The sequence below is a fragment of the Xenia sp. Carnegie-2017 genome, unplaced genomic scaffold (genome assembly GCF_021976095.1).
Source record: "Xenia sp. Carnegie-2017 unplaced genomic scaffold, XeniaSp_v1 HiC_scaffold_24, whole genome shotgun sequence".
Classification (NCBI taxonomy): domain Eukaryota; kingdom Metazoa; phylum Cnidaria; class Anthozoa; order Malacalcyonacea; family Xeniidae; genus Xenia; species Xenia sp. Carnegie-2017.
Window position 1 is genome coordinate 1,261,516 of NW_025813487.1, and position 121,896 is coordinate 1,383,411.

A 121,896-nucleotide genomic window follows, 5' to 3' on the forward strand; every position below is an offset into this window, starting at 1 on the left:
CCGTCTTCTTCATCGGGCGAAGTTTCCATTTGAGCTTCTTCCCATCTTACATCGTTCCGAACCAAATCACGAGGAATGTTTATTTTGATAAAACGCGAAAGAATTCTCTAGAACCTGTAGGATTGAAATTCTTTCTCCCTCTTACGGCGTCGCTAATGAGGTCTGATATATTTGATTGAGGGATAATAACACCGTCAAGTTTGACTTGTCCTGAATCATCCCAAGTTATTATATCTGGTTTTGTTTTGAGACGCTGCAGTATTGCTGTTGCGCGTTCACGCATCGTCTTCGGCACACTTTGTACAATGACGGAGTCAGCTAATGTACGCACTTCGTTGTTTATTACCGAGTTTCTTTCTTCCCGTCGGTTGTATCCATCACGCGTACTGTGGGTATCTGAATATCTTTTTGTTTCTTCAAATTAAGGAATTGCTCAAAGTTTGTGTTGAAAAGTTTTTGCCTTTGATCGTCACTTAAACCGTCTTGGTGAAGGATGTGCGAGAGTTGAGTATCTTTTTGCATCATGTTCATCGTAATTGGCGAAACTTCAAATTTTTGCTTTTGTTCATATTTATTATAAACGTCTTCAGGTACTAAAATCATTCGCTTGGCATGCTTCATTATTTCAGCAAACTCCCTAGAACGTTCAAAACCGGTGGTAGGAAGGCGCTCAGTAGATTTCCTCCTTTTTGATTTAAAAGTTTTTCTTTTAGCTCTTGAAATTCTCTTGTTCGCTAAGGCTCTGAGATGTTTCTTATACCTCAACAAGCGTCGTTTTTACTCGCAGATATCGGTACAGTTCCTTTTAACACATTAACTGCGCATTCACAAATACACAACATGACATCAGATGGTCCATGTTCGATGATAACCTTTCGAATTTTCGGCTTAGATTTTGCAAGTACTTGTAGGTATGGAAGATTGCTCCTAATTCGTTTAGACATGGTGCTTAAATGACTGTTGATGTCGATGCTTATCACTTATGTACATAGACAATCTGCTTTTCACCGGGCAAGATATTTGTTCTGACACGCATATTGTCAGATGTGAGTTGATGCAAATCGAGCAAAAGATAACCGTAAGGGCGGCATGTGGCGTCTTGAAATGACTCCAAAAGGTAATTCGTTTTCTTTGGGTACATTTGGCGTGCCAATGTTGCGATACCTAGCGAATCTCTGGGGTTTTTAAAAATGATCATGTAGTGGGAATTTAAGCTGATTGTTCGGGATTGTTTACCAGGCGGAAATAAATTTTGTGTTAGATACATGACAGAGACGCCACGGTGATGTGACCCGCGGGTAAATAAATCGGACATTCGTTGATCGCTAGAACATTCTGACATCAAATCGTCAACTACCACTAAAGAGTTTTGACAACCTTCCAGAATATCAAATAAGTTGTCAGGGAATCCTTCGACGAAGCAAATGTTTGGAATTTTTGATTCCATTTCACCAAATTCACTTTGCCGTTCACCGTAACAGTAAATAATTTTATTTGGAACAGGATAAAAAGGTTCATTTAAATTATAAAGCATCGACCTAACCAAATAGCTTTTGCCCGACTGACTTTGACCACACACATAAAAGTTGGCAGGTGTTCTAAAACGTACGTCCATTGCCTCGCAAATAAAAGCAAACATGCTCTGCTTTCACTTTTATAACCACTCGCGCTAGTAAGCATTTTGACATATTCAAAGAAAGACGGTATGATTCGACTAGCTTGAATGGGAGGTATTTGTAAAATAGTGAACAAAGTGCACACAATAAGAATACATTGGACAATGAACAATTTTATTAAATATTTTTCTAATTATCTACATCAATCAAACAACAAAAATCTCTTTTGATTACATATGAACACATCATACTTTAGCAGATATTTATGACAGAAAATTTTAAAAGCACTTGAGGGTTTACTTTAAAATCCTCACAAGCATAGGCATGTCTTTTAATCGTTCATTCATTTTGTAACTACATTCATAGTTCGCAACATTCATAGTTCACAAGAGTTGTTTGTAACTTTTCTAATTTTCCAAAATGAATTCCTTGCTGTCTGTATGTTTTTTCCTTATGGCTGCGTGTGCAAACCACGGTGAAAAATGTGTTATGTGAAGCGATATCATATGTTACATTGTTCTAACATGGATCTGAAGCATGTTCCTGTCGGAAAGGTAAAAGATGCACGAATACGGATTTTGTCGTTGAAACGAAACAACTTTAAAGCAGTGAATGAACTGGATGTTATTCGTGCGTACCCAAGACTTATGTACATTGATTTACGTGAAAACCCTCTGTCCTGTCCTGTCAATTTCTCATTGTTAAATGTGCTGTTTGATCCATGTCCAGCCCGAAAGAAAGATTTATATTTTATGTCGGTGAACTCATTTTCGTCTGTGACACAACTTTTTCCGTATACGTCAACCACAAGCAATCGTTTACCTCAGTCATCAGTCAGTTTTTCTCTTCTACCATCGTCGTTGATTATGTCCACCCCATGTAAATCATCTCACGTTCCGTCGTCCCGCCAAAAGTTTTATGTTCGCCCCTCACGGATTTTTTTTTTTAACATGTCAACCTCCATTTCAACCTCATCACCGTCGCTGTTATTATTGTCTACATCTTTGCTGTTGTCGCCGTCCACGCCGTCAATACCTCCGCATTCAACGATATCATTCTCAACTTCAAAGTCATCACCTCTGCTGTCGTTATTACCACTGTTACCCTCACTATCACCATCAGCATCATCACCATTTCATTCGCAGCTGTCGTCTTCGTCTTTATCGTTATCACCGTCACTGTCAGAATCAATGGTTTCGTCTTCATCGTTCATGTGTTTAGTTCCACCAGCGAAAGAAAAACTGTCAACTTTATGTGTTGGTTCCTTCTACGATAGTTTCCATATTTGTCTGTATAATGTTGATGTATTGCATGGTTCGCAATTGTCGTCGCTGTTTCCCGTCTGTACATACCGATCACATAGAAATGACTGCGTATCGTGTTCAACCATCGTTAGCCTTGTCCAGTGTAGAAATGTGTCAAACAACCTCAGTCTAAAAATATGTATATTTGTTTGTTAGTTAACATGTCATTGATTCGAAACTGTTTAACTATTCAACGCTGTTTGATTATATGCATGTCACTTTATTAATTTACCTGTCTCGACTCTATACTTGATTATCAATCTGTCTGTAAAACGAAAGTTCATTGTCGGAGTGATCAATGTCGTCAAGAAACTCCACATCGGATTGTCTTTCGGAAAAGCTTTCTTCGTCTTCAGAGTCGGTTTCCATTAAATCAATCGACTCGCTACATTCACCTTGACCTGTCATACATTATTTGTAATTTTCTAGTGCGGTTGGATGCACGGATGTGAATAAAATATCATTAGCCTTGGCTTCGCGTGCGATCTGAGGTAAACTGTTGGAAATTTCCGCTGACGGAAACCAATTATAGCCATAGGGAATGGTATCGGCCCCTCCGTCTATTATTATACGTTTGTCAAAGACAACTTGATATTTCTTACTTTGATTTTTATTTACAAGTTTATGCGACCATTTCTCCCTGACTATTTTACTTTCTTCTATTTGTACAGTTGACGGTTTTTCAACATAATTATAAATCATATCTTTTAACGTGTCGAAGTTTAAAAGCAAGCTATTTTTAAAATTCAATGTAAAGCCTCTTATTTTACAGTGTTGCTCGCCATTACTAACTGTAAAAGCATAATTCTTAGGACCCCCACAGACAAATTCAGTAATGTGCTCGCCTTCACCAATTTCATCGGTCAAATCTCCTAAATAGTCTCCTAAAGGAGGCTTTGGAGAATCAGGCTTTGCAACATACACACAGCTGTCTGTGTCTGCATAGAGCAAATTTTGTCCTAGTAAATCTAACAAACTGTAGAGCTCCAAACGCGCCCATGCAGTTGTAAAAATACCTATAAAAATATTTGTTGTTTTACTTTCTTTTTGAAACTCCCAATCACGCTTATATACAACTTCGACTAAATCGTCATTCAGTAATTGCATGTCGTGAATTTCAGTGTCTGCACTATTTAGTCGTTTGTAAAATACAAGCGGATCGTGAATAAACTCCGTAATTAACATATCATTACGTTGTGCAAATTTACCCCAAAGCGAGTTTAAACAAAGTTTTGCTAGCGCTCTTAACCCTGGATTTTTCACAATTTTTTCCTTACGCAATAGAATTCCCTCGTGCTTTAGATAGTCATCGATATATTTTGCCTGGTCTGCGTCTGAGTTTACCCAATCCGGAAAGCCTGAAGCTTCTTGTTTCAACCGCAAAAAGAAATTTACATATTCGCTAAATAAACTGTCCGATGTTTCTTCAAAATGCCAAATTTCATGCACCTCCAAAATTTTGTAGCCTTTTTCGATTGCCTTGTTCATTTCAATGGTCGTAAACGTCCCGCAAAATGAACGCTGGTTTTCGGAATGATGACATTCTGCCGAGGCAGTTACAGCACATCACTTACACAATGGAAACATTAATTTACCATTAACTTTCATCGGGAGCACGGGATGATACAAGCCTGCCGGTGCCAAAACGCGGCACTTAATCAAACCAAAGTAATTTGAAAGATCTTCAAAATTTTTGCGAATAATTGTAGGGTGACCTATAGGATAACGGCGATTTTTCATAACGAATGGATAAAGACTTGTAAAATCGTTATAAAAGATTTTCTCATTTTCTCTGGCCTTACGAAACAGTTTAAAGCCCTCAACTCTTCCACAAAAAAAAGCTATCGGCAGGGTAAAGGTCTGTTATAAATTCATGTGTGTTTAAAAAATGCTGCATTTGAGGAGTTTGTCTGAGTTGCTTGAAATCATGCTCCCATATGGTTTTTACTTTATATCCTAACTCCGTTAATCTTTTTTCACGCTCAATGGTTCGGTTATATGCTTCTCTTAGCGTTGTACCTGTACGGTAAGGATTTTCACTCTTCAAATCCAGGCATAAAGGGCAGCCGTGATAAACTTTTCCGTAGAACTCATACACGGTATTTGTGTCTTCACAAAATCCATCGACATAATAATGTTTGTTTAACAACGGGTCATAAATAACTTTCTCCCCCCCATTATGAAGAGCGTGTTTGATATTGCTTTTTGTTTGAAAGGAAACAAACTCCAGCCACTCAATGGCACTGTTTGAATACGGTTTATTGCTATCACGGTAAAAATTCTTAGGTACAATGCCAATGGTTTTTTCTTTTAAATAGTTTGAACGAAACACTGCCATGACCGAAGACGCAATTGTACAATAACAAAATGGGTCTACATGTGTTTCGGCCAAAAACAACTTTCTGAATTCCATGCAACACAAACGCAAAATAGTTACATCCTGAGAACAGTATTTGTACATTTCTTTTTGAAAGTCGAAAACGTATCCCTCATCAATTAAATTCTGATGCCATGCAATTAGCTTATCTCTTTTACATTTTGACTTTGTGTTGGGGCTATAATATTCAAGAGCCGGAATAGGTCCAACGTATTTCTGATTTTCTCGTGTGTTAAATTTAAAAGGGAAATCGCCTTTCGAATACATCGACAGATCTAATCCAAACGTTTCAGGCAAATCGGAAAGAGGCATACTTAGGAAGTTTAACGAGTCGATTAGCGTCATCTGGTAATCTTTTAAAAATAGTTGCATTACTTTCTGACCTGAATGAATTACATGCATATCCGATGTCGGTCGATATTGTATGAGCCATTTTTGAATGATAACAGCGTCAAATCCTTTGGCATTATGGGCAATTGCTATATAGCCTATATGCTCTCTTGAAAACAGAAACTCACAAAAATCATTTAATGCATTGTATCCTTTGAAAACACGTTCGTCACCTGAAGCATACTGTAAAACTGCAAAATTCACAACGTGCTCACCGCTTGTAAAATCCGTTTCAAAATCGTAGAAAATGAGTTTAACATTTGGCTTTTTTGCTGGTTCGGGTTGAATAAAACATAAATGCCCACTAACAACCAGCTGTTTGCAGATATGGCACTTAAATTCTCCGCACTTGTGTTCGTCTTGTCTATTTCTGTTGACAATGACATTGCATGTACGGCATTTATACGTGCTGTCACATTTTGAGGGAAGATCAAGTCCTTTTAATCTACGTTGTTTTTTATGTAGGTTGTAACATGCATTTGACCGGCATGACTTATAACAGTCCGAGCATTCCCGCTGCTCCGTCGGAATTAATGCACATCCTTTGCGTAAACATGTGCTGCAGACATCAAAACAAGCGTGATGAATATAGTTGTCTACAAAACTTGAACAATGTTCACAGTAAAATCTTTTACCGAAAAAAGCTGGGAGCTTTGCCGGATTGATAACATTGAAATGATCTCCGTGTTTGTATAGCAATAACTTCTTTACTCTTTTAGGCCCTTCATAAATTGAAGTGTTTCGTGCATCAAAGTCTATTACAATAATTTGATAGTCTGAAAGAACACCTTGAAACTTTGAAATTTCCCTCAATCCATATTTACCAGGCAAAATATTGGCACGTTTATGCAACTTTAAGGCTAATTTTTTTTGTATAGGTCTACCCATCTTCATTTGTTTTAATTTTGGATGGTGGTCAGCCATCCCTATGGCTACAACTAAAGCCCGAGCACAACATAGGTTATCATTATTCTTGATAGTTACAATCGATTTTTTTAAAGTACTGTATTTAGAGTAATCTAAGACTTTGAAGGCCTTACCACTCCCAACCGGCGCTTTTACACCAATAAGGTCGATGATAAACGAGTTGTCCAAAGGAATCTTCTCATTACTCTGCAAAGTTTTGTAATTTCACCCAAAATTCTGTTAGAGTTAATTTCAGCGGCAGGAAGAAGCTTAGTGCTGATTGGTGTTTTCAAAGCATCCGATCTAATCATTACACGAAGCCGATCTTCCAATGGTGTTCTAAAATCACACTGTTCTTTTACCTAGGAACATTAACATAAAATTAAAAGATGCTTTGTGTCACACAGCGCTTTTTCACCCTCACCTGACGAATGGCGTCGTCAAACAAGCCATCGAGCTCAGTCATTATGTCTTTGACTTTTATTTGCTTATCGCGAACGGATAGATCGTCTAACTTAGCACGGAATATACACGGCTTGGCACCAAATTTACGAACATATCGTTCCGAAACTTTTTCAAGCACAAAGTTAACAGATTTTCATCATTTTAGTTTGATTTTTTATGTTGTTTCTTTGTCCCACAAGTTCAACACTTTGCTGCAACAAATTCGTTGATTTTTTTACCCATTTTAACACTTTTGAAATATCCGTTTTATCTTTAGAGATTTCTTTCTGAACTTTTTTCAGCAAACGTTTTGTCTTTACATTTTTTCTGATGGCTCGAACACGTAAACGCTCTAGATACTCTTTTTCTCCCATGATCATCTGGCGATGATTTTCATGCAGTAATGGCAATTTGTGAAATCATGCTTTATTTTATAGTATATGTTCATTGAACTCCTACAGAGTAATTGAATACTTACAAACAGACAGCATATGTTTGTAAGTATTCAATCACACGCTTCGCCCCAATGGAAGAAGCTACATTTTTCCCCGTCGACGATAGATTGACAACGAAAATAGGGTCTTTCAGGATTATTGCTCGATTGGGAGACCATGAGACTACCTGGATAACCGCATTTGCACAGGGGGAACTTGTTTGGTTTGAATTCTTTTGCGACTTTCGTTTCGTAGGCATCCATTATATTAGGGTACCTTTCTTCGTGGCAGAACAATGTGCATCCTTCACCTCTACATTTAACATACGCTCGTTCGTTCTTCTTAGACACGATTCTCTCGAGGCCTGCACCACAGAAACATGGATATTTCTCAATGGAAACCATGATGTTCAAATTATTTGCTCTCCTAACACTGATTTAACACGTTTATGAAGCACTGTTCAAGTTGTGTGTGCAACAAGAACATTTTCCACCTTTTAAAGTGTTGGCCTTCACATGAATAATCATTTACCAACGCATGATTTTCTTTAAAGAAGAATAGGTCTCATTCATACTGGGAGTAAAGAATTGAATAGAATCACATTCAAGTGTAAGACTCACGCTTGTTCAAATCAGTAACCCCTGTTTGGTACATTGTTTGATATCTTTCCTGAGGGTCTCATCATTAATTAACTGCATCACTTTCCTCTGTATGATACCCTCCCACACCGCAGGATCTTATCTTCACAACATGATTTTTCTTTTTAATTTCCCTTCAATATTGACTCATGTTCAAACCGATACTTTATTCACATTGTCAGGCATCTTTCCTAGGGTCATTTACTGTATCATGTCGGTATGTTAAAGGCTCTTTTCATTTCCTTTAATATTGACTTTTGTTCATGCCGCTCCTTTATTCACATTGTCAGGCATCTTTCGTTGGTCCTTATCATTTACTGCATCATTCCCCTCAGCAGGATTCTGCACCGATCTTACCCACGCCTCATTATTCAAGGTCATACTATTCAATGGTAATTTTTAATTTACACGCGCGAGATGGCAGCGAAGGTCACATCTCAAACGCATGCGCTGTGTACTTCAACCACTTGAAATTTACACGTGCGAGATGGCAGCGAAGGTCACATCTCAAGCGCATGCGCTGTGTACTTCAACCACTTGAAATACTAAAAGTGTTTTGTATGTGTTAAGACGATAAAACTCTGCAAAAATCAAGACACGCAAATCAGAAAATTTTGCAGAATGGCATCGATGCAGCAGACAGAATACCCTGAAATTAGTAAGTGCGAGCTCTTTCTGTTTATTTCAAATTAGAGAATGTTTTTATCTTCAACAGAATCTATCTCCTCATTTTCAGAAAAATGTAATCACTGTCGTGATTTTTCATCACGGCAAAATGTGGACATACTGTCCATTTGTCCCCGTTAGTGGAGTCACGGGAAAATTCAAGTGTAGAATTTGCGGGTTTGTATGCCTTTAAAGATATTTTAATCTCAGGTTGCGTTTCATGTCATTGATTTTTAGTCTTCATTCATGTAGTGTATCGGACGCAAGTGTTGATGCCGCTGTCCGTCAATTTGTGATGTAAGTTTGTAATTCATGGGTGCATTTATATATATAAACTGTCATACGGAAGCAGCAATTTTATATAGTGGTTCTTATTTCATTCATTCAGAAAACTGTGTACAGAGGGCATCATGATTGACGTTCAGATTTAATGCAACAAAGATTTAATGTAACAACATGAATAAAGATTTACAAATGTTGAATGACTCGTTTTTTAAGTTTGTTCATTTTATCTGAAAGAAATATTTTAAGCCAGTCGTTACACGTATATTTTAGTATCTCAAGTCCGTTAACGGGTGGGTCGACATCTTCAATGCTTTTCATAAAATCTTTGATCACAATCTCATCGGACACATTTTTCGAGGCATCATCAAAATGCAACAACATACGCTCGTCATGCTCCATCATGAGACAGCCATGCTCACGCTGAGAGAGGTGGTCAATCATGCATCCATTGCAGTTCTTATTTACTTCAGCGTTTATCATTGCAGCAATTTCTCCTGCATAGCAGTCTAAAAGTTTATTTTCTAACAAACTTTGACGTACAGTTATTTCATTGTTTTCGGACTCCAAAAGCAATTTGTTCATTCTTAATGCCAGATCAATGTCTACATTCAATTCCATTTGTTTCAAGAGATAAAATGTAAACCTTTCGATAAAGTATAAGCTATAAAATGCAATTACCTCGTTTTCTACCGTTTTTACCTTCGATTGAGAAAAGGAAACGGATCTAATGTTACTTTGTCAATAGCATGCAACTTCCAGCTTTGTCGTATTTCCGATTTTCACGCCATCCAATGCCATGCCATGTTTATTAAATCCTATTTCCGGTTGACATGCGCGCGCACCGATCAACTTCAGGGGACTGGAAACTAACTGGCACGGGTAAGAGCTCTGTGACAAAAGTGTGACAAAGCTGCACCTTATCTACTCGCAACAGTAAAAAAACTCCATCATAAAGAATCAGTTTACCTCGATGATATATTTATTTCTCTTTTTTGGACAAAAAATAATAACCCTTTCATGTAAAATATTTCATGCAATTTTTGGATGTTGTTATCAGAATGTAAATTTTTTTACTCAATGTATTTTATATTTAGATCACTTTTTTGACTGCTTCTAGATGTCAGCTATTTTTAAATAAAAACAATATAGCAACTGTGAAGCATGCTCTCTTTTTTTGAGAAAAACTGACTCATTTGAAATGCAAAGTTTGAAGTTTCCTTCTTAGCTCGTCAATATCATCCGCATGCGGAAACTTAAATAAACTCTTAATAAAAATGACATGCAATTATTTGACACGCTTAAGTCAAAGAAATTTTCAGTATGTGTTAATTCATTCCATTATTTAGCATTCACTGGCATCATTGCCTACGCTGCTAATTTAAACTGAACTAACGGAAATTATGAATTATGTTTTGAATAGTTAGACGCAGTTGCTTTTAACATCTGCTATAAATGAATCCTCTTATCGTGTGGCATAAAAAGAGCGCAGATGGCAAGAATCCGCTATGCTATGGCGCCGATGAATAATAAAAACAATATGATTTCATAAAGACTCTTCCATTACAAACTATTGCTTTGCTTACGTTTAACAAGTTATAATGATGACGCGCTGGTTGTTATTCATTTGTCATAAACAATGTATTTGTTACCGCTTTTGCTGAACAAATATCTATAGTTTAAATGTTTTGGTTCCTTAGTAGATAATTTTATTATTTATTGTAAAACATTATTTTTGACCAGGAATTTCCCTGCGTTATGCTCTCAAAATGAATAACAAGCTAGACCCTGTAAGGGTCTCGAAAGAATAACAGCTTTCTGTATTGCCACAACTTCTGAACCCTAAGTGAACACACACCAGCAGCTAAGAGTGTCTAAGAGTGAATACTTAACTGAACATGTTTTTTACTTAGAATAGTCTGAATAAACTCACATTTTCATTGAATAATCTATTTTATATCAAACTGTATGCCTGTTTTTCTCATGAACTCATACGTATGTATTTATTTATTGTTTATTAACTAATGAGTATAATATTTTATTAACTAATTTTATTAATAAAATTAATAACTAATTTATTAATTAATTTATTATAATTATTAATTTATTTATTTTATTAATAAATTATTTATTAATAATAATTTATTTTATTAATTGTTTATTAACTAATGAATATAATGAAGTCTGATAGAACTGGGTCTCCGGCAAAGACCCGCTACCCGAGCAGGACACAGCGGAGAAAGGTGACCAAAGGTGACCAACTAATGAATATCTGTATCACTATTATAAGTTTTCCTCATATTTCGTGAAAAAAAAGCACAGAAGCTTTTCTTGCTACACAAATACAAGACTCAAAATAACCTCCAAAAGCGTTGATATAACACCAGAAACAGTAATCGCCAAACACCGGCCAATACTGTTAATGTAGTACTTGTATAAAAGTGTTAAATATAGCACCTAAAAAAGATGCGATTTTTGCCATTTCTATTTAACATCTTTTTTGTTGTTGATTTGGCGCTTGAACTTAATGGTGTATAAATAAATTTTTGTACAATTGCAGTCGTTTCATGGGGCTTATAGAACTCGTAAAAACAGTGACGACCTTCTATGAAAAGGACTGCTTGCATCGTCTGGTGATGCATCTAAAGCAAGTTTAACTATCTAATCATGATTTTAATGCAAGCAATTTTACTTTGCATTTGCGACATAAAATGCAATATAATTTGTTAAACTACATGACAATATCTCCCCCTTTTAAAAACGCTACTTAGTTTGCTACTACTTTAACATCTGTTTAATCTTTGAATAACCTGCATTTGTCACATAGAATACAACTTTTTGTGTTTACTGTCGTCAGTGAACACAAAGTAGAGTGTAAGAATTCAAGACGGAATTTTATCTTATATTGATAAAAGGAAACATTTTGAGATGGTAAGAAAAAAAAGCATTTCACATCCTTCATAGCTATTAATAGTGATAACTTTAATTGTACAAAATAACAGGCATTTGCCTGAATTTTGTACAATTATCACACTAACTTAGAAAAAGTTAGATATTTGAAAAAATTAAAGTTTAAAACGGGCGAATACGATTTGATATAAAGCTTGACAATATTATTTACGTTGTCAGGTTCGATATTGACGGATGTGTTGGGCTCATATGATGCCTACGTACACACAGTTTTTATATTACTTCTTTAAACAAAAACTTGGTTTTTTGGAGCGTTTCTTTTGTAATTTTATTTGAAATACAAGTACATTGGTTAAAAATGTATTAGTGATTTTAAAGGATTAGAATACACCAAAATGGAATTATTTGACAAGATATTTAATATTTTCCATGTATTCCTTTAGCAACTATCAACATTTTACTTTGTGCGCAAAGGAGAGGGCTGTTTTTTTTCCAATTCTCCCCATCCCCAGACACACTCAAATTTCACGATGTCAGCCGCACGACTTGTTTGACATACTCTACATCATTTACAAATGCTGAACTCAAACAAATTGGGTTGGAACGTTCCTTGTAACAAAAAGACATTTTCAACTGCTTGTTTATCACGGGAGATTGATTTATTAGTATACGTAATTAAACGCAAGATCTTGAAGAACATAGCGGTTCAAGGTATTTTTGTACAGACAAAGGCTAAAAGATACATACTGAGTTTTAAGCCAATTAAAGCATGTTTTAGAAATCAAAATAATTTCAAGAACTATAGGGTATACTATGCGCTACATTTCATGATTTGAACAAACATTGACTTGTGTAGTTATCTGTAGTTTGTCCTTGGTGGTGTTGTTAGTTCTACAAAGTGTTCAAAATAGTTTCAATAATGTCATGTTTATCGTGATAAAAATAATCTTTTGAATAAGCGCAGTGAACTGTACACGAAGTGTATCCATTCGCGCAACTTCCACGGGGGACGTTTTAAATTACCGCGTGCGTTAGCAATCAAATAGCAAAGCAAGAAACAACCGTTTTTGTATCATTTGTTGCCTGAAGATTGCTTCGGCATGAAACCCCGACTAACAACATTTTAAGAACTGTAATTTCATTTATTATAAATATATGGTCTACTCGTTAAATTTATCTATCGTTAAATGCTCTTACATCTGCACCTATATTTTGTTCAAGAAACATAATAAAGCCTTTCCTGTAAAATATAGAATAGGATTTTTTTGATTTTTGTTGTCATCATATAATATAATTTACAGAATTGCACTGTATATTTAAAATGCCTTTTGGACTGGGTTTATAAGTCCGTTGTTTTTTAAATAAACCCAACATAGCATATGCTGAGCAGGCTTTCTTTTTCGAAAAAAAATGACACATTTAAAATGCAAATTTGGGCGTATGCACATTTAGTAAGCAAGAAATGAAGAGGACGAATCTTGTGAGGCTCGTGCAAAACGTTTATGCGCTTAAAGGACAATTACTTCATACATCGTCTTGTGATGTATCTGTTCACGAGTAAAGCAATTTCACTGCTTAGATATATTTTGATGCAAGCCTCTTGAGTTGGCATTTGCGTCACTAACTTGATATAACTTGTTGAAATACAGTACAATATCCCCTCCTACTTAGATTTTACAAACAACAGACATTTGCTGCTTTAAATACAATTTTCACAGTTGTCGCTGTCAGTAAACGCAAATAAGTGGTTTTTAGAGGTCATGACAGAATCTATGAAGCAATAAGGAAGACAAAGTTTAGTATGGCAATGAAAAAGAACATTTCACATCGAATTATATTTGTCAGATATCAATATTGAAATAATAGCTTAGGGCTTTCTTGTTTGCAAATTTTGATTAAAATTTCGTAATTTGTTCACAATGCGTCGTGTCATTTTCAAATAAATTCTAATTCGATTGGTTTAATGATTTATTATGTTCATTATGTTCAAAATGCATACTGTTATTGGTGTTAGGTATATATTAAAATAATACTGGTATCTACTAAATCTAAACGTTTTTGGAAATGGCAGTATTTTTGCACGAATATTCTAAAAAAAATAAATTTGATAAAATCTTATCTCTTAGGAAAAAAATATGATGTCAACACTAGCAAACTTGCTTCTCAGATTTATCATTATCTCTATGCCTGTGCTAATCGTTCTTGGCAATAACGATATTCCTTGCTGTAAGGAAAAATTGGAGACGCTAAAGTATGGCATTCAAAAATGGAAGGATATTTGCGTTGATGAAAATGGCAATGACCTTAAAACAGCTGCATGCAAGGAATTAAAACTGTACAACAAAGAAATGATGAAATTACTAACACAAATGTGTTTTTACAAGGGTAAGAATATCCACCTTTGTAAATTATGACAACTTTACAAAAATACTACAAACATCTCACCCATATATTACATAATTCCACAATAATTAATCGTATACTTCTCAAGTTTACCCTTAGGCAGTATTCTGTGGCACAAAAGGCGCTTAGAAAACGATTTTCGTTCCTCCACAATTAGGCACTACATTTTAACACGATAGATAAGTAGGATATATCATAGAAGGTGTAAATTCACTTGTTTACACTTTCAAAAACCCCCAGTTTTTGAGTATGTCACCATTGATAATTCAATAATTTGATGTCTTTCGTAATCGATCGACGCCATTTTTTATGTGTAATAGGTGTCCACTTGATATAGGATACGACATAAAGTGCAGATCTAGCAGTTTTACACTCGTTTCTAAATGAAGTTTCCTCAAAATCCGCCCTTTAGCCAAGCTTCAACCAGGAAGCTTTGGATGGCGTTTTACAGTGTTTTGAGCAAAAATTTAACAGTTTTCTAACTGAACTAAATAGAAAACATACATTTAAACTGGTTTGAGATACTGTAGACTATTTCTGTTTTAGGAAGAAAATTTTTTTGGGAAAATCTTGGAAAAATTTAAGAAGCACTAAAATGTAATTTCGTTGACTTTGGCAGTTGAAATTATCTGCGTCGTTTCGAATAGCTTTTATTAGCCCATTATCAAAGTTTGACGCCCCATTCCCTCTTTTAATTTCTCTTTATTTTACTACCTATGGAAGTCCTGAGAAGGACTGTTTTGTTGTTGTTGACTGACGTTTGGACTGACGTTTCGACATAGTCATCTTCAGAGTTAAATGAGGAGTAAACGTCAGGATAGTCGTATTTGTTATCTGGTTCTTACGTCATTGTATTGTGTGTACAGGAAATGTGTATTGTCATTGTGAATTAGTGTAAAGTGAAATATGTTTATTTTTAGTTGTGATGTGTGTTTAGGTGTGATGTTTTTAGTTGTAATGTGTGGGTGTCAATTGTGTATTGTCATTGTGAATTAGTGTGAAGTGTAATGTTTTTAGTTGATCGTTTGTTTGTATTGTGAATAAGTCGTTTGTAAGATGCCGGTAATTGCTGTGATCTGGCGGTCGAGTCTGTCCTAGCGTACCAAAGAGACTTGTCAAGACAACCAAAGACGAGATCAGAAGCAGGATAGCCTCCACTTTACAATCGTCCTCTATACGTGACAACAACTTGACAAAGGACGAACAGCAAGCACTCAAACGACTAAAACACGACAACAACATCGTCATTTTACCAGCAGACAAAGGACGCGTGACTGTGGTCATGGACAGGAATGATTACTTCAACAAAATGGACACCCTTGAACAACGTATGAACAACTCAAACGAGACCCAACACCATTACTAGTACGCAAACTTAACAGCAAGATCTTCTCTATGAGAAAATCTAACATTATATCTGAACGTATTTACTATCAACTCAAATGTTCAGTACCACGACCACCCAGACTATACGCACTACCAAAACTTCACAAACCACAAATACCCATGCGACCAACTGTATCATTCTGTGGTTCGCCTACTTACGAACTCTCAAAGTACTTGACTGAAATACTGCAACCACTTACAAACAAATCAAAACACAAGCTACAATCCACTGAAACTACCATTAAAAAACTGAGCACTATACAAATACCGGACAACTATATACTAGTGTCTTTTGATGTGAAATCACTGTTCACCAGTATTCCATTTAACCTGGCACTTACTTGTACAAAAATTGTAATGCAATCTATAGAGGAACGGGCGCTCACGACTTACAAACATGCACTACCATTTTCGTTTCGCTACGTAGATGACACAATCACAGCACTACATGCAGACGAAATTGATGACTTTCACACTCACATCAACAAACAGAACAGCCACGTACAATTTACCAAATATGTCGAAGAAAACGGAACTCTTCCTTTTCTCGACTGTTTGGTAAAACATGACAATCCAAAACTACCAACAACAGTTTATCGCAACGCAACACATACTGACCGACTACTAGACCAATCATCTTACAACCCTACATCACACAAAGCCACCACAATCAGAACATTAACAAGATGTGCACAAATCATATGTGATTCACCGGACGCTCTACACAACGAAAACAATTATCTCAAACGTGTTTTTGACAAAAACAACAATAACTCTGACTTTATCAAACGCAACACTTACAAAACCAACGAACCCAACGAAACGAGCAAATCAGTGCCAACAGCAACGATACCTTACATCAAAGGTACGTCTGAGACTATCTCGCGTATCTTACGACCATACAACATACGTGTCTCATATAAACCAATCACATTGTTACGACAAGTACTAACGAACATAAAGGACAAACAACAACCCAACGAACGACAAGGTGCAGTTTACAAAATAAATTGCTCCGACTGCCACGCCTCCTATATCGGGGAAACTGGCAGGAACTTAATTATAAGACTCACTGAACACAAACGAGCTACTAAGAATCAAGACAAAACTAGTCATATTGCCGAACATCACCGAATAACAAAGCACAACATTGACTGAGACTCGGCAAAATGCATTACTTACGGTACTGACTATAGACAAAGGCTTACATTAGAAAGTTGGTATACCAAATTGGAACAAACCCCCCTGAACCGACCACAGCAATTACCGGCACCTTACAAACGACTTATTCACAATACAAACAAACGATCAACCAAAAACATTACACTTCACACTAATTCACAATGACAATACACAATTGACACCCACACGTTACAACTAAAAACATCACACCTAAATCACACATCACATTTAAAAATAGAAATATTTCACTTTACACTAATTTACAATGACAATACACATTTCCTGTACACACAATACAATGTCGTAAGAACCATATAACAAATACGGCTAACCTGACGTTTACTCCTCATTTGACTCTGAAGATGACTACCGCTAAGGTTGTCGAAACGTCAGTCAACAACAACAAAAACAGTCCTTCTCAGGACTTCCATAGGTATCATTGTGCAATACTTTGTCTTCTGTAATTGTGTAATGTATGTCAAGAGCAAGATATAATTTTTCAAAATGCTAACCCCTCAAGCGCTGCTACTCTTCTGTTTTGCTTGAACAACTTACAGCTACCAATACTAATTATTTATATGTACAAACTAACAATTGGGAATTAAATGATAAACAACTTTATAAGTCTTTGTATTATACATCAAGCCTTTGAATTTGTTCTTTTATGTCTTGGTAAAAAATATTAATAAAGGACTTACAAATCAATTTTCTCAAAATAGTATTTGGTGCAAAGAAACTAAACATAATTGGAAAGGTCACATGTTGAAGACAGACAGAATTTTATCGGGTGGCTTGAGTTTTAGATGTATTACTGTTGTCTTGTTATAATTTTGATTTTACTTGTTTAGGTGTTTATCCTGAGCCATACCTAATCATTTTAAAATTTAATAAAATGTACGCAGTTGATATTCTTACCGAAGATTTTCATGTTGATATTATTCATGGATTCAGAGATAGTTTTTATCATATATGTTGCAACCATTATGACATGGAGATCGATGTATCTGAGGACATGATTTACTATATTGAACTTGGAGATATCAAAAGATCAAACCTGGATATGACTGATGTTGAAATTTTTGAAGAAAATGCTTGCGCTCATGATATGACAGTTGACTGGATCGGACGTCGTATATTCTACGTCAAGTCGAATAACATCATCCAGCAAATTTCTTTAAACAGCAAAAATTCAAGCGTTATGAGATTTACACCGGGCTTAAAATTTAATATGATCACATTTGATCCAATCAAGGGGTATGTACATATTGAAAATTTTTCCATCAAATTTCTAAAAGTAAACTTCAGAATCTATTTTGATGTAAAAAATAGAATTTATTTTGAACGACTTGTCATATTTTTTGACAATGTTACTGTGTTTATTTTCCTTTATGCTGTTTAAGATGATGCAAATTGTAAATTGTTAGAGTTCTTCTATACAGCTTTTTGTATGTTAGATGTTCGAAGAGTTCACGTATATATAAAATGTGCATGAATGACTAGCTAAAGTCAACTGCACTGAACATATATTTAGTCATTTTCTTAAGACAGACCAATAACAAGCATACCAAGTGTTTGTTCTAAAAGCAAAATGAGCAATAATAAATCAAAAATCCTCCCTTTGGAAAAATATCCTTAAAAGGTTCGTAGTTTATGAAGTATGTAGAAATATGTTATCTTTAGTCAAAATTACTATAAATTTGATGAAGAAATCAAAAGAAAAATAAATTTCAGCTTATTTCAAGCATAAAGATGTTTTTATACATCTAGAAAACATGCCCAAAAATAGATGGGCTTTTCAGTTTTGAGTTAGCTTCGTTGATTTTTAATCAATCTCCAAGCATTTCAATGAGCTGACATCTATTGCTGGTTGTCAATTTTTTTTCCAATACAATTTGTTCTTCCTATGAGCTTTTCATGATATGTCAAATTGGAAGTAGGAAGTACTAGCGAATATGAAATATGTCATTGTATACGATGTGCGACACTGAAATGAGTGTAGCAATAAGCTTGTGGCTTTGAGCGCTGTTTTGGTACCTCTATCAAAGTTAAATTAACATTTATAAGTCTCCCCTTCGGGCCCTTCCACGTCCCAAAAACAGATGTCGGAAGCAAGAGAACACTCCTTTAGGTTAACAAGCGTCTTATTTTTAATATATTCAATCTATTGCTTGTCTCACAATCGTCCGAGTGCTCGAAACTTACATAAATTACAAATAATTTCTGCTTGGTTTCACAAAACATTAAATTAACAATGAACATATACATGTATACAATGAAATCCAAAATATTTGCAATGCTCCATTTCAATTTGTGAAGCCCTTGCGCGTCTCAAAATTATTTATATCTGGTACAGAACTTTTTGAATATGCTATCTGAAAAATAGCAACAAAATGTCGCTCCAATATTCTCAATACATATACATGTGGTGTATACAAAGTATTTATATAATGTGCCCTCCCGCCTATCACCATATTTAAGGTGACTCCTGCGCTTGGGACACAGAACGTACGGTTGCACATTGTATGGATTGTATTGTAGAGTTCCCACAGTGCTCAAACCTATAAACGTGAGCTTTGCATAGCTCATGGATCATTCAATGTACTCCGGTTTACTTAGAAAGAAAACGTACGTTTGAGACACACTGCATAGCAAGTATTTGAGAATTGGAAAACAACTGATTGCACCTTTTAAACAATCTATAGAAATAATTATATATAGTACCAAACTTACACCATACTTTCTTATTAATGTTACTATTTCAGCGAGAACTTTTTTTGTTTAAGGTATCTTTTCTCAGCAGAAGAAAAATATCATAAAATTTGGATATGGAGTAGGATTTCAAATAATGATCACGTTTCATCAGTTTCTCTTGAGTCAAACGCATATGATCTTACTCTTGACATGGGTGAAGAGAAGTTATATTGGCGAGCTTCCGATGACACTGTGTATTCATGTGATTACCTCGCCAAAAATGTGGATGTTTTTTGCAATATCAGGAGCACGAATAAAAGTATTTGGAAATTTTGTATATGTCATAAATAGTGCAAAGAAAGGCATAGTAACGGCCTATAACACAACAGATAACTTGACTTATAACTTTTCCATCCCTGTGGCTGTGAGTGATGGTCATCATGGTATGGCTGTAGTACAAAGCACTAGTGTAGTGTCAAATGGTAAGTGGAATATCAAATCATTAAAAATGTGATTCATCAAAACACAAAATGACAAATACCGCTCATAACTCAAACAAATTAATACATGCAGTTACGTAAAGTTTAGGCTAGGTAATGATTTATATGAAAAGTCACATTAAAAGTCATTGAAAAAGCTAAATTTTTATGATTCACATCCATACCATTATGGTCATATATATTTGAAAAAGCAATTAAAAATCGTTTCGAAGAAACAAGTTTGTAATTCCTGCATTTATCTTTTACATATGTACTTTAATTCTTGTAAACATTTACTGCCATTAGTTAAACTCTACCTATTAAATACCAATATTTAGTGACAAAACCCTTCAATTTTCCCATATGTGGATCCAACACATACTACAACAAAGTTGATGAAACATTAGAATGCAAATGTATGGAAGGATATGAAGGAGAATGTAATTCATGTACAGGTAGATATATGGATTTTTTATCACAGTACTAAAAGCAGAGCATCTAGCTTGTTCTGTACAATCCAAATTATTTTGCATATGTTTTCATTGTTAAATGGACACATATTTTGCATATGGTTTCTGTAAACCAATACCAACAACTAGTAAGAAGCAGCTTTGAGCTTACTGTGTTTTACATTATTTCTAAATTTATCCACTCGAATTAAACAAACTACAAATCAGTGATAACTTTGGAAAACCGTATCTTTGTTCATTCAGTAACTGCTTTATGAATCTGTTATTGTTATTTAAATGACAAATTTGAAATTACATTACTCGCACGTTTTTATGTTTAATTTTCTACCTTTAATTTAGAGATATGTAAGACAGACATGGTTCTTCTCCTTGATACATCATACTCTATTGGCAAACACAACTTTGATAGGAAAATAAAACCGTTTCTAAAAAAGTTGGTTTTCAGTCCTAACCTCAAAGTCGGCCCTAACGGAACCCAAATTGCTATCGTTACATTCAGCGATAAACGTCATACGAGGATTCTTCTACATTTCTCTGCTAAGACAAAAACAGAGTACATAACATTTATAAAACATGTTTTAGTATGGGAGGCTGTTTCTGGTGATAGAACGATGACTGGAACTGGTGCAGGCATTGTGGACAAACAGGTGAATTTCTCCTTTAAGATAGGAAAGCTGTAAAATAACACATCTCTTTGACTGATTACATTGCAAAATACATTTTATTTTACGAACAAGATATTCAAGGAGAGCAGTCCACACAACAACCGACCAAACATCTCTGACGTTGTTTTATTGATAACAGATGGTGAACCAAATGGAAGGAAAAAAGGCGTTGAATTAAAGGACGCTTACAAATATTCAAGGTGATAAATGATGTGTTAAAGTTACTCTTTGATTTTTCTTTAAGTTTTCCATGATAACATTCTCTCGTTACAAATTTATCAACAACCTTTATTTTCATCACAAAAAGATTTATAGCTCTCTACCGTCATCTACCATTCACTAGATTTAATGTATTATATTTTAATCAATTCAATAATATCAGATCAATGAAAGACAAAGGCATTCTTATTGTTGGTGTTGCTGTTGGCTGGCCATCTATAGTGAAAAAGTTTAAGCCAGTCATTAAAAAAATATCAACTTCAGAAAAGACAACTTTTGACACAGAATTTGATTCTCTGAACGAAATACTGAACAAAATTGTTGATCCCTTCTGTACTACTTTTATACCAGGTTTGTATCAATTTACAGTTTTGTTGTTGTTGAAGTCTTATCGTCATTAAATGAAGTCATCAAATGACCTGTCGTGTTTTATAAAGCAAAAACGGAAGTTATATTATTTATAGCTGTTTTATGATGTCTTGTGGCTAGCAAAAAATTATTTTATATGCAAGTTTACTATTTAGCATTGTCATATAAGTAAATATTCCCTTACGTGATGTTGATTTTAGTACTTTCCTATAAAATGGTCACTGTAGCTGTTTTATGATGTCTTGTGGCTAGCAAAAAATTATTTTATATGCAAGTTTACTATTTAGCATTGTCATATAAGTAAATATTCCCTTACGTGATGTTGATTTTAATACTTTCCTATAAAATGGTCACTGTAGCTGTTTTATGATGTCTTGTGGCTAGCAAAAAATTATTTTATATGCAAGTTTACTATTTAGCATTGTCATATAAGTAAATATTCCCTTACGTGATGTTGATTTTAGTACTTTCCTATAAAAAGGTCATTGTAGCTGTTTTATGATGTCTTGTGGCTAGCAAAAAATTATTTTATATGCAAGTCTACTATTTAGCATTGTCATATAAGTAAATATTCCTTACGTGATGTTGATTTTAGTACTTTCCTATAAAAAGGTCATTGTAGCTGTTTTATGATGTCTTGTGGCTAGCAAAAAATTATTTTATATGCAAGTCTACTATTTAGCATTGTCATATAAGTAAATATTCCCTTACGTGATGTTGATTTTAGTACTTTCCTATAAAAAGGTCACTGCAGGTGTTTTATGATGTCTTGTGGCTAGCAAAAAATTATTTTATATGCAAGTTTACTATTTAGCATTGTCATATAAGTAAATATTCCCTTACGTGATGTTGATTTTAGTACTTTCCTATAAAAAAAAGGTCACTGTAGCTGTTCGTCTTTTCAATCTTCAACTGTTTACATCAATTCATCAAAAAAAGCGGTGACTGTAAGTTGGCCAATACCAGTTCGATGTAGAACGAACAGAGTTCCTCAATATACGATGACGATTAAACCAAATATCACATCCCCACACGATTTTACTGTTGGGAATCATCGTATTGAATATACTTTCACATTCAGAGAAGGATTTTATCTTAAATGTTACATAGATATTAAAGTTGAAAGTAAGTATTGACGAAAAATATTTGTAAGCTTTGAATATCCCAATGGAAACTATATCATTTCTCTGTAAAGTATTTCATCACCACAAAAACGGACATATATGTCGTCTTAGTTTGTTTTTTAAAGACCGCTCTTTTCTCTGTTGTTCATTCATCAATACCTTCACTGACACACTTTACCTTACTTAGTTTATATTTTAGGAATTATAAATACTGTTCTCTTTTTCTCTTATTCATTTATCTTTACTGACAATTGCACAAGTTATCTTAGTTTTGTTTTAGATTGTGTAAAAATAGTTTTTGTTCTCTTTTCTTCGTTTATCACCATCTATACTCACAAACATCATTTAATGAATATTTTAGTGTGTGTAAAGGCTGTTCTCGTTTTCTATAATCCATTCATCACTACTTGCACTAACATATGTTTTATTAGTTATATTTTGGGTAAGATAAAAACATTTCTTGTTCTTTCTCACAGCATGTGAATGCCAAAGTGCAGCACCAATAACAAAGAAAATTAGGAAGAAAAACAGTTGTATATGTTAAACAGAACGAGCCAAAACCAAAGTGTCCACATACATTGATTAGTCTGTCACCATCTGGAGCAATTTTAGGCGAAAGAAATTTTGGAATTGGGAAATATGACATTAGTTATGATTTCGCCATTAGAGGTAACGGGAAAAGCTTTGTTTTTAGCTGTCGATTAACGATCAAGGTCCGCGGATAAATTGAACAATATTTTTCTTTCTTTTTTTTTTCATTTGAATTACATGTATCCATGAATCACATTAAGGAGATTTATTGATTTATTTCTAAGTATGAATATGTATTATGTAGTGTATAAATATATGTTGTAGTATGTGTATGTACTTTGTAGAATATTTTAAAGTTATTGCACTACCATGCTATGTTGTCATCGTTTCAAATACACACGTTCTTAAAGAAACAAAACAAAATAGGTTGTAAGAAAACTGATAAAATATTCAACTTTTGCTGTGTATAAGATCGTCTAAAGCGCGCGATACTTCTCAAATTGAGAACATCGCATGAATGTGATGTAGGAAATCTTTTAAGCGTTCTCGTTGACGCCATATCTGATTTATATGTATATATGTCATTAAGCTCTATAATAACTGCAGCGGCTTGGTGGACTGGGTCAATAATGCTAAAACATGGATGACAATTAATCTTTTTCCACTGAAATGATCGCTTTTCAGTAAAAATAACATTCTCGACCTCCCCTTTGTATCTATAGTCAATTATATAGAATTTTTTAAAAAGGAGCGCGATATCTTTTTACGTATTTTTTTCATAATGCCAAACTTTCAATAGCTCAGTTTTTAGGTATCGTAATGTCCACAAAAAGGAGCATGTCGCTTTCACTGGTGAGATATTTGCTTGTAGAAATATTCTTACTACCTCACATGCAAAATATATATAAGAGCTAAATTATAATCACAGTCACGGTCACCAAATTCTGAAGCCTTGCATCTTTGTATCTTCTGTCGACATATAAATTGCTTGTAAATGATGCTAATATGTTCACAGGCATGTTTTCATCGTTAAAATCTTGGTGTTGGGTAGTATTAATTCGCATCTCAACAACTTTGAGGTATTAAAATGGAACAAGCGGGAACATGGAAACATATGGCACACGAGAAAGCATCACCTTACCCTCATTTGGTTGGACCAAGATTTTGTGGCCAACCATAATGTAAATTGTTTTGGAGACAAAAGGCATGATGGGAAGATTTGCATTTTGACTTTCGGATTTTCATAGTTTTCAAGTGTTCTTAAATATGGGCTTAAGAATATCTTTATATTTTTTCCTTTTTTGGGGGAGGGGGAGGGGGAGGAGCTCTTCATCTATTCATCAAAAAGCATGTTAAGTTCTTTTGAAATCCAGCTTTTTCTAAGGCTTATAACATAAATACATGAATTTGACCCCTCCCTCCCGCAATTATCAGTTTTCCTACCCCAGCATGCTCTCATATTCTGCAAAGTAATCTTGGCTTGTTATGGCAAGTTTACTATCGAGTGAGTTTTACAACACTGATGTATCTTTTTAGTCGCACTCAGGATCTTTTTCAAAACAGTTTTCTGAGAATTTCTATTTTACGCGTCACTAGTTTTATCAAAATGTCCAAAGCACTATGGGCAAAGTGAGCACAAAATTATGTTTTTAAAAACCAGTTATACGTATATGTTTTTGTATTTCCTGTAGTTTTTCTCTTTTTCATTATAAGTATAGCTATTCGTGGCTTTTGTCAATATTGTGTAATTTCTAGAATTTATTGAGAAAGTTGGGAGCCAAAACCAGCAAATAAGCTATAAAGTATATTTAGTCGTTAAATCATCACTGGAATATTTGCTATGATATTCACTAGCATTCCCCATCTAAATCACTGTATCCTACCAATTTTAAAGGGTTCTCGCTCTTTCTAAACGTTAGATTTAATTGTGGTGTCCCCTTAAGGTATCTTAGGACATGCATTGCTGCATTTAATGATGCAACAGTCGGTTTGGACATGTATTGAGACAGTTTAGTAACTACATAGCATAAGTCCGGCCTAGTGCCTGTCATAATGTAAATTAGTGGGTGCGAACGTCTCATGATAGTCAATTCCTGAGACTTGAGAATAACCCTTAGCTACATACCTAGCCTTAAACGTCTCCTCATTGTTCATGCCTGTTTTGATTGTGTACACCCATTTTCCACCCACTATTTCACGATTTGGGGGTAACTCAGTAGGTGTGAAAGTGTTATTATCCACTAATGAGGTAAAATCATCGTCCATGGCGTTTTTCCACTGGACTGACTCTTTAGAACTTACAGCTTCTGAATAAGAAGTGGATAAATCATTCAACCTGTAACAATAATCGACTGCAAGCTTAGTTGTGATATCGGTTATGTTTTCAACTACATAGTCATCTAGATATGCTGGCCTATTCCGGGTTCGGGTTGGATACCTTACAGTGTCATTCCCTTCTAAATTATCAGGTTTCCCCCCTATTTCTGCAGTAGGCTGTTCTGACGTAGGTGTTGCGTAAGAAGGTTGGTAAATTTCATCGTCCGTTGGAGTCTTCTCAATCTCATCATGGATACTATCAAAAAACTTTACGCATCTTACTCTCTCTACTTTCATGTTTTCCGGGTAATATACCAGGTATGCAGTGCAACATTTATCATACCCAATGAAAATCCCCTTCTTGCTTCTGGGTTCAAGCTTTTTTGGGTTTTGCACATAGGCATAGCACTTCCCATAGCTCATACTTATTTTCATCTCCATTGAACATTATTGCTCTCCTGGGCCCATAACCTGTTGGGTTTGATGCCGTGGCCATGATAAATAATCACACTGATGTCTGGAGGTTTTATTACATTTATTCCCACATATAGAAGAAAAACTAGCACACGACAACTAACTGATACACATAATGATACAGCTATTTACATACGTGACGCTAAACTATGATTGGTCATTTTCTTTCCTCTGCTCTTGTTACAAATAATATCGATTACGTTTACAATCATTTCTACACTTAAATATGTAGGAAGTTAACACACACTTTACAAGATACACATATACACATCACATGAGAGCATAACCTAACAGTTATTATTGAAGAACCTAGTGGAGCAGTATTTTATAGACACGTATGGGACGTCTATGGATCGTGAAAAAGTCAATGCTAAGTTAGAGAACGGATTTGATTTACAAGAACACAGTCATTATAGGAGAAATTACTGCTTAGTCCCCAAATTTCTCGACATTTATATATAAAAACTCTCTTATAACTTTTGGTTTCATTCATTCAACACCACAACCAATCCCCTCTCTAAACGTTGCCACGTTGCCACGTTCATGTCATTGCTAGAGAAAACCTAAAAACAGCAAAAGCATCTCAAGAGAGTGTGCTGCAAGTCTGCAGTTGTAAGTCTGCAGTTGTAAGTCTGCAGTTGTAAGTCTGCAGTTGTAAGTCTGCAGTTGTAAGTCTACAGTTGTAAGTCTACAGTTGTAAGTCTGCAGTTGTAAGTCTATATTAATAGAAATTATAAGAAGACTTTTTTGAGCGTTAATTGCTTGCGCTTCAACGGTGTCTACAATTAAATGCGAACTGAAGTTCAGCCTAATATATGAGCTCATTCTTAGCCTAGAAGTGGGAACATTTAACTAATATATATATAAATATAACTAATTATTGACTCATGAGAGCTGACATTTACAGACCTTTTTCATTCTCGTATACAATAAGGCTCTAGCAACAATGTTTGTTGCATTGAACCCTTAATCGACCACATCTTTTTTTTAATCACAACTCATTTGGTTTAGTGATTGTTGCAGATATGCTAAACGGGAGTTAGGGGACCATACAGGGTTATTAAAGAGCTGTTTCTCAGCCATAGAATGCTGTGCTGAAGTATGAAAAAGTCACGTGACGTTGAACCGCTTAAAAAATGGCGGTAGATAAAGAGGTATCAAGAAGTATGAAGAAGCAAGAAGCAATCAGCAAAGCTCCCCCCCATTTTTTTTGTGAGCAGAAATTTAATCGTCCGTTCAGGTAAAAATTTGTCAATTATTTTTAACTCTTCAACGATAAGTAATGTCAAATTTTCATTTTTATGTGTAGGTTATAATATTGTTTGGCTGTGTAGTTCAGATTAGATTCTAGTGGCTACTTTGAAAATGTTAGGTACCTTGCCTTGTATCAGAGTTTTTTGTGGTTTAATTATTCTTTGCCAATGGGTAGTATTGCTAAATGTAATGGTCCTAATTATCATTTACGCAATATGATGATAACATATTCCAGAAGAATGCATTCATTTTTCCATATGATATATGTATGATAATATAATAAAAACTTTATTGTTTTTTGTAAAATGTATTATAGGATGATACACAAGTCACTCCATACTTACTCCAACTTGTGTTTCACCCTATACTATATTTCATACTTTATTGGCACTCCTTCAGCATCAACCAGTTTATCTATATGATGTTGTTTGCACTAGCTACAACTCTCATTACAAAAAACTTCTTTCAATATTATCATTTAGTATACATATGTACATTTTGAATTATTATGATTGGTAATAACAGCTTGTGGATGATTTTCTTTGGCAACCCCTGATTAGTGATAAGCCGAAAGAAAATAAATTTAATAGCTTCTCATATTTACTACTGTATTTTATACTATGTATATGAAGTTTTATATCAGAGTTTCCATGACCGAATTCTTTGTGTTAAGTTTCACACTGCTTCTGCAGAATCATATATTTTTCTTGTTACATATTTCTTGAATACCTCTTTTAGGAGTTTTCTACTTTTTCATTTCTAATCTTTTATTGTGATAATGTTTATGTTAGAACCATGCTTTAAATTGTCTATCTTTCTTCTTATTTAGAAACTTGATTTCATTGTTTAGACAGTCACTAAATACAAAATATTTGCATAGTACATGTTAAAATCAGGCATTCATTGGGAAACATAGTAAACATTTTTATTGATAATCTATTAGCCACCCTTTCTCTAGATTGACTATTATGTTTTTTAAATTCTGTTATACTTATACTATTATTATGAGATATTTTTGTCAATGAGCACCATTTAAATCAGTTTACCATTGCTTTTACTTTATGGCTTACTACATTAATCTTTGTAGGCAAATTTGCTATTCTTATAGGCATTGTTAGGATGGCTATGTGGCCACTACCCCATGAGAATCAGTCCCTGCTAATTATTGAATTTGCTAAACTATTAACTATTATCTGTGTTCTTGCTGATTCATCATCTGTTGACAATGTAAATGTTTTATTAGTTTAGGATTTATATTCACCAATACATGTCATCGGCACTAGGATATTACTGTGTTTTTAGTCCAGTGATGGATTGAGGTGATGTTTGAAGGGGGGAGTGCACCTTCAAGCCTAGGCAAGAAGGAGTGTAAGATTAGTGCAAATTTCCAAAGAATTATTAAATGCAACAAGCAGTTCATCTAAAGCAATTGTCATTGAAGTTCAAAGTAGCATTTGGGACCTGGAAAAGTTTTCCCCGTAAGTTTTGCTTTTTATCGTTAACATTTCTATGCTGTCTTAGACATTTCTATGCTATCTAGAAATAAAAAACATTTTCTGTGTTTCTATGGAGTTATAGAAACACGCGGAAAAGTTTTCCCCGTAAGTTTTGCTTTTTATCGTTAACATTTCTATGCTGCCTTAGACATTTCTATGCTATCTAGAAATAAAAAAACATTTTCTGTGTTTCTATGGAGTTATAGAAACACGCGGAAAAGTTTGGGAGAAATGAGAAATTACGTTTCAAGAACGCGTGCACGAAGTGCGATCGCTTCCAAGCAATTTAAAATTTTATGTATTTTCAAAAATTCAAATTTTTTAAGTTTACTATTTTCTAAAGGGAAGTAGCATAGCTATTACAACGGAAAATATACTCCAAAAAACATCCCTTTGAAAACTCAAGATTCGTGTTATATTGACAAAAGACAAATTTATAAACGATATTTCCACTATTTTTAAAGTAAATATCCTTTCAATTAAAATCGTAGATTTGTCTCTTGTTAATAACTCGAATCTTGAGTTTACAAGATGATGTTTTTTGTAGTGTGTTTTGTGCTATATTTCTTTCAGTAATCGGCTGAAATACTTTTAGAATAGCTAAGCTTTATGTATTTTCGGAGACTTGTTTGAAATTTGTGCGGTCTTTTATTTTGTGGGTTTTGCAAAATTTGTCTGATTTGAGAGTTATTTTGACTTATCATTTATGTATAGCTAATCTGACTTTGTCCCATTTTTATTGGGTTTGAACGAAAGCTAATCGTAGTTGTGCAAATGTCCTATTGGTTCCTGTGAACAGGTGCAAAATGTAATATTTCTATCAACTTTTCTTCGAATTTTGTCAATGAAAGTCTATTTGATAGTCTAACTAAAAATAATCAACGTAAATAATTTTAGAAGGAAAGGTCCTACCCTAAACCATGTCATACCTTCTTCTGAAACATCGTCGGTACAGAATAACTATTACCGATATTATGAGGATTAAGCCAAAGCATGCACCCACTGACGGTAAGACGATGTTGAAAATCAAGTTGTTCTTGTCTGTAGTCCTCGTTTTCGTCGCTACGAAGAATTTGGAAGAAAACACGATTTTCACTCGGGTTGTGTTCCTAAAACTTGCCCCTCCAAAAATATTAAACAAATGAACGAAAATGTAGGCGTCTTTTACATTTTCTGGTATGGAGTAAACTTGAAGTCGCATAGATGAATTCCACTGGCCTTCCCTCATAAGCACTTCTCCTAATTCAGGAGATACTTTGAATGAACTTTGTTGAAACTCGACTTTCCACGATATATTTATATCTCCGGTCGAACCTTTGAGTCTCATCAGTGGTAAAAACATTTGTTTACTATGAAGTTTAGGATCGTACATCACACTGTCGTTTTTGTCAATGTATCCATAAGGCATCGTGGGCGACATATCTGATTTATAATTTCATGTCAGCAGTAGTAGATGCGTAGTAGCTCCCACCCACAATCTTGCATTTGTTCTTTGCAAAAAAAATTTTACGTCAAAAACCCTTGAGATGATAGTAGAGTATAAAAATGCTTAGAAGTTTTAGAATTTAAAACAATCAATGTAAAACACGTTGAATTTGTTGTTAAATGCAGCTGCATCAGGTTTACATAAAGTACACATTTATAAATTCACCCATTTACAAATTTATAAATTCAGAACATATGATTATTAAGATACTTGATGGTTTACCCAAGCTAAGGAGCCAGAGCTTTCCCAATAAGCAAGTTGCAGTAAATATAATTCAATCTGCCGTATTAACGTACTTTGTACTCCTACTCTACACGTATATGGAGACGGGGACTGGGAAAAGCTGAGACGTGCCAAAAAATTTCTCGTTTACTTTTCTATAAATAAAATATAAGTTGCGAAACAAGATTTATCAATGATACATAATATCTTAGTCATAGCATCAAATATTTTGTTAAAAGAATGTGCTGGCAGTATCTTTTTCTCACTACACAGACTTTAAAACGAAAGGAGATCAGACAACATATGAATGACACTCCAATTAATCACGTGAGCCTCTTGTTACGATATGTTATGGCATTTGTTATACAGCTTGGTAACTTCGTACTACGTCCAGAGTTTACCACTCCATTGCGAAGACTTGTTGAGCAAGTCACTGCGGTTCGTGCATATTACTTTAAAAAATTTGTGATGTTAGATGGCAAAATTACAGGTCTGGAAAGAAGAATTGAGTGTCTCGAGGGTCGTGGTGGTAGCAATAGTTATAACACCCAGCTGTCACCAAAGGTTTCCTTGTTGCGTCCACCAATATCTTCAAGCCCAAAATAAAAATATTAGCGTTATTTAATGTGCGGAATAATTTAATTAATAAACAATTGACGTAATATCGCTGAAAAATAGTCAATTGTTATTAGCATTTCGTATGTATTAATGAAGGGAGCATAGTTCTTTTGTTTGGCAACAATACGTTTTGTTTTTAAAAATTAGATTTGATAGATATCCGGTAATTTGTTCAAGTACAAACAATGAATTTTAAACCTATAGAGGCCGTTGTACCTCACAGGTAACAATCACCAAACGGGATGTAAGAACTTTTAAAAACTCACGGCTCCCAGAGGGTTAAACAATCATGTGGAACAAATACATATAATGACATGCTTAACACTATTTATAAAGACATCATCCACTTCAAGCCACATATAAGCCACGAGGCGTCATGGAAAGTAAATGTTGTTCATATGAGATAGAACAAGACTTTACAAATAGACGACAAGTGTAAAGATTTGTGATTGTGCCAAGCAAAATAAAGTTGTTGCCTTCAACTCTCCTCAAAGACAAGTTACCGAAACACGTCTCATTTGATTACAGATGTACTTAAACGTGTTGATAAAAAATCAAGACCGCCAATATCTGAATGCTCTTCAACAAGGAAATACCACACATATTTAAACATTTGAAAGCTACGATGTACAGATATATACTATCAGTATCACATCCTAAGTGTTAATAGCAGCAGCAAAAAGAAATTTGAAAGAGGAAAACCGTTATGACATATGATACACACGAAGTTACCTGTTTCGATATCATGTATGAAAATAGATCCTACGGCTGGAAACTACAAATGTAAGTGACTAAACTGAGGATAAATGATATTTTGTATTTGCATTTATCTCTATTGTTCTTGTGAAGCTATCAATGCATAGAAGTGCAGTTTTCATAGATTAACGTGTAGACTTGCAATGAACGAGAGCCGTAATTGTTTTTTTGCTCATTTTTCTACGACTCTCTACTATATTTTTAGTAGTAGAACCTCGGGGAAAACAGAACGCCCTTAAATTCTCTCCTAAACTTAACTTAGCAACATATGATTGAAGATTCAATGAATATTTGGACAAGATTAAAGTCCAGTTTATAAATTCATTATCGTCTCATGAATCTTAACCTACAATATATTGCATCTTTGCTTTGTATAACGACATTAAAACGCCAAAAAATTGTAGATTCTAATGAATTTTTTTGTTCAAATACGTAGAAGGATTACTTATTGTCTTACTGAAAAGTGAAAAGCTCCTAAGGAGGCAATCACAAAAAAAATTTTAGTCATGACGTAAATTAAGCAAATGTTAACAACGGAAACTTAGTCACTTAAACGTTGTAGAAAGAAAGGTGAATTTTGTCTTTTTATTGACGGATTACTGAAGTATGAGTTGCATGGAATAATCAACTAGTCTTAAGTGTAGGACTCGTAATATGAAAGCTTTCAGTGTAAAATGCTTTGATAACGATGTAAAGCCTTTGATCGTTTGAAACTTGTTACATCTTTCAAACTTAACCAACTAAAGCTATTTGTGCAATGTTGGTGAATGTTCTACCATTTGGATAGTCAAACAGAAAACATATAACAATTTGCTCATTCTCAATATATCTGATTAAGAATTTAAAAACGCAAAGTAACGTCATATGAAGAGCTCTTCATCACGAAATGTCGTAAATGTGTTTCATATTTTCTTATATTGTAGATCCCACATGGATGGAGTTGTGAAAGTCCGTTATCACCAATGTCATTCACTTCAATTACTCTTACTAGTTTGTCATTACTCATGTGTCATGGTGATTCATGGGCAAGAATGTTCATTTGTAGTTTGCATTTTTTGTGGATGTCAGTTGTTTGTTCATATAATGATGATGGGCCCCATTGTTATATGAGCCCACCTAAAGGTGGTCAGCTGACATTCATAGGAGATCAAATCTGCACTAAGCATTCTTTGGGTGATGATATAACTGGGGTATTGAAGTGATCCCTTTTCCTTCACTTGAAGTTACCATAAGAGTGCATTGTAAACAGTAATCTATCGAAATGGCGATTCATAATACCAGTAGCCCCTCGATTGGTTACGTTGATAACTTTGTGTATGGAATGGTACAAACATATTGAATGGACATTGGCTAACGGCATTTGTACATGTGAACATTAGTATTGAAATGATTGGACCTTAATCTACGAAGATGGAAAACAAGCGAGGGGAAAAACATGATCCATGTCTTGTGGTTTGTAAGTTGAGTAGATGAGCTTTAAAATTAATTTATAGCTATGAGTAACTGCATGAGATATTCAAAAATGATTCCGATGGTCTATTTTTATAATTTGAACTATAATCATAAAAAACACCTACATTAGCTAAAAAAAATTTCAATAAGAGATGTCAAATGCTGTGAGAAAATAGCTGGCTTTCACTCGCTACTTTTTACTAATTTTATCAAACGTTTAGAAACAAAATTGCAATGCTTGCAAGTAGGGTTCATTGAATTTTTAAGATAAAAATGTTGCAATAAAATTTCTACGATATACACGTAAAAACTGCGCTGTGAAAAAAGTGGAAGAGACCTACTAAGACGCCTCAGACGGACCAGGGCAATGCTTGAAAATCAGGTATTAAAGTTTTGTTCTTTTCAAAAGATATAATTTCTGATTTTATTCATTCATTATGCTGACATTTATAATGTGTTTTTTATAGAGTAGCTATGTCTGTAGGGGTAGTGACTAGACATTGAATGAACGATCAAGTTGGACAGAAGCACGAAGAAACAAGCGTCCTTATTGAAGGATTCCCACTTGCGACTTTCGTTATGCATACTATTAATCAGTTTAATGCATTTTTAAATTCAACCGTTAAAAATTTCCGTAAAACTAAATTTTCACAATTATCAAATTTTTGGACAAAACACACGAGTGAAAGCCAGCTATTAATGAAGGTCTTAATGAAGCAACATAGAAATTTTGATCGAATGAAATCTAGTAGACATCAAAAATAATTTGTATGCAAGTCACGACGTCACTTTGGTCATTTCATTTTTCATTGTTATTGGTAGGTGAATGATCAGGTCGAACGTACTGAATGAATTTTTCATATGATTTATGTATGAGCTGCTATTAGTTTTTATGTTTTCGTCTATTCATTAAAATTTTTGTTAACACTCTGCACTCTTTCATTTTTTGTTCTCTACTAAAGTTTTTGTTTCTTTTGTTCGAACATAAAATATTTGCTTTGTAAATAAATAGGGTAGTCAGCCAACTTTTTTTGTCGACGCTTTTTTGCCGCTTTGCAAATTTAATATACGAACGACGTAGCGATGATCTGACTACGCTGCATGTTAAAGTAGATCATCGGGATCATTGAAAACAACAAATGCATGAAAAATCTTGAAAATAACAAAAATTTAAAGAAATTTTTCTAAATTTTGATCTTTTTTTTGATTGGAGGGTTTTTTACCGGATCTACCGGTTTTCCCTCCCATTTCTTTTTGTTTTGAAAAAAAAAACAGTGTCCACATTTGGGGCCAAGCGAAGTCACTTGTCATAACATTATTTATTGTAGCTATCTTGAATATACACACTTATTTTTTATTTCTCGGCCTTTGGGTATATCTCCCAAAACACTGCGTTTAATAAATATAGTGGCATAAATTTTGAAAAAAAATATGTACGCAAGATTTGTGCTCAGTCAGATCTTCTAAGACAAATTTTTTTAATCTTCTGCATCAACCGACTTAGCGAGAAAATAAAAATGATTTTATACAGTATGGAAGTGTGATTCGCGTACACAATGAAAATAACACGATTCTTTCATTTCACTAAGGGGTCCTTTTTACTTAAAATATTGCTTTAAACATGAGCAATGTGACGAATTTCTACATTACTCACGGTAATACGCTTAGCAAAATAATATTAGCACACACCATTTGACATTTTTCTCCCCTACCATGAAGTGAAATGTTTTATGCCTTTACCAAATACACTCCTAATGATATAGAGAGAAATGATAACACCAAATACACAGAGATTAATCTTGATAGTAGATAGTTTGAGATTGAGATTTTTAAACTACAATGTGCTTCTCAGCGTCATTTCACATATGAGACTAGCATTATCTTAATGACTATTTTCATTACATCTTTACTGTTGTATCGACAGTGTTCTTTCTCATAGCTAAGTAGTTATAATTGCGTGCAGTTGATGTTTGAAATGTATTCGTAAGTTACAATGGTTTATTTAATAACAAGGTTTCTTTATAAAATAAAGTGACTTGTGCAACAATATGTATGTATAGAATTTTTGATTAATGAAGTAAAAAATCCGTTTACAGTTTCCAAAGTCGTGTCATAACATTGACATTTAATCTTGCTTAGATCAGTGATCGTCTATTCCTGAGTTAAAACTTGTGAAACTTTATAAGATTTAGCAGTAGTCCTTTCGATTTTGACTAATCTCAATGTTATTATATACTCTGCATGAGGTTCTTATTTATGTATTTTTATTTCTATAACAATTGTTTTTAGTCAGTGATGTATACTTAGTTATATAACTAGAATGTTCTACATAGACGTCATTAATGTGTTTTAATACTGTTTGTTGAAGGAGATCCTGACTCACTCTTCATCTTCGTTCGCTATTTAAATGTTTTTATGTAACAAAACCTACATGGAAAAAAGATTGATGTAACAGTATGGTATGAATTATGATCACAATTTTTAAATTGACATTTATGTGGTCGTGCTCTTTATATTAAATCACTCATCTTTATAAGGTATGCGACATGTAAAGAACTAAAGCAAGCACAATTTGGTCTACACAGTCGTCATATATGAAGTCTAATTGCTAAAACGAAGGTAATTTGTCGAAAGTAAAGAGAGATTCTGAAACTATATTACTAACTTTACATAACAAATTTGCTAATGAAGCATCTGGATAATGTATGACCAAACATTCAAGAGAAATTATATTTAAGTTGATATACCAACTTTCTAACTATTGACAATAAGCTGCATTGTAAAGGACATTAAAACCTGCTCAAAACTATGGTGTAGGCTGAATAACATGAGAACATTTTCTACATGTTGGACGCTGAATTTTTCTTTATAAACTATGCTTATCTATGGAAAAATGTTTTATCTGTAAAAATTTATGTAGGAGGGAGGGGGTCACATGTCCAATCATGCATCACCTCCCTTCTTTGCTGACGCCGCTTTTGACTAATCTCTGTGTGTCTAGAAAAATGTTGATGGTTGTATATAACAAACCATTTCTTTTAAAAGTAAGAAAATTTGAAAAATAAGCAAATGTTGAACACTGGAAGAATGTATTTACACACAGAGAATGAACACGACCGAATTTATTTTTGTGAAATGTTGATTCATGCAACACAATGAGCTTTTAAAATTATACTTTTGATTATGTTTGTTTAACAGTTTTATAGTTTACTTTCATTGCATCCTTTACTGTTGTATCTACAGTGTTTTTTATTGAACTTATAAATAATTACAATTTCTTGCAGTTGATGTTTGAAATTTACTCATAATTTACAAAATTTTTTAATTACAAAGATTTTTTATAATATGAACTGACTTATGCAAGAATATACATGTATGGAATTTTTGATGGACGAACGAAAGAAATCCATTTACAGTTTCTAAAATCCATTAACAGTATTCTAGTTCGCTTAAGTCGTCCAGAGAAAAAAATCGTTGCGTTCTAGCACGGATTTTGATTTAGAGGCGTTCAATCATCCATCCAACAGATGGTAGCTTTGCACCATTGTCTTTTCAGGCAAGTGCATGAGCTAATAGTCTGAATTTACGGATCCTCTCGTACTGAGCAGAATTACTATTGCAACAACACTTCAACAGTAGGGTAAAACTAACCTGTCATTGGAATTCAAATCCTGTCTTAGATAGGTGATTCTCTATTCCTGACTTAAAACTTGCGAAACTTTATACCGTTTAACAGCAGTCCTTTGGAATTTTACTAATTTCAATAATAAATATGTACTCTGCATGAGGTTCTTGTTTATGTATTTTTATTTATATAACAATTGTTTTTAGTTAGTGATGTATACTTAGTTATATAACTAAAATGTTCTACACATATACGTCATTAATGTTTTTTAATACTGTTTGTTGAAGGAGATCCTGACTCATTCTTAATCTTCGTTCGTTATTCAAATATGTAACAAAACTCATATGGGTAAAAGTGGATGTTTTAATAATATATGAATTATGATCACCATTTTTAACAGATATGTAGTATGTAGTCGCGTTTTTTATATTAAATTTCACATCTTTTGTTAGGTGCGTAACATGTAAAGAACTAAAGCAAGCATAATTTTGTCCACATGAAAGTCGTATATGAAGTTTTATTTCTAAAACAAAGGTAATTTTACGTAAATTAACTGAGATTCTGTATTTACATTTCTAATTTAACAAATTTGATACCGAAGCATTACGTAGTATGAAGTATGACTATAAACAAATAAATGTTTATTTCATTCCAAATGAAAATCGTTTGAATAATTCTATAAGTGACTTTTAAAGCTGTATTTAATACCACGACTGGAAAGTAGGTTTCATTTTTTGTTTCAAATTATGACCATAAAATTGCGGCTCTTACACGAAGGAAAGGTTTAATAATAAATAATTTTGAGTCAGTGATGCGCTTGACATTCATAAATGCCACGTCATAATGTGACATTTTTAAAATAAATTAAACTTAAGTAAACAGTACAATGTACAAATGTAAAGGAAAGATTAGGTTCCAGAGGTCAAAATGAGCTCATGATAACGTATACATTTCATCATCATTCATTTTGCACGTAATTTATTCTTAGACGAACTTTGATTCAGCATGTACACTGAGAAACTGAAATCAAGATACTTGTTTTGTTTTGCAACGTGTCTAACTGTTTTAGTTACTTGAATTAAATTGTGCAACAACACAAAGTTGAGAAATTTTCACTGACTGTCAGGTCAGGCCCGCCGTGAGGTAATAGGCAAGAGAGCATTTTGCCTTGGGCCAGTAATATAATAGGGGCCAGCGCCTCCCCCATTTGGACACATGAATATTGCAAAATTGAAGTTTAGAGAAAAGTAATTAATGATTTGTGTATTATTTGTACTTTTCTTACGTTATCTCATCATGCGGAAGACATTCATCAATTGCTAACTTTTTGAAATTCTCGTAGCATCTTCAAACGGAATCACACTTTAAGTGTTATCAAGATGAGCAGGCATGTGGCATACTGTATTATAACAATAATATAATTTATCACTAGTTAGTTTTTGTAGGTAGCCGCTGTGCATGCGCGGCTAACCACTATGCCATACTGAAAAAGTGTCTGAGTGAAGCAGTGATGCAGGCAGTGTTTGTTCGTCGTGATTTCCTCGACTGTGTCATCGGTGATAGTCGCATATGCGAACGATCACGAATAGAATTTTTTTAAGTAAAGTCAATACTTATGTTATTTCCATAAATTCGTAAAAGCACTATTGCTAATGCGAATTAAATATAAACGACAAGTTTTTGGAAAATAGACATGTTTCGACATCTCATGATGTTATCTTCAGTATGAGTGAATAACATATATGTTATTCTTCAATTACCTATGCTTTAGAGCGTATAATCTGCCTTTTGTTTTAGTGACTATAGTCAAAACCTTGCAGCTGAAAATATCATTCATTTATACGCTTTACTGGTGATTACAGACGTCAAATATATCCTATGAGGGACTACTGCATTTTATCGGACACCTTAACGCTGACCCAAACTCTACCCTATAATCCCAAGCAAAAACGAGCCTACGGTTACAAGCGCTTCCTGTGTCCGCTAAACTGTAGTTTAGAAAAATTTTAAATTGGAACAGAATCGTCGGCAATATAGTCCTATCGAAATGATAATAAGCAAATATTCATACAACACAGCAAACCACTTTGATATATCCTGTTAAAAGAATGACGTATCTCTTCACCACACGATTGTTAGACAAATAAGATATATTATTTATTAACTAGGAGTTACTATCGCAAGGTATGCTGCCTCTCGCGCCGAGTAGGCAAAAATATTATTATTTTAAGTGTTTTATCATTTTATCAAATCTACTATTTTAATGCCTTGATGTAAGATCATTTACTTGGTCATGTCACTAGGCAGTGAACACAATTTTATCGAGAGAAATGCAACACACAAGTCTTTATAAATGACTTGTAGTACTATTTTAATTTATCCTTTTAACATTTGTAAACATTTTGTACGTTTTAAATTATACCTTTTTTCACAAACTCATTCCTTATTTCTAGAATAAAAAATGGTTTCGCCACCTAATAATTTAAAGATTGAGGAAATGGATCTCGTTGTGCTCATTTTGTACATTGCAAATTGATGCATTTTGCACAAACTCGTTCTTCATTTCAAGCTTGAAAAATGGCTTCACCACCTAAAAAACTGAAGTTTGAGGCAAACGGATCTCGTTTAAGCAAACTTTTGATAAATAAAGGAACACAAGCCTTAAAAACAACATTGCAATTCATTATAAATTTTCAATCATCAAACTTAAAAGATAAACTTAATGATCCTTCTATCAAGAGTAAATTGACATCACTAAAATTCAAAGTCATCAGCAAGGAGCAATGGAACCTCCTTTACCCGTCAACTGGTTCACCTGACATTGAAAACTTTGATATTTCATTATTGACTGTCTTGTTGAGAAATATATGTAATCTAACAGCGCCACATGGTGGATGGAATAATCTTCCTTCCTCTTCAGATACCTCAGTCTCAGCAGACATTGCAAGAATAAAGTTTTATCGAAACGAAGTTTACGGTCACATAACTAAAATTAGTGTAGATGATAGTGAGTTTGAGTACTTGTGGCAGAAAATTTCAAAAGCATTGGTTGGTCTGGGTATTCAACAAACTGAAATAGATGAATTAAAGAAAGCTCCACTCACTGCTGATGAGGCAAATTATATTGAAATGTTAAAAAACTGGTGCACTGTTGCTGAGAAAACAAAAGAAGATGTGGAAAATATAAAAAATGACGTGGAGGAAATTAAAGAAATTGTGTCAACAAAAGCTGATGTAGCTAAAATTACACAAGGGATGGCTACAAAAGCTGATGTAGCTGAAATTACACAAGAGATGGCAACAAAAGCTGATGTAGCTGAAATTACACAAGAGATGGCTACAAATGCTGATGTAACTGAAATTACACAAGAGATGGCAACAAAAGCTGATGTAGCTGAAATTACACAAGAGATGGCAACAAAAGCTGATGTAGCTGAAATTACAAAAGAGTTGGCAACAAAAGCTGATGTAGCTGAAATTACACAAGAGATGGCTACAAAAGCTGATGTAACTGAAATTACACAAGTGATGGCAACAAAAGCTGATGTAGCTGAAATTACACAAGTGATGTCAACAAAAGCTGATGTAGATGAAATTTCACAAGTGATAGCAACAAAAGCTGATGTTGTTGGAGTAAGAGATATGATACAGGACAAAATATGCTCAGATATTCAGAAGCTTGGAAAGTGTAGTTTTAATGGTCTTATAAAAGATCTTAACAAGAAATACCTTAAAGGTACTAGGCAATGGTTATTTGAAAAACTCGACACATGGTTTAACGATAGAAGGGAAAATGCTTCTAATGTCATGGTTTTGATTGCCAATCCTGGCGTTGGTAAAAGTGTGTTTGCTGCTGAGGTGTGTCGACGATATTCTGAAAAGAAGAAACTTGCTGCTTCTCATTTCTGCAGATATAATAGATCAGATTATAGAAATCCTCGAATATTGATAGAATCATTGGCCAGTAGCATGTGTGATACAATATCAAATTTTAAAAGTAAACTGAATGAACAATTACAGAGAAATAATTTCAAAGAATCGATCACCGATAAATTCCTTGTTTTATTAAATAACCCATTGCATTCATTGGAAGATCATGAACAAATGCTTTTGGTTATTGATGCCTTAGATGAAAGTCAAGTTGAGGGCAAAAGTGAATTATTGGAATTAATTACTGAAGAATTTGGCCGTCTGCCTAAATGGATTAAAATCTTCATCACCAGTCGTCCAGAACTTCCTATTCAAAAGGAGTTGAAAGACATGAATCCTGTAGAAATAAAAACTAAACCTCATGATACAAAGAACAAATACGATCTGTGCAAGTATTTAGCACATGAGTTGAATGTTAATTTCATCATTAATGACTTCTGGCACAAAGACAGTGATGACAGTGATGACAGTGATGACAGTTATGACGATTATTGCTTCAGTTATAACGACAAGGTTTTTCGTTTGTTAGTTGAAAAATGCGAGGGTTCGTTTCTGTACGCTTACCACGCACAAGAAAGCTTAAAAAAAGAAAAATTTAAGATAACTTTCGAGAATATTAAACAATTGGTCCCTAGTGGGTTAAGTGGTGTTTACACAAAGCAATTCAAAAGAGTAAAAGAATTGTTAACGAAGAAAAGTCCCAAAAAGTTTGTTACCTCAGAAACTACTTTCATGCAATTTCTTGAATTGTTGGCTGCCTCTCGGGAGTTTTTGCCATTAACTTTCCTGTTTAGCTTTTTAGGTTTTTCTGGTGACATCAAGTTTGAAGTCCACAGTAAAATCATTGAACCGTTATCTCAAATTTTGCCAGTTTACGATGATTGTTTAACCGTGTATCACAAATCTCTCATTGATTGGTTGAAATCAGATGGTTACGAACAGCATGAGTTTACAGTTGATCCAAAAAATGGTCATAAGTTCTTATGGCATGCTTGTGAGAAAGTGTTTGAACAAATTAAGTCGATGAACATTTTTGAAGATCAGATGAACACTGTTATGATTAAATATGCTTTGAAGAATGGAATCTATCATATGTCAACATGTGGCGAAAATGTTGACGTTAGCTGGGCAGTAGATGTCAAAGTGGTTTGTGCGAGGTTAATGGGTGTGGAAAACATTGACATGTATACCATTAGCTCTGAATTGTTTGAAATCATTAAGGAGATACGTACTTTCTTGAAAAAAGATGTAATTGAAGAAGCACTAATTGATTTGCTTACGACACATAAATATGCGATGCAAAAGTTTGATGAAAACTTTTTTTATTTACAAATTATTGCAAACAGAATTCATGGCAGTAAAGAAAATGGATTATTGGCAAGGGATTTATTGAGACAAGGAAAGTTTGTTTGGTTTGAGGATTTAGACTCAACATATTTAACAAACCATCATCATTTGACTGTCTCCTTGCGTGCTAACGTTACATCTCTTTGTGTGTCGTCCAATGAAGAACTTCTTGCTGTAGGATATGAAAATGGTCAAATATCTATTTCTGAACTTCCTGAATTTAAACAACGATGGACCCTCGGCACTGCACTCGATGATTCAAGGTTGGATAAGTGGGATAATGTAGATGATGTAGACACATTTAAATCCCAGTATGACATCTATGACTATTCAGCATTAATGAAATTTAGTTTTCTACGTGGAAACATCTGTTGTTGCTCCTTTTCACCTACCGGAAATAGACTGGTAACTAGTGATGGACCTACTGAAGTAAAGTTGTGGGACGTTAACAATGGACGTATGTTATTATGTTTACAGTCAGATGATGTCGTTAATCGTTGCTCTTTCTTAGATTCTGGTTTGTTTATTACAGCAGAATGTGTAAAACATTGCTTTGAACATTCTAAAGATGTGTTCACTGCGTGGAATTCATTAACTTTGCAAAGAATCGATCGACGCTGCGTTGTTGATTACCAAAAACTACAATACACCGATAAATGTTCAGAATTTGTCGATACTTCGTATGTTTTTCAATTCCCAAAGGCAATCGATATTTTTTTAAGTAAGAAGGAATATCCAGTACCTTTACATTTAATGAAAACCCACCATTATCGTGATTGTATTTATTATCATACAAACCAGAATGGAAAGCTTTCTGAAATCACTCAGTTGACAAAATACAACGACCAAGGAGTAATCGAGTTTTGTTTACCAAATGTTTGGTGTCCATGTGTTGATAGGACTCTTACCAAAGTCCATCCAATCTCGTTTAAGGAATTTTACGTTGTGCCGTATTTTTCCAAGCTTAAAATTTTCAAGACTGATCATCTTTGGAGACCTTCATTTATCTTTGAGAAATTTAAAATTAAATGTTGTTGTTTTTCACCGGATGGATCTTTTTTGGCTTCTTTCGCTGTTGGTGACCACGTCAACATTCATATTTGGAGCATTGAACGTTGCACTATTATTCAAACTGTACCAATGCAACTGAAAGATGCATTAGGATGTTGGTGGTCAGATGGTTTACTGTGGATATGGGATGATTCTGATCATCTTACGAAGATACCAACTTCGTCTGAAAATTTTGTAAATTCCACGCAGACGAAGCAGTTAAACATTGGATTTAAACCTAAGAAAATCTTAACATTTGGTGATGTCTTAGTTTGTATTGACGAACAAGATTTTGTCCAAGTTGTTAGAATTACCAAGGGTAAGATACAATACAACAAAAGACTTCCTGTTGATAGTTCAAAATTTAAAGCAGCAGCTGTATCACCTGATAATTCTGTTATTTTAACTGTAAACAAAACAGAATACACATTATGGAAATGGGGAAATAACAACAATGAACTTTACTTGAAACCTTGGCATACTGCACAAATACCCATAACAGCTCTAATTGAAAAAATTGGTCCACAACAGATCACTGTAAATGATCTAAAGTTCAATTGCTGTATAAGTGATAGTAAACAAGCAGTCATAACATTTTCCAAAGACATCAAAAGTATGGGCATTTATGTAATTGATGTTCACGAGAATGGTGATGTGAATGCGATTATGCATGATGTCAGTAAATATTTTTTGGTCTCCAACCTAGTCGTACACAAATCTTATTGCATTGGAGTGCGTGGTCGGTTATTGGTTGCTGTAGATTTAAAGAGTGGTGAAATATGCGCTGAATTTTACACACATTATTTTATGCCTAATATAACTATGTATTCCAATACAGGAACTTTTGCTATTGTTGACGGTTTAAAATGCATAATTCAATTTTTAAAACTTAATGTTCCTGAATAAATACATCAACTCAAACTTTAATATTAAATTCAAAAAGCTGTTGAGAAAATTGCATATAGATGTTGATGGTCGTAAGGATGGTTGCTTGTTTCCACCTACTATAGTTTTCTATAGAAGAAGTATACTTATTCTACCAGGCAATCTTTAAGAAATTATCTATATTTACCAAAAATAAATTTGGACCAATTTTGCAAAAGATCTTTTAAATTTATCGGTACTATTTCTTGGAATGTCTTACCTCCTGCTATTATAAAAGAATGTAAAATATTATCTATGTTTTGCAATAATCTGAAACGATGTATAATTGCTTATTATAACACAAATGACTTGTATTTAAAAAGAACGCTTCTATACTAATTGATCATGAATATTTGTTTATTCCTTTCTAAGATTCTACTTGTAACCTTCATAAATGAATTGTCATTTAAACAGGGTATCCTCTAGATTAGACTACTACTGTAAGATGATCTGTCAAACTTATTATTATGTATTGTACCTCTGAACAAATTTCATGTTGATGATTTACTTTTTAATAAAAATGTATGTTTAGACAATTTGGTTATTTTTATTTAACAAATAGATAACATTTAACAGTTGTCTATACAGTTATAGATACACGGGTATGGCGTCATTGTGATAAAAACTGAGTGGCCACGTGCCGCCGGGGCAAATCAATGTTTGAAAACCGGGTTTTTTCCTTTCTTTTTGCTCAAATACGTCCAATGCTTCAACTGGGCATTCTTAATTTGTTTATTTGCCCATTCAGGGATATATTCAGGTAAATATTCAAATAAATTCTCCTTTCGTTTGTCATTTAAAAACAAGGAATTTTCCGTGACCTCAACTCCGTGTGTCTGTCCTGTTATAGATCATAGCTCTCGAGTTTTATGGTCATTCGTTGAAAAATGTGAGAGATCATTTTTGTACATTTATTATGTACAAAATGAACTTAGAGAAACTAAATGTTATATACTGTCAACAATTCCCGTATGTAAAAACATGATGACGTCATGTCAATAACTGTGATGAAAATTAATAAAACTTTTACGTTTTTGACATAAGTTCATTTGAATTGAGGAATTAAATTTTTTTGGATTATATTTTCTTGATTAAAATATTGAAGAATATTAATTCTCACTTTCTCTTATCAATTGTTAAAATAAAATTTATCATCATGTTGTTGGTGTTGATACAACGTTAAATGTACAGTTTCAATTTGTGACAATTGTGAACATAACAATAAACATTTTCCTTTTTATAAATATTAAAGCTCAGCAAAGTTTATTTAAAAGAGCCATTCAATACAAAAATTACGTATAAAAAGGAATCTTTATTTAGAAGCGTAACGTTTCGTCTTGGTTCTCAAGACATCATCAGACAGTATTGAATTACAAGTATAAAGGGATTTATATATATAATAGCTATTTACATAATATTAAATTATATGGTGGGATGGAAAATGTGAAAGTAAAAGTGGGATAAGATGGTATGAAGTGGGATAAGATGGTATGAAGTGGGATAAGATGGTATGAAGTGGGATAAGTGGTAATCACGAAAGAAACAAAAACACACACAATCACGAAGTATACAGACATGGAGTTTCCTTATGAATTCATTTATCCTTGGGCTTTAATATTTATAATAAGAATTTGCTTTCCGCCTGGTATATCCCTGGTCACTATTCTCAAGAAACATTTTAATAATGAGTTTAAATATCCTTGTGCTTTAAACACTCCACAGATTTTTCTAGTTCTAAGTTTGGGGCATCTTATGAAAAAACAGGTACGTTAGCGTACATTTTGTTGTCTTTTACTGATTAGTAAACAACTAAGGTAAACATTGGAGTTTTCCAAAATAAACATGTTTCAACATCACGTGATGTCATCTTCAGTATTAGTGACAATATTATAAATATGTTATAACATATATGATAATAATGTGATGCAGTGGTAATTTATTTAAATATAGGTGAATTATATACAGTAAAATATTGACACGAATTAATGGTGATTGTGTTAACAAGGGCTTCTTTAATTCAAAATTTTAAAATCTTAAGTTTTTAATTAAGTTTTTCTTACTGTAAAAAATTGAGATAAAATATCTGTGCAGGATAACTAAGGACAGAGTAATAAATTTAGGGGTAGAAGGCTAATTATCCCCTTCCTCTTTTCTCCCTAGAGCCATCATTGTATATTGAATAATCATGTTCCATTGAGGTTTAACTTGGCAAAATTTGAGGCTTAGGCTGTGTTTGCACTATATGCAGGATTCGCTCATCACGACATCTTTATTTGTTTAAAGTTGTAACAGTTTGGAGTAAATGCTTATTAAGTTAGTAGATTTAGTCAATTTAATTTTGTTTTTGTCATTGAACGATATCAATGATTTTAATACATAGAAAATTTAACCTGTAACGATAGCAGTTCGGTATAGTGTAAAAGGGCCTTATTATGAATGTAGAACTTTACACGTGCAAAGACAAAAGAAAATAATGTAAAATTCCTCATTATCATTTGTTTTAAATGCATTCAGCACATGCAAGGTTCAATATTTGAAACGGACGTAAAAGTTTTAATACAAAGTATTTCTTTTGTTCAAAGACATTAAAGGATTAATTATTGTATCTTTGAAAGGTGACATGAACCTAAAAAGCCAATTGAAATGAAAACTGTTTATCATTATTAAGAACATGGCCAAAGAGATTCGTCCAATCAGCACCCAGTATTTTAATGTTACGTGTTTAAGGACTATTTCATGTAGAAATTTATTGTCACATGACAATTGGTCATTTAAATTTACAATCTTTCAAGTCCGTTAAAATACATATTTTAAAGTGTTGTAATTTCTAGTTGCAAGCACCAAAGGCGTAAGATTGAGAACATCCAAGGAGTCTGTGTTTGAACCCAGGGGCAACTTGCATCTCCTGAAAAGAATCATTCACTTCATTTTGAGAACAGTTTTTAGTAAAACAAGACAATCAAATAAAAAAGCAGTGAAAATAATCAATAAAAGTCTTTTTGGACCAAATGAAAATACAAAGCCAACGGCCTTCCAAATCTCTACAATTTCCCTGCCCAAAAACAACTTTTTAAAGGGAGTGCCAAATATTCCCCAAGTAGTCCCACAATCCATAAACCTTTGAGCCCATATTATATTACACAGACTGGTTAATGTCTTTATTTGACATCTCTATTTCTGAATGACATGTTGTTTGCAGTAGAATATCAAATGTTCTCTTGGCTGGATGAAGGAAAGGGCGTTGTTGGCGGTGGCCACGTGACGAGTGGCTTTGAGCGCCCCGCGCAAAGTAAGTATTTTTAATGTTACTTTTGTCTTTGTGTGGCAAAAGTAAAGCAAAAACCGTAGTACGGAAGAAAGAATTCTATTTTTTTTGATAAAACTTCATATTACAGACAAAATTTGGAGTGCCTCCATTAGATGTCAACTGAGCATTTTATTACAAACTACGAATGAAATCAAATTTTATGTAAGTAAAACACATCGTAAGAAACGTTGGCTCATCATTCTAAGAAAATCATTGTTGAAAAAAACAACTTTTGTATATAACGCTATAGCGGAAACATTCTTAGTAAATATCACAGCATTTATTGTAGTTATTTTTGTTCTAAAACAAAAAATTTCTTCAATTTTTAAGTTTTTTGTGGATGTAGGATGTCAGTTAGGGGGAAGAGATAGTTTTTGAACCGCCTGTGGACCACATTAAGACTTTGTTGATAAAGGATGTCAGTTAGAGGTAAGAGATAGTTTTTGAACCGCCTGTAGACCACATTAAGACTTTGTGGATAAAGGATGTCAGTTAGGGGGAAGAGATAGTTTTTGAACCACTTGTAGACCACATTAAGATTTTGTGGATAAAGGATGTCAGTTAGGGGGAAGAGATAGTTTTTGAACCGCCTGTGGAGCACATTAAGACTTTGTGGATAAAGAATGTCAGTTAGAGGGAAGAGATAGTTTTTGAACCACCTGTAGACCACATTAAGACTTTGTGGATAAAGGATGTCAGTTAGAGGGAAGATATAGTTTTTGAATAGCCTGTGGACCACATTAAGACTTTGTTGATAAAGGATGTCAGTTATAGGGAAGAGATAGTTTTTTAACCGCCTGTGGACCACATTAAGACTTTGTGGATAAAGGATGTCAGTTAGAGGGAAGAGATAGTTTTTGAACCGCCTGTGGACCACATTAAGACTTTGTGGATAAACGATGTCAGTTAGGGGGAAGAGATAGTTTTTTAACCGCCTGGGGCCCACATTAGGACTTTGTGGATCAAGGATGTCAGTTAGAGGGAAGAGATAGTTTTTTAACCGCCTGTGGACCACATTAAGACTTTGTGGATAAAGGATGTCAGTTAGAGGGAAGAGATAGATTTTGAACGGCCTGTGGACCACATTAAGACTTTGTGAATAAAGGATGTCAGTTAGAGGGAAGAGATAGTTTTTGAACCGCCTGTGGACCACATTAAGACTTTGTGGATAAAGGATGTCAGTTAGAGGGAAGAGATAGTTTTTTAACCGCCTGTGGACCACATTAAGACTTTGTGGATAAAGGATGTCAGTTAGAGGGAAGAGATAGTTTTTGAACCGCCTGTGGACCACATTAAGACTTTGTGGATAAAGGATGTCAGTTAGAGGGAAGAGATAGTTTTTTAACCGCCTGTGGACCACATTAAGACTTTGTGGATAAAGGATGTCAGTTAGGGGGAAGAGATAGTTTTTGAACCGCCTGTAGACCACATTAGGACTTTGTGGATAAAGGATGTCAGAGGGAAGAGATAGTTTTGAACGGCCTGTGGACCACATTAAGACTTTGTGGATAAAGGATGTCAGTTAGAGGGAAGAGATAGTTTTTGAACCGCCTGTGGACCACATTAAGACTTTGTGGATAAAGGATGTCAGTTAGAGGGAAGAGATAGTTTTTAACCGCCTGTGGACCACATTAAGACTTTGTGGATAAAGGATGTCAGTTAGAGGGAAGAGATAGTTTTTGAACCGCCTGTAGACCACATTAAGACTTTGTGGATAAAGGATGTCAGTTAGAGGGAAGAGATAGTTTTGAACCGCCTGTGGACCACATTAAGACTTTGTGGATAAAGGATGTCAGTTAGAGGGAAGAGATAGTTTTTAACCGCCTGTGGACCACATTAAGACTTTGTGGATAAAGGATGTCAGTTAGGGGGAAGAGATAGTTTTTTAACCGCCTGGGGCCCACATTAGGACTTTGTGGATTAAGCATGTCAGTTAGAGGGAAGAGATAGTTTTTGAACCGCCTGTGGAGCACATTAAGACTTTGTGGATAAAGGATGTCAGTTAGGGGGAAGAGATAGTTTTTGAACCACTTGTAGACCACATTAAGATTTTGTGGATAAAGGATGTCAGTTAGGGGGAAGAGATAGTTTTTGAACCGCCTGTGGAGCACATTAAGACTTTATGGATAAAGAATGTCAGTTAGAGGGAAGAGATAGTTTTTGAACCACCTGTAGACCACATTAAGACTTTGTGGATAAAGGATGTCAGTTAGGGGGAAGAGATAGTTTTTGAACCGCCTGGAGCTCACAAAATCTTGATCTGAACCCAAACGTTTGTCTACTTTTCATTAAATTTCTTATGACTTGTTTATGATTATATAACAGAAAAAAAGACGTAGCAAGTAAAAAAAAAGGTTCAGCTCTCTGACGCTGATTATCAAAGCGCGTTTACTTTTTATTATAAGTTGTGTTTGTGTTAGGAAATCAGAATTATTAAGTCATTGCAACAAAGCCAAGAAAGCAGAACATCAAATTCATAAATACTGGCAACACTGTTTCTTATAGTCACGTGGTTAAATGGAATGAAACATGGAAAGATGGCGAAATCCAGTAGAATAGTAATTCATAGAGATGCCTTAGTAAGGTTTTATTTTCATTCCTTTTGAACTTTTTAAATCGTTCAGTCATGCAGAAGAACGTGAAAACAAAGAACGTGTTCCTATCTGGTGCTTTACAAAGAATTCTACTCGAAAAAGAGACAAAAAAGTCTCATCATTCACAACTAAAGAAAGCTTGCGAAACGGCTTTAGGTATAAATCCATAAGTAATGATTGTAGTTATTGCTGATGTATTTGGATTCTATTTGGTCTATGTTTTTATGCATTGTCAACCAGTTTCTACATTTGCTATCAACAAAACATTAAGTGTAGTAATCTTTCATTCAAGATGTCAACGAACGCTGTCGATAGTATCTTTAAAATTGCTCAATGTATGATTTGTACTTTTTTATACGTGGCAAACAGTTATTTTTTAGTGTCAATCGCTTGTTCATGTTCTTCTGCTTGAGTTATATGTATATATGTTTATGGAGAAATCTATATCAACGTGTGCAATGAATATAATGTACTGCTGTGTTCAGGAATATTGCTTTACAAAATGATCGCTTTATGATTTTGATCTATTCTAGAGGAAATAAACGCTGTTCATGGAAATGAAAAATCTACAGGGTAAGTTTATATATGTAAAGTTGTCCAATTTTCTTTCCAATTTTCCAATTTTAACATGACCAAAATGAGTTATTAACCTTGAATCTTAATTAATTCACAGTTATATCCAGACTACGCATGCTCACAAATTTACTAAGTTTTATTGTTCAAAAGTTAGATTTATAAACCAGAATGTTGCTTTGATTTATTTATAATAAAATCTTCAGGAATGTTTCTTCTGCAACTCTACCTCCACTACCTGGTCAGCAAACATTCATTACAACAGATCAATATTTTCTTCCTTTTGAGTTGGCTTGTCAAACAAAATGTGCCAGGATTGTCACCATTGCACTTGACTGTATACAAGTAAGTTGTTTTTGTTTGATGTGTTAGGACACTTGGAGTCTTTAGTTGTAAGAAATAGACTTAATATTGTAAACTCTTTCATTGCATTGTTATTAAGTTATTGCAATTTGATAGCACAAAATAAGTTCCTGCAGTATTTTCTTTTGTTAGTTACCTCCTAAATTTCTCCTAGAAATTGTCAATATTGCTATCCTTATGTATCAACAGTACTCATCCCCAAGCCTCACAACTTCACATGTGTCTTTTCACAACCATTTTGTATTTCTTCACAAATCTAGGTCATGTATTTTGCTTCTATAAATTGGAGTATTTCAAACATTCTTTGTTCTTAGAAACTCATTGCTTATGGTCATATTGTTGGCGATACACCAGACTCCATTGAACCAGAGAGGCGTTTAATTGACAGAATTATCGAGACTATTTGTACTTGCTTTACCGGTATAAATACTGATGTAAACGTTCAAATACAAATTATAAAGGTATTTATAAAAAGTAATGTCAAACTGTTAAAGTATTTAATGAGGGAAATGATGTATCCTTGAGGAATTTAAAGAGGATAATGACATATGTATCCTTATGTTTTTTACATTCTTTGTGCCATGAATTTTTTAAATATCACATTGAATAATTGAATTCCAACAAGATTAAAAAAGGCTATTTGTTAACTGTAGACAGTTGAAAATGATCTAATTTTTATAATGTGTATGTTTTTATTATCTATATTTACAGGCTCTTCTAACAGCTGTTACATCAAGTACTTGTGAAGTTCATGAAGGAACTTTACTTCAAGCAGTTAGAATAGTTTACAACATTTACCTTGCCAGTAAAAATCTTATTAGTCAAACAACAGCAAAGGCAACACTGACGCAAATGATAAGTCTTGTGTTTCAGAGAATGGAAAGTCAAGCTGTAAGTTTTGTTCTGATGAACAAAATATTTTTGTATCATATTGTACATCAATAGACATGTCAATGTTGATAATATTGTATCATATTGTACATCAATAGGCATGTCAATGTTGATAACATTGTATCATATTGTACATCAATAGACATGTCAATGTTGATAATATTGTATCATATTGTACATCAATAGACATGTCAATGTTGATAATATTGTATCATATTGTACATCAATAGACATGTCAATGTTGATAATATTGTATCATATTGTACATCAATAGACATGTCAATGTTGATAATATTGTATCATATTGTACATCAATAGAGATGTCAATGTTGATAATATTGTATCATATTGTACATCAATAGAGATGTCAATGTTGATAACATTGTATCATATTGTACATCAATAGAGATGTCAATGTTGATAATATTGTATCATATTGTACATCAATAGAGATGTCAATGTTGATAATATTGTATCATATTGTACATCAATAGAGATGTCAATGTTGATAATATTGTATCATATTGTACATCAATAGAGATGTCAATGTTGATAATATTGTATCATTTTGTACATCAATAGACATGTCAATGTTGATAATATTGTATCATATTGTACATCAATAGACATGTCAATGTTGATAATATTGTATCATATTGTACATCAATAGACATGTCAATGTTGATAATATTGTATCATATTGTACATCAATAGACATGTCAATGTTGATAATATTGTATCATATTGTACATCAATAGACATGTCAATGTTGATAATATTGTATCATTTTGTACATCAATAGACATGTCAATGTTGATAATATTGTATCATATTGTACATCAATAGACATGTCAATGTTGATAATATTGTATCATTTGTACATCAATAGACATGTCAATGTTGATAATATTGTATCATATTGTACATCAATAGACATGTCAATGTTGATAATATTGTATCATATTGTACATCAATAGACATGTCAATGTTGATAATATTGTATCATATTGTACATCAATAGATGTCAATGTTGATAATATTGTATCATATTGTACATCAATAGACATGTCAATGTTGATAATATTGTATCATATTGTACATCAATAGACATGTCAATGTTGATAATATTGTATCATATTGTACATCAATAGACATGTCAATGTTGATAATATTGTATCATATTGTACATCAATAGACATGTCAATGTTGATAATATTGTATCATATTGTACATCAATAGACATGTCAATGTTGATAATATTGCATCATTTTGTATATCAGTAGACTGAAAATGGAAATGAAGAAAAGGATATAGTGATAATTTTAAATCAGAAGAAATCAGCAAAAAGGAGGAGAAAACTGACATCAATCATTTACCAAATGGTGAAATCCATCATGGCGACGATAAAGTTGAAGATGTGATCGGTAAGGAAGCATTTCTACTTGTTTTTGAAAATTTGAACCTCCCCCTGAAATTGTCTGACAAGATAATCAACCCCCTTGTGCAAAAAAATTTTCTACGTATTTGTTTTGTTTTCAAAAACTTGCTTTACAGACGATATTGCTGACCAATCCATATTTTTCAATTTTCTTTGATGGCTTTCCATTTACAGATAGCGAAGTCTCCGTTCCTTCCACGGAGGTTAAAGATAAAGATGTTATTGATACAGTTATCATGAATGAAGAATCAATGGTTGAAGAGAAGAGTGTAAAAGATGTTGTTGATGGTGTCAGTGATGCTGTGAACGATGACACAAAACAAGATTTAGTCGAAACAACAGTTGACACTAATGTCTCGAAGTCTGTTGGTAAAGAACAGCATTTAAATGACTCAGACGCGTTGAACAATGCTGCTGTAGATGACTTGCCTTCTAAGACTTCTTCAAATGGCAATACAAAAGACAATATAGGTGAAGAAAGTGAAGAATCAGCGAAGATTGCCAAAGAAAAACATCTCGATAGAAGTTTAAATGTTAATGACGAGTCCGTTCATAACGAATCCCCAAGTGTAACTCAGGTACAAGATGTTAGTGATCCATCTGAATCCAAAGTAATCCCACCAAATAGCGTTGATGTTGATTCCCCAAGTGTAACTCAGGTACAAGATGTTAGTGATCCATCTGAATCCAAAGTAATCCCACCAAATAGCGTTGATGTTGATTCAGAAACAAAGGCAAATGACTTGACAACTAGCGAAGTTTCAGAGCCCAAGGAGGATGATGGGAATGAAACTGCAAAGTTCGTCTCCGAGTCTCAGTCTGATATGCCCAGCGAGACGTCAAGTGAAGGCAAGCCACCTCAACAAAGATTTTCTCATATCACCCAGAAGGATGCATTCTTAGTGTTTAGGTCATTGTGTAAACTATCGATGAAACCGCTTGCGGAAGGACCGTTGGATCCCAAGTAAGTTGGCTACCGTTTTTTTTTTTGAGATGTATCTTGATAATGTGTAGAACTCTCATTGATCATTAGTCACGTCAAAAAAGCTGTTTGAGCTAATTTATATTGTACTATCAGTTCATCTCATCATGAATATCTTTACTACAGAAGCTTCGACTTATTTTTGATACTAAGATACATGTATCAAACTGTTCGTTTATATCTTCTTGATCCATTATTACTACAGAAAGAAATATAAATTAAACAAACTTTATCTATACTATAGATATCTCTAACTAAGATCTTTACTGTTCTTAAAGATCATGCAGTAAAGATCATCTCTTATTGATATAACTTTATGTACTACATGAACAAATTGAACTCAACTAAATTGACCTGACATACACAAGATAGCTCTATCAGTACTTTTTTAAAGAATGATTTTAGCATTAGCCTTTAAGATTTACTTGCGATAAAAAAAACCTTTCATGATTTTCAGATCGCATGAACTCAAATCTAAAGTTCTCTCACTAGAGTTGCTGTTAACTTGTCTACAAAGTGCCGGACCTGTTTTCCGTACTCATGCAATGTTTATCAACGCTATAAAACAATATTTACACGTCGCATTATCAAAGAATGGCATCTCATCTGTTCCTGCTGTGTTTGAACTATCGTTGGCAATCTTTCTCACACTTTTGTCATACTTCAAGACACATTTGAAAATTCAGATTGAGGTGAGTTTTAGGAATTAAACTTTCACGTGACATTTTAGGTTCTGTCGAAACTATGATTTAGATCAATCATGAATCCGATATTATTGTGTAAACTTTCCGTGAAGTGTTAATTGTTTCGTTTGTTTGATAATTTCGTTTGCTGCTGCAATAAGCGCTGATATTTTGAACATTTAAAACTTTTCACTTTTTGCTATAATTTCCGTGTCGTAACCAGACGACTTAGGTTAGTACTTTATGTTATATTGTATAATTTTGACCAGGTGTTCTTCAAAGATATTTTCTTAAACATTTTGGAAACGTCGACAAGTTCTTTTCAACATAAATGGATGGTGATGGGGACGTTAACTAGAATATGTTCAGGTAATTTCATCATTGTCATGTAAGTGTGTGTATCACTTCAGTTCATCAAAATTTCAGTTCATCGTCAATTTTTCATGAATTCCTTCTTATTCATTTACTCACCAATCTTTCAATCTATTCGTTACAATCATCCATTGAATGTCTTGCGTTTGTACCTCAATTCATCTTACGTGTACACCTGTACATTTCGTCTATCCAATTCATCTTACGTGTACACCTTTACATTTCGTCTATCCAATTCATCTTACGTGTACACCTGTACATTTGGTCTATCCAATTCATCTTACCTGTACACCTGTACATTTCGTCTATCCAATCCATCTTACGTGTACACCTGTACATTTCGTCTATCCAATCTCGTTCATCTGCACTTTTATCCATTTACTAACAATAATATAACGCGTGAAATGATTGCTCTGTAGCTGTGTTTGCATTAGCCTGTACAAACGTGCGTATCTGAGCTACATTAATTATATCAATCAAAGATAATTTGCAAATGAATCATGAATACATGTTAGAGAAAAATTTTAAACTTTTTTGTTGAAGTTGTCTGTTTCGCATTACTATTATTTACAAAATAACAAAATGATGGTTTTTGGGTTTGTACTTGCTTATGCAAACCTTGAGACTTTTGTGAGAACTCTCTAGCTGGTGCAAACCGTCAACTTTCGGTGTAAAGCTTGCACTGACATTGTCTCCAGTTCTACCAAATGTCTCCTCCGTTTGCTTAACCCTGTACAACAATTAAGCATCTTTTATTTCCAAATCCCATCCTATATTCAGTCTTCACAATCCTCTCGTTCGAATTTTCTTCGTGGGTGTACAAGAGGTGAGGTGTGACCTTTCCTTACTAATTATCAATATACCAACAATTAAATTTTGATTTTATCTTCCTGTCATCCATTAATATCCATTCATATTAGCCATTAATGTCCATTTGTGTCCTTTTTGCAGACGCACAGACGGTCGTTGATATATATTTAAATTACGACTGTGAATTGGCTTTGTCGAATATCTTTCAAAGATTGATCAATGATTTGTCTAAAGTTGCCCAAGGACGTCAAGCTATTGAATTAGGAGCGACACCAGTAAGTTGATGAATATGTTTCATAATGTTTACTTCTCTACATTCTCTTGTTCATATCTATGCCACTCGAAAAGGACTGGAACGTAGTCTATTATTATGGACTGGGACATAGTCTATCAACATGAAAAACTGGAGCATAGTCTATCAACATGAAAAGGACTAGAACATTCTATTTTGTGCTGAAAATGTTGATTATAATACATCTTTTATCACGTTTTATATGAATAGTATCAATGTCGTCTTATTTTTATATGATTTTTCCAGGTTCAAGAACGCAGTATTCGTATCAAAGGTCTGGAATGTCTCGTTTCTATTCTTAAATGTATGGTAGATTGGAGCAGGGATCTTTACTTTAAACCTGATTCTCAGGTGGACGATAATTTTGGTGAGTTTTAACATCTTTATGAAACTGAAGAAACTCGCTTGTAACGAATATAAACTTTATATTGTTATACATTTCGATAAGTTATCGCTTTATGATCCCTTGTACGCCTCGTTTGATATCTGCTACACTGACGATTTTTGTCTCCATCAAGATTCCATCTTTCTATACGCTGTATCCCCTATTTATCGAAGGTACTCCATTATTTTCTTGTACACACATTAATGTTCTTAATCGTAACTAGTTGTTCAACAATTGTAGTTAACCTCTCAGGATCTAAGCTATCCCTTAGTTATCTTACTTACCCTTGCTGGTCTCGCGGTGGATCTAGGCTATATCTTAATGTTTATAGTTACTCATTATTGACCCATACTACCCTCAATGTTCTAGTCTATCTCTCAATAATCTATACTTTCTTTCCGGTGATCTAGGCTATCTTTTAATGATCTATGCTAACCTCTTATGATACACTAGACAAGGTGATGATAATTTTAGACCATCTATATCCCTTGCAATCCTTATGTTTATGATGTACTAGACAAAGTGATGATCATTTTAGACCATCTATATCCCTTGCAATCCTTATGTTTATGATGTACTAGACAAGGTGATGATCATTTTAGACCATCTATATCCCTTGCAATCCTTATGTTTCACTTCACATGATGTTGTCTTCTTTCACTAAAGTTTTCATTTTGGGACATTTGCACGCTATCTTTGAGGAATTTGTCGAAACATTAAATGTTGCTTTGGATTTTGACCCAGTGTTGCGTTTTATGGTTTTAGACTATGATTGGTGAGCTGATTGGTGATCCAGGACAGTAAGTATGTTTTTCACATCTCCTCGCGTGACAATCACGTGAAAATCACGTTAAGACGTTTGATTCTCATCTTAAGTATTTATTTCAACATAAATTGAGTCAAGAAAAGTTGATTATGTTAATTTGCCATGAAGCCCATGGATGGTTTCCTCATGATACATGAAATATTAAATCAGAAAATTTAATCGTAAAATCAAGAATGTTTAAAATATGTTTAAGGTTGCATTAAACTCCATGTAAAAGGACAAAAGCTGTTTGAAACTAAGCATTATCTTCAAATCTCTTGGTTATTTTTGTCCATAAAAAACAAAACAACTTTTTAAATGCTTAAAATTTCTCTATCCAGTGAATAATATTGACAGAATTCAGTAAGATTTGCTACTGTTCAAATCAAGCAAACAATTTGTTTAGTACACTTAGATATATTGTTCGTCATGTCCTCAACTGTTCTTCATATCCTCAACTGTTCCTCGTGTCTTCCTATACTTCTTAGATATGAACGGGAGATAATGTACGCCTATATAGATCAGTTGGATTTCACAGGTACCAATCTTGTGCAAGCTCTGCAATTGTTCTTACATAACTTCCGGCTTCCCGGTGAAGCACAAAAGATCGATCGACTCATGGAGAAGTTTGCGAGTAGGTTTTGTGAAACGAACCCAAAGTAAGGACATGATTTGTGTCTTGTTATCTGTTGTTTTACATCTCGCATTGCATGCTGGTTCGTGAAACTTACGAAATGACTTTTGTCTATGAACCATGTGTTCATTTTTTTTTCATTTAACATCAACAATAATTTAAGACTAGTTTTTGACGATTTTTGGTTTTTTTTAAGTATTTTCTCATCGAACTTTTATTATTCGAGTTTTGAGGGCTGCAATCTGCCGTTAGATAGATGTAAAGTGAGTTGTTTGAACTGGGAGTATTGTTACATGTTTGTAGATGTAGATCTTCCAGGTTTGTAGAGTCCTGAGAAGGACTGTTGTTGTTGATGTTGACTGACGTTTCTACAACCTTACTCATGTACAAACATGTCTAGATATAGCTTGGTTAGACTGTCTATGATAAACTTTTATTTTATATTTATCATTTATATTTTAGTGACGATGTGTTTGCTAGTGTCTAGATATAGCTAGGTTAGACTGTCTATGATAAACCTTTATTTTATATTTATCATTTATATTTTAGTGACGATGTGTTTGCTAGTGCAGACGCTGCCTACGTTCTGGCTTATTCTATCATCATGTTGACTACTGATCTACATAGTTCACAGGTTACATAGACTTACTTCCTTTGCAATGGCTTTCTATAAAAGTGACTTTATGTCTAACATCACGTGACGCCATTGTGGTCACGCGAGATTTTCATGGCGTTTAATGGAGCCTTCATTGGAATCACGTGAAAATTTAGCCTTTAGATACGACATCGTAATCACGTGAAATTTTCTTTCAGGTTAAACGGAAGATAACGAAAGAGCAGTACATTCAAATGAATCGTGGTATAAATGACAGTAAAGATCTTCCATCTGAATATCTTGAAGCAATTTATGATGATATTGCACAGAATGAAATCAAGATGAAACATACACCAAAAGTGAACAGTAGATACGATGCTACATGTATGTATTGGAACATTAATACGAGAATCAAGGCTTAACTGAAAAAATTGTACAGATGCTAGGTAAAGGTCTTGACTGCGAAGTGTAGAATCCTAGCTCTGAGATGAAGGTGAAGGTCTTGAGATGGAGGTGTTGGTCTTGAGATGGGTGTAGGAAAGGGGCTTATAATGGATATTGTGATGTTCGGTGTTGGTCTTAAGAGAGCTCCATTGCATTTTCATGAAAGTAAAGAGATTTTTTATTGTGCTTCCACTTTACAGGTTTGCAAAGTGAGAAACATCGTCGTATGTTGTATTCTATGGAAATGGAGCAGATGGCGGAAAACGCCAAAACACAAATGGAAGACGTGAGTCATATTCAGACGGATTTTGTCACGGCGAGACAGATTGGTCACGTGAAGACAATGTTCAAGGTACGGGGGGTGGAGTCTGGAGGATGTTTGTGGTATATGTAAGGATTGAATTACGAAGTGTTAATTGTGAGGTCAACTTATACGGACAGTGCCAAGTATGGGGGGCGTAGATTCCAAAACATGATGACATTCATCTTAATCTTGTTAAAGAAAAGACTTAGATTTTATGTAATGAATGTTTACGATGACGAAGAGTAAATCTGTTTGATAATCTAATATTTTGATTGACCAGTGAATGATTTGACTGGATTTTCTATTGAGATAATCCACTACTTAAACTAAATCTGCTTCTTACAACCGGCCCCTGTCCCCATTGTTGACCATTTTGTTTTGTGTTTTTAAGGTTGCATGGAGTCCGTTTCTTGCCGCGTTCAGCGTCAATCTACAAGACAACGACGATCCTTCTGTTGCTTCATTTTGTCTTGATGGAATCCGCTGTGCAATACGAATATCTTCCATATTCAGCATGCCTGTAAGTTGATAAACACGCAACATTCTGTTCATTTTAGTATATTTGGGTATGAAATAACGACATTAATGTCTCTGTATACCTTGTCATTCCCTGGTGACCCTTTCCTGGACATAAATATATATTCAAAAATATGTTGAATTTTGAATTGTTGAAATTTAGGAATATATTTACGTAGTTACATACACGTCGTGTTCTTTGCGTGTTATATGTTCAAGGTTTAGATGATACTCATATGTATACAATAAAAACAGATGTTTGTTTACCTTTGAATTAATTGTCTGTTTGTGTACATATATGGATATATCAGGATGCATGTGAATGTGAAATAATCTTTTATTAAAAGTTTTTCAATGATTACAGTTAGTTATAATGATGTTAGGGAATATGAATGGAGATTCTTTACCATTAAGCTCATTTTTCGATACTCCTAATAACTCTTTTCACATTGTAATTGGAAAGAGATGCTTTCGTACAAGCGCTATCCAGGTTCACTTTACTTACTGCGACCAGTGGCACGCATATTCATGAAATGAAAACGAAAAACATCGTCACGATCAAGACACTTCTTACCATCGCTCAAACGGATGGTAATTACATCGGGAAGTCTTGGCTCGAGGTAGAGAGAATCATCTTGCTATATATTATGGTTGGTGTCTACGACTGAAAATATGATCGATTGTTTTTTTCATCAAAGGATAAAGTCTAGGTCTTGTCTGTAGTGGTAACTTCACGATATTGCTACAGGCTTTAACTTTCATTTTTCCAAGTGCTTTGTTTACCGTATTTCATACCCTTCATCAGAGAATCGTATCACAAATGTACATCTGTAATAAATATGCATAAGAAAATGAAGTTTTTTTCTGAAGATATTTTTTATTTGAAGATATTTTCTACGTATGTATTTAACGTTTATGTTCGTCTTGTTGGACACTCGTTTTCGTTGCTCAAATGCTTGTTCTGCTCGGCGCATCTTTTCACGTTTCCCTAAAGTCATTGTTTTCATTCTAGATACTGAAATGTATTTCCCAACTTTAATTGGCTCAATTTATCGGTACTGGTGTGAAAACGCGATACTTTCACACACGTGTCCAGCGGTGTTACTAATTCACCCACAGCATTCACCGCAAACAACAAGACATCTTATGATATAACCTCAAGTTGCTTCTAACATTGTTGTGACGCTCATAGAAAAATGTCAAATACTAACGTTGGGTGCTTTTCTTTGCTTGTATTTCTATGAAGGTCGGATGCCTGTTGCCGCTGACTCGAAAAGCAGCTGGCTCACAGGAAGCCATTGGGAGACCGCTGCACAAAGTGTTGTCGTTGCAGTTGACAGGTAACGTTTACTTTAATGATAGCTATGTGGATTGTGTTTTGTGACCTATCTCCCACCCCAGGGCGAAGCTAGAACGTTAATGCAGGGGGAGAGGTGAATATTCATATATATGGTCATATATTCCGCTGTGACCAACTAATTTCTTTTCAAATTAAAATAGCTTTTAAACCAAATCAGTCAAGCAAAACTAAATATGTAATTATTCATCCCTCCCATTCAGCGTTATGGCTTCACCCCTGCCCCCCTCCCAGGAATCTATAAAATTGTCTTTAAGCTAGAGTGGGGCTTCTAACAGCAAGAAATGTTGATGGATGATTCTCTATGTAGACATGTTCATTGTCCATGTTAGCAGAGTCCTGAGAATGACTGTTATTGTTATTGTTGACTGACGTTTTGACATCTTTAGTGGTAGTCATCTTCAGGCTCAAGTGAACCAGAGAACCTTGAACATAAACATGAAAATAAAATTTTAAAGAACTCGTGCACTGTCCATACGTTATGTTCTCTCAGCAAAATGTCTTCTTCTCAACTTCTTCATTGTGTTTTATTACGTTTAGAGCTTTCACGGGATCAGTGAAACTGGATGGTGATACTTTCGGTAGGTTTGCATGTATACATTAAACTGTATCTTACATAAGATTTTTATACATCTAACTTGACTATAATTTACTGACCAATCTTTATCCCAAGTATCCAAATCTCCAATACCCGAAATCCCAAGTACCCAAATTTCTAGTACCCAAATCCCCTGTTTCCAAATACCAAATCCCAAGTGTCCAAATCCCAAGTATCCCAAATCCCAAGTATCGTTATCTCCTGTATTCAAATCACAAAATGTTTTGATTTTTCTCCTAAGTCGATTTCGTGGAAGGTTTACGTCAAGTCTCGGAAGTTGAGCTTTCCAATCCTACAATGATACGTATATTTAGTCTACAGAAGATCGTAGAGATTGCTTATTACAATATGATCATATGCGGCTGCAATGGTCACGAATATGGGCTGTGTTGGGAGATCATTTTAACAAGGTTAGCGATTATTAACGACTAAGATTGTATCTTGATATTATAGATAATAACATCACGTTGTTGGGATGTACTCAGGTATAGTAACAAGATAATCATTTTCTCCAATGTTCTACCAACTTAACTATCAGATAAACTGTGAACTATGATGATATTTTAAAACACAGTTCTAGTTTCTTTCATATCTCAAGTATAAAAACAAGATAATCAATGCCTTCATCTCCAATGTTCTACCAACTATAGTACTTCTCCATCTTAGATAATTTATATGCCATTTTAGTGTGGTTGTAACCCTAATGAAGAAGTTGCGTTCTTCTGTGTCGACTCTTTGCGACAATTATCTATGAAATTCTTGGAAAAAGGGGAATTGCCAAATTTTCGATTTCAAAAGGATTTTCTCCGACCCTTTGAATACATAGTGAAGAAAAACAGGTAAGTTTATGCAAGAGTCAATTCTGTCAGAAAATGTAAAGTTTCTTGCAGCTTGAAAATCTTTCTCTCAAATAAACAAAATTTGTGGCAGACTTTGCAGATTCTTTTCCAACTTGAACTTTTACGAAGAATTTTACAAAGGACGTCTTTCAATCAAACGCTCTGTTTTGTTTGTTATAATTCGAAGGATTTGATTAAAGTTTTTTCTTCCATATCTTTATGAACTTGGCAACAAGAACTGCAATTTTCAGTCTACGATTTGCTTGAATCAACAACTGGATTTTTCACATTTTAGTTCTTCGACAATTCAAGATATGGTCGTACGATGTGTCACACAAATGGTGCATTCGCAAGCCGCAAACATCAAATCTGGTTGGAAAAATGTTTTCTCCATTTTTCATTTGGCTGCGTCCGATCATGATGAAGGAATCGTGGAACTCGCTTTTCAAACAACAGGTTTGTAGTTTAAGGAAGGTAATTTTTCTTCTAATCTTACCGCCGACCTGTCTGTTGTGTTCTTGCGTAAGGTTCTTGTATCGGTGCAAATTTTAAAATTTTAAAATAAAAATGGTTGTATATGTTTGAAGAAATGATGGTGAATCCTTTTCCAATCTTGGACTATTTAGACAACTGTAAAATATTATTAAATTAAATTCAAATTGAATTTGAATATCGTTTAAGTAAATGTGTTTCTCGGATGTGACAGAGAGCTTCGTTTATTTTGCAACAAGAATTTTATGTGTTTGTTCTTTTCCATGGTTATTCAGTCATATTCGTATAAGTTTTCGAGGTAAACTTTTATTTACCATAAAGTCGATGGATGTTCGCCTCATGATGCATGAATGAAAATTAAACGAGAGTTAGTGGAGAAATGAAATAAATATGAAACATTTTTTGTTGATACAAATTACGAGTGAAAAGGCAGAGTTTTATAAACTTTACTAGCCCTGTTTCTCTACTGTTTCAGCAGCACTTGCAAATCAAAGCTTTGACAGATTCATTTATCCCACAAGATTATCAGTGTATAAATTTCACATCCCCCATTTTCTCTTTGAGCCACGATTTTGAGAAATATTTCTCCGCGACCATCGACTCTTTCCAAGATGCCGTCAAGTGTCTCTCGGAATTCGCATACAACGCAAGTTTTCCGGACAGGAGTATGGAAGCAATAAGACTGATACAAAATTGCGCCAAATTTGTTTCCGAAAATCCTGTGGTACGACGATTGCAAATCTACTTTCTTTTCAACTTTGAAATGATTTAAAATTTTGCAAAATCACATCAAAGCTAACCACTTTGGATCAAATGAAATCCAAATCATCTATTTCAATCGCTTTTTCGTGTAGCATTTTCCAATGGCGTCTGTTTTCTTTTCTTTTATAAACAGATGTTTAAAGATTACGGAGTTGAGGATGCTGGGATATCGAAGCAGGACAGAATCTGGGTGAAAGGCTGGTTTCCAGTCCTTTTTGAGCTTTCGTGTATCATCAACCGATGTAACGTAGATGTCAGAACAAGGTATGGTGGAAATATTGAGTTGTATGTACTGTATAGATTAGTATGTATTGTATAATTTGAATGTGAGCTGTTTTCCATCCATCAACTAGAGGCCTAACTGTGATGTTTGAAATCATGAAAACATACGGGAACACGTTTCTCCAACATTGGTGGCGTGATGTGTTTAAAGTCGTGTTTTGAATTTTCGACAACATGAAACAGTTGACAGACAGATAAATTGGCAAGAGGTTAGAAAACTGTCATTATTGTGCTCTTATTATATGGCAAGCGTCACTTCCAGGTAAATGGCGCGCTTTCATTGGCTTAGAAACATTTTTGCCGGTCGATTATTCTCCCGTAATCGACCACGGTTCAAAACGCGTAGTTTATAATATGTCGTTATTGTTGTCTTTTTTTTTCTATGATTGCCATAAACACGCATTATATCGAAAAAGTCAACTTACATACACGACTTGAAATAAATATTATTCCAGTTCCACATGGAATAATATTTATTTCATGTGTTCACGTCTATCAACCTTCATTCCTCATTCAATTTTGTTTTATTTTTTTGTATTCGTTGCTTATTTTATTATATTTTAGAGGACCTCTAATAAGATAAATTAGCCCTTTGTTTGGGATATTCAAAAGTTCGATATTTACCGACAAATGAAAAAATCGTCTGAGCGTGAATACGGAAATGTTCAACCAACACCCGAGTGACATTTTTTAATTTTTGCATATATGTACGTTAACGTCGTAAAATCATCTCATTATTTTAGTTGTGCAGACGGAGAGGATGCTGTTCAATTCGTTGATCATTAAGTGTGTCGTTCAATTGGAACTTATCCAAATGATCGACAATGTCGTCTTTTCCCAAGCACCAGCAAGCGAGAAGATGAAGATACTATGGCTGAATTACAGGTCAGTTGTAATTACGGTCATTGTAGGTAATACTGAGATAAATTGCTTGCTTGTGATGTTGTTATACCAGAGCTCCCCTTGTTGGCATAACAAAGTTCTTAGCTGAAGCACAGAATATGTAATATACAGAAAAGACACTTGGCATCTTTAGTTGTTACGAATAAATTTAAACAATGAAAAAGTTTGTCAAAAATAATGTGCCAGGATTGTTACCATTGCACTTGACTGTATACAAGTAAGTTGTTTTTGTTTGATGTGTTAGGACACTTGGAGTCTTTAGTTGTAAGAAATAGATTTAATCTCGGAAACATTGTCATTTCGTTGTCTCTAAGCCATTACAATTGGATAGCACAAAATAAAGTTGCTGCAGAACGTTTTTCGTTACTTTCCTACTAAATTCCTCCCAGAATAATCTAGAGGATCCATACTTCAAAAAATTTGTCATTATTGCTATCCTTATCTGTCCACAGTACTTACTCATATCCAATCCTCCAAGTTCCCATGTGTCTTTTCACCAAAATCCTTTATCCCTCCATATGTCTATGTAGGTCATGTATTCATCTTATATAAAGTTCTATATTTCATATTCTTTGTTCTTAGAAACTCATTGCTTATGGTCATATTGTTGGCGATACACCAGACTCCATTGAACCAGAGAGGCGTTTAATTGACAGAATTATCGAGACTATTTGTACTTGCTTTACTGGTATAATTACTGATGTAAACGTTCAAATACAAATTATAAAGATATTTATAAAGAGTAATGTCAAAATGTTAAAGTATTTAATGAGGGAAATGATGTATCCTTAAGGAATTTAACGAGGGTAACGACAAATGTTTTTTTACATTTTTTGTCTAATTATTTATTATTTTTAATATTACGTCACCTACACCCCAGATATAACATAAAGTCCACAAAAAATATTCTCGTACTATATTGAACTTGCAGGAACGATGTCTCTTTCAAGGGAAAGAGCTATTTGTTATATAAATATAAGAAAAAATATGCTAGGAAGACAATTTGATCTTTTATAAAAACAGGACATTAATTTAATTTTCAAAGCCTTTATCAAACTTTCTATTTTATGAAGTTATTATAAATTACTTACAAAAATCATCCCAGAAAAGAGTATCCAACCATGTATCAAAACCGTATGAGGTACATACCCATATTTTTCAAGGAGTTTAATGAAGTTAATCATGTATTGAATCTAAAAGTATTGTCAAATTTTGTTAGATTCTTTACAATACGACAGTAAGAAATTGAAGGTCTGTTATGCCGATCGGTGCTTAGTACCTATTACATCAATACATCTCTTGATCTTTGACCCTGGAATTTGGAAAAAACAGTTTGGCGGTTTCCATTTGGACAATTTTTGGCCTTTATTCTCTTCAAGTTTTTTTTCAAATTTATACTGGAGCCTGTTGCACGAAGCGTGGATAGCGTTATCCATTGGATAGTAGTTTTTTAAATTTATACTGGAGCCTGTTGCACGAAGCGTGGATAGCGTTATCCATTGGATAGTAGTTTTTTAAATTTATACTAGAGCCTGTTGCATGAAGCATGGATAGCGTTATCCATTGGATAGTAGTTTTTTAAATTTATACTGTAGCCTGTTGCATGAAGCGTGGATAGCGTTATCCATTGGATAGTAGTTTTTTAAATTTATACTGGAGCCTGTTGCACGAAGCGTGGATAGCGTTATCCATTGGATAGTAGTTTTTTAAATTTATACTGGAGTCTGTTGCACGAAGCGTGGATAGCGTTATCCATTGGATAGTAGTTTTTTAAATTTATACTGGAGTCTGTTGCACGAAGCGTGGATAGCGTTATCCATTGGATAGTAGTTTTTTAAATTTATACTGGAGCCTGTTGCACGAAGCGTGGATAGCGTTATCCATTGGATAGTAGTTTTTTAAATTTATACTGGAGTCTGTTGCACGAAGCGTGGATAGCGTTATCCATTGGATAGTAGTTTTTTAAATTTATACTGGAGCCTGTTGCATGAAGCGTGGATAGCGTTATCCATTGGATAGTAGTTTTTTAAATTTATACTGGGGCCTGTTGCATGAAGCGTGGATAGCGTTATCCATTGGATAGTAGTTTTTAAATTTATACTGGAGTCTGTTGCATGAAGCGTGGATAGCGTTATCCATTGGATAGTAGTTTTTTAAATTTATACTGGAGCCTGTTGCATGAAGCGTGGATAGCGTTATCCATTGGATAGTAGTTTTTTAAATTTATACTGGAGCCTGTTGCATGAAGCGTGGATAGCGTTATCCATTGGATAGTAGTTTTTTAAATTTATACTGGGGCCTGTTGCATGAAGCGTGGATAGCGTTATCCATTGGATAGTAGTTTTTTAAATTTATACTGGAGCCTGTTGCACGAAGCGTGGATAGCGTTATCCATTGGATAGTAGTTTTTTAAATTTATACTGTAGCCTGTTGCATGAAGCGTGGATAGCGTTATCCATTGGATAGTAGTTTTTTAAATTTATACTGGGGCCTGTTGCATGAAGCGTGGATAGCGTTATCCATTGGATAGTAGTTTTTTAAATTTGTGAATGTGCATGGTTATATTTTGTTTATGATGATTAAACTTTGTAATTCTAGAACCAATATTGTATTTCATTTATTGTCCAGTTTCAATCGTTAATTTTTCCGTTTTAAGATATTTTTGAAGCGCTCAAAAACGTTGCTACTCAGTTCAATGGATGGCGTTATTCGACCTTCGTGTGACTGATCTCTTCTCCGGTAATTTATTGGTAAAGTCTCCAAAAATATAAATCTGGTGAGAACCATATATGGACAATGAACATGATCGTTGTCTACATTTCAGCTGTATCCAGTTACAAGCTGTGAATCAGAATGATCTCGTGATAAGCCCATCCTTTACATTTCAATGCTGTGTACATTGCAATACGAAGAAAGGCAAAATTGGAGAAATATTTCAATATAAAACTGTGACTCTACGTTGTGGAACGAAAAAATAAGTGTGGGATTGAAGAAATAGTCGCTTTGATCATATTTGGTGAGTAAAATTGTGTAAAACATTGATTTTAAAGCCTTATTGTTTAGCTACTCGTTGTATTGTAAGGTTTGACTAAATGGCAGAATACCGTCCACTTGGATTCATTGACTGTTCATCCACATTTTCAGTAGATACACAGATGATATTATGCCGTATATAAGACGATTCTAACTTCTGAGAAAAGAAAAATCAACGTGAAACGAAACTATAAGCTAAATAGCGCTACATCTATTGGACAATACGATAATATATATTTATGCTTAGTATATCAAATTGCGTTTTATCATATAAACACAAATGATCTGTTTATCTATCAAAACGACTATATTTTATTATTTAAATCAACCACGAACGATTTGCATCAATTATACATTACCAAATTGATATGTAATTATAGATTTATAGTGCCATTGTCGCACAACCTAAGCGTTCTGTTGTGCGGGATGCTAAATCACGATTCTTTTGACGACAAACGTTGGTTCATTACCACGAGTATTAAAATCAAAAAATGCTTATCCAAATCGTCTCTTAAAGACTTCAACTCGATGCGTTACAATGCATTGATCAAATGCGTCGATAAAATGCGACCATCAAAAATGCGTATTGAAACAACCAGAAACAGCGTTTGCAGCCTCTATATATACTAAACATTCAACAATATAAAATTACAAAGTGTCCTCTTTGCCACGATTGGAAAGAAAGTCTTCCTCAGCAACTCAATGCTTTAAACTTCCCATGAAAAATGCATGTGCGTGATTTAACGTAAATAGTTCACATTTTACCATGCTCTTACTTCTTTAGTAATGTTCGTGCTTACAGAAAGAGAAAGATACTTCACTTGTTTTTATTATTTATGAAAATTTCTTCCCGTATACTATTTTATACTGATAGGTTTTACATCGTCCATATTATTATTGATAAATTGATAAAATTTACGACAAGCAGGTCACGTTGCAAGAAAAACTGTCTGTTGCTCATTTCTTTTGCTGTTTTTCAGTTTCTCCAATTTTTATTAACATAAAACGGTTATAGCCGCAAAAAATTCAACATAATTTATGTATTTTTTTTAATGATTCTTTTATTCATTTGAAAATGACTGACTCAAGTAGTACCAACTATTGTCTGACTATAGCTGCTGATCTTTGGTTTGGAAACTCAAACTTTGACAAAAAATGGCCATTTGGATCGATATTTGGACACATTTTGGCCTATTTTCTATTCCAATAATTTTTCGGAATCATATTGGTAATTTATTATAAAAGTCTATGTAAAAACTAAAATCTGGTGAGAACCATATATGAACAATGAACATGATTATTGTCTACATTTCAGCTGTATCTAGTTACAAGGAAGTGAATGAGAATGATGTCGTGATGAGCCCATCCCTTACATTTGAATGATGTGTACATTACAATACGAAGAAAGACAAAATTGAAGAAATATTTCAATATAAAACTGTGATTCTACGTTGTGGAACGAAATAATAAGTGTGGAAATGAAGAAATAGTCGCTTTGGTCATATTTGGTGAGTTAAATTGTGTAAAACATTGATTTTAAAGCGGTATTGTTTAGCTACTCGTTGTATTGTAATGTTTGACTAAATGGCAGATTACTCGTCCACTCGGATTCATTGACTGTGCATCCACATTTTCAATAGATACACAGATACACAAAGCATATATTATACTATATTTAATATATTACAAGATGATTCTAACTTCCGAGAAAATAAAAATGAGCGTTAAACGAAACTATAAAGGCTGAAACACACTAGGCAGTCGCTTTAGTCGCTCGTCTAAAACTACCGCTCTGCGTGGTTACTAAGCCAGCAGCGTAGTCGCGTCATCTAGTCGCTTTCAAAGTTCAAATGTTTCAATGTTGAACTTTTGATTCGTGTAATAAAAATTAATGCCCAACATAAAGTTCTGATTAGAGCCATTGAAATAGACCAAAAAATATTGTAAAATTGAATTTATATGTAACGTTTTGTCTTTACTCAAGACATCTTCAGACAAATAATAAATAGGATGTTAAGACAAGATATTATATTTACAAAAAGGTCTTAAATTACTACTAAAGGAGGCGATGTCAAATGGATATATGACAAGGAAGTTAGGAAGTAAAATAAAGAGAAATCAAAAGAGGTTAAGTGGAATGGAGTTTCCTTGCACATTAAGTGAAGGCTTGTATTTATTGATTAGAAGGCTTTCATGAATGGAGAGTTCACACAAATCGTTAAAAGTGGAGATTATTTTAAAGTCGTTTAAGTTGGGGGTGTGTCCAGTTGCGTTAATGTGTGCAAGAATACTTGATAACGCAGGGTGGGAAACTTGGTTGCCTGTAAGGGGGGATATTCCCAAGTGCTCCGAAAATCTGGTGTGTAGATGACGTGTGGTTTGACCCACATACGAAGCGTTGCAGCTTCGACACTTGAATAAATAGACTACACTAGATCTCAGAGGTTTGGGAAGCTTGTCCTTTAAAGGGAAGAAAGAAAAGATACGTTGGGAAGGACGGAAAACAAATTTAACAGATATATGTGGGAAGGCTGCAGCACAAAGGCTATTGATTTGTGTGCAAATTTGAAGGGAGTGTATGCCGGTGAAAGGAAGACAAAAATAAATGGGCATTTTATGAACAGTCAAGACAGGTGGTTTGGGGGCAAAAGTGTTGTTAAGGAAGCGACGTGTGATTTGGTCAATTATACGTGAAGGAAAACTGTTTTTGGCGAGTGACTTTCTGGTAAATTCGAGTTGTGTATGAAAATTTTCGTAAGTAGAACAAAGGTTGAAGATACGGTGAAGTAAGCAGGAGACTAGTAAGTGGAATGAAGCTGTGGAAGTTGGTGAAGAGGCCAGTGAAAGTAGGTTTGCGGTAGACGGAAGTGGTGAATTTTCTATTAGTGCGAGAGATATCAATGTCAAGAAATGAGAGCTTTCTGTTTTGTTCGACTTCAGCTGTGAATGTGATGTTAGGGTGTTGTTGGTTCAGATAGTCAAGAAAGAAAGGGACGTGATCGGAGGAATGAAAAAGTAAAAAACATTAACATAAGTAGCAACGTTTTTGAGCGCTTGTAAAATATCTTTAAAGAGAAAAATAGAGAAACGTAGCGTTGGTAAAGTAGTGGTTTGAATGAAGAAGGACATTTATTAAGCCAGGATTGTTCGTGAAAGGACATGAATATATCAGCAAAGAGAGGGCCCAATAGACTACCCATAGCCACACCATCAATTTCTGGTACTTTTACCCGTTAAAGAGAAGTGACAATTCTTAACAGCTAGAGAGAGTGGTTTTTCAAATTCTGTTGCAGTGAGTCCGTTGAAGTACTGGTGGTTGTTAAAAATGCTTTTGGATATTATTTGGATGATTTCGTCAACAGGTATGTTAGTAAATAGGGATACGACATCAAAACTAGGAAGGACAACATTACTTGATTTGATATCGCAATTTAGGATTTCTTCAACAAAGGAGAAAGAGTCTTTGATGATGAGGTTGCTTTATAGTGAAAGGTTTTAGGAGTGGAATGAAAAACTTTGCTAGTTTATACGAATAGTGATTAATGGAGGAAAGAATGGGTCTGAGAGGGATGTTACATTTATGTATTTTAGGAAGACCATACAACATACCTATTCGTTAACCAGTGGGGTAAAGTTCTTTGTAAGTTTCTTGGCCGATAGATTTAGCATCGCTTTTAATAAAGACTTCACTTGATTTTCTCGTTGTAAAGTGACTTTAACTGGATCTCCATTAAGAGGTTGAAACTTTGTAGTGTCAAATAAGAGTGCGTCCATTTTCTTTATGTAGTCGTCTTTGTTAAGTATTACGATGCCATTTCCTTTGTCAGGTTTAGTGATGAGGATGGACACACTCTTATTTGACATTAAAAAGTTTCACCAGTAGTAGTAGTTTGTACTGAGTAAATATTCATGTATTAGTAGCTATAATAAAGGCCAAAATAAAAAGTTTAAGTTATGTCTGTGTCTGTAACAAACAGAAATCTTCGGCATGTTCAATAGACGACACGGTGAAAGTCGCGATTCAAGCGATTGACGCGTGTGCATCAAGTCACTTTGGACGCGCGACTGAAGCAACTGCCTAGTGTGTTTCAGCCTTAAAACTAAATGGCGCTATGTTTGATTGGATAATACGATAATATATATTTATGCCTGGTTTAGTAAATTGCGTATCATCTTTTTAACAAGAATGATCTGTTTACCTATCAAAACGACTATATGATAATCTTTATATCAACTGCGAACGATTTGCATCAATTATACACTACCACAGTAATAAGTAAATATAAATTTAAAATGCAATCGCACACGCAGTACTCTCATGATAATGCACAATTAAATTTATTTAAATTGATAAAATTTTTTGACAAAAAACTGTCCGTTTTCCTTTTCTTTTGCTGTTTTGCATTTTTTGATGATTCTTTAATTCTTTTAAAAATGCCTGACATGGAAGTCGACTAATTCACTGATTTCAAGAATCACAGGATTTTATCATCAAAGAGGAATCAAGTTAGAAAAAAAAACGCTTGGATTTCTTACACATAAGATATTTATTTGTTTTGAATAAAAGTGCGGTTTTTATCTTTGGACAGCAACTTGTGTCAATCGCTTCGTTTGATGTCATTTGATAAATTTTTAAACATTTGCTGTATAAAATTAAAAAATCAGTTCGATTTTGACGAACAGCTTATTTTGCTCACATTGTCACATTCAACATATGAACATTATGTAGCTAGACCAAAAAAATTTGTGTAAATACATGCGCACCTAGAATGTTGCTTTTTGTTAAATATATTGAGTCAAATCTATTTTTTTATTGTGTCAAGTCGTTTATATTACTGGATGCTGAATTCCATGATGTACTATCAACTACTGGGTCTTGTTACTGAGAAGAGTGAACGTATTTTTTAACGAATGAAAAAAAGAAAATAATTATTTGTAAAATTACTTGCAATACTACTTGTTCATCAATCCAATTAATTTTGTGCTCATTTTGTACATTGCAAATTAATGCTTTTTGCACAAACTCCTTCTTCATTTCTAGCTTGAAAAATGGCTTCACCACCTAAAAAAAAACTGAAGTTTGAGGCAAACGGATCTCGTTTAAGTAAACTTTTGATAAATAAAGGAAAACAAGCCTTGACACATACATTGCAATCTTTATTAAAGCCATCAAGTTTAGCTGGTAAACTTAAAGATCCCTCTACAAAGAAGACACTAACATCTTTGAAATTTAAAGTCATCAAGAATGAGCAATGGGATCTTCTTTATCCGTCTACTGGCTCACCTGACATTGTAAACTTTGACATCACTTTATTAACTGTCTTATTGCGTAACATATGTGGTCTAACAGCGCCACATAGTGGATGGGACAATCTTCCTTCCTCTTCAGATACTTCAAACTCAGCAAATATTGCAAGAATAAAGTTTTATCGAAACAAAGTGTATGGTCACATAACTACAACTAGTGTAAATGACAGTGACTTTCAGCATTTGTGGCAGGAAATTTCAAAAGCATTGGTTGGTTTGGGTATTCAACAAACTGAAATAGATGAATTAAAGAAAGCTCCCCTCAGTGCCGATGAGGCAAATTATATTGAAATGTTAAAAGAATGGTATGAAGAAGACCGAAAGTTAATCGATGTTGCTGAGAAAACCAACGAAAATGTAAAAGAATTAATAAAAAACGTTGAAGCTATGAACAATAAATTAGAAAAAATCGAAGAAAGCATGCCAAAAAAAGTTGAAGTAGAAATTAAACAAGATATGGCAACAAACGCTGATGTAACCAGACAGAGAGAAATGAAACAGGACAAAATATGTTCTGATCTCGAGAAGCTTGGAAAGTGTAAGTTTGATGGTTTTATAAAAGATCTTAACAAGAAATACCTTGAAGACACTAGACAATGGTTATTTGAAAAACTCGACACTTGGTTTAACAATGAAAGTGAAGATGCTTCTAATGTCATGATTTTGATTGCCGGTCCTGGCTTTGGTAAAAGTGTGTTTGCTGCTGAGTTGTGTCGACGATATTCTGAAAAGAAGAAACTTGCTGCTTGTCATTTCTGCAGGTACAATCGATCAGATGAGAGGAATCCTCGAATGTTGATAGAATCATTGGCTAGTAGCATGTGTGATACAATATCAGATTTTAAAAGTAAATTGAATGAAGAATTAGAGAGAAAACATTCCTACGAATCAGTCACCGATGCATTCCGTGTTTTATTAAATAATCCATTGCATTCATTTGAAGATCATAAACCAATGCTTTTGGTTATTGATGCCTTAGATGAAAGCCAAGTTGATGGCAAAAGTGAATTGTTGGAATTGATTGCAGAAGAGTTCGACCGACTGCCTAAATGGATTAAAATCTTCATCACCAGTCGTGCAGAACTTCCTGTTAAAAAGGAGTTGAAAGAAATGAATCCTCTGGAAATTACAACTAATCCTCGTGATGAAAACAACGAAGAAGACCTGCACAAGTATTTGAAACATCAGTTGAATGATCGTGTGCCGAGAAATCCCTTCTTTCCTCAGGACGAAGTTCTTCAGTTATTAGTAAAAAAATGTGAGGGATCATTTCTTTATGCGTATTACGCACAACTGAGCTTCAATAAAAAAAATATTGAGCTTACTTGCGAAAACATTCGACAATTGGTCCCTAGTGGGTTAAGCGGTGTTTACACAAAGCAATTTAAAAGAGTAAAAGAATTGTTAACGAAGGAAAGTCCCAGAAATTCTGTTATCTCAGAAACTACTTTCATGCGATTTCTTGAATTGTTGGCTGCCTGTCGGGAGTTTTTACCATTAACTTTATTGTTTAGCTATTTAGGTATTTCTGGTGACATCAAGTTTGAAGTCCGCAGTAAAATCATTGAACTGTTATCTCAAATTTTGCCAGTTTACGATGATTTTTTAACCGTGTATCACAAATCTCTAATTGATTGGTTGAAATCAGATGGTTACGAACAGCATGAGTTTACAGTTGATCCAAAAAATGGTCATAAGTTCTTATGGCATGCTTGTGAGAAAGTGTTTAAACACATCAAGTCGATGAACATTTTTGAAGATCCGATGAACACTGTTATGATTAAATATGCTTTGAAGAATGGATTCCACCATATGATAGAATGTGGCGAAAATGTTGACTTTAGCTGTTCAGTAGATGTCAAAGTGGTTTATGCGAGGTTAATGTGTGTGGAAGACTTACCATACAATTTGCATACCATTTGGGTTGAATTGTTTGAAATCATTAAGAAACGACAAACCTTCTTGAGAAAAGATGTACTTGAGGAACTACTATTTTATTTGTTTATGACGAGAAATCAATCATATACGTATGATAATAGCTTACTTTACTTACAAAGTGTTGCAAACACAATTCATGGCAGTAACGAAAAAAGATTATTGGCAAGGGATTTATTGAAACAAGGAAAGCTTGTTTGGTTTGAGGATTTAGACTCAACATATTTAACAAATCATCATCATTTGACTGTCTCCTTGCGTGCTAACGTTACATCTCTTTGTGTGTCGTCCAATGAAGAACTTCTTGCTGTAGGATATGAAAATGGTCAAATATCTATTTTTGAACTTCCAGAATTCAAACAACGATGCACTCTTGGCACTGCACTCGATGATTTAAGGTTGAATAAGTGGTATGATGTAGACACATTTATGTCCCTGTATGACATCTATGAATATCCAAGAGTAAAGAAGTTTTGGTTTGTACGTGGAAGAATCTGTTGTTGCTCTTTTTCACCTACCGGAAATAGACTGGTAACTAGTGATGGATCTACAGAAGTAAAGTTGTGGGATGTTAACAATGGACGTTTGTTATTATGTTTACAGTCAGATGATGTCGCTAATCGTTGCTCTTTCTCAGATTCTGGTTTGTTTATTACAGCAAGATATGATGGATATTATATGAAAGCAGTGTTCACTGCATGGAATTCATTAACTTTGCAAAGAATCGATCGACGCTGCGTTGTTGATTACCAAAAACTACAATGCACCGATAAATATTCAGAGTTCTTTGTTGCAAAATCTATCAAAACTTCGTGTGTTTTTCAATTCCCAAAGGCAATCGATATTTTTTCAAGTAAAAAGGAACGTCCACCACGTTTACATTCAATAACACACCATTATCGTGATTGTATTTTTTATCATAAAAACCAGGTTGTAAAGCTTTCTGAAATCACTCAGTTGACAAAATACAACGATCAAGGACAAATCGAGTTTTGTTTACCAAAGGTTAGGTGTCCATGTTCTCTGAGGACTCTTGAAAAAGTCCATCCAATCTCGTTTAAGGAATTTTACGTTGTGCCGTATTTTTCCATGCTTAAAATTTTCGAAATTGATCATCTTTGGAGACCTTCATTTATCTTTGAGGAATTTGAAATTAAATGTTGTTGTTTTTCACCGGATGGATCTTTTTTTGCTGCTTTCGCTGTTGGTGACCACGTCAACATTCATATTTGGAGCATTGAACGTTGCACTATTATTCAAACTGTACCAATGCAACTGGAGGATGCATTTGGATGTTGGTGGTCAGATGGTTTACTGTGGATATGGGATGGTTCTGATCATCTTATGAAGATATTAACTTCGTCTGAAAATTTTGTAGATTCTACTCAAGCAAAGCATGTTAACATTGGATTTGAACCTAAGGAAATCTTAACATTTGGTGATGTCTTAGTTTGTATTGATGAACTAGATTTTGTTCAAGTTGTTAGAATTAACAAGGGTGAGATACAATACAACGAAAGACTTCCTGTCCAGAGTTTAGAATTAAAAGCAGTAGCTGTAACACCTGATAATTCTGTTGTTTTAACAGTAAACGAAACAGAATACACATTATGGAAATGGGGAAATAACAACAATGAACTTTGCTTGAAACCTTGGCATACTGCAGAAATATCGATAACGTGTTTTATTAAAAAGTTTGTTCGGAAACAGATATTTTTAACTCGTCTTAAAATCCGTTGCTCTATAAGTGATAGTAACCAAGCGGTCATTGCATTCTTTTTTAAAGACGAGTATTCCTACTGCATAACTGGCCTTTATGTAATTAATGTGCATAAAAACAATGATGTGAGTACGATTTGGCATTGTATCGATGATGATTTTTTTTTGTTGACGACAATCGTATATAAATCGTATTTTATGGGAAAATCAAATTGGAAAGCATTGGTTGCTGTAGATGTGAACAGTGGTAAAAGGTGTGCTGAATTATACTCATCAGATACTGTATCTATTATAACTATACATTCCAACACAGGAACTTTAGCTGTAGTAACAAATGGTGGATTTGGATACAGAGTTAAATTTTTAAAACTCAATGTACCTGAATAAATCCACAATTCAACCTTTGTAGTTATATTAACCTATTGTATTTACTAACAATACATATCACTTAAAACGAACATAAAAAGTTCTTTATATCACAAAAGGACAGTTATTTATGGTATCAACAACAAACTCAAAATATTGTAGAAAAAATTGTCCATATCCTTTGTTTTAACCGTGGAAAAACTGTCAGTTTTTAATCACGGACACAGAGAGAGAGATTAGTTTTTTGTAATGTCAAGTAAAGATCTTTTTCATCCTATGATTCCCGTCAACTTTCAAATTTATATTTGGAGAATTTAACACTGTAACATTGTCAAAGTTGTGATGAAATTGAGAATATCACACGAAGATGTTGATTGTCGTAAGGATGGTCGCTTGTTTTACATGTGAAAATTACCAAAAGTGAGAAACCTTTGATCTCTGAACGAACTTTATGTTGATGGTTTACTTTTTAATACAAATGTATGGTCAGATAATTTGGTTATTTTTATTATATATTAAACGTTCACTACATAGAAATGAAAGAATGTCGACAACTCATTCATTGTGAGTCATTTGACAATATGGTGTTGTTATAGATGAAAATTATTTTGTTTAAATTATACAGTGACTTTCTTTGAACATTCTTTCAAAAACTGTGAATAAAATTTACCTTACGCATGTCAATATTGTGGAAACAAGTTTTGTATGATGTTAAAATTCACATTTATAAAATACCATCATGATGTCATGTCATATCATTGGGTTTTATGGTCATTAGTTGAAAAATATGAGAGATCATTTTTGTACGTTTGTTATGACCTTAAAGACAGAAATTGTTATATACTGTCAACAATTCCCGTATGTAAAAACAACATCATGACGTCATGTCAATAACTATGATGAAAATTAATGAATAAAACTTTTACGATTTAGACACAAGCTCATTTAAACTAAGGAATTGAATTTTTTTTAGTGAAATTTTTTTGAGTAAAATATTGAAGAATGATAAACTTCACTTTCTTGTTTCATTTTTTAAAATAAAATTGATCATTATAATGTTGATGGTAATACAACGTACAATATATAGCTATAGTTCTAACTTGTAACAATTGTACACAACAATAAACGTTTTACTGATAATTTTGAAGATCCATGTGCTTTAAACACTTTAATGTAACAGATTTTTCATGTTCTAAGTTTGGGTCATCTTATGAACAACAGGTACGTATAGCGTACATTTTGTTGTCTTTTACTGATTAGTAAACAACTAAGGTAAACATTGGAGTTTTTCAAAATAAACATGTTTCAACATCTCGTGATGTCATCTTCCGTATTAGTGACAATATTATGTATATGATACAACAAATATATGGTAGTAATGTGATACAGTGAGTGACAGTTTATTTAAATATAAGTAGATTATATACAGTAAAATATTTACATGAATTAATGATAAATGTATTTACAAGTTCTCTAATTTAAGATTTTAAAATCTTAAGTTTTTAAACTAACTAAGGACAGAGTAATAAAATTAGGGCAACCTCTCGAGCAGGTGCAACTCTCATCCTTTGGTCTCTGGCCTGCACTGCTCTGCTTTTGAGTTCTCTCAAAGTTCATAGAAAATTTAACCTGCAGCGATAGCAATTCTATACAGTAAACAGGGTCTTGTTTTAGTTCACAAATATAAAGTTCGATGTTTGAAACGGGCGTAAAAATTTTGTTCAAAGAAGTTAGAGGATTAATTCTTGTATGTTTGAAAGGTCATATGCACCTCGAGCCAATAAAAATAAAAAGTTTTATCATGACGTCAATTTCAGAAGTGTTTAAATTCGTATGTGTTTACTTTAACGTCAGTCAAGTCACTTTAACTTTATAGAGAGGAAATGGAAGTACTGTGTATTTACTGGCGAACAGGCGAAGTAAGAAATTTATGGAAGAAATTAACAGGTCTTGTTAAAACCTTCGTAATGTGAAAGATTTTACTATTCGCGACTAAAAGAGTTAAATTTAGAGTGGGAAATAAGTTCAGAAAGGATGTCCATGACGTCTGTACTGTATTGGTTAAATATTGAGGTTACACCACAAATGGAATGATAAAATGTTATTAAAAGAACATTGTATAACATGTATGAACATTTATGTTGGACTATGAAAACTGACTATATTCTACAAATATGAAAAAGAGGCAAATGCAAATGAGGAGAATGGAGAAACATGATCCAGGTTTTAAAGTTCGTAATTAGAGTTGACAAGTTTTAAATTTAGTGTGCATGAGTATGAGGTTATTATGAAGGATCGCGGTTATCTATTTTTACAATTTGAAGATAAATAAAAAAAATATGTTTAAACTAGGATTTTGTGATTAAATCTTTCAATTTTTTGCTATCAATATAAGAGGCCAAGTGCTGCAAGTAAATAGTTGGTTTTCACTCGTTATTTTTTTTTTAAATGCATACTAAAATATTTCAGTTTCTAAAAAAATTACAACACAATAGTCTATTTTAAAAAGCGTTCATTGAATTTCTAAGAGAAAAAAATGTCGCTAAGTAATTGCACGAAGCATAAAAACTTATGCGATCAACAAAAAAACAAGAGACACCAAGTAACCGGAGTCAGATTGGAAAAGAAAAGTTTTAAACTACGACGTTATTTGAAACTGAATTAAAGGTTTTACCAAAATCAAAGGAGACCACTCGAACAAAATCTGTATGCTCGTTCAACCATTTTAACCAAAGATACCGACGTTTGTAACACTTACCACTTAACTAACATATATTACTGAAAGTAGTTAACAAAAAACGGAAAATGCCAAATGAGGAATTAATTTAACCTAGTGCAGAGAAGTCTATACCTCCTCAAAGGAGCCTTTGTTAAAAAATATTATATCTTTTCTTACATGAAGTACAACAACTCAATGTTTTCTGTTTCTAGTTTGTTATTTTCATTTTTATTTGGGGGAGAAACTTTTCCTTCTTGTTTCAACGTAATAAACCATATTTAATTATTTGTACTTTGCTTGAAGTTTTCTCTTATGCCAAAGAAGACAAGTACCTCCAAAGTTTTAACGCTTCTACCAAGGTATTTATATAAACAACAAATATTTGAAATACCATCGATCAATTTTCTATAAAAGCGATTGTGTTAAGTAGCGTAGTCAGTTCTCAAGTTTAGTCACGCTATGAAAATTTCGGAACTTTATGATCATTTATTTCTTTGGAAACCTTTTGTTTTCATTGAGAGTCTTTTACTGATCGTCAGAAAGTTTAATAAAATCAATTGTGTTTTTTTATGTACACCGTGAATGTTTAAGGACATCAAAACTCAATGTTCTAAAGCTATTCATCCGACATCACTATTTACTTAATAAAAACTTAAACAGTGAATATTGTTATAGTTGATAGCTCGACAAAATAATGCGAACGTGGCATCATCGACATTCATTCATTGTCATTGATAACTCGTAGCAAAATTCTTTCATTTTCCTTATTTTGGTCGCACAGTTTGTGTAAATTTTTTGTGAACTCTTCGAGAGTGTAGTTTTTAATTCATTCTTTGCATAGCCATAGTTTATCGCTAGTTTTGAAAGTAGAACTGAGTTGATATTACTTTAATTACCTTGTTGAATTTTTGTTGTAAATTTTTCATGTGAGATTCAAAATTTTGTTAATAAACAATTGTTTTGTGCATATGAACACCTTCACTGCCCCATTCATATAAATACAAAAACAAATAGTTCACCTTAGATAATAAACTCAAAAGAACATATAAAGTGTGAATAGACTATTAAACAGACAGTTGTAACATTTTGAAAGATCCAAAACATTCTTTGATAATTTTCTTTCCTCCACATATGTATAGTCTTGTAGTAACAATGGAAGTATTAAATGGCCGTAGGATATTTAGCTGTATTTAAGAAGTTGATATTGTCATATTTTTGTAATGTACCAGAATCAAGAAATATAAAATTTCATGATGCCTATTTTGTATTATTTTCTGATCAAAATAGTGCAAGCTGATTGATGAAGGGTAAGTATACTTGCTAGTAAATTATATTTTTATATAAAATTCTTTGTAGCATAACATTTCTTTTCCTGTTAATACAATACAAATAGTAGAGTAATTTGATATGGATATGGTTTCAAATTCCATTCCATTGATGTAGACATAGTTTTAAACTTATGTCATAAGTGATAAATCACTGGAAAATACTAAAAGACATGAATACAAACACAAATCTGTATTTTACTGTACATATTATCAATGCATTATTTGATCATGAAGTGCATTTGAAAACATTTTCTTGTCTGCATTCTCAGATATTCAAACTCTAAATATATAGTTTATTTATCTGTTCTAATTTGTCATGTAAAATTTTAAATTTTAAAGATGGCATTCATATCAGTAGCCATATGGTCTGTACTAATATATAATAGTTTGGTTGTAATAAAGTGAATGATTTAAACCTGGGAGTATTGTTACATGTTTGTAGATGTAGATTGTTCAGATTTGTGCAGTCATGAGAAGGATTGTTGTTGTTGATGTTAATTGATGTTTTGTAATTCTTAGTGGTAGTCATCTCCAGAATAAAGTGAGGATTAAAAGTCAGGTTTTCCATATTTGTTGTCAGGTTCATACGCCATCATATATTGTGTGTACAGGAAATTTATCTGTGTGTGAATGTCAATTGTGTATTGTCATCATGGATTAGTCCAAAGTAATGTTTTTTGTTGCTCATTTTTTTCATGTTATTGCTGCCACCCTGGGGCGCGCACATAATCATGACATTACTGGACCCAGTCCTTCTGCCAGTCTATATCGAGGTGAAATCTCAATTTGTTTCTGTCTGTTGGTTTCTTTTTTCTCCAACGGGGGGGGGATTTTTACAGAATGAGGGGTAGCTTACAATCACAACAAAGTAGAACATTTGGAAACATTTGAGATATTTTGTACTTATTTCTACTTTTATTTAAGGTTTGAGAAATTGGCGATAAACTGTCGACATGATTACAATTCTTTACAAAGTTCTTTCAAACATGGTAATCCTCCTCCACGTTATCATTATGAAAACAGAACATTTCATAACGTCAGGTGATTATTATCTTACTGTGTTTATTTTAATCTTTAAAAACCATTGAGTGAATGTATTTTCTCTTTTCTTTTATTTTGAGTGGATTTTGAATAAATTTCTAACTAGAAATAGCGTTTTACATTCTGCTCTTAATGTCAATTGAGATTTCATAATTTGCGTAATTTCTTTCAGTGTTGGACACTGTGGGGTGGAGTTAGGATAAATAGGGTTTTGATACTACTTAGGGTGAGGGATTTGTTAGGGTGAGGAAGGAGAAGATTCATGGTGATTGTGTGCAACGCTTTCTTACCCATCTAAATCCTGTGCAATCCTTTCTTACCTATGTATTTAAACCCTACAGTACCGACCTCGAGTAACATGACTTGACTCGCGAGTATCGAATGGCGAGTCAATTGCGAGTCACTCTCGAGTGTGAGAAGTTTGCGAGTGAATAAGTGACTCGCTGTTTGCAAGTGAATCGAAATAACGCAAAAATTTCTTTCTCCAATATTTGAAATTGACAAACATAATCTTAAGTGTAGTGACAAGTAAAATCACACCATCTCATTCATTTTTGTCGACGTGAAGTCAATAAAATTGTTTCAGAAACCAATCTCATATTTTTAACATTTCTACTGACAAGTGAATCGCAAAAGTTCTAGCAATTTACTATACACGTGGTTTTATATCGTTCTTCCTTTTAAATGTCTATGGCCTTTATATCAATAGCGACTACATCCAAAACTCCAGGTCAACGAAGTTCTTTCAGAACCGAATTCAAAAGATTATACATACACTCATCGCATAGCTACATTTCTTAAATATTTGGCTTTAAAGAATATTCGTTTTTTGAATGCATTCTTTCCTAAGATTATATATGTCCATAATCTAAGACTGTTAGAAGAAAATGTTTGAGCGCTATTTCAATTTACTCATTGATTGCGTGACATTTACTTTACATTTCTCTATGGTGTCTACCGCTTTACGAATAACGTTTGTGCCATGAAAAATGTGAAGTTATTAAAATGCTTTTGTAAAAAAATTCAAAAGATTTTAACGTCATTAGGTCCCGAGATATTGCTTCAAATGAATAGTCGTTTTGCTCCCATGTTTCATAAAAAGATATAAAACCGTTGCCTTCAAAATGTTGAACAAATTTTACTTGTCACTACACTTAAGATTATGTTTGTCAATTTCAAATACTGGAGAAAGAATTTTTTGCAAGTTATTTCGATTCACTCGCAAACAGCGAGTCACTTATTCATTCGCAAACTTTTCGCACTCAAGAGTGACTCGCAACTGCATCGCGAGTGACTCGGTCAATCGCAACTCGTCACTCTCGAGTGACTCGCTATTAACTCCCGTGTCACTCGCCCACTCGCCATTCGACACTCGCGAAGCATGTCATGTTACTTTTTGTAACCCTTTCTCACCTACATCTAAACCCTATGCAACCCTTTCTCACCTATGTATTTAAACCCTATGTAACCCTTTCTCACCTATGTATTTAAATCCTATGTAACCCTTTCTCACACCTATGTATTTAAACCCTATGCAACCCTTTCTCACCTATGTATTTAAACCCTATGCAACCCTTTCTCACCTTTGTATTTAAACCCTATGTAACCCTTTCTCACCTATCTAAACCCTGTGCAACTCTTTCTTACCTACTTAAACCATCAACACCCCAACATTAAGTTCACAAATAATAATGTTCTAACATTTGGTTAGAGTGACTAAATTCAAAGACTGACTACGCTACTGTATGTAAAGTTTGTTTTATTTGTTGCTTTTAGTGCAGTAATTTCACAAACACCTTTAACTAACAAACACTAACATAATTATTATATGTTTATTTTATTCTCAACCTGACAGTTTAGCCAACAAACACTAACATAATTATTTTATGTTTATTTTATTTTTAACCTGACAGGTCGAATACAGATTTGGGTGACCATGATTGTGTATTATGAATCGTCAAATACATCAATATTCCACTTCCTTCAGGTAAATATGTCTTTTCTTCATTATTGTTGAATTGGTTTAAAACCTTTGTGCTTAGGATTTAGGATAAAATATAGTGGATTAATAAGATGTCTAGAGGATTAATAAGATGTCTAGAGGATTAATAAGTTGTCTAGAGGATTAATAAGTTGTCTAGAGGATTAATAAGATGTCTAGAGGATTAATAAGATGTCTAGAGGATTAATAAGATGTCTAGAGGATTAATAAGATGTCTAGAGGATTAATAAGTTGTCTAGAGGATTAATAAGTTGTCTAGAGGATTAATAAGATGTCTAGAGGATTAATAAGATGTCTAGAGGATTAATAAGTTGTCTAGAGGATTAATAAGTGTCAGGTCAAACAATGGATGTTTGTTCTGATACATACATCTATAAACCTTAAAAATCAATCTATAAAAAATTTCAATATACTTCAAGGTTACAACAAAGACGATATGAAAGTGTATGTGTCCTATGAATTTCCCTTTCCAAACGTAAGTTGGTTTATGTTTCATTTAAGAAATAAAAGATGTTTACTGTGTTTACACAGGCTTATGCAAACCAAGTAGACCTTTGAGAGCAGATCAGTGCAAGCCTGAGACTGAAGGTCGAGGGTTGCACAAGCTTGAGAGTTCTCACAAACGTCTCCGAGGTTTGCATAAGCCTGTGCAAACACGAAAAACATCTTTTATTTCTTTTATAAAATAACAATAATGCGAAAAAGACAAACATTTTAATTTTTCCTCTACAATGTATTCATGATCAATTTGCAAATTCTCTTTGACTGAATTGACTGTTTTGATTGATTTGATTGGTTGAGCTCAGATGTGTTTTGCACAGGTTAATGCAAACAAGGCTCTAGACCAATCAGCGCACGCGTTTCATTGTGTTTATTTTATAAAAAAATCACATTCACACTACAATGATTCACCAACATGACTGTGAATTGACATCTTTGCATGATTAGACACAACGCAAGAGCGTGCAATTGTGACAAACAATGGAAGCATTGTTAACAATTTTGTTAGACAATAAAATCATTGTTCAAGCAGTTGTTCTCATTACCGTTGAACAAATTCTATATTTTGCAAACGACAGATTTTGTTCATGTAACAAACACTTTCTTACTTTTTCCTAAATCAATGTTATTTGTTTACACTAAATTTTAAAATCACTCAACTTTAGAATCAACCTCAACCTGACTTCACGGAAACCATCAAACACAACATTAATCCTGGTAAGTTTTATTCAAAATGAATGATATCATACAGCATTGGATCCCTGCATGATCTTGTATTGAGGGGTGAGTGGGGACAGGAGAGGAGTTGCTTTACTATGGACCATTGAACTAAAATACGTGGAACGCTACCTCAAGCAAATAATTAAAGCCATATCTTACGCCAGACACGCGAGATTTTACCCTAGACACGCGTGTTTAGTGTTTTGAGGTTCTCGCGCGGAGTGATAATTGATTGACTACACACGCGTGTCTAGGGTAAAATCGCGGCTTCAAAATATTATTAGGGTTTTGTATTACAGGTAGCGTTCCATGTATTTTATTTCAATGGAGTGGATAAACAATTGAAATTGATGGGTGAATGAGGAATGAAGGTGGTTTGTGTAAACGATTTGTAGCAGTATGGAAGGTTTGAAACACTCGTTTGTAAAAGTTACCCACCTGTAAAGAATGCTTTTGTCTTTAAATCAGGAGGGAGTAATGTTAAACTGCGGGAAGGTCGTTTACTTTACATAGAATAAAGTCTGTGTATAAGGTGTTGTATTTCCTCGTTATAAAATGAGACATCAGCTGAGGATGTTTTGAAATTTGTGATGTTTCTTTATAGAAATCAGAATGGATGACAACAACTTGTAATCACGCTCTATGTGCTATCATCGATGTTTTTACTCAGTATTTTGATATTCTTCTATTCTGTTGGTTTTATGTATTTATTACCCTTAAAATTGACGTATATTGTAGATAATGTCACCTGTCGACCTGGAGGATGACATCGTGCCCAAATATCCTGAAGATAAATAAAAAGCTTGTGAATTCTTTTAAAGGAAAATTTTTGCTTCAATTGTCTCCATAATTATAAGACTTGAAAATATTTCATGGTAAGCTAAAGCTCGCATTTTAAAAAAGCTCATTTGAACCAAAAGCTCATATGAAGCAAAAGTTCGCATATTGCAATATAGCTCGTGTGAATCTTTAACTCGTATGGACCAACAACTTGCATTCTTTGAGTAACAAGTGAAAATTTTTCCGTATTATTTTTTAGATGAGGAGGAACAAGATGGTCAGCAATCGTCAAAAGGTTTGAATGAAACGGAGGAGGAAATGCCTCAAGAAACAGTTGAAGAAACCAAAGAACAAGACAGCATTAGTTTACATAGTACGCCTAGTTTACGATTTGAACCTGTCGAAGAACACGAACCAGGTAACTATGTGTTAGAAATCAATTGAGATTAATAATTTGTTGTCACAGCCTGCTGCCATTTACGTGTTTAATTTACTTTAGTTTATTAGAAAGGCGTAGCAAAACGTATAATTGATATATGCGTTTGAAAAACTCAATCTGAAGTGAACAGCGACGTCATGTAACATTTCTTGAAACTGCTTATGTTCTAAAAATTTACATTTTTTGCAATGTTTGAAACAATAATGTTGTTAATTGTTACTAATAGAACTAATAATGTTACTAATTAGTAATTATTACTACTTCTCCTGTTAACATTTATTTTTCATAAAAAATAGCACTAACTTAAGAAACTCATTTTTGTTTTATTTTTTTGCATTCGTTGCTTATTTTATTATATTGTAGAAGACCTCTAATAAGATAAACAAGTCCTTTTTTTGGGATATTCAAAAGTTTATTTTTACCAACAATTGAAAAAATCGTCTGAGCGTGAATACTGAAATGTTCAACCAACACCCGAGTGACATTTTTAATTTTTTCATGTATGTACTTTAACGTCGTAAAATCATCTCATTATTTTAGTTGTGCAGACGGAGAGGATGCTGTTCAATTCATTGATCATAAAGTGTTTCGTTTAATTGGAACTTATCCAAATGATCGACAATGTCGTCTTTTTCCCAAGCACCAGCAAGCGAGAAGATGAAGATACTATGGCTGAATTACAGGTCAGTTTTAATTACGGTCATTGTAGGTAATACTGAGATAAATTGCTTGGTTGTAATGTTGTTATACCAGAGTTCCCCTTGGTAGCATAACAAAGCTCTTAGCTGAGGCACAGAATATGTTATATACAGAAAAGACACTTGGCATCTTTAGTTGTTAGGAATAAATTTAATCAATGAAAAAGTTTGTCAAGCAAAATGTGCCAGGATTGTTACCATTGCACTTGACTGTATACAAGTAAGTTGTTTTTGTTTGATGTGTTAGGACACTTGGAGTCTTAAGTTGTAAGATATAGATTTAATCTCGGAAACATTGTCATTGCTTTGTCTCTAAGCCATTACAATTGGATAGCACAAAATAGAGTTGCTAAAGAACATCTTTTTGTTAGTTACCTCCCAAATTCCTCCCAGAATAATCTAGAGGATCCATACTTCAAAAATTTGTCATTATTGCTATCCTTATCTATCCACAGTACTTACTCATATCCAATCCTCCAAGTTCCCATGTGTCTTTTCACCAGAATCCTTTATCCCTCCATATATCTATGTAGGTCGTGTATTCATCTTATATAAACTTCTATATTTCATATTCTTTGTTCTTAGAAACTCATTGCTTATGGTCATATTGTTCGCGATACACCAGACTCCATTGAACCAGAGAGGCGTTTAATTGACAGAATTATCCTATTTGTACTAGCTTTTCTGGTATAAATACTGATGTAAACGTTCAAACACAAATTATAAAGATATTTATAAAAGTAATCTCAAAATGTTAAAGTATTTAATGAGGGAAATGATATAACCTTGAGGAATTTAAAGAGGGTAATGACATATGTATCCCTATGTTTTTTACATTTTTTGTCTAATTTTTTATTATTTTTAATATTACGTCACCTACACCAGATATAACATAAAGTTCACAAAAATATTCTCGTACTATATTGAACTTGCAGGAACGATGTCTCTTTCAAGGGAAAGAGCTATATTTTATATAAATATAGGAAAAAATATGCTAGGAAGACAATTTGAGCTTTTATAAAAACAGGACATTAATTTAATTTTCAAAGCCTTTATCAAACTTTCTATTTTATGAAGTTATTATAAATTACTTACAAAAATCATCACAGAAAAGAGTATCGAACCATGTATCAAAACCGTATGAGATACATACCCATATTTTTCAAGGAGTTTAATGAAGTTAATCATGTATTGAATCAAAAGGTTTTGTCAAATTTTCGTAGATTCTTTACAATACGACAATAACAAATTGAAGGTCTGTTATGCCGATCGGTGCACAGTACCTATTACATCAATACATCTCTTGATCTTTGACCCTGGAATTTCGGAAAAATAGTTTGACCATTTCCATTTGGACAATTTTTGGCCTTTATTCTCTTCAAATTTTTTTTAAAATTTATACTGGAGCCTGTTGCACGAAGCGTGGATAGCGTTATCCATTGGATAGTAGTTTTTTAAATTTATACTGTAGCCTGTTGCACGAAGCGTGGATAGCGTTATCCATTGGATAGTAGTTTTTTAAATTTATAATGGAGCCTGTTGCATGAAGCGTGGATAGCGTTATCCATTGGATAGTAGTTTTTAAAATTTATACTGGAGCCTGTTGCACGAAGCGTGGATAGCGTTATCCATTGGATAGTAGTTTTTAAATTTATACTGGAGCCTGTTGCACGAAGCGTGGATAGCGTTATCCATTGGATAGTAGTTTTTTAAATTTATACTGGAGCCTGTTGCATGAAGCGTGGATAGCGTTATCCATTGGATAGTAGTTTTTTAAATTTATACTGGGGCCTGTTGCATGAAGCGTGGATAGCGTTATTCATTGGATAGTAGTTTTTTAAATTTATACTGGAGTCTGTTGCACGAAGCGTGGATAGCGTTATCCATTGGATAGTAGTTTTTAAAATTTATACTGGAGTCTGTTGCACGAAGCGTGGATAGCGTTATCCATTGGATAGTAGTTTTTAAAATTTATACTGTAGTCTGTTGCATGAAGCGTGGATAGCGTTATCCATTGGATAGTAGTTTTTTAAATTTATACTGGAGTCTGTTGCACGAAGCGTGGATAGCGTTATCCATTGGATAGTAGTTTTTTAAATTTGTGAATGTGCATGGTTATATTTTGTTTATGATGATGAAATTTTGTAATTCTAGAACCAATATTGTATTTCATTTATTGTCCAGTTCGAATCGTTGATTTTTCCCTTTTAAGATATTTTTGAAGCACTCAAAAACGTTGCTACTCAGTTCAATGGATAGCGTTATTCGACCTTCGTGCAACTGATCTCTTTTCTGGTAATTTATTGGTAAAGTTTCTGCAAAAATATAAATCTGGTGAGAACCATATATGGACAATGAACATGATTATTGTCTACTCTTCAGCTGTACAAGTTACAAGTGCGGAAGTAAATCAGAATGATCTCGTGATGAGACCATCCCTTTCATTTGAATAATGTGTACATTACAATACGATGAAAGACAAAATTGAAGAAATATTTCAATATAAAACTGTGACTCTACGTTGTGGAACGAAATAATAAGTGTGGAAATGAAGAAATAGTCGCTTTGGTCATATTTGGTGAGTAAAATTGTGTAAAACATTGATTTTAAAGCGGTATTGTTTAGCCACTCGTTGTATTGTAAGGTTTGACTAAATGGCAGAATACTCGTCAACTCGGATTCATTGACTGTGTATCCACATTTCAGTAGATACACAGATGATATTATACCGTATATAAGACGATTCTAACTTCTGAGAAAAGAAAAATCAACGTGAAACGAAACTATAAGATAAATAGCTCTACATCTATTGGACAATACGATAATATATATTTATGCTTAGTATATCAAATTGCGTTTCATCATATAAACACAAATGATCTGTTTATCAACCAAAATGACTATATTTTATTATTTAAATCAACCAGAAACGATTTGCATCAATTATACATTACCACATTGATAGGTAAGTATAGATTTATAGTGCCATTGTCGCACAACCAAAGCGTTCTGTTGTGCGGCTTGCTAAATCACGATTCTTTTGACGACAAACGTTGGTTCATTACCACGAGTATTAAAATCAAAAAAGGCTTATCCAATTCGTCTCTTCAAGACTTCAACTCAATGCGTTACAATGCATTAACCAAATGCGTCGATAAAATGCGACCATCAAAAATGCGTATTGAAACAACCGGAAACAGCGTTTGCAGCCTCTGTATATACTAAACATTCAACAATATAAAATTACAAAGTTTCCTCTTTACCACGATTGGAAAGAAGGTCTTCCTCAGCAACTCAATGCTTTAAACTTCCCATGACAAATGCATGTGCGTAATTTAATGTAAATAGTTCCCATTTTACCATGCTCTTACTTCTTTAGTAATGTTCATGCTTACAGAATGAGAAAGATACTTCACTTGTTTTTATTATGTATGAAAATTTCTTCCGGCATACTATTTTATACTGATAAGTTTTACATCGTCCATATTGTTATTGATAAATTGATAAATATTACGACAAGCAGGTCACGTTGCAAGAAAAACTGTCTGTTGCTCATTTCTTTTGCTGTTTTTCAGTTTTTACAATTTTTATGAGCACAAAACGGTTAAAGCCACAAAGATATTCAACATAATTTATGTATTTTTTTTAATGATCCTTTTATTCATTTGAAAATGACTGACTCAAGTACTACCAACTGTTGTCTGACTATAGCTTCTGATCTTTGGTTTGGAAATTCAAACTTTGACGAAAAATGGCCATTTGGATCGATATTTAGATACATTTTGCCTATTTTCTACTCTAATAATTTTTTTGAATGATATTGGTAATTTATTATAAAAGTCTATGTAAAAACATAAATCTGGTGAGAACCATATATGGACAATGAACAAGATTATTGTCTACATTTCAGCTGTATCCAGTTACAAGTGCGGAAGTGAATCAGAATGATCTCGTGATGAACCCATCCTTTACATTTCAATGATGTGTACATTACAATACAAAGAAAGGCAAAATTGAAGAAATATTTCAATATAAAACTGTGACTGTACGTTGTGGAACGAAATAATTAGTGTGGAAATGAAGAAATAGTCGTTTTGGTCATATTTGGTGAGTAAAATTGTGTAAAACATTGATTTTAAAGCGGTATTGTTTAGCTGCTCGTTGTATTGTATCAAAGTTTTGACTAAATGGCAGAATACTCGTCTACTTGGAGTCATTGACTGTTCATCCACATTTCAGTAGATACACATGTAAGGTTTGACTAAATGGCAGAATACTCGTCCACTTGGATTCATTGACAGTTCATCAACATTTTCAGTAGATACACAGATACACATGTAAGGTTTGACTAAATGGCAGAATACTCGTCCACTTGGATTCATTGACAGTTCATCAACATTTTCAGTAGATACACAGATACACATGTAAGGTTTGACTAAATGGCAGAATACCCGTCCACTTGGATTCCTTGACTGTTCATCCACATTTTCAGCAGATACACAGATACACAAAGCATATATTATACTATATTTAATACATTACAAGATGATTCTAACTTCCGAGAAAATAAAAATGAGCGTTAAACGAAACTATAAAGGCTGAAACACACTAGGCTTTAGTCGCTCGTCTAAAACTACCGCTTTGCGTGGTTACTAAGCTAGTAGCGTAGTCGCGTCATCTAGTCGCTTTGAAAGTTCAACATGTTGAACTTTTGACATTAGTCGCTTTAGTCGCTCTACACTGATTGGCCAATAGATACATTTTAACTTCCTAAATGCATGTCATATTCCCTGTCATAAGCATCATACGGAATTTATAGATTATGCCTTGGAAAACGAAGGCAATATATAGTGAATTCACACTAGAACCTTTCAGTTTTTATATGACTTATCAAATAGGGACAATAGGAGCTACAAACTGGAACCCTAATGCACAAGCTAAATGCACAGAATAAAATTGTCCACGATATACGCGTAATGGGCTTTGATCATATTGGCGTATTTTAACTGGCTTGTTCTCTTTTCTCCACATAGTAGTTAGTACTGAGTAAATATTCTTATATTGGTAGCTATAATAAAGGCCGGAATAAAAAGCTTAAGTTATGTCTGTGTGTGTAACAAACAGAAATCTTTGCCATTTTCAATAGACGTCACGGTAAACCGTTTGTCTGGCTTTCAAGCGACTGAAGCGTGAGCATCAATTCGCTTTGGACCCGCGACTGAAGCAACTGCCTAGTGTGTTTCAAAGCTAAGTGGCGCTATGTATCATTGGATAATACGATAATATATATTTATGCCTGGTTTAGTAAATTTGTATCATCTTGTTAACACGAATGATCTATTTTCGTATCAAAACGACTATATGATAATATTTATATCAACCGCGAACGATTTGCATCAATTGTACATTACCACAATAATAAGTAAATGAAAATTTAAAACGCAATCGCACACGCAGTACTCTCATGATAATGCACAATTAAATTTATTTAAATGGATAAAATTTTTTGACAAAAAACTGTCCGTTTTCCTTTTCTTTTGCTGTTTTAATAATCCTTTTATTCGTTTAAAAATGCCTGACATGGAAGTCGACTAATTCACTGATTTGAAGAATCACAGGATTTTTTATCAAAGAGGAATCAAGTTAGAAAGAAAAACGCTTGGGTTTCTTACACATAAGATATTTATTTGTTTTGAATAAAAGTGCGGTTTTTATCTTTAAACAGCAACTTGTGTCAATCGCTTCGTTTGATGTCATTTGATAAATTTTTAAACATTTGCTGCATGAAATTAGAAAATCAGTTCGATTTTGACGAACAGCTTATTTTGTTCACATTGTCACATTCAACATATGAACATCATGTAGCTAGACCAAAAGAATTTATGTAAATATATGCATACCTAGAATGTTGCTTTTTGTTAAATCTATTGTGTCAAATCTATTTTTTATTGTGTCAAGTCGTTTATATTACTGGATGCTGAATTCCATGATGTACTATCAACTACTGGGTCTTGTTACTGAGAAGAGTGAACGTATTTTTTAACGAATAAAAAAAACAAAAGGATTATTTGTAAAATTACTTGCAATACAACTTGTTCATCAATCCATTTAATTTTGTGCTCATTTTGTACATTGCAAATTAATGCTTTTTGCACAAACTCGTTCTTCATTACTAGCTTGAAAAATGGCTTCACCACCTAAAAAACTGAAGTTTGAGGAAAACGGATCTCGTTTAAGTAAACTTTTAATAAATAAAGGAAAACAAGCCTTGACACATACATTGCAATCTTTATTAAAGCCATCAAGTTTAGCTGGTAAACTTAAAGATCCCTCTACAAAGACGACACTAACATCTTTGAAATTTAAAGTTATCAAGAATGAGCAATGGGATCTTCTTTACCCATCAACTGGCTCACCAGACATTAAAAAGTTTGACATCACATTATTGACTGTCTTATTGCGTAGCATATGTGGTCTAACAGCGCCACATAGTGGATGGAATAATCTTCCTTCCTCTTCAGATACTTCAAACTCAGCAAATATTGCAAGAATAAAGTTTTATCGAAACAAAGTGTATGGTCACATAACTACAACTAGTGTAAATGACAGTGAGTTTGAGCATTTGTGGCAGGAAATTTCAAAAGCATTGGTTGGTTTGGGTATTCAACAAACTGAAATAGATGAATTAAAGAAAGCTCCCCTCAGTGCCGATGAGGCAAATTATATTGAAATGTTAAAAGAATGGTATGAAGAAGACCGAAAGTTAATCGATGTTGCTGAGAAAACCAACGAAAATGTAAAAGAATTAATAAAAAACGTTGAAGCTATGAATAATAAATTAGAAAAAATCGAAGAAAGCATGCCAAAAAAAGTTGATGTAGTAGAAATTAAACAAGATATGGCAACAAAAGCTGATGTAACCAGAAAGAGAGAAATGAAACAGGACAAAATATGTTCTGATCTCGAGAAGCTTGGAAAGTGTAAGTTTGATGGTTTTATAAAAGATCTTAACAAGAAATACCTTGAAGACACTAGACAATGGTTATTTGAAGAACTCGACACTTGGTTTAACAATGAAAGTGAAGATGCTTCTAATGTCATGATTTTGATTGCTGGTCCTGGCGTTGGTAAAAGTGTGTTTGCTGCTGAGTTGTGTCGACGATATTCTGAAAAGAAGAAACTTGCTGCTTGTCATTTCTGCAGATATAATATATCAAATTATAGAAATCCTCGAATATTGATAGAATCATTGGCTAGTAGCATGTGTGATACAATATCAAATTTTAAATCTAAACTGAATAAAGAATTACAGAGAAATCATTCCAAAGAATCGATCACCGATGAATTCATTGTTTTATTAAATAATCCATTGCATTCATTGGAAGATTATGAACCAATGCTTTTGGTTATTGATGCCTTAGATGAAAGCCAAATTGATGGCAAAAGTGAATTGTTGGAATTGATTTCAGAAGAGTTTGACCGACTGCCTAAATGGATTAAAATCTTCATCACCAGTCGTCCAGAACTTCCTGTTCAAAAGGCGTTGAAAGACATGAATCCTGTGGAAATTACAACTCGTCCTCGTGATGAAAACAACGAACAAGACCTGCACAAGTATTTGAGACATCAGTTGAATGATCAGGTGCAGGAAGATCCCTACGTTCTACTTTCATTAGTTGAAAAATGTGAGGGATCATTTCTTTACGCTTATCACGCACAACTGAGCTTAAAGAAAGAAGAAATTGAGCTTACAGACGAGAATATTAAACAATTGGTCCCTAGTGGGTTAAGCGGTGTTTACACAAAGCAATTAAAAACAGTAAAAAAATTGCTGACAGAGAAAAGTCTTTCAACCGGAAATTCAGTTATTTCCAAAGTTATTTTTAAGCAGTTTCTTGAATTGTTGGCTGCCTGTCGGGAGTTTTTACCATTAACTTTACTGTTTAACTATTTAGGTTTTTCTGGTGACATCATGTTTGAAGTCCGCAGTAAAATCATTGAACTGTTATCTCAAATTTTGCCAGTTTACGATGATTGTTTAACCGTGTATCACAAAACTCTAATTGATTGGTTAAAATCGGATGGTTATGAAGAGCATGAGTTTACAGTTAGTCCAAAAAATGGTCATAAGTTCTTATGGCATGCTTGTGAGAAAGTGTTTGAACAAATTAAGTCGATGAACATTTTTGAAGATCAGATGAACACTGCTATGATTAAATATGCTTTGAAGAATGGAATCTATCATATGTCAAAATGTGGCGAAAATGTTGACTTTAGCTGGGCAGTAGATGTCAAAGTGGTTTGTGCGAGGTTAATGCATGGGGAAGACAAAAACATGTTTTATACCATTACGTGTGAATTGCTTGAATTCATTAAGAGAAAACGACATTTCTTGAGAAAAGATGTACTTGATGAACAACTATTTCATTTATTTACGACAAGAAGATGTAGGTCATGGTTAGATGGTAGCTTATCTTATTTACAAACTATTGCAAACGGAATTGATAGCAATAACAAAAGAAGATTATTGGCAAGGGATTTATTGAAACAAGGAAAGTTTGTTTGGTTTGAGGATTTAGACTCCACATATTTAACAAACCATCATCATTTGACTGTCTCCTTGCGTGCTAACGTTACATCTCTTTGTGTGTCGTCCAATAAAGAACGTCTTGCTGTAGGATATGAAAATGGTCAAATATCTATTTTTGAGCTTCCAGAATTCGAACAACAGTTCACTCTTGGTACTGCACTTGATAATTTAAGGTTGGATAACTGGAATGATGTAGAAACATTGATATGCCGGTATGACTATCCAACATTAGAGGAATTAGGTTTTGTACGTGGAAACATCTGTTGTTGCTCCTTTTCACCTACCGGAAATAGACTGGTAACTAGTGATGGATCTACTGAAGTAAAGCTGTGGGACGTTAACAATGGACGTTCGTTTCGTTTAGAGTCAGATGATATCGTTAATCGTTGTTCTTTCTTAGATTCTGGTTTGTTCATTACAGCAGACTATGTAAAAGATTACGAAGAACTTCCTAAAGATGTGTTCACTGCATGGAATTCAGTAACTTTGCAAAGAATTGATCGACGCTGCGTTGGTGATTACCAAAAACTACAATGCACCGATAAATGTTCAGAGTTCTTTGTTGCAGAATTCGTCGAGACTTTGTGTGATTTTCAATTCCCAAAGGCAATCGATATTTTTTCAAGAGAATATTACGATACACTACGTTCAGATTTAATGATAACACACCATTATCGTGATTGTATTTTTTATCATACAAGCCAGAATGGAAAGCTTTCTGAAATTACTCAGTTGAAAACGTGCAACGATCAAGAAGAAATCCTGTTTCATTTACCACATGTTAGGTGTCCATGTTTTTATAGGAATCTTGAAAAAGTCCATCCAATCTCGTTCAAGGATTTTTACGTTGTGCCGTATTTTTCCAAGCTTAAAATTTTCAAAACTCATCCCCTATGGAGACCTTCATTTTTTTTTGAGAAGTATATAATTCAATGTTGTTGTTTTTCACCGGATGGATCTTTTTTTGCTGCTTTCGCTGTTGGTGACCACGTCAACATTCATATTTGGAGCATTGAACATTGCACTATTATTCAAACTGTACCAATGCAATTGAAGGATGCATTAGGATGTTGGTGGTCGGATGGTTTACTGTGGATATGGGATGGTTCTCGTCATCTTACGAAGATATCCACTTCGTCTGAAAATTTTGTAGATTCTACTCAAGCAAAGTATGTTAACATTGGATTTAAACCTAAGGAAATCTTAACATTTGGTGATGTCTTAGTTTGTATTGACGAAGAAAAGTTTGTTCAAGTCGTTAGAATTACCAAGGGTGCGATACAATACAACAAAAGACTTCCTGTCTATAGTTCAAAATTTAAAGCAGCAGCTGTATCACCTGATAATTCTGTTATTTTAACTGTAAACAAAACAGAATACACGTTATGGAAATGGGGAAATAACAACAATGAACTTTATTTGAAACCTTGGCATACTGCAGAAATACCCATAACAGCTGTCATTGAAAAATTTCTTCCACAACTGATAACTGTAAATGATCTAGAGTTCAACTGCTGTATAAGTGATAATAAACATGCAGCCATAACATTTTCCGAAGGCTTCAAAAATATGGGCATTTATGTAATTAATGTTCATGAGAATGGTGATGTGAATGCGACTTTGCATGATGTCAGTAAATATTTATTTCTCTACGACCTAATCATACACAAATCATATTGCATTGGGGAGTCTCTTGAGTCATTGGTTGCTGTAGATTTAAAGAGTGATGAAGTATGCGCTGAATTTGGCGAACAACACTCTATGCCTCATATAACTATGCATTCCAATACAGGAACTTTAGCTATTGTTGACAGCTTAAATTGCGAAATTCACTTTTTAAAACTTAATGTTCCTGAATAAATACATCAATTCAAACTTTAATACTAAATTCAAAAACCTTTTGAGAAAATTGCACTTAGATGTTGATGGTCGTAAGGATGATTGCTTGTTTCCACCAACTATAGTTTTCTACAGAAGAAGTTTACTTATTGTACAAGGCAATCTTTAAGAAATTATCTATATTTACCAAAAATAAATTTGGATCAATTTTGCAGAAGATCTTTTAAACTTATCAGTACTATTTTTTGGAATGTCTTACCTCCTGCTATTAAAGAATGTAAAATATTATCTATGTTTTGCAATAATCTGAAACGATGTATAATTGCTTTTTATAACACAAATGACTTGTATTTAAAAAGAGCGCATCTATAAAAATTGATCATTAATATTTGTTTATTCCTTTCTAAGATTCAACTTGTAATCTTCATAAATGAATTGTCATTTAAACAGGGCATCCTCTAGATTTGACTACTACTGTAAGATGCTCTGTCAAACTTATTAGTATGTATTGTATCTCTGAACAAATGTCATGTTGATGATTTACTTTTTAATAAAAATGTATGGTTAAATAATTTGGTTATTTTTATTTAACAATAACCGTTGTCTATACAGTTATAGATATACGGGTATGACGTCATTGTGATAAAAACTGAGTGGCTACGAGCCGCCGGGCAAACCTATGTTTGAAAATCGGATTTTTTCTTTTATTTTTGCTCAAATACGTCCAATGCTTCAACTAGGTATTCTTAATTTCTTTATTTGCCCATTCAGGGATATATTCAGGTAAATATTCAAATAAATTCTCCGTTCGTTTGTCATTTAAAAACCAGGAATTTTCTGTGACCTCAATTCCGTGCGTCTGTCCTCTTATAGATCATAGATCTCGAGTAATGAAATTGTTCAAATTCTTCCGGTTATTTTATAATATTATAAATAAGACGTTCACTACATAAATATGAAAGAATGTCGACACCTCATTCATTGTGAGTCATGTAATAATATGGTGTTGTAGATGAAGATTATTTTGTTTAAACTATAGAGTGACTTTCTTCAGACATGCTTTCAAGAACTGTAAATAGAATTTAAAGTGCTACTGAAGTGAAATCTTGGGTATCGATTTTTTTCTATAATCAAATAGTTCTATCTTTCCTGATCACTTTGGTATAGTTTTTATGCATATTGAAGCACGGGATCATCAAATTTTTGCTCAAAGTTGGGTTACGCCACAGAATAGATATATACAGAAGCGCCACTCGATGTCGGAACCTTTGATGTTCGTGTCCCCAGCATCCGGGCAACTTTACATGGCGGCCATGTTTCCAGCCAGATAAATGCAGCCAGATCGCAATATAAAATATAGTTCTACGGATGGGTTTTGGCAAATAAACCCAAATATTTCTATAGATTGGCCATTTTTTTAATATTTTTTTGTGTGGATACAGTTAACACATCAAGCTCTCAACAATTTATCATTAATTCGACGTCCGTTTTGATAATGAGGGTTTATTCGGAATATTTACAAAGTAGATATGTATCTGACGAGATGAGTACTCGTTATATGGTTTGTCGTCAGTTTTAATTTTATCATATAAGAATTCTGCAGAGAATCTTGAAGACATTTGTTCTAACATTTGAAATCTCGGTCGTGGCTGAAACAAGTGACAAATCAAATTATCCTCCAGTTTGTTTATATATTGCAAACAACGTTTGGCATGACATTCGAATCACCAAAATTGTCTACCCAGGTGTTTTAAACTATCAGAAGCGATGCTGCATGGCCACTATGAAAGTCATCTGATGCCAAAATATTTTGTATTCATCACAGTTGTGACTTGTGAAGCTTGAATGACTTTTTGAGCAAGTTGGAACATAAGCAGCAGCATGTTGGCCTCCACCAATAAAGTGCTTGAATAGCAATTTGTAAAACATATACTGCCATATGGTCGACATGACTTAACTTTGTTATTTCTGCCTTTTTAAATTCAATCAGGAGATTATTTATATATTTGACATGGATGCTTATTGATGATGTGAGAAGTGAACATAAAAAAGCTTCCTGAATGCTTTTGTGAATTGGATTGGTGTTGGCTTGGCGCAGTTTCCCCCCTGTCAAATGTTTTCTGGTGTATCTGTGTTTCACCTTTTGGTAAACATTTTACTGTGTAAAGTATTACAATATAAATAATGGCATTAAGAGTAACTATAACTGGTTTTTGTCAGAATAAGTTCTGTTTGTGACATGATTACTTACAATAAAAATTTTAATTTACTGAATGAAGTTTATGGATTTTAGCAAAAATTAAATTTTCGAGCCCTTTGTTGCAATAATTTCTCTCTGCTGGTTGATCAATGCGGTGAATCAAACATAATTCTAATCATTTTTCACATACAATTGTTGGTCACAACTCACAAGTGAAGTTTAACCAAAGAGCCAAAGAGGTAAGCTGTAGAAGCTTGACAATATGTTTGACATAATGGTAAAGTTGTTAATTTAATTGTAACAATTTATCAATAACTTCATTCTTTAAAAAATTGTAACTTCATATATTGTTTATTAAAAATAAGACAACAAAAAACATCTTTATTTGTAAGTTAATACAAATTTGACAGACAGATAGCCATAGGAACTCAATATACAAATACAAATAAAAACTTTCAATTACAATTATGCAGACAAGCTACATTGCAAATAAAAAGCCCCGATTCAAGAATCAAATATAAATTAGTTTAGTCCAAATTTTATACTAATAACGTCTTCATCTGAAGAACGTTCTTCACGCACAGTAGGTCGTTTTATCGCTTCTATCAAATCCGTTGACCATTCTAATAGGAAACTCTTTACTAGAAAATACAGAAATGGAATCACACTAAACATATTTATTACTTTTGTCCTAAATTATAAATTCTTAGGGCAACTGCCGTTCAATATAAGAGACTTTCTAAACATGGATCTCGCATATAATTCAAGGCAAGAAACTATAAAACCCGTAAAATTATATTTGACGAACGTATTTTACAGCAAAACTGTCTCTCACCTCATATGCTTGGTATCCTATCCGCTGGCATTAAAAATTTTGTCCATAAGTGAATTTAAATTCGTCAAATTTTCGAAAAACAACTCTTCATAATGTTAATCTATATACATTCTGGCCAGTTTATCTGGCAGGAGTAATGGCGGACGCAAAAGATGCGCACTTAAGAGCTGGGTACAAGCATTGAGTTCTATAATAACTGGAGCGGCTATCTCAACGCGGCCTTAGATATCTGATGATGCCAAAAAAATGGCAGATTTCGTCCGTTGCCGCTGAGACTACCGAAATTGACCGCTTTTCCGAAAATTTCACAATTTCCCACTCCCTCCTGAGGAAAGAGTGAGGAAAATGTATGTGTGTAGTATTTGGGATTCGGCAAGCAATTTTTCGATGAAAATCACGATAAAAACCGGCAATTCGTAACAGCGAGTCAACTGTGGTTGTCAGTTATCTGCTCCTACGAGGATGCATTTATAACTATCGACGAAAGACCTATATGTCGGCTACACATGTATGAATGCAGATGTGCGTCGTTTTCTTACCAGCGTCAAACTTGTTTGATCGATTAAACTCTTTACTCTATACAAAAAAGTATATCATAGTTCATCTCCACAGTGGTTCACGAGAGAGAAGTTAGCTTATTTGTTATCATTGCTATTTTGCTACTTTTCATGCAATGGGCAATGGCTTTTTTCGCCACAATTGTAGGATTTTTACTTGTTTCTTTAAAAAAGTACATATTAAATCTCTGGATATTTACGGATTTTCTGTAATTGAGTTTCATATGAAATTTCAAAAACACTCAAGATTGCATAGGTTTGGTAAATGAAAACAAACAATATTGTATAGAAATTATTTTAAGTGATCTTTTTGTGATGTTCTGAAGTGCAAGTGCATCAAATACTTGTAAAGTTGTAGCACATTTTGATTTTGTTGTATTAATATATGAATTGGGCAAAATGCAAATAATTATCAAAACACTTATGCTTCCAATGGTGCTTATAATTCATTTGTAGTTTTAATACTTCTACCTTTCTTTTTTGCTTTGTTTTGTTTTTCCTATATTTGCAATAAAAGTGCACTATAATTTGAATGATTAACACAGTTTTCACCTCAATAATAAATTTCATAAGCAGTTGTTAGTGCATTTTGTTCTCTGAGTATCCACATTTGGTGTTTTCTTCATACAAGAATGATGAAGTGCAAGTGGATATGTCATAGCAAGGCAATAAAACCAAATGAATTACATACCTATAGTGTACTTTTATGCTAGAAGCTTAGAAGCTTTTTAGAAATTAGAATATTATTGTATTATATTTCCTCTATATCATCAATCTCATGATAAAAAATAAGAAGCAAAAAATTTGTAGAAAAGCTTTGAAAAGTGAAAAACTTTTCTTTAAAAAAGTAGCAATAATGCATATGATAAATCTCCATTCTGTACTCTAATAGGAAAATAAGCTCAAACTGTTTCTTGAAGCAAAAACTGTAATAATGAAGAAATATACAGTACAGTAACTTTAAAAGTTTCATCACTGAATCTTTAATGCTTCAGTATAGTGCATTAGATATTAGTAACATTCAAACAACACTCAACTAAAATATTTTGATAAAGATCAAACTGTTTCTTGAAGCAAAAACTATGATTTAAAGCTCATCAAGATATGACATGATTTAAACATTAAGTTATATAAAACCCAATGGCTTATACAGTTTGAAGCTTCACCTCTGCATCAACTCATCATCAATCTCAGTACAAATGTTTACATCGACACAAACTTTATGGCCTTCCATTGTACATGTTTGTGAATTGACATTTCATTAAGCATCAAAACACACACAACCTTCTTGCCATCTTTCTTTGGATCATGAACTTTAACTTCAAAGCATTCAAGGAATCCTTAGTGAATCCATTGTGTCCATCCATAGAATTTGACCATGATCAAATTAAATAACTCTGGATAGGGCAGACAATAAATCAATTATCTTTACCGCATTATCATTTTTTAAGACTCTGCCTGGTCAATAACATCTTCCAATCATCTAAACCATAAGTCTGATGATGTCTTTGGAATAAAGACGAAATATTACACATTATTTTGTTTCAAACTCTTGTAATATCTTGAATATCAAGAAAACGAGATGTCCCTCTTCGGAATTTGCTTTATTTTATATTATTTGAAATTGTCTGCTTGTCCTGGTTATTGAATGACAAGTATAAAGGCATTTATGTATATAATAGCTATTTACATAATATTAAATTATATGGGGGATGAAAAAGGTCAAAGTTAAAGTGGGATAAGATGGTATGAAATGGGATAAGTGGAAATCACGAAAGAAATAAAAAACACACACAATCACAAAGTATACAGACATGGAGTTTTCTTGTGAATTCCACTTATCCTTGGGATTTATTATTTATAATATGAATTTGATTTCCGCTTGGTATATCCCTGGTCACTATTCTGAAGAAACATTTTAATAATGATTTTAAAGATCCTTGTGCTTTAAACAGTTCACAGATTTTTGTAGTTCTAAGTTTGGGGCATCTTATGAAAAAACATGTAAGATTAGCGTACATTTTGTTGTCTTTTACTGATTGATAAACAACTAAGGTAAACATTGGAATTTTCCAAAATAAACATGTTTCAGCATCTTATGATGTCATCTTCAGTATTAGTGACAATATTATGTATATGATACACCATATATGGTAGTAATGTGATACAGTGATAGTTTATTTAAATATAAGTAGATTATATACAGTAAAATATTGACATGAATTAATGCTAACTGTGTTTACAAGTTCTTCTCTAATTTAAAATTTTAAAATCTTAAGTTTTTAAGTTTTTCTTACTTTACAAAAAGGGAGGGATAACTAAGGACAGAGTAATAAAATTAGGGCAACCTCTCGAGCAGATGCAACCCTCAACCTTCCGTCTCCGGTTTGCACTGATCTGCTTTTGAGTTCTCCCAAAGTTCTCCTCGGTTTACATAAGCCTGTGTAAAAACATGAAACATCTTTTCTTTCTTAATTGCATGATCATGTTACATTGAGGCTTCATTTGACAAAATTTAAGGCTTTGGCTGCGTTTACACTATGTACCAGATTTGCCCATCAAGATATCTTCATTTGGGTTCAAGAGGTAACAGCTTGGAGTAAATACTTATTAAGTTGATAGATTTTAGTCAATTTAATTGTGTTTTTTTTGCATTTAACGATATCACTGACTTTTAATACAAAGAAAATTTAACCTGCAACGATAGCAATTCTGTACAGTAAACAGGGCCTTATTTTAGTTCACAAATATAAAGTTCGATGTTTGAAACGGGCGTAAAAATTTTGTCCTGTACTGAAGCATTAAAGATTCAGTGATGAAACTTTTAAAGTTACTGTACTGTATATTTCTTCAAACTGTTTCTTGTATATTCGTCAAATTTTCGAAAAACAACTCTTCATAATGTTAATCTATATACATTCTGGCCAGTTTATCTGGCTGGAGTAATGGCGGACGCAAAAGATGCGCACTTAAGAGCTGGGTACAAGCATTGAGTTCTGTAATAACTGGAGCGGCTATCTCAACGCGGCCTTAGATATCTGATGATGCCAAAAAAATGGCAGATTTCGTCCGTTGCCGCTGAGACTACCGAAATTGACCGCTTTTCCGAAAATTTCACAATTTCCCACTCCCTCCTGAGGAAAGAGTGAGGAAAATGTATGTGTGTAGTATTTGGGATTCGGCAAGCAATTTTTCGATGAAAATCACGATAAAAACATTGAGGCTTCATTTGACAAAATTTAAGGCTTTGGCTGCGTTTACACTATGTACCAGATTTGCCCATCAAGATATCTTCATTTGGGTTCAAGAGGTAACAGCTTGGAGTAAATACTTATTAAGTTGATAGATTTTAGTCAATTTAATTGTGTTTTTTTTGCATTTAACGATATCACTGACTTTTAATACAAAGAAAATTTAACCTGCAACGATAGCAATTCTGTACAGTAAACAGGGCCTTATTTTAGTTCACAAATATAAAGTTCGATGTTTGAAACGGGCGTAAAAATTTTGTTCAAAGACGCTAGAGGATTAATTATTTTATGTTTGAAAGGTCATATGCACCTCGAGCCAATAAAAATAAAACATTTTATCGTGACGTCGATTTAAGAAGTGTTAAAGTATTTAAATTGGTATGTGTTTACTTTAACGTCAGTCAAGTTGCTTTAACTTTATAGAGAGGAAATGTAAGTACTGTGTATTTACTGGCGAACAGGCGAAGTAAGAAATATATGGAAGAATTTAACAGGTCTTGTTAAGCTTTCGTAGTGTGAAGGATTTTACTATTCGCGACTAAAAAGGTCAAATTTAGAATCGGAAATATGTTCAGAAAGGATGTCCATGACGTCTGTACTGTATTGGTTAAGTGTTGAGGTTACACCACAAATGGAATGATAAAAAGTTATTAAAAGAACATTGTATAACATGTATGAACATTTATGTTGGACTATGAAGACGGACTACATTCTACAAATATGGAAAAGGGGCAAATACAAAAGAGGAGAATGGAGAAATATGATCCAGGTTTTAAAGTTCGTAATTAGAGTTGACAAGTTTTAAATTTAGTGTGCATGAATATGAGGTTATTATAATGGATCACGGTGGTCTATTTTTACAATTTGAAGATAAATAAAAAAATCAAGTTTAAACTAGGATTTTGTGATTAAATCTTTCAATTTTTTGTTGTCAATATAAGAGGCCAAGTGCTGCAAGTAAATAGCTGGTTTTCACTAGTTATTTTTTTTTTAAATGCATACTAAAATATTTCAGTTTCTGAAGAAAAATTACAACAAAATAGTCTATTTTAAAAAGCGTTCATTGAATTTCTGAGAGAAAAAAATGTCGCTAAGTAATTGCACGAAGCATAAAAACTTATGCGATCAACAAAAAAGCAAGAGACATCAAGTAACTGGAGTCAGATTAGAAAAGAAAAATTTTAAACTACGACGTTATTTGAAACTGAATTAAAGGTTTTACCAAAATCAAAGGAGACCACTCGAACAAAATCTGTATGCTCGTTCAACCATTTTAACCAAAGATACCGACGTTTGTAACCTTTACAACTTAACTAACACATGTTACTGAAAGTACTTAACAAAAAACCGAAAATGCCAAATGAGAAATTAATTTAACCTAGAGCAGAGAAGCCTATACCTCATCAAAGGAGCCTTTGTTAAAAGATATTATATCTTTTCTTACATGAAGTACGACAACTCAATGTTTCCTGTTTCTAGCATTGAGTTCTATAATAACTGGAGGAGAAACGTCAACAAAATTAGTATAAATTATTAGCGCGCGGCCGCGTGGTCAAAAACATGGCGGATTTTGGTGGTCAAAGTCAGCGGAGAGACGCGGGCTCATGAAATAAAATTTTTGTCGCCCACCCTGATTTGACCACCACAATTGCGAGTATAGAAAATATCAAAACTATTTATTTTCCTAACATAAACACTTTTTTAAAACTTTATTTATTAAACTGCCAACTTGTTTGGTTTGCGGATGCTGAAATAGCGAAGTAGCACAGTATTAGTTTTACTATTTTGTTTTTAACACGATACTTGAAGAGTGTTTCTACTACTAAGTTTTAATTTAAAGTTATTTTGGTCCAGTCTTGTTTGTTCTTCACTTAATCGCTCGCCAGACGTGGCGAAGCTGTCAATTTTTATCGAGTTTTGCATCCATCTTGTATCATGATCAAGGCATCAAGCTAAACTCTCCTGATTTGAATTGAGTTTACCTCCCGAACATGGGGCATAATTTGTTCATGTTTTTTTTTAAAAGATGAAGGGAAAGTTTACAACAGAGTTGTGTTGAAATTGAATGCAGTGCCATGCAAAATTAATGAGAACCATGGTATATGTTGTATAATAAAAATAACTATTAAACTATTTGCCTGCTCAATTTGACTGACTGTATGGTGTAGACAATTATAATGAGATTGGAAAGTTGGATTTATGCAAACAATTTTAAAGTACTACTTAGCGTTTCTGTAAATGAAGTATTTATTGTTATAGTAAACAGGTTAATACTTCAAAACCAAGATGAAAGTAGTGTGTTGAACATTGTGCTAAGATTTGTTTCTACCTTGAAATTTTTGTTCTACAGTAGCTTAAGATTATATCATTAATATGCATGAAAAATTAAACATATTATTGTCTCATCTCATTAAATCCATACTTGGTATGATTCCAGGTGATCCACAAATTCACATTGGATGCATTGGTTACAATGAAGTTGAATGTAGAAGAAGCAAAAATAGATGGCAAAGAAATTCTTTGTGTCTTATGAAGAATTAGTAGAAATCAATAAAAAAATTCTTTAAACAAATTGTAAACAAATTTAAATTTGCTCTTGGTCAAGCAACCTAGTCAAAGAAGCAAAGTCTGTCTTCAACATGTGACCTTTCCAATTATTTAGTTTCTTTGTACAAAATACTATTTTCGAGAAACTTGATTTGCAAGTCTTTCATTAATATTTTTTTACCAAGAGATAAAAGGAACTAATTCAAAGGCTTGATGTAAAATACAAAGATTTAACAAGTTGTTTATCATTTAATTCCCAAATGTTAGTTTTGTTAGCTGTAAGTTGTTTAAGCAAAACAGAAGAGTAGTAGTGCTCAAAGGGGTTAGCATTTTTGAGAAATTATATCTTGTTCATGACGTATATTACACAATTCCAAAAAAACTGTAAGTAATGCACAATAATATCTATAGAACTTGATAAATTTCTTCACATACACTGTCAAATAACTATTTTGCCTTCATGCAGCAATAGACAGTGTTTTTGTCAGAGAAGCACTTTAGTTTCCAAGTTTGTAATTTCAATGGAAAATTAATGTAGTTCTGTTCAGTAATATATCCAAGATTCTGCCAAGCTGTTTACAAAATACAAATTACCAAGCAACAGTGTCATGGTGTTTTGAATTTTTTTCTTTTTTGTAGCTCTTCTAGTTCAACATACTTTCTTTATGAGTTTTCAGTAGATTTATCAGGTAATGACAATACACATATGATACTTATCCATGGTAAACTTTCAGTTGACTTATGTCGTAGGACTGAAGCAAACATTTTCTCGCTTCCTTAGGAGCATTTTTACACAGATTTATCCATTTGAAGCAAGAAAAATAGGTGCACCAAACTGTTTACAAACAGTCAAACACACAAAAGCATGAAATAATGTATAAGTTTGACGAGATTGACAGGTCTAGTAACGAATGCCGTTTGATTTTCACTTTTTAAAGGCTAAAATGTCATAAAATAACTTAAATGTTACATCCAAAATATGCGTTTCTCTACCGTCGATCTTCTTTATTTTGATGTGTGTCTGAACTGTGTTTTTCACGCAATGCTGAAGCATTATTTTCACATGATATGCTGTCGGCATCGTAATTGTTTTTTTCTCACTTGTTTTCGTTCATACAAACAGTATTAGAAATCAGGAGGGAGTGAATATTGAAAAAAAATTTTAAAGTGGAAGTTTTAACCACCAAAATCCGCCATTACCGCCATGTTTTTGACCACGGGGTCCAGGCCATTGAGTTCTATAATAACTGGAGCGGCTATCTCAAGCGCGGCCTTCGATATCTGATGTTGTAAAAAAAATGGCGGATTTCGTCCGTTGCCGCTGAGATTTACCGAAATTGACCGCTTTTCCGAAAATTTCACAATTTCCCACTCCCTCCTGAAGAAAGAGTGAGGAAAATGTATGTGTGTATTTGGGATTCGGCTAGCAATTTTTTGATGAAAATCACGATAAAAACCTACAATTCGTAACAGCGAGTCAACTGTGCTTGCTTTCCAGTCATCGGCTCCTGCGAGGAAAGCTATTAACTATAAACTATGTACGAAAGAACTCTTTGAACGTGTTTAAACATCGTGTCTAATGTACATGTGCACGATGTGGACGATGTGGTCTCTTTTCAAGGTAAGGAGAAAGTCTTAAAGCCATGTCCAGCCGACAATTTAAAAAAAGATAGTAAAAAACAAATTCTGAAGAAACGAGATATCTCGAGATGAAAAAAATGTGAATGAAAACAAAACGCGAAGTGAACTGTAAAATTTCGATTTATTTCAAAGTCATCCTCAGACAGAATGATAATCCAAACAATGCATACACATATATATTTACAATGCATGAATTAAGTAACGAAAGTCAAGCAATAGAAATTAAATAGTTTGATATTTACGAAAGCGGAGTTGGAAGTGCTGTCATATTTTAAAAGGATGAATTGAAACAAGAGACCAGACTGGTGGAATGAGTGTATTGTAATTTAAGAGAAGAGTTGTAATTCTTTGCTAGCCTTAAGTCCCGTGTTAACAAACCATTTCTTAATATATGTGTATGCATGGTTTGGATTATCATTCTGTCTGTGGATGACTTTGAAATAAATCGAAAATTTACAGTTCACGTCTTGTTTTGATTCACATTTTTAAATCTCAAGATGTCTTGTTTCTTCAGAATTTGTTCTTTACTTAACTCTTAAAGAGTACTCTATAGTCATATTTATGTCAATGTGGTAATGTATGTTAGTGCAATCAGACTAAGTTACACAACATATTTGCAATAAGAATTTTCTTTTAATGAAGTTTTGAGAAAAAAAGCAATATATAATCTTTTTGTATTTCTGCTAAAGATGACTAAATGACAAAAAAAAAATATTTAAAATTTATTTCCTTGTAAGGTTTATTGTACAGTTGCTGCAATTGTTCAGCACGTTTTTGACTGGTAGGTTTCCTTCCCTACACTGCTTGGCAACATGGCCCAATCTTTTGCATATATAGCAACGTCGTCCTGTTAAATATTCATAAGAAAGCTGTAGTTCATAACACTTTTTATTTGTTTGTGTCATTAACTTAATTCTATTAACAATAATGCATGCAACTTGAAGTTTTCAACCATCTAATCAAGCTGATGTTTTATCAATAGGTCAATCAAACTTACTTCTTCTCATACGATTAAACTCTATACAAAAAAAAGTATATAATTGTCAATTACAATTGTCATGAAAGAAATGTTATTTCATTTTTTGTCATTACTTTTCTTACATTCATTCATTTTGTGGCCTTTGTGGCCACAATTATAGCATCTTCCTTCATTAAAAAAACAATGGCAATTATCAGCCAGGCATCAAAGGCAATTAGTACATGTATACACTATACCACACCTTTAAATGAACTTTTTGCTTCGACATTGCTTTCTACATAAACAAATCGTTTGTTAGGTGCTGTTTGATTTGTTATGTGTATGATTAAATTTCAGGTTAAAAGACTCTTGGTGAAAAGACTCATGGTGAAAAGGCTCAGGTGAAAAGACAAAAGTATCATGTGAGAGCTGATGGGCATATATCATATATGAATGAGAACAGTATTGTATACAAAGCACTGTTTACCTTCTTTATTTTTTTGGTTTTCAGAATTGGAGCCACCTCAAATAGTAGTAGATTTTTAGCACATTTTGATGCATTGTTGTATTGTGTAATAAAGCAAAAAACAATCATTAAACAGTATAACCATTTTTGGCTAAATACACACTTGCATTTTCATTATCTTCCTCTTCAGTTTCCTGACCTGTTTTGAATGCAATTGAACTATTTGAGTGATTTTCAGTTTTCAAAACAAAAACAAATTTTATACACATTTGATACCAGTGTCCATTGCTTTTTCCTCATCTGTATAATCTAGCATCTGGTGTTTTTGTATGCAAAAAACGATAAAGTGTAAATAGATATTTTGCAAGAAGGGATTTAAACCATGTAAATGAATCACTTTTTGTTTACTTCCATGCTGAAAGCTTCATATAAAGCTTTTCAGATCAGAAATTATTAAATTATTGATCTGTACTAACCTCTTTTTCATCCATGGACCACAATAGAAAGTTGGCAAATACAATAAAAACAAGAAATAAGCAAAGGAAAATTCAGACAAGTTTTAAAAATATTTATAGTATTTAAAAAAAGCGGGAAAAAAATGCAAATGACAAACGCCAATGCTGTATTCTGATTGGTTAACAAATCAAACTTTTTTTTAACTATGAAGAACTAAATATTGCATTGAATTTTAAAGTTTTTTATAGTTTGTAAGAGATGATTCCCATGATAATATACATGTAAATTTAGCGTGCACAAATCGTAAATTGCTGTATCAGTAACGTTGAAACAGGGTGTAAATCCTGGAGAGGGATTGATATGTGGTGGCTCAGCCTCTCCCTTCAAAAGTTAGCAGTTTTGTTGAGCAAAGCATGTAATTTTTCGGAAATTAAAACGGCAAATATTAGCGATGACGTTTGGATCAACTCATAACTAAGTAAAAAGCGATTTGGCTGGTATTAACAAACAAAATTACACTACGTTATTGCTGGGCAAATCAAATTTTGCAACGTTCCCCCTCTCCATTCTCGGGACTCAAGTCCCACCACTGCATTCAAGTAACATTCTTCTAAATTTTTTTTCAAGTTATTCGAAGTTTAACCATTGGCTTTTTACAAGTCAAGAAACTATATAAACAATGTGAACTCATTGAACTATAAGGTACAAAAATGTTAAAGATAAAATGTTACGCATCATGAACGTTGTTCAAGGACTTCCGCATTCAGATCATCCCGGCAATATTCATAATGTCACCTGTAAGTTAAACACGTGCGTTTAATATTGAGTAGCGTTTATTTTTAAAAGAACGTTAACAATGCATTTATCAATTGACAGACTGCTTTAATTTTGAAAAAAGCACTTACTACAACGCTCGATCTGATTGAAAGTGTTATCAATGTTAGGATCGCAAAATAGTTTTCTTAAGTCGTCCAATTGGGCTGTTTTGTTGAGTATTTTTTTCTCTATAAAAAATAGTTCAAAATGAATATTGTGCTATTGTTGTTCTATATTGTACTATGTTGTAGAGGAATACTCACATAGAAGACTTGCATTTCGAATTACTTTTCATTCTTTTTAATTGTTTAGTTACGTAAACTAGGTTATAATTTCATGTTGCAATATTAAGCCTCGAACACAAGTGTGCAGGAACCATTACATTTCTTGTCGAAACACGTATTGCTATGTGCCAGGAAAGTGCTATCAATGTTAGGACCACAAAATAGTTTTCTTATGTCGTACAATTGGGCTGTTTTGTTGAGTATTTTTTTCTGTATAAAAAAAATAGTTCAAAATGAATATTGTGCTATTGTTGTTTTATGTTCTACTATGTTGTAGAGGAATACTCACATAAAAGACTTGCATTTCGAATTACTTCTCATTCTTTTTAATTGTTTAGTTACGTAAACTAGGTTATAATTTCATGTTACATTTTTAAGCCTCGAACACAAATGTGCAGGCACCATTAAATTTCTCCTCGAAACACATATTGCTATGTGCCAGGACGCCTACAGCCTCAAAAAAATGGAATAGTCAAATGAAAAATTCCATTTCTAGGCACAGGCAAAGCCTCGAAAACACAATAGTGTCCAGGCAACGTTCAATCTACTGATGATTGAACAACACAAGCTTAGACAGCTTTTTACGAATTTTCTGACCATGCAACTTATCGTTTTGCGTTTTGGTCAAGTCATGCATTCTTATTTTCACAAATGCCTCAGCACAACACTTTATCAGTTTATAAGCATGATTATCTGTAACATGCTAACATGCTAAAAACTTTTTTCTCTACACACACAGATAATATCGTCGCAGCAATTGCACTCGATATGTTTGCTGCTGCATGTGGCAAGCCACCATGGCAGGAATTTACCATCCTCATTACACATTTCTCTGTTTCCTGACACATTTTCAGAAGATCGTCAGTTGGTATTTTTAAACCACCGTTGCTCTTCCATGCCACAAATAGTTCTGGTGCTCTTTCTTTAGATGATGTCAGAGCATCCATACAATCATCACAATGGATCTTCCTTTTCACCATTTTTGCGACATACCCAGCAATATACGATATTGCTGCCTCCTTGTAGTCTGAAAGCTGAATGTAGTTTGAGGTGTCGCTGTAATCGTGGTCAGTTTGTTCTGGCCCACGCAGTTCTAGATCGTATCTTCTTGCAGTATTTACATCGGAAATATCTGCCGACATTTGTTCACTCTCACACCGATCTTCTAGTCTACTTAGAATTTCGGTACCATCCTGAGCAACACAATTTCCATGACCTCCTTTAATGTTATGTCGCATCAACAACTGCTTGTACGCTGCTTTGAACTGTCGAGATTTCGGGTTGTTGTTCCAACCTCCTGACGCTCGCACAGCTGAAAAAAACAATTCTAAATGATCTTGACTTGTCTTATAAGTAAGCAAATATTTAAGGGGAGAATTTACACTTATAACAAGATCATCACCAAGCCCTTGCACTGCTTCAATGCACAACAGAAACCCCAAGAATCCTGTTTTCCTCTTATGGGAAAAAATCGACTTTCCATCAGCACCCTTCAGATTTAAGACGTATTGCCTTGCTTCATCCAAGAAGGTTTTTATCAGCTTGTAATTCGCTTTCCTTATTGGTGCTTTGTAATTTTTAGCAATTGGATTCCTGGAATTCAAAACGTCAAACAAGCGATCAAATACTCGAATGAATTTGACTGTTTTATCACACCCTTTAAACTGTGGAAGTTTGAGCTTACCTTCACTGAACTCTAAAGCATCTGCAACACTCGAGCTGAGTGCTTGCACTGCTAAATTACCTTCATTTTCTGTGGCTTCCAGTTTATGTGAGCTTTCTTTAGTTTGTTGGCAAGTCGCAAGCCTTCTGAGGCTTGCAGTTTTCTAGCTCAACTAGGTATTGCCATCTTACCAAACCATCTTTTCATCCTTCAGAGTTCTCAATTCAGAAATTGCTCCTCTGACAAGCTTGATCATGTGACAAGGATCTAAAATGCATAAATTTTCAACATTAAATCAGATGGATGTAAAAAATATGCTTGGAAATCATTAAGTGAAAGTTTCACTCCAAGCAACTTCATCATTGCAAGATGTGTGGATGGACCATCACACGTTAAACTTCCAACTTTAACACCAACATCATGTAACTGCATCAAACACTCCTTGGTTAAATGTGCTTTTACTTCTGCAGTGAGGCCATCTACCAAGAAGTAACCAACTGGTACTTTCCAAGATGAATCTAGAGCAACAGCCATGTCATCGTCAATCCCAGTACCAAGGTCAACATAACCACAAACTTTTTGACCATCCCATTCTACGTGTTTGCGGATTGACATTTCATCCAGCATCAATGCACATATGACTTCCTTGCCATCTTTCTTTGATTCTTGAACCTTCACTTTCAAAGCATTCAAGGCATCCTTGGTGAAACCAGGGTCACCATCCACGGAATTATACCAAAATCGAATTACTCTTGGATGAGGTAAGGCTAAATTAAACTTCTCACGAACATAATCATAAGCCTTAGGCGAGTAAAATTTCAAAGTTAGTGCAAAAGCTTGCAATTCTGAGGGGTATTGAGCACCTTTTTTACCCTGAGTGTTTGCCACTAAACGACTCAAAATATCTTCAGGAACCCCAGATAGTGAAGCATTAAGAAGTTCAGCTTGATCAGAGCTGATCATTTTATCATCTCTAAGGCAATCAATGATTGACAATAAATCATTTACCTTCTTTTTCAGTCTACTTTTTTCCATATTAGACACTTTTAACATCTTTCTATAATACTCTGCCCGGTCTATAACATCTTCCAATTGTCTTTTCAGTCTCCTGGGAGACTTAAGACAATACGAGTGATCATGAGTAGAGAAATGACGACTCACCTTTTCAGTGCTCTTCGTACATTCAACATCCTTCACCTGTTGAAATAATGTGGGCACAGCTTTATCTTCTAGACACACTTTGTTACCTGATATTCTCTTCATGCTATCGGAAAAATGATCTGAGCAAACTCTGCTCCACTTAGTTAGAACTGTGAGAGGCGACCATTTCTTTATACTATTTACCCATTCCAAAAAAAGTGCAGGGTTTTTTCTTCGTCAGGAAAACTATTTGAAATAGATTAGTAAATTTATTGTTTCATGCGTTGATTCAACAAATAAATAAACAAATTTGTTGAATTTTTTAAAAAACACACAGGAAAACATCAGTGTATGCAGTATTTAAGACAATGTTTTTTCATAAGGCCTTACACATTTTGGGGCTTTCAATTGTATAAATGCCGATTCAATCTTTCAGGAACAAACAAAATAAGTGAATAACTCACCTGTGAAAAGCGATGTCCTTCGCGTTGTCAATATTACGACATTCTACAATTGAACATCGATTAGGTATTTTTGAAAAAAATATTGTTTTGGCCTTGAAAAATATTGTTTATTTATCATACAGCTTGCAATTGCATTTGAAATTTTCAACTGAAGGCGGGAAAATCAATAACATCAATCCGGGGGAGGTCGAGAATATTATTTTTCTGCAAAGCGATCATTTCAGCGGAAATACGTCCGTTGGCCGCCATTTTTTTGGCATCTCGCCCCAGTAAAGTTAGCCTCTCCAGTTATTATAGAACTCAATGGATTCACCCATTGAGTTCTATAATAACTGGGGGGGAAACGTCAACAAAATTAGTATAAATTATTAGCGCGCGGCCGCGTGGTCAAAAACATGGCGGATTTTGGTGGTCAAAGTCAGCGGAGAGACGCGGGCTCATGAAATAAAATTTTTGTCGCCCACCCTGATTTGACCACCACGATTGCGAGTATAGAAAACATCAAAACTATTTATTTTCCTAACATAAACACTTTTTTAAAACTTTATTTATTAAACTGCCAACTTCTGTGGTTTGGGGATGCTGAAATAACGACAGAAAAGGGAACATTTCTTGACTCCGGTAAGTAGCACAGTATTAGTTTTACTATTTTGTTTTTAACACGATACTTGAAGAGTGTTTCTACTACTAAGTTTTAATTTAAAGTTATTTTGGTCCAGTCTTGTTTGTTCTTCACTTAATCGCTCGCCAGACGTGGCGAAGCTGTCAATTTTTATCGAGTTTTGCATCCATCTTGTATCATGATCAAGGCATCAAGCTAAACTCTCCTGATTTGAATTGAGTTTACCTCCCAAAAAGGGGGCATAATTTGTTCATGTTTTTTTTTGAAAAGACGAAGGGAAAGTTTACAACAGAGTTGTGTTGAAATTGAATGCAATGCCATGCAAAATTAATGGGAACTATGGTATATGTTGTATAATAAAAATAACTATTAAACTGTTTGCCTGCTCAATTTGACTGACTGTATAGTGTAGACAATTATAATGGGATTGGAAAGTTGGATTTATGCAAACAATTTTAAAGTACTACTTAGCGTTTCTGTAAATGAAGTATTTATTGTTATAGTAAACAGGTTAATACTTCAAAACCAAGATAAAAGTAGTGTGTTGAACAATGTGCTAAGATTTGTTTCTACCTTGAAATTTTTGTTCAACAATAGCTTATGATTATATCATTAATATGCATGAAAAATTAAACATATTAGCATCTCATCTCGTTAAATCCATACTTGGTATGATTCCAGGTGATCCACAAATTCACATCGGATGCATTGGTTACAAAGAAGTTGAATGTAGAAGAAGCAAAAATAGATGGCAAAGAAATTCTTTGTGTCTTATGAAGAATTAGTAGAAATCAATAAAAAGAATTCTTTGAACAAATTGTAAACAAATATAAATTTGCTCATGGTCAAGCAACCTAGTCAAAGAAGCAAAGTCTGTCTTCAACATGCGACCTTTCCAATTATTTAGTTTCTTTGTACAAAATACTATTTTCGAGAAACTTGATTTGTAAGTCTTTCATTAATATTTTTTTACCAAGAGATAAAAGGAACTATTTCAAAGGCTTGATGTAAAATACAAAGATTTAACAAGTTGTTTATCATTTAATTCCCAAATGTTAGTTTGTACATATAAATAATTAGTATTGGTAGCTGTAAGTTGTTTAAGCAAAACAGAAGAGTAGTAGTGCTCGAAGGGGTTAGCATTTTTGAAAAATTATATCTTGTTCATGACATATATTACACAATTCCAAAAAACTGTAAGTAATGCACAATAATATCTACAGAACTTGATAAATTTCTTCAGCTACACTGTCAAATAACTATTTTGCCTTCATGCAGCAATAGACAGTGTTTTTGTCAGAGAAACCAATGCACTTTAGTTTCCAAGTTTGTAATTTCAATGGAAAATTAATGTAGTTCTGTTCATTAATAGATATAAACACGCTGGAAAATACTTGTGTTTGATAACATCCGAAAGTACGTTTTCTGAGGATTTCAAATATATCTTTACTTTTGTGGCCCAAATTTGTGGAGCGAATCAACAGCCATGCAAAGTCGACTGTGAAGGTACCACAGGATTCAAGATAGTACGGTTTTTATACGGTAAACACGCTGCAATATACTCGTATTTGGTATCAGATTAAAGATCTTGCTATGAGGATTACAATTATGTCTTTATTATTGTGGCCGAAAGTCCAGGAGCGAATCTACAGCTTGAGAAATGTGGAGACTTTTTGCGTTAATTAATAGGCAAGTTGTCATGTTGCATTATTTCACTAACGTCTAAATATGCCGGGTTTTGGACTAGTTAACACGCTGCAATATACTCGTATTTGGTATCAGATTAAAGATCTTGTTCTGAGGATTAAAATATGTCTTTATTATTGTGGCCGAGATTCCAGGAGCGAATCTACAGCTTTGGAAAGGTAGAGCATTTTTGCGTTAATTAATATTCGCGGTACTTAACTGACATGAAGAAATCTATGTCAACGTGTGCAATGAATATAATGTACTGCTGTGTTCAGGAATGTTGCTTTACAAAATGATCGCTTTATGATTTTGATCTATTCTAGAGGAAATAAACGCTGTTCAAGGAAATGAAAAATCTACAGAGTAAGTTTAATTATGTAAAGTTGCCCAATTTTCTTTCCAATTTTCCAATTTTAACATGACCAAAATAAGCTACTAACTTTGAATCTTAATAAATTCACAGTTATATCCAGACTACGCATGCGCACAAATTTGCTAAGTTTTATTGTTCAAAAGTTACATTTATAAACCAGAATGTTGCTTTGATTTATTTATAATAAAATCTTCAGGAATGTTTCTTCTGCAACTCTACCTCCACTACCTGGACAGCAAACATTCATTACAGCAGATCAATATTTTCTTCCTTTTGAGTTGGCTTGTCAAACAAAATGTGACAGGATTGTCACCATTGCACTTGACTGTATACAAGTAAGTTGTTTTTTTTTTGATGTGTTAGGACACTTGGAGTCTTTAGTTGTAAGAAATAGATTTAATATTGTAAACTCTTTCATTGCATTGTTATTAAGTTATTACAATTTGATAGCACAAAATAAGTTCCTGCAGTACTTTCTTTTTTTAGTTACCTCCTAAATTTCTCCTAGAAATTGTTAATATTGCCAACCTTATGTATCAACAGTACTCATCCCCAAGTCTCACAACTTCACATGTGTCTTTTCACAACCATTCTTTATTCCTCTATCAACAGTACTCATCCCCAAGTCTCACAACTTCACATGTGTCTTTTCACAACCATTCTTTATTCCTCTATCAACAGTACTCATCCCCAAGCCTCACAATTTCCCTTTTTTTTTTATCACAACCATTCTTTATTCCTCTATCAACAGTACTCATCCCCAAGCCTCACAACTTCACATGTGTCTTTTCACAACCATTCTTTATTCCTCTATTAACAGTACTCATCCCCAAGCCTCACAACTTCACATGTGTCTTTTCACAACCATTCTTTATTCCTCTATCAATAGTACTCATCCCAAGCCTCACAACTTCACATGTGTCTTTTCACAACCATTCTTTATTCCTCTATCAATAGTACTCATCCCCAAGCCTCACAACTTCACATGTGTCTTTTCACAACCATTCTTTATTCCTCTATCAACAGTACTCATCCCCAAGCCTCACAACTTCACATGTGTCTTTTCACAACCATTCTTTATTCCTCTATCAACAGTACTCATCCCCAAGCCTCACAATTTCACATGTGTCTTTTTATCAGCATTTTGTATTCCTTCACAAATCTAGGTTATGTATTTTGCTTTTATAAACTGGAGTATTTCAAACATTCTTTGTTCTTAGAAACTCATTGCTTATGGTCATATAGTTGGTGATACACCAGACTCCATTGAACTAGAGAGACGTTTAATTGACAGAATTATCGAGACTATTTGTACTTGCTTTACCGGTATAAATACTAATGTAAATGTTCAAATACAACTTATAAAGGTATTTATAAAAAGTAATATCAAACTGTTAAAGTATTTAATGAGATAAATGATATATCCTTGAGGAATTTAAACAGGGTTATGTATCCCTATGTTTGTTACATTTTTTGTGCCAAGAGTTTTTTAATTATCACATTGAATAATTGGATTCCAACAAGATTAAAAAAGGCTATGTGTTAACTGTAGACAGTTGAAAATGATCTGATTTTTATAATGTCTATGTTTTTTTATCTATATTTACAGGCTCTTCTAACAGCTGTTACATCAAGTACTTGTGAAGTTCATGAAGGAACTTTACTTCAAGCAGTTAGAACAGTTTACAACATTTAACTTGTCAGTAAATGTCTTATTAGTCAAACAACAGCAAAGGCAACACTGACGCAAATGATAAGTCTTGTGTTTCAGAGAATGGAAAGTCAAGCTGTAAGTTTTGTTCTGATGAACAAAATATTTTTGTATCATGTTGTACATCAATAGACAAGTCAATGTTGATAATGTATCGTATTGTACATCAATAGACATGTCAATGTTGATAATATTGTATCGTATTGTACATCAATAGACATGTCAATGTTGATAATATTGTATCATATTGTTCATCAATAGACATGTCAATGTTGATAATATTGTATCATATCGTACATCAATAGAGATGTCAATGTTGATAATATTGTATCATATTGTACATCAATAGACATGTCAATGTTGATAATATTGTATCATATTGTACATCAATAGACGTGTCAATGTGGATAATATTGTATCATATTGTACAACAAAGTCATGTCAATGTTGATAGACATATTGTAATCAATAACATGTCAATGTTGATATATTGTACATCAATAGACATGTCAATGTTGATAATATTGTATCATATTGTACATCAATAGACATGTCAATGTTGATAATATTGTATCATATTGTACATCAATAGACATGTCAATGTTGATAATATTGTATCATATTGTACATCAATAGACATGTCAATATTGATAATATTGTATCATATTGTACATCAATAGACATGTCAATGTTGATAATATTGTATCATATTGTACATCAATAGACATGTCAATGTTGATAATATTGCATCATTTTGTATATCAATAGACTGAAAATGGAAATGAAGAAAGGATGATAGTGATAGTTTTAAATCAGAAGAAATCAGCCAAAAGGAGAAGAAAACTGACATCAGTCCTTTACCAAATGGTGAAATCCATCATGGCGACGATAAAGTTGAAGATGTGAACGGTAAGGAAGCATTTCTACTTGTTTTTGGAAATTTGACCCTCCCCCCCTGAAATTGTCCTACAAGATAATCAACCCTCCTGTGCAAAAAACTGTTACGTGTTTGTTTTGTTTTCAAAAACTTGGTTTACAGACGATATTGTTGACCAATCCTTATTTTTCAATTTTCTTTGATGGCTTTCATTTACAGATAGCGAAGTCTCCGTTCCTTCTTTATCTTTAACAGAGGTTAAAGATAAAGATGTTATTGATACAGTTATCATGAATGAAGAATCAATGGTTAAAGAGAAGAGTGTAAAAGATGTTGTTGATCGTTTCAGTGATGCTGTGAACGACGACGCAAAACAATATTTAGTCGAAACAACAGTTGACACTAATGTTTCGGAGTCTTTTAATAACAGCATTTAAATCACTCAGACGAGTTGAACAATGTTGCTGTAGATGACTTGCCTTCTATGACTTCTTCAAATGGCAATACAAAAGACAATATAGGTGAAGAAAGTGAAGAATCAGCGAAGATTGCCAAAGAAAAAAGTAGTATAGTACATGGGGGTACGAGTGCACTAAAAGTGCACTCATATCCCCCATGTACTATACTACATATAACCGTGGGTAAAAACTATCTTTATAACAGCGTAAAATA

The 121,896-nt window shown here is 33.7% G+C and overlaps 2 protein-coding genes, 1 long non-coding RNA gene and 1 pseudogene across 3 annotated transcripts; all 4 read left to right on the forward strand.

The window, feature by feature from the left end:
* Positions 1-35,977: 35,977 nt before the first annotated feature.
* On the forward strand, positions 35,978-37,945 carry LOC124451666. The gene is made up of 4 exons (XR_006950608.1): positions 35,978-36,019; positions 36,098-36,179; positions 37,473-37,533; positions 37,638-37,945. It is a non-coding gene; the product is annotated as an uncharacterized LOC124451666 (long non-coding RNA).
* Positions 37,946-50,289: 12,344 nt separating this feature from the next.
* Positions 50,290-120,425, forward strand: LOC124451191 (annotated as a pseudogene).
* Positions 68,498-98,695, forward strand: LOC124451192. The gene is made up of 6 exons (XM_047001817.1): positions 68,498-68,673; positions 70,006-70,198; positions 92,156-92,352; positions 94,204-97,755; positions 97,846-98,048; positions 98,211-98,695. Exons 4-6 carry the CDS (start codon positions 94,430-94,432, stop codon positions 98,693-98,695), a joined length of 4,014 nt encoding a protein of 1,337 aa, XP_046857773.1. The 5' UTR covers positions 68,498-68,673; positions 70,006-70,198; positions 92,156-92,352; positions 94,204-94,429.
* Positions 69,648-78,395, forward strand: LOC124451659. The gene is made up of 4 exons (XM_047002266.1): positions 69,648-69,669; positions 71,058-71,064; positions 73,164-76,695; positions 76,863-78,395. Exons 3-4 carry the CDS (start codon positions 73,740-73,742, stop codon positions 76,877-76,879), a joined length of 2,973 nt encoding a protein of 990 aa, XP_046858222.1. The 5' UTR covers positions 69,648-69,669; positions 71,058-71,064; positions 73,164-73,739; the 3' UTR covers positions 76,880-78,395.
* Positions 120,426-121,896: the final 1,471 nt, after the last annotated feature.

What these genes read in the sequence shown, in the direction of transcription:
- LOC124451192 (XM_047001817.1), top strand. Translation starts at nt 94,430, where the DNA reads ATGGCTTCACCACCTAAAAAACTGAAGTTTGAGGAAAACGGATCTCGT. An exon ending in CCTTCATTTTTTTTTGAGAA is followed by an intron (nt 97,756 to 97,845) that starts GTATATAATTCA and finishes TCATATTTGGAG; the next exon opens with CATTGAACATTGCACTATTA. An exon ending in TAAGGAAATCTTAACATTTG is followed by an intron (nt 98,049 to 98,210) that starts GTGATGTCTTAG and finishes TAAACAAAACAG; the next exon opens with AATACACGTTATGGAAATGG.
- LOC124451659 (XM_047002266.1), top strand. Translation starts at nt 73,740, where the DNA reads ATGGCTTCACCACCTAAAAAAAAACTGAAGTTTGAGGCAAACGGATCT.